Source organism: Hypanus sabinus, chromosome 6 (genome assembly GCF_030144855.1).
Source record: "Hypanus sabinus isolate sHypSab1 chromosome 6, sHypSab1.hap1, whole genome shotgun sequence".
Taxonomy (NCBI): Eukaryota; Metazoa; Chordata; class Chondrichthyes; order Myliobatiformes; family Dasyatidae; genus Hypanus; species Hypanus sabinus.
This window is the reverse complement of record NC_082711.1, coordinates 105,943,563-106,087,741: the sequence shown is the minus strand read 5'-3', so window position 1 is coordinate 106,087,741 and position 144,179 is coordinate 105,943,563. Positions and strand designations below refer to the sequence as shown.

Below are 144,179 nucleotides of genomic sequence, written 5' to 3'. Positions count from 1 at the left end.
GCTGTGTTGTATGTCATATTACATATTATTTATCCCATTACACTGAAAGATGTACAGTATTGTCAACATAGCATACCCACAACTCATGAACATAACGGTACATCTTTGGAACGTAGGAGAAAGTCAAAATATCCACACAATCTTGGGGAACACAAACTCCCTATAGACAGCGGCAGGAATTAAATCTGATCGACGATTGCTGGCACTGTAAAAGCATTACATGAATCGCCATCCTATTTGGAGAAGTAACTGTTATGCTCCCGTGAGAAGGCAATTTTCCTGCTCCACAGGGTCCAACTCTCCTGGAGCTCAGGAAGCCTCCACCTCCTGCAATTGTCAGCAAGCAGCTTCTGGTCCCCTGATTTCCTCCAGCCGAGATACAGGCCTACTCTCCTTCACTCTTCCACCTCCCTCCCCAGTGGTCATTGCCCATGATTCACTTCTCTTTGGGATCTGATTGCCATTCAGTCCATTGTCAGCCAGCGCATGGGATTCTGTGGGCCAGAGAGTCTGATATGCTAAATCGCACTTATGTAAATTGTCAGGGACGGGGGCAGGATTGGACACAAATGCAGAGTGCAGACACTGAAGTACTAGGGGTAGAACAGGAAGGGGGTGCCATGGCATGCAAGGGGTAAGGTAGGCGGGGCTGGATCCCAGAGGTCAGGCGAGGTGGGAGGATCCCAGAGTTCGTGGCAGACAGGAGGATTCCTCACGGTGAGCTACATGGATCCCGGGCAGGGCCGCCTCCCAGGCAGAAACATGGAGGCCTGGGCAAGGCGCGGACACCTGGGCAGGTGCGGGGCACAACCCTTAGGGAGCAATAGGTGGAAAGGGCAGTACCCCCGCCGGGCTGCGGCAGTCCAGCCAGACCTGCCCAACGGAGGCAAGGGATCAGAAGGAAGCTGGGTCCAGAGTGAGCAGCAGGACTACCGTGATACACCGGGTACATTGGTAAAGGCAACCGACAGCATGGGCACGGCAAATAAAGCAGAACAGCAGGACCAGCACACGGGAGAGAAGCAGGGGAACAAGACCAACCAGATAGAGCATATATTGAACAGGCCAGCAATCAGGGCAGAGCAGGATTCTGCGCAGGCCAAGCAACCAGAGCAGAGCAGAGCAGGATACAGAGCAGGCCAAGCAACCAGGGTAGAACCAGATCCAGAGCAGGCAAAACAGGTACAGACAGGATTCAGAGCCAGCGGTCCAGGTACAGAGCTGGTTAAACCAGCTTCAGAGCAGGACAACCCCACACCTGGGCTCAGTCCCTGAGCCCCTTATAAACACCTGCCCCCTAATAGGCAACAGGTGTACCTCTTTAAACCAAGATGATCCAATGGCTCCGTGTGACAGGAGGGCTGGCTGCAAGGCCCAGAGACTGGAGTCCGTGGACCGGAACAACACACGGAAGGCGGGCTCCGGACCGGACCCCAACAGTAAATGCTGACAGACCTGTCTCAACACTTGCAGAGTGGTGACCTGTCGTCAACATTCATCAGAAAAGCTGGTTCTTCCCTGTACCATTTGGGAGCAGGGAGACTTCCTGTCTTATCACCACCAGTGATTTCCACCGGCAGCAATCTAGGTTCTGCCAAGATCTTTCAAAGTGCCTTCCGTACCGAGTGGTGGGGGAATTCTGGCTGAGTGAGGTCCTGGGCAAGGGTAGGAAATGATATGCTGACATTGATAAGGGTTCAGAGGAGGGTCACAAGAACGATTCTGGGAATGAAAGGGTTATCAGATGAGCGGCGATTAAAGGCTCTGGGCCTCTGCTCGCTGGAATTTAGAAGAATGAGGCGGGATCTTATTGAAACCTATTGAATATTGAAAGGCCTAGTTGAATGGATGTGAAGAGGATGTTTCCTTGGGTGAGGAAGTCTACGACCAGAGGGCACAGCCTCAGAATAGAGGGAGGTCTATTTAGAACAGAGATGAAATGAGGAGGAATTTCTTTAGCCAGAGGGTGTTGAATCTGTGGACTTCATTGACATAGGCGGCTATGGATGCCAGACCACCGGCTGTACTTAGGGTGGAGGTTGATAAGTTCTTGATTGGTCGGGGCATGAAACAAGGAGAATGGGGTTGAGAGGGAACTGGAGCAGCCATGATGAAATGATGGAGCAGACTCCATGGGCAAATTGTTTAATTCTGCTGTTATGGCTTTATGGTCTCATGGTCTTCTGGATGACACAGGATGACACCAAGAATCTGAAGACCAGGTTTGTTGTGATTAAATATTTAGAGTAATTCAATTATGAAAATTACAACAAATGCAAATATTTTCATATGTTATTAATATTCAAGGATAAAACCTACTTAAGATTTTGATGCTTTTCTGAGCAATCATTTAAATAATAGATAACAATATAAGGAAGCATTCACATTTTGCTTCATTATAAACAATGAATTTCAAAGAAGAAGCAAGTGACATTCCACATTTATAGCTCTCTTACTGATTGTTTAACTAATTGGTCTGCAACACTGCAAACCAGTGTTCTCTTTTTAGCCCTTTATTCTACGTAGTGCTGAAGAGTTGCAGATGAGGAGGAAAATATATAGAAAAGACAAAGTCAAAGTGGAGTTTACTGTCATGTGTGCACAGGTGCATTAAAAAATCATATTGCCGAATCATCACAGTCACGTAGCATCATATGAGCACTATTCACCAGAAAGTAAACAAAAAAAACATCCTTTTACAAAAAAAACACAACTAGAACAAAAACCAGTCCACATTGTGCACAGTGATCAAAGTGGTCAGTGTTCCTGGACTCTATTGATAAGACGAATAAACTCCTCAGTCTTCCAGCCGGGTACAAGTATTGATTTTAAACAATATTTCGATAATAAACTCTACCATCTTCATCACAGATGATGCCTGGACACACCTAGTTTGATGGTTTATATAAATACTCCTGTTATCCGTCCTTCCTAATTGGTTCGTCCTCATCCAGTTAGGTTTCTGCTATCCCAATTGCCACAACAACAACAGCCACCATCATGTCTCTTTGACTAACTGTGCAAAAACTATTTCAGACCCAGAGAGTCTCTGCAAGGAAATAAAATGGTTATGCACGATATTCTTCCAGGATGACTACAAGGTAAAGGGAATCACGCGGGCTCTTAAAAGAGCCGACGGAGAAACCAGGAAACCTGAAAACAAGGAGGAATCTATCACTACCACCTGTCTTCCCTATGCTTTCATGTGTTTCTGGAAGGATCAGTAGGATTCTGAAGAAATATCATATTAATACCATTCACAAACCCATAAGAAAGTTCAACTTTCAACTTGGGCGGATCACAGATGATCCGTGACTCAGGACAGCTGGCATTTACAGAACTCCCTGTAAATTCGGAACAGCGTATATCAGCACAGTGGAAATCACCTCAAGGAATATGTCTGTTTAGGTTACCTGGAGAAATCGGTGGTAGCAGAACACTGCATCCGCAATGGTCATATGACTGACTTCAACAGCACAAAACTAACATGCCATGGCTTTCGGGCCTGGTGAAGGAAGCCACTGATATAAACCTGGAGCAAAAGATTTTAAAGAAGACAAAGCTCTCGCTCTAAGTAAGAAATGGAATTCAATCATAAACAAGGTGGAACAGTGGAACTGATTGGATGAGGATACCCAATCAGGAGGGTTGGACAGCGGGGGTATAAATACCACCAGACTAGACATGCCCAGACATCATCCCTGATGAAGGTGGCAGAGTCTGTCATCGAAATGTTGACTAATATCACTGTTTGTACCCGGCTGGAAGCCCAAGACAAGTTTATTTATACTGTATGCCAGGAAAACACTAGATCATTTCTCTAGTTGTACAGGTTTGTTCAAGAACTGAACGGTTGAAGGGATGTGGCTGTTCTTGAAACTGTTGGAATGGGACTTCAGGCTTCTGTACCTCCTGCCTGATGGTAATTGCAAGAAGATTGTATGGCCCAGACAGGGGGATCTTTGATGATGGATTTAGATAATATCAGTAGTGGGGAGGAATATGCCCGTGATATAATTGGGCACAGCCCACTACTCTCTGTGGTTTCTTATATTCCTACACATCAGATTATGATACAACTAGCCAGGACACTTTCAGCAGCACCTCTGTAGAAGTATGTTAGGGTATTGGGTGACAATCTAAGCCTCCTTTGTCTCCTAAGAAAGTGAAGGTGCTGGCGCATTTTCCGTACAATTGCAGATATATCATGATCCTCATATCCAAACTATGACATCATTGGTTCTTGTCAATCACAACTGGCTGAGTTAACAATATCTACAGCATAACCTGCTATTCCTTCATCTACCCATTTATATTGACCCAGATTGTATAGATGGGTTGAACAAAATTATATTTTGCAGCATTCCCAAGTTTGTTAATTATTTATAAAGCTTGCATAATTTCCTTTCTAAATGGACAACTTAATAAATTTACAAAGAATCAGAGGAACAGAAATAAATGCAATAAATGATTAACTTGATTTTTTATTTCGCTGAAATTCATGGGGATGTACCCACCTCCTCTTATGAACTCTCAATATCACAGTAGTTCACAGATTTAATTATAATCTCACAATGCATCATGTTAGAGAATCACAGGCAAAAATATGATTAATATTTATATGCTATAGTAGTAGTCTCTCGAAGTCTGAGGAAGACGAATGTGTTGCGCAGTCAACATCTGTGGGCATGCATATGACTTCTTTGGCCGAAGTCCAAAGCGCAGATACGGTTGCCGATGGGGCAAGGAGCACCACGTGTTTGGCAGGAGCAGCCGCCTTCCTGTGTCTTTCTTGACTCGCCTTGAGGCGCTGCATGCGCCAGTTGGCTTGGAAGTTGTCTGCTGCCTTGGAGCATAGACTGCGCCACTTGGACCGATCAGCAGCAGTGTGTTTGAGATCACGGGGCTGGAGTTTGGCCCACTTAAGGTTTGACTTGAGGTTGTCCTTGTACCACTTCCTTGGGGACGGTTGCCCTCCTCCAGTTCTCCTTAGAACAACTGACGCGGCATTCTGGACTCATCCATGCGGATCACATGGCCGGTCCATCTGAGCTGAGCCTTCAAAACCTTGGCTTCAATGCTTGTGGATTTGGCTCGGTCCAGGACTGTCAGGTTGGAGATACGGTCTTGCCAGTGGATTTGCATGATTGATCGCAGAACGCAATTGTGGAATTGCTTGACATGTCTGCGATACAGTGTCCAGGTTTCACAGTCATATAGAAGTGATGAGACCACAACAGCATTGTAAACCTTCAGTTTAGTGGAGAGGCAAACGTTCTTGTGCTGCAGAACTTTGACCCGGAGCCTTCCGAGTGCCTGGCTTGCTTTCTGGATCCTTGACGTGATTTCTTTATCAAGGGCACCGTCGCTGGAGATGGTACTCCCCAGGTATCTGAAGTTGTCAACGTTCCGTAGTTGTGTGTCATCGATGGTGATGCATGGCTGTGGGGAGGCACTGTTAGGTGCAGGCTGCAGGAGGACCTCTGTTTTACTGAGGTTGATTGTCAAGCCGAACAATTTAGATGTGGCAGACAATCTGCTGACCATTGTTTGTAGGTGGTCCTCTTGGTGTGCCATGAGTGCGCTGTCATCTGCAAAGAGTGCTTCTATGAACAGCTTTCGGAGGGTCTTTGTGTGTGCTGCAAGCTGACGTAGGTCAAAGAGTGACCCGTTCAGGTGGTATTTGATACAAAGGCCCAGGTTTAGGTTTTTGACGGCATGCATTAGTACTTGAGTGAAGAAAAGGTTGAAAAGTACTGGTGCAAGCACACAGCCCTGTTTAATGCTATTGGAGATGTCAAATTTCTTGCTGGGTTCGTCAGCTGAGAGAATCCCTCCAGTCATGTTGCATTGGGAGAGGCGTATGAGGTTGCTGAACTTTGGAGGGCAGCCAAGTTTCCCAAGGATGATCCACGAGGCTTCTCTGTTGACAGTCTCAGATGCTTCAGTCAGATCAATGAAGACAAAGTACAAGTTCATGTTCTGCTCCAGGCATTTCTCCTGCATTTGTCTAACAGTGAAGATCATATCCACAGTACTGCGTTTAGGCCGAAAGCCGCATTGCGATTCTGGGAAATTTCCTTCAGATACTGTTGAAATAAGTCTATTGAGGATGATGCAAGCCAGGATTTTGCTGGCGATGGAAAGTAGGGAGATGCCCCGGTAGTTCCCACAGTCTGTGCACGGGCCTTTGTTTTTGTATAGGGCGTCTATTGCAGCATCCCGAAGGTCGGGGGCATCACTTCCTCTTCCCAGATACTGACCAGGATGTCCTGGAATGCCTTGAGTGACTCCTGGTTGAGGGCTTTGTACAGTTCTGCGGGAATGCCATCCTTGCCTGGTGCTTTGCCACAGCTCATCTGTTTGATGGCTGTGGTGACCTCGGTCGGAGGGGTGGGGGCTGTTGAGGTGCTCATGGACTAGGCTCTGGGAATCTGGTCGAGTACTGACTGGTCGACAGTGGAGGGGCGGTTCCGGAGCTGACTGAAGTGTTCCTTCCACCTGGTGTTGATGCCCTTTTTGTCCTTGATAAGCGAGGATCCATCTGCAGAAAGCAGAGGAGCTACGCTTGACTTTGAGGGACTAAAGACAGACTTGATGGCGTTGAAGAACTGCTTGGTGTTGTTTGTGTCAGCATAGTGCTGAACCTCATCCGCCTTCTTATTCCACCACGTGTCGCACATTATACAGATTTCCCTTTGAGCGAGTGCCTGATAGGACTTGAATCTGTCCTTTTTGCAGGTGGAGTTCGGGTCATCCTGCCATTCTTTGAATGCCTTGTTCTTCTTGGTGAGTAGGTCATCGATGATGGTGCTATTCTCGTTGAACCAATCTTGGTGGGTGCGCTTTCTACGGCCTAGGGTTGATTTTGTCATTTCAGTTATAGCATTTTTGAAGTGGCTCCATTTCTGGATTGGGTTACCCATGACTGACTGGTTTGTTGATACTTTCTGTTTAAGAGTATTTTGAAATTCGCTCAAACACGGAGGGTGCTGAAGTTTGGAGGTGTTAAAGGATGGCCGTACTGCCTTTGGATGCTTTTTGTGAGATTGAACGATGTGTAGCTTGAGGGTGGTGTGGAGAAGTCTGTGGTCCGTCCAACACTCTGCTCCTCGCATGGCTCATGCGATGACTACGTCTCGGATGTCATGTTGACGGACAATGACATAATTGATCAGATGTCATTGTTTGGATCTAGGGTGCATCCATGTTGTCTTGAATTTGTTGGCCATTCTGAACACTGTGTTCGTGATAGTGAGGTCATACTCTTCACATTTGCTGAAAAACAGAAAGGCCATTGCTGTTCATCTTCCCGACTCCATGTCTGCCGAGCACTCCACTCCACTGATCATGGTCTTGGCCGACTCAGGCATTAAAATCTCCCAGCAAGATCAGCTTATCACTGGCTGGCACTGAGCGCAGGATGGAGTCAAGGTTAGCGTAAAACTGCTCTATGGTTTCAGTAGGGCTGATCAGGGTGGGGGCATAGGCACTAATAATAGTTGCATGTCCATTTTGGCTGAGGGGCAGACGAAGCTTCATCAATCTTTCGCTGATGCCAACAGGCAGGTCAGGGAGCTGTTTCATCAGGGTACTCCTTATGGCGAAACCCAGTCCGTGGATCCTGTCTTCATTCTGCACCCTTCCACTCCAGAAGAAGTTGTAGCCGCTGGCAAGCTCAGTGATGGATCCCTAATCTGCAACCCTGGTTTCGCTCAGCGCTGCGATATTGATGTTGTAGTGAGCAAGTTCTTTAACAATGAGAGCTGTTCTCCTTTCAGATCTTGCAGTGTTTTCCTTATACATTAAGGTGCACATGTTCCATGCTCCTAGACGGAGAATCTTTTTCTTTTGATTTTCACTTCGACCTCAATGATTGGGTAATCCATCATTCGCGGTTAACTGGCTGGATGATCTAGGACAGGCGATGTTTAGGCCACCTTTTCTAGGCCCCTCCCTGATTACAGGGTGGGCCGCACTGTCCTAAAAAGGGCTGCCCAGTCACCCTGGATGCTGCCGGACTCCCCTACAGCCCTGGGTTCAGAGGAGAACGACCATCTGTCCAAGAGCCACCAACGTGTAGGTTTGCAACTGCAACTCAGTGGTCGCCTCCACCTATTGGTTCACTGCTGTCCCATCGCCGTAGGACTTTTGAAGAGAGAAAGAAGATGAAGATGCACAACACAAGGACCTGTGTGTGAAAGATATTATAGTGAAAAAGCCTTAGCACGGACACAGTCTCACTCTCTCAGCCTCGGAGTTCAGGACCCACTGGCGCGAAGATCGTTACACATGATGGCCTCTTCGGCTGCAGTAGTTGCCAGACAATAGATTGATAAATTCCTCCCTATTGACCGCCTACAGGACTCTGGCTCCGGATTTCTTCTCAGGGTTTACTCCCCGAAGCCTTTCCCATGATTGGGTGTGGTTGCAAGGCAGCGGAGGTTTTAAAATCAGAGTTTTCCTTCTCCTAGGTGGGCAGTCGACCAGGACGAACAAGCCCCACCTGCCCAAAATTTCTATGCTACCAACCTGAAAACCACTGAAGAAACTAATTCAGCATGGATGCTTTTAACTACCTGGAGCAAAAAGATAGATAAAAATTTGACTTTAGTGTGCTGCCTGGTTAGTTCTAAACAACTAATTTTGAAAGTTTTATCCTACATTGCAACTTAATTTTGTAGCAACTGCTATGGTGCCAACACCAAAAGAATGTCTTAAAGTGTTACACGTTAACTTGGTGCATCTGAAGGACCTAAGCAACAAAAATAGGTGTCAAGGTGGAGATAAATCTCTACCATAAAGGGTCGTAAATGACTCCTTCCCTCCGCTAGCCTGCAGGTCATCCTTGGGCAACATGTAGCACCTGCTTAGCCCCTGATCAGGGTCACGTGAAGCCATGGGAGCAGGAGGTGGATGGTCATATGAGCAGCTGGTGCACATCACAAGTCTTGGTAAATCCACCACTGACTCCAGCAGACAATCTCTGAAGAGTATTGATAAAGGCTGGGGTCACTTGCCTTATAAAGACACTGCCCAGAAGTCAATGGCAAACCACTTCTGTAGAACAATTTGCCAAGCACAGTAATGGTCAAAGACCATCATTGCCCACGTCACATGACACAGCACATAACGATGATAATGAAAAATAACTGAAGGGAAAATAAATATAAGGTCTCGTTCTAAATTGCTTAGAATTCTTTTTTCTCTGTAAACTTGAAGGTTGCCTATTTTTTACTTGTTTTGGCAGTTTTCACATTCTTTTAACCCTTGTTGTGAAGACCAATCAACGATAGTGAACTCCTGTGTGATAAAGAGAGTTTCAACCTGAGTCATTAATGGGCGATGGGTGAGAACAAAGATGAAAGAAACACAGGTGATGTGATCAAGGATACAGATAAGAAACGATGGCTGAGATTGAAGGAAGATACTCCCTGTGGAAAGTTTTACCAATGAAGCAAATACATGGAGATGGACTACTGAGGGAATAAAGTGACATCAATATAGGAGACAGGATGAGAGAAACAAACGCAACACACAAAAAGTGCTGGAGGAACTCAGCAAATCAGGCAACATCTATGGAGGAAATAAACAGCTGACATTTCACCTGGTACTTGTATGGAGGAAAATAAACGTTTTGGACTGAGACCCTACATCATATTGCTGCCTGACTTGCTAAGTTTCTCAAACATTTTGTGTCTGTTGCTCTTGTGCCTCTGAGATGAGCTATAGTTGAGGTAGCTAAGAGAGCCAGTAAGCTGAGATATCCTAACGTCTGTGTTGACATGTCTTCTACCATCAGATATCCAGATTTCACTGTAGGTTTCCACAAATAAAATGGCAGAGGCATCTTATGTTTCAGAAAAGCGGTAGCAAATCCTTTACTGAACACAAAGCACACTAAAAACATTTGGTGTAATTATGTTATCCTTTCTGACCAGCCTCTTAAAGTGAATCCCCAACTCAATGTCCGCGGTTGTGATTTATGTACATCTCTCCTAATTACATCACCCTACACAGTGCCACCCCCACCATAACTCACCATGCCATTGGGAACCAGTCCAGAGCTCAGAGGAGCTCTCCGGCTTGGGTCCTATGTTCATGGGTGGAGTAACAACAGGTGCCTCTGGCTCGTCCAGAGGTGTGTTGATATACTCATGGTCATGTCACGATGGTAGAGGCATGGTAGCAGAATCTTCCAAATCCTGGTGGACTGGTTTAAGGCAATCTATGGAAATGCATTCAGGTTTATACCTCTTATCTATGATAAAAGTTTTTTCTCCCCATTTGAGAACTTGGAATGGCCCATCATAAAGGGGCCTAAGGGGATGCTGGTGTGCATCATAGCAGACAAAAACAATCAAGGCAGAATATAGATGACCAGGAACCCAAGGGTGCTATATGCCATGATGGGAGGTAGGAATAGGTGGAAATAATTGAATTTACTGAGGAGGGCAGAGAAGCTGCTGAGAGGCCAACCAGGCAGGCGTGGCGTCAGGAATAAAATCACCTGGCACTTGTAACAGCTGACCGTATACTAACTCAACCACAGATGACTGCAGGTCCTCTTTTGGAGCTGTTCTGACCACCAACAGGACCCACGGGAGACAATCATGCCAACACTCAGAAAAACCTCAGAACAGCCTTTAAGGAGTGGTGTAACTGCTTGCATAGGCCGTTGGTGATTGGCTGTGGTGTGATGTAGCTTAATGCTGAGGTTCTGGGCCATTGTATCCATAGGTTTGATATAAATTAGAGATGGCAGTCAGATGAAATATCAGATGGGGTGCCAAACCGAGTTACCCAGGTGCTGATGATTGGCCAAACCACACCTGCAGACATCTTCTTTGTTAGAGGGACGATCACGGTAAGAAGGTACATTAATCTGTGGGAAGGGAGAAGAGGACCAACAAGGACATGGTCAAACCATCACTCAGAGACCTCAGAAGGTGCCACTGGTGCCTGAACGTGACAGTTAATTTTTGCCCGCTGACAATCCACACAGGCTGCAGTCCAATCACACACGTCCTTTCTAAGGCCATTCCACATAAACTTCAGTGCAACCAGTTCTGTGAGGCCTTCCAGCCCGGATGCGAGCAGTCTGCTTCCAATTTGTGGGCATGATGGAGCAAGCGCAACTAGCCGAGACATTGCCCAGGAGAGAAATCTCAGCTTCCTCGAACTTAATATCAGCTAACCACAGGCCTACGACTGCTGTTCAGTAAGGCTGAACCTCTGGATCAACTACCATGCTGGCATAGTCAACCCCTATGTGTATGGCCTCAATGGCTGCCTGTGAGAGGCAATCAGCCATGGCGTTATTTTCCCCCATGACATATTGTATATCAGTTGTGAACTCGGATATGTAGGCCAGGTGGTGTTACTGCCGTACAGACCAAGGGTCTGATATTTTGGCCATCGTGTGCACGAGGGGTTTGTAGTCAATGAACACTGTGAAATGGCGACCCTCTATATGAAAATGAAAATGACACACAGCAAGTTAGAGACCATGAAGATCACAGTCAAACGCGTTGTGCTTCTCAAGGGGACAGAACTGCCGGTTGAAGAAGACAAGTGGCTTCTGTCATGGTACCTGTCATGGCAACTGTTTGTGCACAGCACCCACAGCATAGTCGGAAGCATTTGTAGTAATGGCTATGGGAGCATTGCAGGGTGGTTGTGCCAATAGGGTTGTTTTAGAAAGAGCCCATTTGCTATCAACAAATACCCTGGTTATATCCGCATGATTAGGGATTTTGCCTTGAAGTGCTCCGTGCAGGGAGAACATAAGTTCAGCAGCTCACAGAATGAAGTGGCGATAGAAAAATCTCCTGTAGTTTTTCAGTCATGTGAGACGGTGGGAAATCCATAATTAACAGCAACTTTTGACGGAAGGGGTTCTGCACCTTCCGCAGAAATGCAATCGCCAAGAAAATCAATGGTTGACAACCCAAAGTGACATTTAGCAAAGTTAATAATCAACCCGTTTTGGCTTAAGTGCTTGAGAAGTGCTGAGATGGGATACACGTTCGGATCTGGACGCACTGGTGACAAGTCTATCATCCAGGTAAACAAAAATAAAATCTTAATCTGTTAAGGGTTAAGTTCACTCTGTATGTTACGTGTTACATTGTACATTGTTTAATTTTTGGGGTGTTTTTTTTCTGATATATATACGATGTCGCCATTTGTTTGTGGGGAAAATAAAGTGTACATTAGAAGTAATTACACTCTTGTCCATTTTAGTCGACACTCCTACATGCTCGTCCCCATGTATTGCGATTCTTATGGAGAATGTGGACTTGGTGAGGTTTGGGAATTCACCTTGCAGTCGAGTGAACTCACATGCTGTGGTGCATGCGCTTGTTACTGGGGGGAACAGTGTAACGACCAAAAGTCCTTGACATCCACAAGCTGGCAGTTCTTAAGATCAACCAACAGTCTTTGGGCACACATGAAATCTGCACCAAACAGGAGTCTAGCCACTTAAGCCAGGACAAATGTAATGTCGCCCACTGAAGCAGAGCATCACTTGTCGTGTTCCGTAGGTCTGGATCTTGCAGTCATTGGTGACCTCCAGAAAGGTTTCATCACTCTTTGCCTTCTCATCAATAGGTGATGCTGACAGCACACTCACTTGAGCACCCATTTCACACAGCAAGCATTGTCCTGAGAGGGTGTCTCTGAACAACAGTAGACAACCCTGGCAGCTGAAACCCACGGTGTTCACAGACCTCTGATGTCCTGGTGGACTGGCACTGTCGAAGCTGCGAGGCAGTCAGCACTTTTGAGCATTCCTACCAATGCGAGTGTGATAAAAGCACAGGCCCTGTGTCATCTATTTTGCAGCGGCATGTGTCCTTATAGTGGGGGCCTTGCTGACCGTGCTTATTGAGGAAGAGAAAGGAGGGGGAATGATGCACCACTGCCTGGCTGAGTGTAGACCTTCAGCCGGTTTAGCAAGCTCCCTATAGTCCTTCACAGATACATTAGCGAGGGCTTTGCAAACTGGATCAGGCATTTGTTGCATGAAGAGTTCTTTAAAAATAAAACAAGGATAGTGATTTCCTAGGATTGATAGCATGTGGTCCATTAGCTCTGAAGGTTTAGCATTGCCAAGGCCAGACAAGTAGAGCAGCTGTTTGGTGCGCTCAGACTCTTATAGACCAGAAGTCTATAAAAGGTGAGTTTTCAGCGATCGATATTTATCGAGTTCAGGCAGGTGTTCAAGCAGACTCACCACTCCCACAGCCGTGGAGCTGCTGAGTGATGTGACTACATAGAAATATTTGGTGTTGTCGGTCGAAGTGCGAATTGAGTCTCAGCTTGTATGAGCCAAGCAGCGTCATTTTGCTCCCAAAACTTTGGCAGTTTCAAAGCAACTGAATTGGCCAACATGTTCAATAACTCTGGAATCATCCGAGAACATTGTGTTGATTTTCGCAAATAAAACCATGAAGGCATTTTACATTTCAAAAAACCGTAATAGCTCATTTATTGAACACCAAAAAACTGAACACAAAGCACACTAAAAATCGTTCATGTAATTACATCTTCATATCAGACCAGCTTCTTAAAGTGAAACCCCAACTCAGTGTTGGTGGTTATGAATTATGTACATTTCCAACAATTATGTTACACTACACCACCAAGAATTCTTAGTCGATTTAGACAGCCTGATGGCAGGAACTACTTGGTTTCAAAAGGGCTCCTTCGGGGTCTGTGCCTCAGTCTAAAGAGCAGGTGAGGTGGAGGAGGGAGGGGAACTATGACTGGGCCTGTTATAGTTGCATGTGCTCAAATGAAAGAGAATGGATGTGAATCAGTGCATTTGATATCTGCAGGACACCAAATCACTATCCCTGATCTCCATATTGCTAACTCTTTTTAAAATGACCCGTGGACCATGATATCTTGCTGCCACTGACTGATAAAGGTAAAAATCTGTTGAACTCAACCTTTCAAAATGCCTCTAATGCAATTGTACTCACTTAACCACTTCCCCTGGCAGCTCATTCAAGCTACTCACTAGTCTCTGAAATAAAGAAAATGCGCTGCAGGTCTCTTTAAACCTCTCCCGTCTAGTTTTTTATATCGAAACTTTTCATTTAAACCTTCAATAACCGATCCCACTTCTCTCCTATGGAGAAATAAAGGGATCCGTTCTTTTACAGTTTTATTTTGTGATGGTCAATTGATTACTTTTGAAGAGTTAATTAACAAATATTCTCTCGCTCATACACATTTTCTGCAATATCTTCAGGTTAGACATTTTTTACAACAATATTTACCTAAGTTTCCACATTTACAAGAATCTGATTTGTTAGATACCATTTTGAAGTTGAATCCTTTAGTGAGAGGTTCCATTAGCAGAATTTATTATTTATTTTTGTTACAAAAAGAGAACCTACCACTAAAGATTAAACAAGATTGGGAGAGAGAACTTAATATGACCTTTGTTAATGAAGATTGGCTTCGAGTTTTAAAAAACATAAATTCTTCTTCTCTATGTGCCAACCACTGTTTAATTCAATTTAAAATTGTTCACTGTTATTATTTAACAAAGGAGAAACTATCTAAAATATTTCCTAGTATAGACAACTACTGTGATAGATGTAAAACTGAAGTTGCTACTTTGTCACATATGTTCTGGTCATGTTCTCCATTAAAATTGTTTTGGAAATCCTTATTTTCTACAATTTCTAAAGCTCTAAAAATTAATTTACAACCTAATAAGATTGACTGTTCTATTTGGAATAGTTCCACATCATATTCAGGGTATTTCATCTTCAGACCAACATGCAATTGCATTTGTTACATTGTTGGCAAGAAGGGCTATTTTATTAAAATGGAAAGATATATCTGTCCCTACATTAATTGAATGGTTTTCTCAAGTAATGTTATGTCTCAGTTTGGAAAAAATTAGAAGTAGAACTTTTGATTCCCAATTCAATTTTGAGAGAAGATGGGGCTCTTTTGCCAAATATTACCATTTAATTTGAATTATTCATTATAGTTTCCTTCCAATTTTTCTTTTTATAAACATGAATTGGCACTTGATGACTCTTTTTCTTTATATATTTTAGATGATGGTTAAACGTATTGCTCCGGGGGGGGGGGGGGGGGGTTGATTCCTAATGGGTTTCCCCCCTTTTTTTGTAGCCAGTGGAGTTTTTTTCTTGTTAGACGGGGTTTTTTTCCTTCTTTTTCCTATATATAATTTTTTCCCATTTTTATATATTACGATCAGCTTTTTTTTCTTCAGCTTTATTAATTGTATACATATTAATCTGTTGAAGTTTTGTATCATTTTATAGCTGTAGAAGATTATGTACCAATAAAAAGATTTTTAAAATGAAAATAAACCTCTCCTTTATATTCTTGTATCTGATTCTCTAGTTTTGGACTACCAATCCTAGGGAAAAGATCTTCTCCAACCCCTCATGGTTTTATAAACTTCTGTGTGGTCACCACTCATTCTTCTGCACGCCAGAGAAAAGATCCAATCTGGCTAACCTCTCCCTACAACTCAGACCTCTGGCCCAGGCTGCATCTTTGTAAGTCTCTTCTGCATCCTCTCCAGATTGACCATCTCTTTGCTATAACAGGGTGACCAAAACTGTACATGGCACTCCAAGTGTGGCCTCAGCAGCTTCTAATATAACAACAAAATAATGTTGTTACTGTGAAATCTGACACGCTGACTGATGAAGGTCAGCATGTCTTCACCACCCTGTCTGCTTCCAGTAAACTCTGCACTGGTACTCCCAGCCTCCTCTGTTCCACAACACTCTCTGTGCTGCAGATCGCTAATAGGTCCTACCTGAGATTAAACGCCCAAGGTGCATCATCTCACCCTTATCTAAGTTGAAAACACAGACTGAAGCGTGTTCAGGGAGTCGGCTACCTATTACCATCACGTTAATATTGATGAATGTGCCGGATCTGTGACTGGCTACATAGAGAAGTGCTTTGAGGACTTCACCATTATTAAACACATCTCTGTGAGGGCAAATCAGAAACCATGGCTTACAGCAGGGGTCCAGACACATCTGAGACATACTTTCAGACTGGGGGTTAAGAGCTGCGCTTTCCCACACCATCAGAAAGGCAAAATGGGATTATTCACAGAGAATATACAGCCATTTCTGTGGCACCAGAGACACGAGGCACATGTGGCAGGGCATTCAGACCATAACAGACCACAAGTTCACCCAGCACCTCTCTTCCCGATAGGCCGAGTGTCTTTGTTGCTCTTAATTTCATGCATGGAAAGATATGCCAGCAAGGAAGGATCCCCTCCACCCCCACCAGGAGCAAAAACTCTGGCTGTAACTGATGTGAGGAAGGCCTCAGCCTGGGTCAGCCCACATAAAGCTGTGGGGCCTGATAACGTTCCAGGTTGGGGGCTGAGTGACAGTGCAGTCCAGTTAACAGAGGTCTTACAGGCATCTTCAACAGACCAAATAATCAAGTTCACTGATGTCACAATAGTGGCAGGCCTCATGAACAACGGTGACAAGATGGTATATGAGAGGAGGCAGAGCAGCTGGTAGGATGGTGTGAGCACAATAACATGAGCCTCAGATCGGCCATAAGAGACAATCTCACCTGGTCCCTCAACACCAGCTCATTAAGCCAATAAAGCACAGCAGTGTCTCCATATCCTAATGAGATTCATGCAAGTGGTTCTCCCCCATCCCCCTATTACAACCAATTTTTACAGTAGCTCCATCGAGAGCATCCTCACCACTGCATCAGCGTAGGATACAGGAATTGCAAGGCATCTGACCACAATACTTATGCAAAGGATTGTGAAGGCTGCTGAGAGGATCATCATAGATCCTTTGCCACCCATCTGAGATATTTATCAGGAGCACTGCGTATGCAGGACCCTTGGCATTGCTATTGATCCCTCCCATTCACCTACAGAGTTGTGGATCTATGTAATGCTCTGCCTCAGAAGGCAGTGGAGGCCATTTCTCTGGAGGCTTTCAAGAAAAAATTAGATAGAGCTCTTAAAGATAGCGGAGTCAAGGGATATGGGGAGAAGGCAGGAACAGGGTACTGATTGTGGATGATCAGCCATGATCACATTGAATGGCAGTGCTGGTTCAAAGGGCCGAATGGCCTACTCCTGCACCTATTGTCTATTATCATCAGGCAGGAGGTACCATAGCATTAGGGCAGGACTTGTTAGGATGGGAAAGAGCTTCTTCCCTCAGTCTGTAAGGCTGCTGAACTACCTGCCACCACCCAGGTCTCATCATGTATGAAGCACCAGTTTGCTCTTTTAACATGTGTCATAAATGCACCCTATTATTTGTGGTTTTATATATATGTGTGTTTATGTATTTGTGTGTGTGTGTGTGTGTGTGTGTGTGTGTGTGTGTGTGTGAGAGTGTCTGTGTGTGTGTGTGTGTGTGTGTGTGTGTGTCTGAGTGTGTGTGTGTGTGTGAGTGTCTGAGTGTGTGTGTGTGTGTGAGTGTGTGTGTGTGTGTGAGTGTCTGAGTGTGTGTGTGTGTGTGAGTGTGTGTGTGTGTGTGTGTGTGTGTGAGTGTGAGTGTGTGTGTGTGTGAGTGTGTGTGTGTGTGTGTGTGAGTGTGAGTGTGTGTGTGTGTGAGTGTGTGTGTGTGTGTGTGTGTGTGTGTGTGTGTGTGTGTCTGAGTGTGTGTGTGTGTGTGAGTGTGTGTGTGTGTGTGTGTGTGTGTGTGTCTGAGTGTGTGTGTGTGTGTGAGTGTGTGAGAGTGTCTGTGTGTGTGTGTGTGTGTGTGTGTGTGTCTGAGTGTGTGTGTGTGTGTGAGTGTGTGTGTGTGTGTGTGTGTGTGTGAGTGTGAGTGTGTGTGTGTGTGAGTGTGTGTGTGTGTGTGTGTGTGTGTGTGTGTGTGTGTGTGTGTGTGTGAGAGAGAGAGACGCCCTGGGAAAGGTTTCACTTCTGAAGTAATGGTCTTTCCTGTAGGAGCCGTGTTTGTTTACAGTTAGAGATAATGGGGGCTTTGGAATGTGAGCCATCCAATGAAAGGAGTGTGTTCTTGTGATGTGTGCCTGACACCAGTGTGAGGTGGGGTCCTTTGTTCAGCGGGAGATGAAGAGAGAAGATGTTGGAGAGAACCAGTCATAGGGTTCGACCTGGTGGGGACCGTGATTCGATACAGCAAAGTACCAGGGTCTACTGAGGATCGGTGAATATGTATCACCTGTGGAAGAATTGAGCTCCACAAAATTATACAACTGTTCTAAAAATGACAAATGAATTACCCAATTGAAAATCAAAGTAAATATTGAAACAATCAATTTGTTGATCAAATTAAATATTCTAGTGGGAACCGAGTTGGAACTGACATAAATGACAAATATGTAAACATTTAAATGCCTTTTAATTCAATTCAGGTTTTAGTTATCACATGTACTTCAAAACATACGGTGAAATGTGCCATTTGCATTAACAACCAACACACCTAAGGAAGTACTGAGGGCAGCCTGCAAGTGCTGTCACACTCTTCAGCACCAACATAGCATGCATACAATGCTCGGGCAGAACAACACAGAATGCAACTAAACAGAATGTGCCAAGGAACAAAACAGCTCTGTTCCTTCCTCCTAAAATTATCTGTCACATAAATAATCTGTTACAACCTAAAAAAAATTCAAACACAACTAAGTCTGAACTGCAGCCTCAATGGAGATGACAGCTCAGCAACATCTTGGAAAAACGTTGAAAAAACATCTTGGAAAGTAGATGTCCTGACTGGGAAAAGCTCCTTTCAGGAGGATGTGCTTTGTAGTTGGAAGTGCAAGAGCCAAGAGGAGGGACCATTAAATTCTGCTGAGAGTTCATACCATTTGAGAAGGATCTGCCAATCAGAGCTCATTTTGACTGAAGAATTTGTTGTTCCAGGCTGCTGGGATGTGTTACCATGACAAAGTGTCACAAGATCCTTTCTACCACACAATGCAAGACTCTGATCATATCCTCTGCAGTGTATTCACTGTAAGGGCAACATACAATAATAATTCAATGCTTGAAATATAGAGCTAGTAACCTCCTGAGTAATATGCCCTTGGTCATATTATGGACAGAAATAACCTGCCCACTTGTTGCACAGGAACAATTAATCAAAAATAAATCACTGGAAACACGAGAAGGTTTGCAGATGTTGAAAATCCAAAGAAGTGCATTTAAAATGCTGGAGGTACGCAGCAGGTCAGGCAGCATCTATGAAAAAGAATAAACATTCAATGTTTTTTTCCACATGGGTGATAATGTGTCCCTAGAGGTTAGAGTCTAACCTCCAAATGCACATTGTCAATATGTTTTGAAATTAACCTGGTAATTTGGCACTGACCTGTACTAATCATGGGCAACAGCACTGAACCCAGGGTGATGCTAATATAATTGTCCTCATTTCAATGTGGTGTATTTGCCCGTGAGAGGAGTTTCCTGTTATGGTTATAGTGGACAGTGTAGCCTTTTGATTGAGGTCCTTTACACAGACGACTCTTTCCTCTGATGCAACATGTAGCAGGCAAATCTCAACAGGAGGCACTTCACTGTATGACTTCCCCTTTGTGCAAGTTCTTGGAGGGTTCAAATGCTTGTGAGTTAAGGACAAAGTAAATGGAAATGTTGTTATGCTTAGGGAACAGACCACCTTTGGTCCAATAGAGGAATTTTAACCAGAGTGAATCAGAGTACTTTAAGAATAAAGGAGCCAACCACATAACCCCTTGATCCTGCAGAGCATTTCAACAGGATTGTGGCTGATGCCGTAGCTCAGTGTGATCTCCTGATCTCTAAATCTATTCATTCCCTCAGTGTCCAAAAATGTATTAATATCAGGTCTGACTTTAGCAGAGTCATCACAGTTGATATACATGTAATTTATTTTAAAGCAATATGGAGCCAGGGGACTGGTAGGTAACCAGTATAACACTTTAAAGATGGAAAAGAACATGTCCTAGAATATGACTTTACCTCTGGAATGCACAATAGAATCATAGCTATGGGACAGAATTATTAGAAAATAAAGCAGAATATACTGAAAATTGGACTGGTTTCCAAATCCTGTTTGATCAATTATACTGAATTCTTCAAGGAGGTAAAAAAAAAGCATAGAATATGGTAAATCAAACTATTATCATAAATCAGCTAGATTTCCAAAATGTCCTTATGATTAATTAATGAATTAGGATTGATTTCAACCAGGCTAGGAGGGACAACTGGGTTTGGGGGTAATGTAATAAAGACTTTTTAGCATGCTATAAAAGTAAGTTGATGGAACAGGCACAGAGACAGTTTCCACATGGAGAAGAGTATGTCAAATGTTATCGATTTAAGTCTTGGCTGGCTGGTGGTGTAGTGGCATCAGCTCTGGATTTTGAGGCAAATGGTTTCGAGTTTGAATCCAGCTAGCTTCTTGTATGCTTTCAGCTTGTACTGGGTTGAATATCAAGCTAGCAACTCGTATGAAAACAGACAAATGTTAAGAGAATGGCAAAAATGCTGCCCATGCACCACAAGGCATGAGAAGTAACAACAACATAAGGGTGAAGTTTTTCACACACAAATAAGGGGAAGGATATAGCTGTTGATTTGATATGACGCAAATGACACATTCCATTTTATGTTTCAATGTACTTGTGACAAATAAAGCTAATATTTTATATTTAATTAATATTCCACCTGTTTATTTATTTATTTATTTGTTTCTTTGTTTGCTTATTTATTTATTTATTTATTTTTGTTTGCTTGCTTATTTATTTGCTTATATGTGGTAGTTATGACTGCAAAGAGTGGTTGAGGTGACAAATACTTCCCGGTGAAAGCTGAACAGACACCGAGGAATCAGGGAATAGAGGGTTACCTGATAGACTTAGGTGAAGAGAGTCAGGATTGGACCAAATGGCCTGTTACTACACAAATCCAATGTGATCCTACAAATCTGTATCTTTGGAACCATGTACTTCCAAACCAAAACTCTAATAATGAACATTATCGTTGTCTCAATGACTGAAAACTCTGGCTAATATTCTGAATGCTAGAGTTGTCTTTCCATTTACTTTAATAAAGAGCACATATTAGATATACTGAAGGACAGAGACTGCAATTTTCACAACATCATCATCCTTTTGTGCTGTGTCATATGGCATAGGAGATCATGGTCTCATGATCATGATTGTTCTTGGCAAATTTTTCTATAGAAGTGGTTTGCCATTGCCTTCTTCTGGACAGTGCCTTTACAAGATGAGTGACCCCAGCCACTATCAATACTTGAGATGGTCTACCTGGCATCAGTGGTCACATAACCAGGACCTGCAATATGCAACAGCCACTCATACAACCATTTGTCACGAGCTCCCATGGCTTCATGCGACCCTGTTCTGTGCAGGTGCTACACCTTGTCCAAGGATAACCTGCAGGCCAGCAGAGGGAAGGTGCATCTTGCATCTCCTTTGGTAGAGACATAACTCCACCCTGCCACTAACTGAATTACCCCAACTGTGCATTTGCAAAGGTTGAACTATTTTATCATGCATTTACTCAGAAGCCTGTGCAGAAGATAAGGGGGCCTATTATATTGGATTTAATGAAGTACTGAGTTTGCAAGAAGAAACATTTATACACAGGAGAATTCTTCTGCTGAACAGAGCCAAGTGAGTGAGAGAATCCAAACACTTTCCCCGCTGCTTCTTGGTGTTAAAACAATCATTTCCCCTGTGTGCTCCTTATCTTTGACCTGCACTATCACAGCTGAAGGCACAAGAATTTAAAGAGACAGATCCGTTCTTGATAAAAACAGTTTCAGTTCATCAGCTGCATTTTCAACTCCTTTTTTCTCTCAGTTAGACCAAAACCAGCTGGCAGAATGTTGAGGTAGATAAATGAGCCTTATTTTTTTCATTTTTTTGTCACAGATGAGGGGCTGAGCAGGTGAGACTAGCACAGGCTGGTTAACTGAAAGCTAACATTGCTTGATACAGTTAGAATTATCAACTTTATTTTCTGCATAAGACTGATGTTGGCACTACCAAACTGTTCATTCACCCTTGCATGCCTGGGGCGATAGTGGACGGCCTTCTGATGAAAGAATCCCTTTAGTGGGCATTAAAATCTGGATTTGAGTTCACAGACCAGTTAGGGACAATGGACTCCATTCAAAACAGTATCAGTAATCCTATTAGATATTTGCATAAATTCAGAAGTATCCATGATCATTTTCCAACAGCAGCTTTTGAGGTTATTGTATTTTGTTTCAGACCTGTGATGTCAGTTTTAAACTCTTTACCCTATTTGTTCACTACACCAGTGTTAAAATGTCAATTTTTCAACTGTTCTAAAGTTCATGGAATTTAGAAATCATTTTCATGTTTAGCTTTTTTTGAAAACGTCAGACCATATGATGATGAGAAAGCTCACATGTTGAAGCCTACCCTCACTGTATCTTTATTCATGTACACATGAAGCTGGTACAACCGGATGCGTTAAGTTCTGCATATGGCTATGTATCTACCTCTAAACACAAGTGCTAGGGACTGGAGAATGCCTGTTTCTTTTTATGATTTTTGTGTGAAATAATAGGATGAAGGGGACGATATTAAGGAAAGGAATGGGTACTCATTGAAGTGGATGAATGAACAGGGAATTATATGTAGGGCTCTGAAACTGCATCATTGCTTTATATACAGGTATATGCATACTTCAATTACTATATTTGATGAAATGTAATGTCATGAAATGACAAAAATGAGGGAATGTGGAAACGTACTTTACTTGTAGTAACAAAATGGCATTTTTGTCTGTAACAAAATGGAACCTGTATTGTACCAGGTTGCTTTGCTAATAGTGTTCATGCAACTTTATGTTGATGTACCTTGAGTAAATGACAAGCTGCAGAAAGACGTCTGCATACACTAATTAAGCAGACTAACAAAATACACCCTGTCCCTGAATTGACACTGGTAAATAACACTTGGGTAGAAAAGACTGACCATGTTGTTTGCTTTTATGAAGCTATCACCAACTCTTGTGTGGTGATAGTCCTCCCTTGCAGTAGGTAAAATAAATGCGTTGATGATTAATCCACTCCGAGTTAATTGTTGCTTGTTGTAATGCATAGTGAAAAGGTGCTTGATAATCTTCTGCATATGGGTATGTATTTAATGTATTATAAATGCAAGTGCTGGTGTCTGGAGAAGGAAATGGTTGATCTCAAGCCTCTGCTGTCTTGAGCAGAAGTTTTAGGAGTAAATTCTGAGGAAAAATCCTAAGCAGGATTCCTTAAAGCAGTCCAACATTGAGTTCAATGCTAACTGGCAACTCCTGCAACGCTGTTAGTGCCAAACTCTTATCAATCTGCCATTCCTTTAGATTTATCAGCTACGTGGAGAGGGGGAGCCTGTAGCAAGGGCAACAGCTTGCTCTCCATATCTTACCTCTCTAGCTTGCATACTGGCTTGTGTATCGACCTTGACGCAGACAGCTGGGGCACAAGATCCATGGATGACCGGCCAATGAAAGGGACGTCAGGTGTCTGCATAATTTGCTACATTACTCATTATTGCTAAGTTTTGTTTCCAATGAGAGCTTTGCTAAAAGGATGCTGGGAAATGCTTTATTTTGGAAGCTCAGTGTCTGTATAATTCCAAGTCATGCAGACTTGGCCTCTCCAAGGGCATGAGTCAGATCCACCCTCCATAAGCTTTCACTCTAACACAGGAGTAGCATTTTCCATTTTCCACACTATCCACTGATGAATTTAAAAGTCAGAAATCAAAGATAAGAACACTGTCATATGCACAGGTGCAATGAAAAACTTACACGCAGAGAAAGCACATGCACATAGTATCAGATATGCGACGTTCACAAGACAAATATGAATTATAAACAATTCTTACAAGAAATAATGCAATTAAAACTGAGTGAACTCTACCTTAATTCAAAGTTGTCAGTGTGTTGCGATGCTGTGATTGTGATAAGTGTTGTGCTGGTTGTTTCTAGAGCCAAGTGCTCAAAGGGAATCAATTATTCTTGAACTTGGTGGTGTAGGACTTCAGGCTTCTGTACCTGCTGCCCAGTAGTAGCTGCAAGAAGATGGCATGGCCCAGATGGTGTGGATCTTCAATGATAGATGTTACCGTCTCAAGCTCCATCCTAACAACAGACCACATACTCCTCACCGCTCCTCTCAAAGAGATTAAACTGGCAAAAGTTGGCCTAAATTAATGTTGCTTTCTATAGTTCAAGATTATTTGACAGAACAGAATAATTTCCAAGTTCTGTCAAAAAAATGTTCTTATATCTGCAGCCCTAAGCTTCACCATTCAAGTTCAACTTTGATTGTCGTTCAGCCGATATGAATACAGCCAAATGAACCAGCTTTCCTCTGTGGCCAAAGTGCATAACACTGTTTCAACAGTCGTACACAGCAGAAGGCACATATAAGGTAGCAGTAAACATCCAGTCGCTAAAAAAATGTGATAAAGCCCAAGTTCTTAAGCACAAGAATGTTGTTGGCAAGAGCAAGCCTGCAGCAGTCTGCATTAGTCTGAAGATGTATGCAATCCACCTTGTCTTCCATCGAGCAAACACTGAACAGCAGCCCCAACACCAGCACAGGCGCTACACCACACCGCCTCCAGGCACCCACCCCAACACCTCTCTCCAGGGCAGCTGCAAACAGGTGACTCCGCAACATGAGGAGTCATAGTCTGTCCCACAAGCAAGGCCACACAGCCCTCTTGCACTGGTCCCACCAACAGACCAGTGAACCAGACTTGCAGCATTCCTGATTAAGTGGTAAACCAGACACTAATTCAAAATCAGGGCCTTAATGTATATATATATATATATATATATATATATATATATATATATATATATATATATATAAAAGCACACAGGAAATGGATTGGCCAATTGTATTCCCACTTTCAACATTATTTTTAATCAGTCAGTCAGTTCTATTGATAAGAGGAAGTCTAAGTAAGAACTAATGAAATAACTCATTAGAGATTTATATAGCTATTATACTGAAGCCATAATCATATGGGATTTAATCTAATATAATAGATTGTCAGTAATCCCACTTGCAATTGAAACTTATGAATGAAGAATATGTTTTAGAAGCATTCTTATGTTAATCAGTTTATTTCTAATATCCTCACACCTAGTGTGAATTTGCTTACCACGAGTGACTAATGGAAATATTTAGTTATACACAAAGATGAATGGGGCTCTAACATATTTGGATAAAATCTCTGCAGAACCAATTATTTCACAAATCTAGTTTTGAAACACTGTGGTGAAATTTAACCTCTGGTATAAATGCTAGATACTAGTTGCACAGCGTGCATAAACAAGTAATTGCATTGTTCTTGCCAACCCAAAATGAAGACTGGAAAATTAGGGAGCTTCATTAAAAAAACCAATAGCTGAACAAAACATTGCTTCGGCATTAATCTGACTTCAGCTCTTGTTTTGCCCCAGTTCTACATATGCTCACACTCGGCACATCTCCCATTGACAAATTGTCTTTTACGGCATGGAGTTCAGATATCTTACTAAAGAGATACAAAAGCAGCAAAGAATGGTGAGACCCTAAAGCTAGAATAACCTGCTGGTCCAGAGCATAAATCAGGTTTTGCTCCATTTTGGTCAGCTCATAACCCTGTGTCACAACCACGGACTCTGCTGCAGGATCGATATGAACCACCCCCCCCCCCGCCCCGCCACCCCCTCCGTAGGCGAGTGCACAACAGACTTGGCAATTGTGCTTACAAATATGCAGGTCAGCTAATTACTGTCTTGCCTTGGTGGTATTTAACTCCCTCTTTTCATTATAACACTTGTCGAGACTTGAGCAAAGCACAGCAATGTTAAGCTGTCTACTCGCATTCAGCCTTGTCTGAGAAAGTGGACATCCAAGTCGACTGATGCTGGATACTAGCAGTATTCATTTTACATTTAGATACTCCTTTCATCCGTAGTGTTGGCATCTAGTTTGCCATTAAAGAGTTTCTGTTAACAGCCCTTGTCTGGCCTAGCATTTATTGTTTTCCCTTCCCTTAAAATCTTGTTAGTATTAAAGTCTGTGAACCATAGTCAGTTCTCTCTCTCTCTCTCTCTCTCTCTCTCTCTCTCTCTCTCTCTCTCTCTCTCTCTCTCTCTCTCTCTCTCTGAACCCCCTGGCAACCTTAGCTTCAGGGCAGATATGCTGCTTTCAGCTCTGTATGGAGCCAATTAGATTGGCCTTTCTATTGCTGAAGTGAAGTTCTGTCTGCTTCTGTACATGGAAGAAGAGCACTTAATCTTATCTACATAGAATAGAGATAACAGCACAGCACATCAGTTAAAAAAAGAGATTTCATAGCCTTGCAAGTAAATTATGAGGCTGAGCACAAGGCTGATTAAATCTAATATTACTGAGGAATTTTGTAGTGTTGGATTAGATTCTAAACTGTTGTTTTCCATATAGTTTATTTTTCTTTATGCTTGCCTGTATTTATATATAATGTATTTGTAAGACCATAAGACATCGGAGCAGAATTAGGAAATTTGGCCCATTGAGTCTGCTCCCCCATTTCATCATAGCTGATTTATTATCCCTCTCTACCCCATTCTCCTATCTTCTCCCTGTAACACCACATGCTGAGCCATCAAGAACCTATCAATCTCTCCCTTAAAAATACCCAACCATGTGGCAATGAATTCCATAGATTCACCACCCTCTAGCTAAAGAAATTTCTCTTCGTCTCTGTTCTAAATTGATGTCCCTGTATTATCAGGCTGTTCCCACTGGTCCTAGATGCTGCCACTAGAAGAAAAATCCTCTCCACGACCACTCTGTCTAGGTCTTTCAGTATTTGTAAAGTTTCAATGAGATCTGTTCTCATTCTTCCAATTCCAGCAAGTACAGGCCCAGAGACATCAAACACACTTCATAAGTTAACCCTTCCATTCCTGGGATCATTCTCATTAACTTCCTCAGGACCCCCTCCAATACCAGCACATCTTTCCTGGATAAGAGGCCCAAAACTGCTCACAATACTCCAAGCATAGTCTGACCAACATCTTATAAAGTTTCAGCATTTCATCCTGTATTTGTATTCTAGTCCTTTCTAAATGAAATTGCCTTTTATTGAATTTGTCTTTCTTACCACTGACTTAACCATATAAGTTATCATTGGGAAATCCTGCACAAGGACTCCCAATGATAGTATTTCTGATTTTTGATTTTTTAATCACATTTAGAAAATAGTCTACTTCTTTATTCCTACTGCAAAAGTGTATAACCACACACTTCCCTACATTATTTTCCAACTGTCACTTCTTTGCCCCATTCTTCTAATCTAAGTCCTTCTGCAGACACCCTGCTTCCTCAACACTACATTCCCCTTCACCTATCTTTATATCATCCACAAAGCCATCAATTCTTTCATCCAAATCATTGACATGTATTGTGGAAAGAAGTGATCCCAATAGACACTCCAGCGGAACACCACTAGTCACTAGCAACCAACCAGAATAGGCCCCCTTTATTCTGACTCTTCACCTCATGCCAAACAGCCAATCTTCTATCCATGCTAGTACCTTTCCTTTAACACCTTGAGCCCTCACCTTGTTAAGTAGCCTCATCCATGGCAACTTGTCAAAGACCTTCTGAAAATCAAAGTAAACAACATCCACTGACTCTCCTTTATCTCCCTCACCTGTTATTCCTTTAAAGAATTCAACAAATTTGTCAGGCAAGATTTCCCCAAGGGAACCTACCTGACTTTGGCCTGTTTTAACATGTGCTTCTAAGTACCCGAACGTCATCCTTAATAATGGATTCCAACATCTTCCCAACCATTGAAGTCAGGCTAACTGGCCGATCATTTCCTTTATTCTCCCTCCTGCTCTACTGAATGAGTAGAGAAACATTTCAACATTTCCAGTCCTCAAGAACCATTCCAGCATCTAGTGATTCTTGAAAGATCATTACTAATACCTCCACAAGCTCTTCAGCACCTCTTTCAAAGTCCTGGGGTGTAATCCATCTGGTCCAGGTTATCTACCTTCAGACTTTTCATCTTTCCAAACACCTTCTCGTTAGTAATAGCAAAATACTTACTTCTGCCCTCTGACATTCTCACATTTCTGGTATTCTGCTAGTGTCTTCCACAGTGAAGCTGATGCAAAATACATTAAATTCTTCTGCAATTTTTGTCACCCATTACTACCTCTCCAGCGTTATTTTCAAGCAGTATGATATCCACTCACATCTCTCTTCCTTTTACTCTTTATATACAGTATCTGATAAATCTTTTTGTATCCATTTTATATTAGAGACTAGCTTCATCTTTAACCACTTTATGACTTTTTTAGTTGCCTTCTGTTGGTTTTTAAAAGTTTCCCAATATTCTCTCTTTCCACTAATTTTTGCTCTATTTGGTTTTATTGTTGGCTTTGACTTCTCTTGTCAGCCACGGTTGTGTCATCCTGCCTTTAGAGTATTACTTCTTCTTTGGGATGTATTTATCCTGTTCCTTCCAAATTGCTCCCAGAAACCAATTGTTGCTGCTCTGCCATCAGCCCTGCTGGTGTCCCCTTCCAATCAACTTTGATCTGCTCCTCTCTCATGCCTCTGTAATTCCCTTTACCCCACTGTAATACTGAAAGATCTGATTTTATCTTCTCCCTCTCATACTGCAGGGAAAGTTCTATCATATTATGAATCAGAATCAGAATCAGGTTTATTATCACTAGCATGTGGCGTGAAATTTGTTAATTTAGCAGCAGCATTTCAATGCATATATAATCTAGCAGAGAAAGAAAAAAATAATAAATAGAATAAAACATAATAATAAATAAACAAGTAAATCAATTACATATTATTGAATAGATATTTTAAAAATTGCAAAATCAGAAACACTGTATATTAAAAAAAGTGAGGTAGTGTCCAAAGATTCAATGTCCATTTAGGAATCGGATGACAGAGGGGAAGAAGCTGTTCCTGAATCACTGAGTGTGTGCCTTCAGACTTTGGTATCTCCTACCTGATGGTAACAGTGAGGAAAGGGCATGCCCTGGGTGCTGGAGGTCCTTACTAATGGACGCTGTCTTTCTGAGATACTATTCTCTAAAGGTGTCCTGGGTACTTTGTAGACTAGTGCCTAAGATGGAGCTGACTAAATTTACAATTTTCTTCTGCTTCTTTCGGTCTTGTGCAGTAGCATCTCCATACCAGACAGTGATGCAGCCTGTCAGAATGCTCTCCACGGTACAACTACAGAAGTTTTTGAGTGTATTTGTTGACATGCCAAATCTCTTCAAACTCCTAATACAGTATAGCTGCTGTCTTGCCTTTTTTATGACAATATGTTGGGAACCAGGTTAGATCCTCAGAGATCTTGACACTCAGGAACTTGAAGCTGCTCACTCTCTCCACTTCTGATCCCTCTATGAGAATTGATGTGTTCCTTCATCTTACCCTTCCTGAAGTCCACTATCAGCTCTTTTGTCTTACTGATTTTGAGTGCCAGGTTGTTGCTGCGGCAGCATTCCACTAGTTAGCATATCTCACTTCTCTCATCACCGCTTGAGATTCTACCAACAATGGTTGTATCATCAGCAAATTTATAGACAGTATTTGAGCTATGCCTAGGCACACAGTCATGTGTATACAGAGAGTAGAGCAGTGGGCTAAGCACACTCCCCTGAGATGTGTTGATTGTCAGCGGGAAGGAGATGTCATCACCAATCCGCACAGACTGTGGTCTTCCAGTTAGGAAGTCAAAGATCTAATTGCAGAGGGAGATACAGAGGCCCAGGTTCTGCAACTTCTCAATCAGGTTTGTGGAAATGATCATTGTCTCCTCATAGTTCCTTTACCTTATTCTCCCTAATCAAATATGGATCATTACACAACCACCAAATGCCCTGGCACTTATCCCTGCAAGTGTACACCTGTCCCTACAACTCATCTCTTACCACCATTCAGAGCCCCAAATAGTCCTTCCAGGTGAGGCAACACTTCACTTGTGAGTTTGTTGGGGTAATCTATTGCATCCAGTGCTCCCGGTGCGGCCTCCTCTATAATCGGCAAGACCCGACGCAGATTGGGGGACCGCTTCGTCGAGCACCTACGCTCCGTCCGCCACAACAGACAGGATCTCCCGGTTGCCACTCACTTCAACTCTGCTTCACATTCCCATTCGGATATGTCTGTACATGGCTTCCTCTACTGCCATGATGAGGCCAAACTTCGGTTGGAGGAGCAACATCTCATATACCGTCTGGGTAGTCTCCAGCCCCTTGGTATGAACATCAAATTCTCCAACTTCCGGTAATTCCCTCCCTCTCCCTTTCCCCATCCCAGTTTCACTCTGTCTCCTCTTCTAGCTGCCTATCACCTCTCATGACTTTACCTTCTTCTACTACCCATAGTGCTTTCCCCTTAGATTCCTTCTTCACCTCTGCCTTCAGCCTATCCCCTCTCTTCTTCCCCTCTCCCACCCCTTGATCTTTCCTCTGATTAGTTTTCCACCCTCCCCCACCTTCTTTATAGGGACCCTGCCCCCTCCTTCTTTAGTCCTGATGAAGGGTCTTTATACCCTTGTAGTTTCTTAACTCTGTCCACAAGGTTTCTACATTTTCTGCTCCTATGTCACCTTTTTCTAAGGATTTAATTTCATTTTTTTACCAACAGTATCTGTCATGTTTGGTTAAGTTTCAGTAATTTTGGTATAGCTGGTTCTGTATTTTTCCAGCTGTTTCTCTGAAGCATGTGTAATGTCACTGAACCCAACTGTCTCATCGGTTAGCCCTTCTCTTATCTTCTAGCCTGGGCTTGTTTTAAGCATAAGGTGATCCAGACTTCTTTCTTTGTTCTCTCTCTTCATTGCAGTACAGTGAATTGATGACTGTTATTTCTTGTTATGAACATCTAATATAAGGGAACGTGTTCAGTTATAAGACCAATATGATGAAAAATATAAAGGGCAGATATGTGTGGTAACTGAGAAAGTGAAACAGAAAAGAGGAGAACTGTGGCAAATTATGAAATCGGTATAACAGAGACAGTAAGAGGTAGAATGAGCAAATAGTTGAGGGAGGTGTTAAAATGGCTGTATGGACTGTTTCTGAAACTGAAGTTCTGGCACAGGTAATATGGCTCCTGGTACCTTTGCACAACAGGCAGAACTGAAAGCCCTAACAGAGCCCTGTAAGATGGCAGAAGGAATGTCAGTTAATATTGATAGGCTTTAGGAGTAGTTCACGTCTTCGGAAATTTATGGAGGCAAAAGGGATTTCTTATGGCTGTAGAAACATCAATCAAGTATGGCAGTTAGCACAAGAATTTATGTAAGTTGTATAATTGTTGTCAGAGGTGGCGTAACACAATGTAAAGGCCAATTCAAAGTGAACACAATTGAATGCTGTGGAAATGCATTTGTGGACAGGGGCTCCCCACCTTTTTTTTGCCATGGAACCCTAGTATTAACCAAGGGGTCCATGGACCTGAGTCTGGGAACCTCTGATTTGTGGATGAAAGGGCAAAAGCAGAACATAGAACATAGAAATCTACAGCACATTACAGGCCCTTCAGTCCACAATATTGAGCCAACCATGTAACCTGCTCTAGAAGCTGCCAAGAATTTCCCTAGCACATAGCCCTCTATTTTTCTAAGCTCCATGTATCAATCTAAAAGTCTCTTAAAATACCCTATTGTATCCACCTCTAGCACCTTCGCTGGCTGTGCATTCCACGTACCCACCACTCTGTGTGCAAATCTTACCTCTGACATCCCCCTTGTACCTATTTCCAAGCACCTTAAAGCTATCCCTCCTTGTGTTAGCCATTTCAACCTTGGGAAAAAGCCTCTGGCTTTTTGATCAATGCCTCTGATCAATGCCTCTCATCATCTTATACACCATATCATGTCACCTCTTAACCTCCATCACCCAAAGGAGAAAAGGCCAAGTTCACTCAACCTATTCTAATAAGGCACGTTCAAAGAGGTAGAAGAAATATGAGGAATACATAAAGTGAATACAAGATCTGAGGTTGTGGAAACTTACTTGAACTCTCTATCACAGATAAACGTGCAGAATTCTTGAGAAATGCAAGCTCAATACTCCAGTGAAGAAAGCTGGTTCTGGATGAAGAGTAGTAAGAAATTAAACTGCGATGGAGCACGGAGCATGGCTTTAGTCACAGACGGATAGTACCAATCACCCTGCTTCCTTGTCAGGCACAGCAGATAAAATCCTTAGGATATTTCGGAGTGGTAAAGATGATCAGCCGATTCTCCCAGTGGTAGTAGGATCCAAAGTTCAGAGCATAAGGCCAATAAATATTGAAAAGATGCACGACATGCCAGAAAGCTAATCTTGGTGCAGCAGAAATGCTATCACAATGAAGTTTTCCTGACACACCAGGGCTGTCTTTGCATTTACTTGTAGATTACGTTGCTTTACCAAAGTGCCAAGGCTACTCAGATGCACTGGTAATAGTGAAAGAACGTTCAAGGTGTCTGGAAGTTATCCCAGCAAGGAAAACTACTGCAAACAGATGCACCAAAATCCTGATTAAAGACAGTTCTTAGAATCATCGGGAATTGTGCTGGCTGCTGTGTCACAATGACTGCGACCAAGGGAAACACTTCAGTGGAGGTGTTTGTCAGGAATTATATCATCTGATGAACCTTGAATGGTCCTCCCATTGTTCACAGCATCCACAGGCATTGGAACAAGTGGGATGTCCAAGTAACAACTGGCCAAGTGTGACAAAAAAGGGAATACCATGGCCTGAAACCCTCCTCATGGTCTTATGTAGCATCAGAACAATTTTAAAGAAAAAGACCAGATTAAGCCCATTTCATGTGTTGAGGGATACATGTGTCACTGCCAAGAGCTATTGAACTCAGATAGGCTGATTATCATGGACCGTTTAGTTATCTAAAAGTTCAGTGTAGATTTATTATCCGAGTAAATATATATAAGACCAAAAACCCATAACATATACGAGCGGAATTAGGTCATTTGACCCACTGAGCCTGCTCTGCTATTTCATCATGACTGATCCAATTTTTCTGTCAGCCTCAATCTCTGTCTTTTCCTTGTATCCCTTTGTTCCCTGCTCAATCAAGAATCTATCAACCTCCACAGCTGCCTGTGGCAAAGAATTCCACAGATTAAGTACTCGCTGGCTAAAGAAATTCCTCCTCATCTGCAATCTAAAAGGATGTCCTTCTATTCTGAGGCTGTCCTCTGCTCTTAGACTGCCCCACCATAGGAAACATCTTCTCCACATCTACTATATCAAGGCCTTTCATCATTCAATAGGTTTCAATTATGTCACTCCTCATTCTTCTGAGTTCTAGTGAATACAGGCCCAGAGCCACTAAACACTCTTCCCATGATAAACCATTCAATCCTGGAGTAGCTTTCGTGAACCTTCTTTGCATCCTCTTGACTTTCAACACATCCTTTCGAAGAGAAGGGGCCCAAAACTGCTCACAATACTCTAAGCAAGGCCTCACCAGAGCTCTAAAAAGTCTCAACATTACATCCTTGTTTTTACATTCTAGTCCTCTTATTGTAGTTGCCATAGATAACCCTGAGATTAATTTTCTTGTTGGCACACTGAATAAATCCACAATAGAATCACTGAAAGACTGCTTCAACTTGCGTGTTTAACTAATGAGTAAGAGACTACAAACTGTAAATACAAAAAGAAAGAAATAGCAATAATTAATAAATAAGCAATAAATATTGAGAACATGAGATGAAGAATCCTTGGAAGTGAGTCTATTGGTTGTGGGAACAGTTCAATGATTGGGCAAGTGATGATCAGTGAAGTTATCCCCTTTGGTTCAGGAGTCTGACGGCTGAGGGGTAATAACAGTTCCTGAACCTGGTAGTATGAGTCCTGAGGCTCCAGTACATTCTTCCTGATGGCAGCAGTGAGAAGACAGCATGTCCTGGGTGGTGAGGGTCCCTGATGTTGGATGCTGTTTTCCTGTGACAGCTTTTCAATAGGTGGGTACAATCGGTACAATTTAATGTCAGAGAAATGTGTACAATATACACCCTGAAATTTATCTTCACCAACGTTCACGAAAACAGAGGAGTGCCCCAAAGAATGAATGACAGTTAAATGTTAGAACCCCAAAGCCCCCCCAGTTTCCCCCTCCCACGCATGGGCACAGCAAAGCAACAATCCCCCTCCCCACCAGCGTAAAAAGCATCGGTAACCCCCCCATCGAACACTCAACCGTGCAGCAGATCATCAATAAAGACACAGACTTGCAGTACCCCAAAGACTACATGTATTCAACATGCCACAGGCTCTCTCTCCCTAATAAGGGAAAAGGAAGTGTCCCCATTTCAAAGCAAGAGGGGAGACATAACAAAGCAACTCACTGATTTATGGTGTTAATCTGCTGTGCCGCTTCTTCCGAGCTCTGTGCCTAAAGAACTTTGGTCTCTGGGCATGCAGCCAGAAGCCAGCTTACTACTTATGATTTTCCATCTCCCACGATGCACCAGGCGGTGGCGGCACCGGGCTTGAACCTGCCTGCCTCCAGAAACAATTCGGCACCCTGAAGGCACGCTAGTCTTCCAGGCTACGTTGTTGGCACATTGAAGAGCGACTAGTTGTGAGCACCTGAGAGCAGTTCCTATTCCCACAAAAAACTGAAGTCAGAGTGTAACTCCAGGTCAGGCTCCTCAAAGAAACCTTGCAAAGAAAAAAAAAGAATTATCAATGATAGAAATAGAGTTGTTTCCAAAGATTCAAGCGAAGGAGACACCGTTAGGCTCCAATGTCCTCCTAAGCTCTAAGTTCATTTCAAGTAGATGTACACAACGGTGGGGAGGGATTTACCTGTGATGGACTGCATAGTATCTAATAGTTTTTGTAGGATTTTCCTTTCAGGAGCATTGGTACTTACATGCCAATAGCCACACCATGCATTGTGTAAAACAAAGCCAAGATGTTCACCTGGTTCTCAACAGGTTTCTGCTGCTTGGAGTGATCCAGAAGGAGGACTCATCTTGATTCCTGGTGAATAGTCCTGATTAAAAGACACATAAGGAGCCACTGAACACTCAGTGTGAAGGACCTTATCAAGTGCCGTTGATTACTAACTCAGCAGTAAAAGCTGAAGAAAAAGGAAAATGAATACACACTAGGCACTGCAAACGACTGGTTGGTTAGTTGGCTGGAGTGGAAGTGACAAAGATTGAACAATTCTTTTATTTTGTCTTGCAGTTAACTCCACCACCAGGGAACTGTCAGTAAAGTGTAGCCACATGGAGCGAAAGATTCAGAAAATTGTTAGGGCAATTCCCTGGCACTAGGCTGGACTGAAACTGGGTCTGTTGCAGGCATGTTCATTAAGTTTGGGACTTAAATGCTAACATATAGCACATGCAAGATGGAGTTACATTTAAGAAGGCAGGTAATGTGAGAAGATTCCTCCAAGTCTTTTCCAAATGATAGATCCAAAGGCTTTTTGAATCAGAAAATATAATTATTTGTGCTTCTATATTTTCTTTTAGAGCTGAGTCATCAAGAAGACAGTTACATAAGCAGACAGGAGCAAGAGTAGACCACATGACCCTCAACCCTTCCGCATTGCCTAGTGTGGGTGAGTGTATTGTCACCCTAACCTGTAGGGAACCAATTGGTAGGTGGGTGAATTGAGTGTTGAGCCATTTTGCTGAGGTAGAGGATGGGAGTTGATGCTTACTGACCCTGGCCACATGTGAGAGGTCACTGAACCTCCTGTAGGATTGTGTCCAGGTCTTTCTGGCACTGATTGCTTCATCCGTCAACTCCGACTACTTCCTAAAAATGCTCTGATCACAGGTGCTTCTCTTCTTAACATCCCACACACCCGTGCAGCTTCAGATTATTTTGGCAACACTGTAGTGGTGACAATGAACTCCTCCTTAAGGGATAGCACAGGATTTAAAATGTTCTGAATAGTTTTAACCACCATTGAGGAACCTAAGAAAGCACCAGTATGAGCAGATTGGCTCCGTTGTGCTACTGGATAAAGAATGTAGAGTTACTGTATTGAACAGGAAAGGCACAACTGCTAATTTAACCTCTTAACTGTTCACTAAAATCTTGATGCATTTATGGAACAGCTCTCTTACCTTTAGTATCTTTCATTCGTAATGTGCTGTGTTACATAACATGGCCGATCATGGTCTTTCCATGACCCACGATTGTTCTTGGCAAGTTCCTCTTGCCAAGAAGGCAAGTGGTTTGACATTGCCTTCTTTTGGGCAGTGACTGTACAAGATGGGTGACCCTAGCCATTATCAATACTCTTCAGAGATTGTCTGCCCAGCATCTGTGGTCACGTGACCAAGACTGGTGATATGCACCAGCTGCTCATATGATCATCCACCAGCTGCTCCCATTGTCACGTGATGCTGATCAGGGGGTTAAGCAGGTACTACACCTTGCCCAAGGGTGACTTGCAGGCTAGCGGAGGGAAGGTGAGTGTTACACCTCCTTTGGTAGAGACTTACCTCCACATTTCACCCAACCCTTAGCATATACCCAAATATTTGCAAAAAAAACCTTACCATCTCTGAGTGATTGGTCATTTGATAATCTTTCACCGTATGATAGAATTGCCATCACCGAGTGACTTCCTGGTACACTTCAGCAGTCAGTTAAGTCAGTAGGTCTGGTGTAAAGTACTTGATCATAAATGGTAAATAAGCTGCAATCCCTTTCTTAGTGTGCCAATCAGATCGGTTTGAGTAGTATAAGACCAGATGTAGTCTGGAGGACAGGGTGCTTTGTCAAGCACTGTTGCTCCGTCCGCCACAACAGGAGAATTATCCTGTTGGCTAAGCATTTTAATCCTCCTTCCCGTTCCTATTCCAATATGTTGGTTCAGGGCCTCCTCTACTGCCACGATGAGGCCACTCTCAAGGTGGGGGTGAAACAACTCATTTTCTGTCTGAACAGCCTCCAACCTGATGTCATGAACATTGATTTCTATAACATCCGGTAATTTCTCCTCCCTTCATCATCTCTTTTTTTTTAAATCTCCATCCTGGCTTCCCTCTTATCACTTCTCTTCTGCTCACATGCCCATTCCCTCTCTCTCTGGTGCCCCTCCTTCTTCCCTTTCTCCAATGATCCACTCTCCTCTCCGATAAGATCCCTTCCTCTTCCGACCTTTTCCTTTTCCACCTATCACCTCCCGGCTTCTGAATCCATCCGTCTTCCAATCACATACACCATTCCTCTCATCTGGTGTCACCTATCACTTGCTAAATTGTACTCTTCTCCCTCACCCCACCTTCTTACTTCTCCCTTCCTTTCCAGTCCTAATGAAGGGTCTCAGCTCAAAATGTTGTCTGTTTAATCCCCTGCATAGATGCTGAGTTACTCCAACGTTCCGTGTTTTGCTCTGAATTTCCAGCAACTGCAGAATCTGCTTAAGGATTTTACAAAAATCTATTTACAATCAGCAAAATAGAATTTATTCTACATTTATGCAATTAACTCATTCTACAGTCTGCAAATGGCTTACTAGGATTTGAAGTTAGTCTTTCAGCCTTGGCAACTATGGTTTAGTCATTTAACCACATGAGTATAATTTTTCTCAATGTGCTCTCCAGGTCCCTCCATTCTGCCCAGCAGATTGTTCCAATCAACCTATTAACTTGAATGAAAAATTTGACCCAATGTCTATCACAAAAGTAAGTATTTTTATATGCTGACATTATTGGAAAAATAGGAATTTCACCATTGTTTACCAGTTATTTTCAAGTCATGAGGAATCTTCAAATTTGAGCCAGTAGTCTGTACTCGTATTGTTTAAGAAGTAGTTATTTTCAGTAAGTACCTTTACAATAGCTTCTATTACTTCAGCCTTAATGTCAGGTCTTTTTAAATGAGGGCACTACAATGAGTTCAGTGCCATAGGATGGTAGCAGTACTTAATTATAGCTAATGTTCTGCAAACTTTCTTCCTCAGAAATGCATGGTCAGAGATGGGGCCATTTGATTGGTTTTAAATACTATCTGTAAATGTTCCTGGGATATTTAGTCCAATTTGAAGCAAGGTTAAAGAATCACATTTATACAGTATCCCCAAAACATCTCAAAGCACTTCATGTGCAATAGCTTTAAAATTAATTGCCTGTACAGTAGATTCTGGTTAATTGAGACACATCAGGACTAGCACAGAAGTGTACCCCTACACACATTTCTGTCATTCACCCTATCTACTTCCCATATTGCACCCTCCCTAGATGGGATCTATAGATAAAATTAAGAAAACTTTCCTGATCACATCTTAAAAATTCTATCGCACCTAGTCTTTTTATATTATAGGAGTCCCAGTCAATATTCAGAAAGTTAAAATCATCTACTATCATAGCTATATTTTTCTTGCAACTGTCTATATTCCCTCTACAAATTTGCTCCTCTAAATCCTGCTGACTACTGGTAGGTCTGTAATATCGCACTATTAACATGACTATGCTTTTCTTATTCCTCAGTTCTACCAATACTACTTCTGTAGACAAGCTCTTCAAGATGTTCCCTCTCAGGACTACCATGACATTTTCCCTGATGAATAATGCAACCCTTCCACCTTTAATATCTCCCCCTCAATCATGTATGCAGCAAACACTTCAATATACATATATGAAACTCAGAACATTAGTCTCATCTTGTTTAACCTTTCAGTTTCTGTCTTTTTATGTGAGCTAAACAAAATCTTTTCCCACAGCCACTCGGCTTGCTGATCTTTCATTCTGGTTACTACTTCCCTGCATCTCTAGTTTAAACCCCTGGAGCAGCACTAGCAAACCTTCCTGCAAGGATAATTGCTCCCCTCCAATTTAGGTGCTAGCATTCCTCTTTGTATAGGTCTCACCTTTCCTGGAAGAGAACCTATGATCTAAAAATCTGAAGTCCTCCCTCCTGATGTTGATGTTCATCACCATTATGTGCCGTGTCCTATGGCATGGGTGACCTTGCCATAGGCTGTCTTCACGTTGTTGTTCTTATTCTTTTCTCAATCCATGACCATGATTGTTCTTGGCAACTTTTACTGAAAGTGGTTTGCCATTGTCTTCTTCTGGGCAGTGTCTTTACAAGAAGGGTGACCCCAGCCATTACCAATATCTTCAGAGACCGTCTGCCTGGTGTCAGTGGTCACTTAACGAGCACTTGTGATATGCACCAACTGCTCTCGGACCATGTGCTACCTGCTCCCATGGCTTCACGTGACCCTGATTGAGGGGCTAAGTGGATGCTACACCTTGCTGTACCTGCAGGCTTGCGGAGTGAAGGAGTACCTCACACCTCCTTTGGTAGGGACTTAACTCCACCCTGCCATCCAACTATCTCCTTTAACCACAGGATAATCTGGATTATCTTTCTATTTCTGGCATCACTAGCATGTGGTATGGGCAGCAATCTTGAAATCACAACCCTGGAGGCCTTGTCTCGTAATTTAGTGCCTAACTCCCTGAAGTTAATTTGCAGAACCTAGTTATCCTTGTTTTTGGTACCAATATGTACCAAAACCTCCTGAACGTCCCCTTAAAAATACTATGGACTCAATTAGAAACACCTTGACCCTGGCAGCTGGGAGGCAATATACCATTGTTGTAATATGTACTCAGTAGCTACTAATTCTTCCTAATAAAGTGGCCTTCTGCTGCTGTTGCCCATCCATTTCAAGGTTCAACGTGTTAGTCAGTCAGAAGTGCTCTTCTGCACACCGCTATTGTAACGCATGGTTATTTGAACTACCGTTACCCTTCTGTCAGCTTGAGCTGATCTGCCCATTCTCCTCTGATCTCTTCCATTAACAAGGATTTTTCACCAATAGAACCGCCACTCACTGGGTGCTTGTTGTTTTATTGTTTTATACTATTCTCCATAAACTCTAGAAATTGCTGTACATGAAAATCCCAGGAGATCAACGGTTTCTGAGTTACTCAAACCAATCTGGCACCAGGAAATTCCAGTTCCACCATCAGATTCACTTAGAATGCATTTCTTCCCCATTCTGAAGTTTGGTCTGAACAACAACTGAACCCCATGACCTTGCCTTGATGCTCTTATGTATTGAGTTGTTGCCACATGATTGGGTTATAGGTATTTGCGTTAATGAGAGGTGTATAGATGTACCTCAAAATGTGGTCACCGAGTGTACAGTCCCATCAGGGCATGTTTGTCTGTGCTCTGTACCTACTGAGTGCACCATGGATTTCTCAGGAATCCATGGATTCTCACAATGGACTTTCAAACAGTGAAATATGATTGCTTTTCATTGACTGCAATTGAATTGACTGGTTCAAATGTCAATAAAACACTCAAGTAATCCAGCTCACAGTTATTTTTGAATGAATGCATAAAATTAATTGTTTCCTAGCCCCAATAATTGACTTAATTAAAAATAATCTTCAAGTAATAACATATTAAGACCCTCTTAAGCTCATATTATGAGCCAGGGCTAATTATAGCATGTTTATGTCCTCGTATTATTCACTGGTATTAGAATGGCAACAGTTCATCTTTTATTAAACTTGCTTATTTCAATGGACTGGGGATTCAGATTAAACTTTGGATCTTCAATCAGTGATGTATGCTAAACACGAGATACAATGAAAAATCTTTTATATTATCTGTGAATAAAATCCTCCTTATCACTTCTGGCAAAATCCATTTTAAAGATGAAATCAGTATCATTAGCATACTGCCCCACTAAGTACAGTGGTAGCATTAAGGTGGTCCTGCTGTCAATAACCTCAGCAAATGTCCAGCAAACTAGTGGCAAATTAGTGACAAACTAGTGAAACCAATCTGGTGGGTTTCAAACCAGCAGAATTTGGAGAAAGGAGACAGTGGGGAATAAAACAAAAGTCAGGATGTGGCCAAGAATGGCAAAGTTTGCAAATTATTTCAGGTTCAGAGCCCACAGGGAGAAAAAGAAATCACCAGGTTCTGAAGATGAGAAAAGCAATGCATTTATTTTGCATCTTTCACTGCGTCCCATAGTGCTAGAGACCACGTAATTATTTTGAAGGGTGGTCGTTCTTGTCACGTAGGAATTAATAATACTCATATCCAAATTATTCTTCAATCCTATGTATGTATTCAGGCCTTTTGTGATTCAGAAGATTGATTATGTCCGCCCTTAGCTGAGATGTACTGAGACTGGTTTTAACGATAGAGATAAAAATACTTCAGCAACACCTCCTGTCCCATTTAGTGACTTTATACACTGTCCTTTCACTTACTGATCAAGGCTAAAGACACTTTAAATCATCTATCTTTAATGAAAAGAATACAATGAGAAGCTGCCTGTGCAAGAGAAAAACAATGGATTGCACTAATGCTCCCTTCTCACTATGTAATAATCTTAAGTTGTGGTGTTGATGATGAATACTGTCTTATACACATAACAAGTAGGAGACATCCTCTTTTCTGGCTTTCTAGCTGTCTGATGTCGCTCCCAGTGGGACTTGTATCAGTGATAGTTGTTTCATACTTGCTCCATTGTTCCTGTGTTTAATCACTTCTCTCTTCACACTGTTACAGAGCATTCCCTTTACTCCTCACTGCACAACTCTCACAGTCTGCCTGGCTCTGAATATGTGCTCAAAAGCAAATCACATTTAAAATACTGTCCTGATAGAAAGTTGCTGACCTGAAACGTGAAGCTATTGTGTTGCTGGACAATATCTTAGTTTCAGGCAATTAAAATGGTCCCTTCTTGAAACAGTACAAAGTTGTTTCTAATATAATTACAGAAAAAAAGTGAACATGCTTGCATTAATATAATGTCCGTCTTGATTCTCAAAGCACCATATAATCAATTAAACAATGTAGAGGTGTAGTCATTATTTGTGTATTGAAAAATCTTCTCCTCCAAGTGGACCACAGCCTTGTCACAGGGGTTGGAGGCTTGAATGTTTCAATGACCTGGAGAGCTACGGAGTCAGGGCCTTGTGCTTTTGACTCTAGATAGAGTCACACATGCTAAACTGGTCAAAGGGCAGAGGCCAGATTAAGCATGGTCCACTGGTCCTCCAGGTTCGGGGGTTCAGGTCAGGGCTACCAACACTGACTGGTCAAAAAAATTTAGGGAAACAACAATGAAGAGTCCTTCTATACCTGTGTGTGACCAAGTACAGACAGAAATGAAGGATCTAAATGCCAGTAGTGTAGTGGGCAGTAAGTAAGTAAACCCTTCTGGTTAATTACTCATAGGCCCTTTCACCTCATCACTTCCCACCAACCACGATCCGAGCAATCCTTCCATTCTGCACACTGTCTTCGCAATCTGGTCTCATATACAAGCAGGAATATGCCACCTCTTAGTCATAGTCATAGAGTCATCGAGCAATACAGCCCAGAAACAACCCCTTAGGCTCATCTAGTCCTTGCTGAACAATTTTTCTGCCTAGTCCCATCAACCCACACCTGGACCATATCTCTCCATCATTGAAATTATCCAAAATTCTCTTAAATGTTTAAATCAAAGCCACATCCACCACTTCCTCTGGCAGATTGTTCCACACTGTCACCGACGTCTGAGTGAAGAAGTTCCTCCTCATGTTCCCCTTAAATAGTTAACTTTAAACTTTAAAGCATTAAATCTTAACATTAAATTTGAAACATTAATCTTAAACATCGTACTTCTAACTTTATAGAACACCACTACTCATTCCACATGGTTGACTCTCATCTTCCAGGTAGTTGCCGTGTCAATTCGCCATCCTGTTCCCTCACCAACTAGTCTAGCTCAGATATTTCCCCTTTGTTCAACTAAACCGGGGCAACAGCATCTTATTTTAGGACTGATCATGTTACAGCTGACAGCTTGAAATTCACAAAATGCTGATAACCTACCATTCCCTGTTTTATCAGAGCTGGCTACCATAAGGAAACCTCAGAACTTTTATTAAAGGCTAAAGCTTGGGAAATTAACTTAGCTTTTCTCTCTCCAGTGATGCTGTCTTGCCTGCTGAGTAGGTCCAGCACTCTCTTTGTCTCAGAGTTTCAGCAAGTCAATGCTTTATGGTGTATTTAAGCGCTGAGGAGAACAGAATTTTAAACAAAAAGGGAATCTGATGTTATAGGGACTCCAAACAACACAGAAATTGCAATCAATGCTTTGAGTCAAAGAGAAATGAAGAACATCTTGTGTGCCCTTGATCCCACATCAGCCTCCCATTTTATACTAATCCTGCATTAATCTCATTTTACCACATTCTCCTTCACTCCCCACCCACTCTACCATTCACCAAGTAAGATCCCCAACAAGAAAGAATTTACAGTAAGAGTTCTTGTTCGCATATATCTATGAAAAATATACAGAGGCTTATCCACCTAAACTGTATGCACCATGAGGCACGGTCTGAGAAACAGACCTGGGTTTCTCCGCAATGCCTCCAAGCTACACCCAAAAATGGATATATTGCAATCATCTGTGACCCACTAGCCTAGGGAAGTGCACAGAGGCACAGCCACAGCAAAGAAGTCAGTCAACCCCTCAGGGAGAGAAAAGAAAACTTTTGTAGTCCAAATAAATAGTCCGGGCTCATAGGACTAGGTGTTTCAATCCCTTTGATAAGCAGACCCTAACTCAGGTCATAGCACAGAGATCTTGAGGTGGGGCTTGGTAGGCAGCAGATGTTTCCCAGGGGTCATTAGGTGGGCACAACATTTCTAAGGTGTTTAGTCAATTTAAGCCCACTACATCTCCAGAGGGCTCAACAGTGTGACCCAGCGTCCCAGGTGCACCCGCCCCCCACTTCACGTCTGTCCACCCATGTGTCATTTTAGGGCCCAGCTGCTGTCACGCCTCTTCATCCATAACCAGTGGATGCTTAGCTCAGCTACCTCCGAGAGGTCTTTTGTAGCTTGCTGCTGGCCCTGGTCTTACTCTCTCAGTCCCTTCAGCAATCTGATCATGGAAGTAGCCACAAACCCTCTGCAGCCAACCTATACTGGGAAAATCGGCACCTTCCATCCACACTGCTTAGCATCTGCGGCCAGATCAGCATATCTTACATGCTTCCACTCTTATGCCTCGCAGACTGCTACTTCCCAGGGCTGTGATCTCTGAGACTACTACAGCCCAAGTCTGGTCTGAGGATGATTATAACCATCTCCGGGAGAAATATTAGCATTTTGTCAAGGTAGACAGCCATGTTCCAGTCATGAGCAGACTCCAGTATGCTTGACACCAACTGTGTCACTGTGGTGGCACTGTCTGTCCTTGCTGGACAAAGGGGATGATGGTTCTTCCAGACATATGGGGTTTGGAGTTGTTATTCAGCCTTTGCTTCTCTGCAGTGGATTTCAAACATCTGAGGACCTGGTTGTGCCTCTATGTATATCTTCCCTGAGTGAGGCTTACTCTGCAAGATGAGAGGATATACTTGAGGTTCACCCTTCTTTGACAGAATGGACAAGCTGGGTCTTCACTGAGCCACTGGTTCAGATTTTTGGGAGTTGGGTGAACATCATAAACTGCTCTTATGAGGAATCTAATCTTTCCTCCTTCCTTTTCCCATAAGTATTTCCAGCTGAATTTTCTTTTCCCAATGCTTTCCCACCTTTTCCACTGTCCCTGTTTGTCTGAGACATGAATGATGGGGATTTGATAGAGTCAGTGGCCACAACACACGAGGAAGCAGTCTAAACTGAAGACACCAGAGCTTGAGGTTTTCTGCCAGCAAGGTCTTATCGATGGCTTTAAGCCCTTTGGTTTCTTCTCTCAGTAATTTCATTTGATTTGTATAACTGAGGTTTACATCGTACCAACACCTCAAGCTTTTAACTGGCATTTCTGACACTGTAGGAATTACTTTTTCATCCACATGGGACTTGTAGTTGACCAGCCTTCCCTTGACTACAGAAATGCTCCTAGACTACTTTGTTTTAATTGTCATTTGGGCCCATTTGATGTTTGAATGGAGCATCTCAAGTACTGTTTGTTCCAGGGGATGGTAGTTGCCAGGATGGTTAAATCATTTATAAATGTCCGATTGGTGGTAGGCATAGTCCTGACTTCAGTCGTTCTCCTACTACCCATTTAGAAGCTCCATTCGTACTTGCATTGCCATGGTAAAGGCCAGTGGAAAGATGGTGCAACCTGCCAATATGCCCATCTACACAGTCCATCAGGCTGTGTTGTACCCTGCAGTTATCAATGAGGACTGGAGATCTCAAAAGTAGGCTTTGACCAGGGCTGTAACACATTTTGATACAAAGAAGAATTCAAATGAAGACCACAAGAGGTTTTCTGAGGTTGACCCAAAAGGCAAAGGAATTCATGATGGTTTGCTGATAGAGGGCTGTGGACATCATTCCTGCTTCTCTGCATGCCAAAATCATCAGTCAAATACACCAAGGACGTCAAGGCATCAAAAAATGTCAGCTGGGAGCAAGGCAATCCGTGTGGTGACCTGGTCTGCGCACACAGCTGGGAGATTATGTAAAGCAATATGAAACATGCAGAAAACTGCACAAAAATCACGTTGAACCTCTCTCTCCCGCAGAATTCCCAGACTTCATATGGCAAATTGAAGGCACAGACATTTTTGAGCTGAAAAGAGGTAAATATCTTCTCACTGTGGATTACTATTCACATAATGTTGAGGTGTCCAGGCTGCCCTCTACATCCTCGGCATCGGTTATACAGCACCTGAGAGCTTTATTCATTCACCATGGAATTCCAGAGACACTTGTGTCAGACAACAGTCCACAATTCAGCTGCTCAGAATCCAAAACCTTTGCTAGGAACAATCAGTCCACAGTACCCACCAGCAAAGGAAGAACTGGAAAGAGCAGTTCAAACTGCTGATTCTCCTCCAGAAGGCAAAGGACTTCTACAAAACATTGCTAGATTATCGCTCCACACCTCCCATGAATGTCTACAGTCGATCAGAGTTGTCAATGAGCCAGAGACTGCAAACAAGCCTGCCCAGTCTTCCTTCTCTTTGCCAACCTCACTTATCAGAGGTGACAAAGTGAGAAATTTTGAGACAAAGTTTCTTTAGTAGGACAAAGTAAAGTACAATGTATACTGGCGAGAGTACAGTCAGTCTCCTCCATCAGAATAGGAGCAAAATCATGTTTATTTCTCTTTCTCACAGGACATGAAATTTGTTGTTTTGCAACAACAGTGCAATTCAAATACATAAAGTTACTATAAAGTACTAAATAACAATATAATGCAAAGAAAAAGAATAATCAGGTGGTTTTCATGGGTTTATGGAACATTCATAAATCCAATGGCAAAGGGGAAGATGCTGTTCCTATAGCACTGAATAATGGTTTTCAGGGTATGTCCCAGATAATCACAGTTCTTAATGATGGATGCCACATTCTTGAGCCACCATCTCTTGAAGTATACTTGATGGTGAGGAACATTGTGCCTCTGAGGGAGCTGATCGTGTCTGCAGCCATCTGCAGCCTTTTGTGCATTGGAGATTCCATACCAGGACATTTCATATCAGTCAGAATGGTCTGCAGCATACATCTGTGGAAATTTTGTAAGTGATCTTCGTGACAAACGCGGTATGTTTTGTGACTCCAAAACATAAAACTAATTCCCAGCAAAAACAGAGAACTGGGAATCACTCATGTATGTTCGAAGTTTTACTTTTAGTGAGATGCATACGTATGGCGTGGTGGTGTGATGTCATACGTCATTTACATACTTATACATATAATTCACATTGCATTATATAAACAACAAAGAAGTCTTAATCAAAGAATATATTTATAATTTTACTCAAATATTACTGAAACATTAAATATGCAATACTTCTCCCTGCTTAGATATAAATTCCAACTCAAAATAGAACGTATCTCAACATATACATATATAGTGCACAGAACACTATATAATAAAAAATACTACATATACATACGCAGCACAGTAACTTCTAAGTTGACCCATTCAGGCATAAAGTTTTAATTGTTGTGCAGGATTTCTTACTCTTGTGGTTTAATGACTTTCCTGACACAGGTGTGAGTTTCGGAGTTCGGGTTAGGTTTAGGCAGGATTTGTGGCTATGAAGCAATCTCAGGTTCTGGGGCCTCTTCCATTGTCGTTGACTCAGGGACTAATGGAAGTACGTTTGTAGTTCTGATATCTTCTAGGTGTGTTGGCATCCTGAATAGGGTATAGCAGGCTTCACTGGATGATCTAGATCATAATGTGTGAGTACACTGGTTGACATCAGCATTGGAGAGCCATCTCACACTGCTTTCTCCAATGCCATTTCGTCCCAGTCTGTAGTAGTGAGTTCAAGGGGTGGAGCAGAGTGGGCAAGTTTGGCAAGAACCTGTTATAGTAACTTGGCAAATCTTAAAAAGGACCAAACTTTGACACGCCCTTTGGCCTTGGGCATCCACCACTGCTTGAACTTTCTCAGCACACTAATGTAATACTTGAGTGTTAAAACGATGTTTGGTTTAAAGAATTTGTTATGTTATGCTCTGACCCCATAATCTTCATATCTTTTTAAAGTTGTCTTGAGATTTTGGGGCTGTTCCTTGTCATGCTTAACAGTAACAGTGATTTCATCTGGGTAACACTGAGTGCCAGGGCAGTCTTGCAGCACCTGGTTCATAGCTTTCTGCCAGAGCGCAGGTGCAGATCCTCTACCCTGGGCAGAGGCTTCTGATCTACTTTCAGTACTGGGTTAATAGTCACCTTAAAACCGCCACAAATCTTGACAGACACCGTCTTCTCACCTACTGGGACAACTGGCATAACCCATAGGCTCCACTAAACCTCCAAAAGAATTCCTTCAGTTTCCATGCGATCCAACTCACTGGCTACTTTATCATGGAGGGTACAAGGAACGAGATGGGCTTTGTAAAACTTGGTTGTGACATTTTTAATTAATTCTATATTACTGTTGATATGTTTGTAATTTCCAATGCTATCCTTGAACACTGCTGTCGCATCATCCAGTACCTTCCATAATTCCTTTCAGTCGACTCTTTTGCAGGGGATGTGGGAGCAAATGGTGGATGGATCTCCAATCATGTTATGGTTGCCTCAGTCAATAACAGCGACGATGCTGGTCATCCTGTTTTAACCACAAACAAGCCCAATGTGGTTTTTAGGTTGTTGTACCTCAGTTACAAACATTGTTCCCACTGGAGTTATCTTTTCTTCATTATAAGTCCTTTGTTGAATATCTGCAGGCATCAGTTCAGTATCTTTGAAATGACATTTTGTGGAGTGACTGCAATAGGCAAGCCAGATCCAATTCCATTTTAACTAATTTGCCTTTCACTTCTGGTGTAAGTCACATTGATTGTCTAATGTTAATTTTCACAATATAACTCTCAAGGCTATCCAATCCTGTGTCATTTCCATCATTATTAGATGTTTCATCAACAACATGCAGAATAGTGCTCTGTTTGAATCTGCAAGTTGACCTTTTATCTTTAGCTCTTCCCTGTGCAGTCCATTTGTTTTTGTCTGCCCAGCATAATCTTTGTATATGTCCTACTTTGTTGCATTTTCAGCAAGTTACACCTTTAAACCTTCATTGATCTAGTGTATGTGAGCCCCCGTCACAACAATAACACAGCTTTTTGGCCAAGCTGGTTTCTGTTTAGATGTTGAAATTTTGTTCATGTTGATTTTCATTTCTGACTGCAACTCAGTTGCATCTCTGTGTGTTGTTTCCATTTATACAGCTACTTCAATTGTTCTTTTAAATGTAAGTTGATTTTTAGTTAGGAGCCACTTTTGAATGGTCAAAATTCCACAAACTAAACAATCTCTACATGCATTATTAAACCCATTGCTGACCTGACAATGCTCAGACAACCTCTTCATTTCAGCCATGCACATTGAAATGGACTTCCCTTCTTTTTGATTCCACTTATAAAGCTTAAAGTGTTCTTCAATCAACAATAAATTTGATTCTAAATGTTCCTGCATTACTTACATGAAATCGGCAAAGCTCATTTTGTTTGCTTTGGTTGGAGCAAACTATGTTTTTGTTTGTAAGAAAATTGTATTGCTTACAATCCAATCCTCTCATTAAAATTGGTACTTTTTTTTCATTGGCTATTCCATTTGCTTTAAAGTACTGTTCAATCCAGTTATGTCTTTTGCAATCAAACTGGTCTATCTTCTGATGTAGCCAGTTATTTCTGTGTTTTTTAAAATTTATGATTATTATCACTTGGCCTGAACAGTTAACGAACCTGTGAATTTGTCCATTTTCTGCCTTTTTTAAATTTCAAATATCTGTTCCTCACAAAGAAGCACATGCTGCATGTTTTTGTTTTACTCAACCATTTCTCGCTGTTCTTCAACAAGGCAATAGTCAGTTCAGGTTCGTTGTAAACTTCCTCATTGCTAGTGTTATATTTTGCAAATCCAAAACACAAAACTAATCAAAGGCAAAATCACAAATCTGGGGATAACTCATGTACATTCTTAGCTTTAGTTTTAGCAATGCCCATATGTAGAACATGGTGGTATGAAGACATATGCCATTTACATACTTCTACATATTACCCACAATGAATTAGGTAAACAAGAAAGAATGCTTAATCAAATTATATATATACATATAAAATATTATTCAAATATTAAATATACAACAATGTCAAATCTTTGCAAGTGACTTCGGTGACATACCAAATCTCCTCAAACCCTAACCCAAAGCAAAGCCACTCTGTGCCTTCTTCATGAATGCATCAGTGCGTTGGGCCCAGAACAGATGCTCTGAGATGTTGACACCCAGCAAATTAAGGCTGCCCACCCCTTCCTCTGAGGACAGTGGGTGTTGTTCCAACTTCCCCTTCCTGAAGTCCTCAATGGAGTCTGTGGTCTTGCTTATGTTGAGTGCAAGTTTGTTGTTGCAAGACCACTCAATCAGATGATCTATCTCACTCCTCCTCATCGTCATTTAAAATTTTACCAGCAACAGTGCTGTCATCTGCAAATTTATGAACCTGTTTGAATTGTGCTTTGCCACACAGTTATGAGTCTACGAGAGTACGACTGTCGACTAAGCAAGCAGGGACAGTCAAAAATAGGTAGGACTTAGTGCATGGCAGGGCACTGATGAGTGTCGTGGAACAGAGGGACTTTGGGACAATGTACATTTCACTTAATATTACCGTGCAAGTAGACAGTGTTTAGGATGCTGGTGTTTATCAGTCAAGGTATCAGTTTCAGAGTAGTGACACTCTCTTGCTATATATGTCATTAGTGAGGCTACACTTGGAGCAGTGTGTACAGTTTAATTACCTAGCATTGTCAAGCTGGAGAGGGTGCAGAAGTGATTCACAAGGATGCTGCGTAGACACGAAGGAGTGAGTTATGGAGAGCTTGGCTGCATCTTTGTACTTTGGAGCACAGGAAAATGAGAAGTGACTTCATGGAAATTTAAAAAAAACATGAAGGCTATGGATAAAATGGGCAGTCATAGACTTTTCTTCAGGGCTGGTAGTCCAAAACCAGAGGTCATGGATCCAAGATAAAAGAGGGAAGGACCTCAAAGAGACTTGAAGAGCAAGTTCTCAACACGGAGGGTAGTGAGAACCTGAATGAGCTGCAAGTGGCAGGGGCTGAGGAAGATACAACTGCAACACTTCAGAGGCATTTGGATTGGTACACAGAGGGAAGGGGCTTAGGGGGTGGTCATGGGCTGAATGCGGGCAACTGGGATCAACAGGAAGAATGCTGTGTTCAGCATGGACCAGTTGGGCTAAATGAACTCTTTCAGTGTATGACTTTTAATGTATGACTTTTAATGTATGACTCCAAATGCGCTAGACCTGTGATTCATAGACCTGTGATTGACCTGTACACGTTTCCTCCTCTCCTTGCCCAGCTCCTACACAGGCCCTTGTAAGCAGAACTGTCTCTGATGTTTCTTTGTGTTATCTGAGAATAAATAATTGTCTGTCTGTGATGTACGTTGCGTGAAATAAATTATACTTCAACCTCTTTGAGTAGTTTGGTAAAACTTAATGATAAATATAAATTGAAATTTATAGGAGCAAACTTCCTGCTAATAAATTCAAACTGTCATATTAGAAAAAAAGCCCCTATTTTATTTTTAAAGAATTTAGTTTGATTCTCTGCACAATGCATTTATGGAAATTAATTTCTTTCTGCATTTGCTAAAACTATTGAAAAAGTATATACTAAAATCTGCTTGTCTCAGCCATATAATGGCTGTGTGTTCAAACTCGGTCAGTGCAGACCATTCAAGCTGATTTTTAAGGTAGTTTATGAATCAGGGAACAGATGGGGGTGTTAAAGACGAGGAAGCTGCAGTATGTTGGGAAACTAGGTCCAAAACGCTCAATTGTAAATTGTAAATATTAGCATCACTGCATCATTCTGAGAGACGTGTTGTTAAATTCAGTATGTTAATTACACAACAATAATGATATTAACTTCTGCAACATAGAACAGTACAGAACACAATGTTCTGTTGATCCTTTAACCTGCTCTAAGATCAATCTAACCTTTCCCTCCCACATAGCCCTCCATTTATCTCTCATCCATGTGCCTGATGGATGTCTGGGGATTCATGAATTTCCTGGCAATATATGAACATTGACAATTGAAGGGACCAAATATACATCTGCAACAATGTCAATAATTGCAGATATCTCTCAGCTGTTTTCTTGACTACTCCTTTGAAGTGTTTCACATTTAAGGTCAAGTTCATGTTCAAGTTCAAGGTTAATTGTCATTCAGCCATACATGAATACAGACAAACGAGACAACATTACCCTGGGGTAAGTGTGCGAAACACAGTACAAACAGTCACACACAGTACTTACAAGACAGCCGTAAAATACAGTCACATGAAAAAACTAGCTCAAGTCCCTAGTCTGTGAATGCTGCAGCAACCTGCAGTCCAATACAGCACAGCTTTGGCTCTGCTGAGTGAATAATAGGAGGCAGCACTGACTCCAGCTTGGATGTTATGCTACACTGACTTGGGCACTCCCCGTCATGAGGAAGGGGCTGCAAACAAGCTACATCACAGCTTGAGGTCTATTCCTCACTGTGACTAAAGCCACACAGCTCCCCTATCATAGGAAAGCAGCATCCATCGTGAAGTTTACCCACCATCCAGCCATGCTCTCTCCTAACTGCTGCCATCAGGAAGGAAGCATAGGAGTGTCAGGACTCACAGCACCAGGTTTAGGAATAGTAATAACCCCTCAACTATCAGGCACTTGAACCAGAGGCTTCACTCATCCCATCACTGAACTGTTCCCACAACCTATGGACTCACTTTCAAGGACTCTTCAGCTCTTGTTCTTGATATTATCGATATTTCTCTTTTCTTCAATTTTGTATTAGCAGTTTGTCATCTTTTGCACAGGGGATGGTCTTTCATTGAATTTATTTTCCTGTGAATGCCCACAACAAAATGAATCTCAGGGTTTTAAATGGTGACATACATGCACTTTGATAATGCATATACTTTCAACTTTGAAAAGACTTAGTGTGTCAGGAGGTGAGATACTTGTCATGGAATGCCCAGTCATCAAGATCCCCCTCTCAACCTCACCAGGGTAGTCCAAAGGAAAAATATGAAGTTAAACATTTGGCAGCTTGGCTGCAGGAGCTGCCGTAAGGATTTTCAATGACATCAGCCACCTAAGGGGCTGCATTCCAGGTTTGCTGTCTGAGTTTACTCCTGTAGTTCAGCTCTCCCAAGGCTGCCCACAAGGTAAAGGAGTTATAGGCCCGTAGTGGGAGATTTGATTCACGAACACACACTGGTCAGCCTGCCTGCTATGTGAGCAGGGGCCAGACCTGCTCCCTGCCCTCTGTAGTTCAGCCCGAGCCCAATGGAGTTCAGTTTCCGTGCGTCACCAGTGAGGAGGCACTGAATGAGGAGGCTTGCTGTTGGAGAGGCAGGGAGAGACTTTCACATTCATCCTTCCTTTTTTCAAAACTGCTAGCTACCGGTGGCAGATGAAAGTGAGAGCAACAAGCACTATCCACTACACCAGCACACTAGATGTGTCACAACAACCATTTTGACATTGATGTCCTTCTAATGAGATGTTAAATCTCTGAAAATCTCAACTATCTTCTTATCTGTGAGGCATAGCTCCTGCCACTGGAGTGCTTTCCCCTTTGATCCCCATTGACTTTATTCTTACCATCTTGATACCACTCTCAAATGAAGTGCTCTCTGGATGTCAATAGTGATGACTGGCACCTCACCTCCAAAATTCAGGTCTTAGGTCTGTGATTGGACCGTGTTTGTAAGATGATCTGCAAGAGAACAATTTGGAAGAAACCAGGCTGGGTTTCGGTGTATAATTTATTGCTGAGAAAGCATTACATTACACTGTTGTTGAAAGCTTCCATCATTTTGCTAACAAAAGGGACTGCTCTGATTGGGCAGATGAAGTTTCCCTACTATTTTTGTGAATGGGACATAGTTGAACAGTTTTCTATATTTGTTGTAATTGTATTGGAACATCTTGGCTTGAGGCACAGTGAATTCAGGAGCACAGTTCTGGACTGATTCATTGATCAGTCTGAAAAGAGTCATAGTCTTTCAGGAAGGGAGTGAGGAACAAACTCTGCTGCCAATCTGCATAAACATGCTTCTTGAATCCTGTAAGATCAACTTCTATTACCATTATCCATTGAGTCATGGCTCAGAATATTTATTTTTAAATTGTCTTTTAGGTTCATAGGAATGCTTTTCAATAGGTACATTTGATGTCAGAAAAAGGTATATAATATACATCCTGAAATTTTTTTTCTTTACAGACATCCATGAAAACAGAGGAGTGCATCAAAGAATGAATGACAGTTAAGTGCTAGAACCCCAAACCCCCTCACCAGATCCCCCCTCCTACACATAATCAGCATCTAGGCAACTACCCCCCCACCCCAACTCCCACCAGCAAAAAGCATCAGTACCCTCCACTGAGTGCTCCAGCATGCAGCAAAGCTTCAAAAAGGACACAGATTTGCAACACCCCAAAGACCACTCGTTCACCCAGTAATTCGACATATCACAGGCTCTCTCTCTCTCTCTCTCTCTCTCGCTCTCTAATAAGGGAGAAAGAGGTATCCCTGTTTCACAGTGAGAGTGAGACATAACAAAGAACTCGCTTATTTACTACATTAAAAGTCTGTTGCATTGCGCCCAGAGAGAGACGGTCCCAGAAAGGCGCAGATCTCTGAACACACAACACACGGCAGCTAACCCGTTGCTCTGATGTTCCATGCTCTCCTGTGATGCCTCAGTCAGGGGCACCAGCCTCGAATCAGCCCACCTCCAGAGCCAGAGAAAATACAAAACCCTGAAGATGTGCTCATTTGCCAGGCCATGTCCTTGGGATATTAAAAAGCAGCTGGTCCTGAGGCCCTGAGAGTGGGTCCCATTCTCACAAAGAACCAAAGTCAGAGTGTAACTCCACGTCAGGGTCTTCAAAAGAACCTTGAAAAGGAAAAAAAAGAGATAACAAAGTTAGAAATAGAGCTGTTTCTGAAGATGCAAGCAAGAGAGTCCCCGTTTAGCACTGCCTTGACTTTCGTTTTGGGGACATAGAGAGGAGTTAGGAGTCAGTCAGGGGTGTGGGGGAACTAGAGGTCAGGCTGGAGTCTGGAGCCCAAGTCTCAGCTCTATGTTTGGAGGTCCGCAATGTGGGCGTGGGACATCCATAGTCAGAGGTTGAATGTCAGATGTTGGGCTGTCAGAAAATAGATGAGGGCCCCCAGGTCAGTGAGTTGTTGGTGAGTTCCAGAGCCAGTGTTCATGCCGTCAAGAGGAAAAGTTCCAATGACACCCTAAGTTCATGAATCAGCGAGTCCGGAATTCGAGGTCTACTGTTCAGTAACCGGCACGTCCTGGGATCGATGCTGCAGATTGAGGCCCGAGGGTCAAATCAGAAGCCGAGGCTCGTTGGCCGGAGCCCCTGGTCTCTGAATCTCTGCGAGTTCACTGGGGAAATGGAAGCCGAACGTCTGCAAGCCCAGGCCCAAATCTGAGCCTGCTGGAGGCCTCTTCTGGGGTTAAAGGGCAGTGTACGTATGTAAGTGGGAGGGAGGAAAGGGGCGTGCTTTTTTGTTGTTGTTGCTAGTGATGGAATGTGTGTCAGCACTTACGAGCTGCCCCAGCGCACTCTCTGGTGTGTTCATTGTCAATGTAAGTGATGCACTTCATTGTATGTTTCAATGTGCATGTGATAAATAAACTTGAATCGTGAAACTTGATTACACCCCTTCATTTCAGATCTTTCTTACCATTTACCCAAATGAATCTTTTTTAATTCTTTGAGTTTCGTGTGAAAGGCTCTTCAAAGGCCTCAATTGATAAGGACCTGTAGCATACAAACTCTTAAGCTTGAGATATCACAAGTGCTTTTGGAGGGGCCTCATCTGAATCAACTGTTCCGTAGGTCTATGTTACTTCCCACTCTGATTCCATCCTGAGATCTTTGGGCAATGTCGAACAGAGATGGATTTGCAGGTCTTTCTGTATTAGCAGAAATCTGCAGTTACAGCATCCTTTGCTCATCTTATTGGAATTCAATGGCAATAGCAATAAACAACCTTGTTAAAGAAACCAGAGGGAAATGTCACTTGCTGCTGCATAAATATTACGAAGCTTACCGCTGTGTAGCAAATGGGCAGTTTAATCTGTTGTCAACCTCATGTCACAGAAACGCTAGGGAGGCATGTATTTAAATAATTTACAGAGAAAGAATTTTAAAATAACACAATCCCAACTAGCAATAAGATTTAGTACAATATTCTAAACAAAGATCATAGAAATAAATCCACAAAGTCTGACTGAAATGCAAGGTTACTTTGTTTTACTTTGGTGTTTCTTAATTAACAATAATATGAAGCTTTTGTGATCCTTTTTACTGTTTACATAAAACAAAACAAGCATTATTAAGTTGCTGTTTTATAATTGAAAAGAAAATCCGCAGGCTACGAGGGAAGGCCAAAGCGTTGTGTAATCTACATGAAGCAAAGCTTAAGGCAACCACTTCACTGTGGATTCACTGAGATTGGTTCCTGAGATGAAGACATCTTTATAGAGAGAGTTAATGTACCATCGTCTTCAATGTGCTGTACAGTTATTAGTCAATTAGGCAAAATAGAGTTTTGAAGTTCAGGGCCTCAGACCTGGCACGAAACTACAGTCTACCAGGCAACAATAACGTAGCTGTTGATAAAAAAAACATTAACATTGCATATGCAAACAGCTCCAAATTCACTGGAAGAACAATAGAAGTCTTTTTTCCCAGATCCAAATCCCCAGCACTGATTCTCTAGTTGGAATCAGTCAGCTATGTTGGGCTTGGGCTTTGAGGGGATTGTGGAGTTGCGTGTGGGGATATCAAGAAATCAGTTTGTCATCAAGATGGAAGGAAGTGTCAGCAGGAGCAGAATGATTGACCACAGTTGCGGTTCTATTTTCCATGGAGGGGTCTTATTTATCCCAGGTATCTCCAGTGAAGGTGTTTCCAAGCCAATGTTGTCCAAGTGCAATTCTCTCCAGGACATTATAAATGAATGATCTCACCCTATCTGTCCTAACACACAAATGGAAAATGTTCATGATTGAAATCATCCTGGGGCAATTGATCTTTGATTGCACATTAATGATTAGATGTAACTTCATATAATTAACATTCTGGGCATCAAACTCTTTTCCAGCCCCGGAATTCTCAATTACAATGTGTTTCCACCAACCCTATCCCACAGTTCATGACTTGAAACTCACTCCTTGATCTCTTCTAATGTAAGTGGAATATTTGAAAAGCACAATAAAAATTACCCAAGATCAGTCAGAAAGAAAGTTATGGGCAGGATGAAGGGTTCATTGCAGGGAAAAAGGCACTCATAAAGATGCTGTCAGTTAGAAAGAGGCTGACCAAATGAAACATGAAACCTTTAATGGCGAATATGATTTTATATTGACTGGTCACATCACAGCCTGGTATGGAAAAAAACAATGCCCTTGAATGGAAAATCCTACAAAAGTAGTGGATACAGCCCAGTCCATCACAGTTAAAGCCCCTCCCCAGCACATTTACAAGAAATTCACTTGCAGGAAAGCAGCATCCATTATTTGGAGCCCCCACCACCCAGGACCCTTTTTGCTACTGCCTTCAGGAAAAAACCAGAAGAGCCTCAGGACTCACCCCACCCGGTTCAGGAACAGCTATTATTCCTCAACTTGAACTTCACTTGCCCCATCAATGAAATGTTCCCACAACCAATGGACTCACTTTCAAAGACTCAACTCACGTTCTCAATATTTATTGCATATTTTTTACTATTATTATTTCCTCTGTTTGTCCTTGCACAGTTTTTTGTCTTTTACACTGTAGTTGGAAGCTCTAGTTGGGCGTTCTTTCATTGATTCTATAGTAATTATTACTCTGTAGATTTATTGAATGTGCCCACAGGAAAGTGAATTTCAGGGTTGTATATGGTGACATATATGTACTCTGATAATAAAATTTACTTGGAACTTTGATTTGTTATTTCCTTTGTTCTTCCTGAGGGTTTCTCAAGTAGATGACTCAAGGTGGAATTTCTTACTTGTGCATTCACTAGCTGACTGAAATAAAATTTGTATCTGGTCGCAGTTGACTGGGTATCATTTGCCGTTGTTAGGATAAGATAGAAGTTGATATGGGAGAAATCTGTGGCAATAACTAGTGGAGGTAGAGCTGGGGAGGGTCCTCTTATCTCACACCTGAAGCTGAATATTAAAACACCGGAACTGACAGAATCTTAAAGGCAGATGCAAACTTTGAAACCCTGCTTTATAAAATTTAAAATCATGTCTTCTGGGCAAGAAAGGATAATCCACATTTATTTAGTGTTCTTATCAACTTGAATAGACCCAAAGGTGATTAGAGTTTCTCACCAATCATCCCGTGTCATATGACATGGGCAATCATGGTCTTTGACCAAGGTTGTTCTTGACAATATTTTTCTGGAGAAGTGGGTTGCCTTTGCCTTTTTTTGGGCAGTGTTTTTACAAGATGGGTGACTCCAGTCATTATCAATACTCTTCAGAGGTTGTCTGCCTGGCATCAGTGGTTGTATAACCAGGACTTGTGATATGCACCAGCCCCCACCTGCTCCCATGGTTTCACGTGACCCTGACTAGGGGGTGGGGTATAAGCAGGTGCTACACCTTGCCCAAGGGTGACCTGCAGGCTAGCAGAGCCCTTTGCACCTCCTTTGGTAGAGATGTACATCAAGCTCACCATCCATTTGCCAGTAACACACATTCCCATAATCAAGGATAAAGTGGCACCCAGCTTGTGTGCAGCAATTCACCCCTCCCTTACAGATAAATGCCGGGTTAATTTGCTTTAAGTTATACTTGCTGAGGGAGAAGACTTTAGTCAGGACCCTAGGAAAGCCACCCTGCTTTTCTTTAATTAGTGTCCAGACATCTTTTATGTATATGTGAGAGGGCATATGGGATCTCAGTTCATCGAATCCAAGTGATAACACCTTTAACAGAGCCAGTGCTGCCTGCTGTGTTGAGCTAAATTGGTTGCTTGGGATTCTGGAGTGAATTCTGAACTCACAACCTTCTGTTGAGTACTAAAACTGAATCATCTCTTGGTGGTTTTTAGCTTCTCTGAGTGAAATGCTGAAGATTTCTTCAAAGTGCTCCAAGATGTCAAATACCCCAGGTTATCAGAGAGAAAGTCTCACAAACTCAACTTAGAGAGCAACCATGCATATGGAGAGCAACCATCATTGTCTACTGACCCAGAAAGCCCATCGCCTCTGTCAAATATGGAGATCAACCACAGCCTTAGCCCAGACCACCAGAAGGCTTGCTCACCACGGTGTCTGACTGGCAACTGAAAGTCGAGCTTGGCAAGCAGCTGAAGTTCCCTGACTTCATCGCATCATCACTGAGGCCCGACAGAAATCTCGAAGCAGACGGTCATGGTAGAACTGACAGTGTCTTGGGAAGACCAGACTGAGGAGGCATTTGAGCACAAGGGGGCACAATACCAGGAGTTAGTAGAGCAGGGGTGGAGGAACATTGAGTGTCACTCGAGGTGGGGTGTAGAGGTTTTGCTGACTGTTCACTCTGCAGAACTTACTCTCTCTTTGGCTTTACAGGGCTGCAAAAAAAAAGAGTCATCTGGACTGTCTCAGAGGCTTCAGATGGCCATGGATCAAGGAGTGTGACCGGTGGACAGATGCTGCTGGGACACAAGCCAGGACCTGATCAACCCTGGCTGGGTCACCAAGCTGAGCATGTCTGATGTTGCAAGACCTGAGACACCAAATGACCCAAAATTATGTCACTGATGATGTGTCCCAGTGCATTGTAGAATGTATCTGAGCATCACTGGGACCTTTACTTTAATTCATGAAGTGCTTTGCTTCTGCAGGGCAGGCAATATTGTACACATCACTTAACTTGAAAGAAAGAAAGCCCTTTCTGAGCATTCAGGAAACCTTTCAGGGGCTCAGGAACCTGCAGTGCGGAGAGGCAAGTGTCAAGGATAGAGACTGCATTCTGCCTGGACAGACACGTTAAAACAGTACCGTGTGGAGGTCCTCACCAGTTTCAGGCGAGATCCTTGGGTGATGACAGTCAGCTGGGGCTGAAGCCCAAGGCATTCTGCAGGGAAGGACAGAACTTGTAGATGTACATGGGCTTTCAATGACATTATTACAAATATGAAGCTCCTGAGGATGCTGGTTCGGTATGTGATTACATTAGCAGGGAATAAAATGAGTTGCACGGAAGAATCAAAGAACACTAAAGCGCAGAAGCAGAACCTTTAGCCCATCTAGTCTATGCTGAACCATTACTCTGCCTGGTCTCATCAAACTGCTCCTGGTCTAGAGCCCTCCATACAAGAAGGACAAACATTGTTAAGTTAATAGGAGCAGAGAGCATTAGGGATAGAAACTCACAGAAAGATAAAGGTGAAGAGATGGAAAAAGCCTATTTGGTCAGTGAAATTAGGTAGGAGTTGCTGCCGAAGAGAGAGATTCAGAGTGAGTGTGGGAATCGTTGAAGTGAAAACTGGGATGGTTCAGTGAAGGCGAATCAGTTGTGTAGAAGATTGAGAAGTTTGAAGATATTTGCAGCAAGGTCAGTGGGATTGAAGCAATGCTAAGAAAACCACTTAATGCAGGATCTGCCTCAAAGAAGGTGGAGACCTCAGACAGACCCAGTACCATTTCAGGTCAGATTGTACCTCTTTAATGAACAGCAAAATAGGCCTCATTCAGATGGCCCTTCAATATGCATCTTTGCAGAATATTCAAATAAATATAACAAAAGCACACATTGAATGCCCTTGAGTTTCACTGTGTTTACCCAATGGTCTCTTGGCATTTAAGCACCATTCACACGGAGCTGGTAAAACAAAACCCAATGTTACAGACAAAACATGAGCCCAATTCTGTCCAGCAATCGTGTTTCTCAGTTGCATGACCTAGTAGGATTTAGAAATGTTGCTCCCTCGTAAGCTGGGTACTGCCTTGTTTATATGGTATCATAGTGGTTAGCACAACACTTTGCAGTACAGGTGACACAGGTTCAATTCCTGCTGCTGCCTGTAAAGAATTGTGCGTTCTCCCTGTGAAGGCATGGGTTTCCTCTGGGTGCTCCGGTTTCCTCCCACAGTCCAAAGGCGTACCAGTTGGTAGGTAAATTGTCCCATGATTAAATCGGGGGATTACTGGGCAGCTAATGTCTAAGGAATCTATTTCAATAATGCATGGCAACTCTGATTCAGGGAGAACAAGGACAGGAACTATTGTGGTGATGTTTCAATTCCTAGAAAGCTCCCTCAGTATCTGGGGTCCAGGGAAAAGGACCAGCGGTTCTCCCATTCAAGACAGTAAAGGGTGCTGAAAAGCATCCCCAGAAACCACTGGAGCTGCTTGACCGTGGTGGGTTCCTTCCAATCCCTAATGGCCTCAGTCTCGGTAGGGTCCATTAACAGAACCCCCTTGGAGACAGTAAATCCGAGGAAACATCTGCAGATTTTCTCTTTGTTTGTGGAGATGTGGAAATTGCCTCTCCAGTATGACAAATAATTGGGTCTGGAGTATTCATGGAGGCACCCGTCAAATATGCTGGACGTGTTCACTGTACGTCATGGAGAAGCTGAGTATATCATGTAGGTAAATGAAGACAAAGTGATTTAGCATTTCTTGGAGAACATTTCTGATAAAGGCATGGAAGGCACTGGGACTTAACTAAACTGAATGGCATTGCAAAATAATCATAGTTCCCTGTGGGAGTGTTAAAAGCAGTCTGCCATTCATCAGCCCCCCAAATGTGGACCAGGTTCTGTGCATTTCAGAGGTCTAGTTTAGTAAAGATGGTTGCCACTTGCAACCATGCTCATCAGTGGCAAAGGGCATTAGTTCTTCACTATGATCTTAGTGAGGCCTCGATAATCCATATATTGGTCATAGTCCACCATCCTGTATTGCCAGGAAGAAGGACCCTGCACTAACAGTAGACGTGGAGGAGCGGATGAAATCAGATACTGGGGCTTCATGGAAGTTTTCCTCCATGGACACCCTACTCTGGAGCTGACAGGGCGTAGAGTCTTCCTCAGGGAAGACAGGTGCCAGGCAGCAGTTCAATTGTGTAATCAAAGATTTGATAAGGTGGGATTGTTGTTTCCCTTTAGTTACTAAAAATGTCCAGCAGGTCTGCATATTCAGGAGGAACTTGGTACAACTCAGGAGTGGCAGAAGGCAGGTTGGGAGAGGTTTGCAGACAGGTGGCCTGGCAGCAAGAAGACCACCCGTGGAGTTGCAATGGTGGACCAGTCAATTTGTGGGTCATGGGGCACTAACCAGTGGTGTCCTAGGGTCAACAGGAAGTCAGGACAATGAATAAGGTGAAACTGGACAGGCTTGGCATGCTCTTCTATATGTAGACAGATGGAAGCAGTGAGGTGGCAGATCCTTCTGGGGCCCAGATGTCTGCTGCCCATGGAAATGGCCATGACTGATTGGTCGAAGAACTTAACCTGAGATCCCTGATGTTGCCTGCTGGATCACAAGTCATGAAGACTCCAAGGAGAAGTTGTTTTTTACCCCAGGAGATAGTGATAGACAGCACAACCCTAGATGAAGCAGACCTGGGAGGTAAAATCTGTCACAGACCTCCCTTTCCTGGAAGGGTCTGGATGTTTTCCCAATGACTCGGGACAGGCAGAATGGAATTAGCCTGGCTCACCACAGTAGAGGTAGCATTTTCCCTTCTTTTTGGATTCTGCCCAATTGGGTTCTGCCCAATTGCATTGACCCCTCTGAAGGAAGTTGAGGGGAGCTGGGGGCATGTCTAATTGTCCTCGATGCGATCATACATGTGGAGATTGGTCATCCAAGAGGACTCACTGGGGCATTCTCTTCTCCTTTCCTGGAGACAATTGTCAACCCAGATGGAGGTGGTGATGAGCGTCTTGAGATTCTCAACGGCAACTCTGGCTATCAATTCAAGTTTAATTTCACCTGATAACCCTTGGTGGAACATAGCCATTAGGACTTCAGTATTCCAACCACGCTTTACCACCAGGGTGTGGAACTCGATTGTCAGCTATGCTATGGGTACCCTCACAAAATTGGAGGAGTCAGTTGGACATCACTTGTCTGCTGACTGGGTGATCAAAAACCTTCTTTATCTTCCTGGTGAAGAAGAAAATGTCTGCACTATTTGGACAGTTCATCTTCCAGGGCACCATATCCCAGGCAAGAGCTTTGCCGGAGAGGAGAGAGAAGATATAGACCACATTGCAGCAGTTGTAGGGGAACTTGATAGGCTTCAGCTCAAAAACTAGAGAACACAAAGTAAGAAAACTTTGCCAAGTCCCTGGGTTGCCATCAGATCCCTTGGGCACTAGGAGGTTTGGAGACTCCGGAGTTGGGGAGGGTTAGGGTTAGGGTTTGTTGGCTCTGCTGGATGATCTCAGTGAGTGTCTGCAGGGCAATCAAGTTTTCTGCACCATGTGTTCATATCTGCTCACTGCAATTTCCTAGGCAATTCATATAAAATGCTGAGGAAACTCAGCAGGTGAGGTAGTATCTACGGAATAAAGTAAAAAGTGAATGTTTTGGGCCAAGACCCTTCTTCAGAATGCTTCTCCAGCCCTGAAGCAACATCTCAGCTCGAAACATCGACTGTTTACTCTTTTCCATTGATGCTGCCTGACTTCATGAGCTCCCCCAGCATTTTGTATGTGTTGCTCTAGAATTCCAGCATTTGCAGACTTTCTTGTGTTTGCACTGTGATTTCCTTGCTGGCTAGCATTCATCAGAGATGCTCCTCCTCTGCTGGGTCTAGCTGCCACATGCATTAGTGCCAGGCTGGGTTTAATCCAGGGCTGTGATCTTTACTTGTGCATTGGTTTGTAGAGATCACAGGCTAGGGTTCAGGAATCACTACACACAGGGTAAGAAAACTCAAAAACAAGCAAAACAGAGGGGACATAGATAGTGAGACAAAACACAGCACAGATTACTGATAATTAAAACAAAATGCAGGTGAAAATAATCAACCAATAATTAGGGGAGGAGTGCCAGAGACTGGAGGGCTCTGGCGCCCCCTGGTGATCAGATCAAATCATGACACCCTACTTAACATCAGTCTTCCACACCCATTCCCTCTCCACCACATCTGTTCTCCACAGCACACCCGCTGCACATCAACATCTGTCATGTTCAATCAATCCCAGCCTTTACATCTGTCATCTCCACCCAGTCCTGTTTCGCTTTCTTTAGGCAACCACCAGCCAGTCATCTCAACATTTGTCCTTTGCACCCAAGCTACCTCACCACCCCACCTCACGCCAACATCTGTCAACCACAAGTCCATTCCGCCACTCCTTAACATCTGGCACCCTCCTGACAACCCCTGTCTCCATGTCCGTCACAACAAGCTATTGCCTGTCTCCACTCCTGCTATGCACGTTAAATCCAGCCCATCTTAACTACCATCTTCAGCCACCCAAATCCAACCCACCTCCAGCTCTTCTTTCCCCAAATCCATCCTCAGTCCACTCCACATTAGCATCTGTCATCCATCGCCAACCCACCTGTAAGTCTGCAATCCACCTCCACCTCTGGTAGCAACTTGTTGCCCTCTTTAACTTCAATCTCTCAACAGTCTGTAGATTTTAGATCCATGGATTTTGGAATGGCAATTAAAGAGCATTAAGGAAAGACCCTAGCACGTTAGTGAAAGTTGGTATCTTCCTTCCATGTCGTGTCATGTGGCAGAGCAGGTACCAGTCAGTGTAGTGGAAGATGTGAGTACCCCACCACCTCTTCCTTTCTGCCTCACTGTATCTGAGGGACTGCTTGCGAGACACTCCATCATAAAAAGGACGAAGACAGAGCCACCAAACTTTATATCTACAAATTACCAATGTATTGTGAGGCAGGCTCTGTTTGCTTTTGGCCTCCTTCCTAGATTCTAGCTCTGGGACCCAATCAGGGAACAGATGGAGGGTGAATCATTGTCTTCTAACTGGTTTGCAATGCAGGATACATCACGGAGAGCAGTCAGCAATGCAAAACCAATTCCCATTGCCCAAATGCAGAACTTAATTGCTTTTCTTGTCATACAGGATCAGTGCTTAGGATACAGAGTGAGGGAAGTGTTGTAGATGAAAAGTGAATTTGTGCAGGATCAGTGATTTAAGCCAGCCCAGGAAAGGATCCTGGCTTCCTCTGGGATCTGCCATGGGACAGACAGGTAGGTTGAGTTAAGGAGAGGTAGTGACGATGGGCATTATTAATTTGGTTGCACAGCGCTCAGGTGTGGACTGCTAAATTGCTCAGAGATGATCGTAGCTTTCAGGTGAAAAAACCACAAATATAATTTAATTGCTTTTGCCAACATGAAGCACTTCAGGATTGTGAGGAGTTAAACCATACCAATAATTTTGGAACATCAGAGACAACTTGACACTTGAATATTACATCTCTCAACTGCTTCCGTGAACCTCTACTGCTTTCCTGTAAATAGTATTTAACAGGAATGAACAGAACTGTCGGCAATTTGTAGCCTGAAAGATTTGGTCTTACTTATTCAGGCTCTGTGCATTTATTAAGCATTAATCTGTTGTATAACTCTTTTCCCTCCTATAATTGTTTATTATGATTTTTTCTGAAGTAGAATTAGAGGATTTACTTTTAAAAATTTCCATCTTAACATTTGCGTATGAGTATGGAATGCCATCAAAAATACATATTTCAATTCAAGATATTTATACACCAAATTTCTCCTAAAGCTACCTATCTATTCTTGCACTGCAAAAGCATAGCTACCCTCAAAACTCTACAATTATATGGCTATTGACAGGGCATTCAACCAAGATAGGACATACCAGGGATTACATGAAATGACTAGATATCAGATTGGGTCTCATTAGATATGTTTAAGAGTCATTGGGACAGTTTCAAAATATTAGGTCTCCCAGGGACCATTGAAAGCATGTTTTTGCTACTACCACAGGAGAAGTTAAAAAGAGTAATTTTGACTGTTAGATCTGCATAGGGAAGATCATTAGAACTGGAAGAACTCATTCATATTGACAGGCACAAACAAGCTGCCTACAGGGAGGTAAGGATAAACATGGTGTGGATGGACAGTGCATTCCTGGGGTTAGTAACCCTCTCTTACACAATGTTCTTTCCAATCAAGTCTTCTTACTACAAGTGGCCGAATGCCCCTTCCATGTGCAGGTGCAGTGAAGCATGTTATGCCAGGAAGCACTAAATACAAAGTCTGCAAACAGCAACAGTGCAAAGAAAAACAGATTGAGGCATATTTTAACCATTGGAATAAGATTTTACAAAATGCTGTGGTCTAAACATTGAGTCAGAACGGAGATTCTTTTATTTGCTTCTCATTGAAAATTTGTATTTCTTGTATTTTTCGGACTGCTGGTTGTTTTGATGTAGGATGTTAAATTTCAGTCTGGAGAGGGTCAAAGCACAGTGCTTGTTATGAGAAGTCACAAGTTTCAACTGCGTGGAGTCAAGCATAAGAGTTGAATTTGGACTGAAAGAGCCACATCTATTTTTGTCAAGACAATAATCTGCACTGACCATGAAGCCGATTCACTATCAGTTAAACTGATTTTATATCATCCCGCACTAAAAAACTACAGCATTGTATGATCCAATTTCCATGCAGAAATTTGTTAGATTGGGGAACTCAAGACAAGTTTGGATTTGCATTTTGCATGTTCAGGAGATGAGGGACTGCTGTTCACTCGAACTGACAGAAATGTGACTCCAGCCCATCATTCCAGATTTGACCATCCAGCTAGAAGGCCTTTTGGGCAGACAGAAATGCTACGATCTCCAGTAAGGCCCACGGAAGAGTCTGTGTGTCTACGTCAATAAGAACCGGGAGTAACGGTCCACAGCTCACCGTAGGCAGAGTTGTTAATGGCAAAGTGCAGAGCCTTCTATTCAATGAAGGATTTCACTGGCATTGTGACTGTTACTGTTCACACCCCTGTGTGCTAGTGCTAGGGAAGGGCTGTGTGAGCTCTATAGTGTGACCTCCAAACCACACCCCGACGGTTTCTTTATAGTGGCTGGTGACTTCAATCACACCACCTTCAAAACAGTCCAGCCAATGTTCTAGCAGATGTCAACTTCACAACCAAGAAGAGAGACTTGGTTTATGCCAACGTTCAAGGCTGATTTCAGACCCCACCTCAAATACTCAGACCACATATCCAATTTTGTCATCTCTGCATACAAACCACGAGTTAAACAAAACAAACCAGTTTACCGGAAGATCAGGACCCGCCAAAAGGTGGCACCACAATGCTCCAGGACTGTTTTGAGACCACGGATTGGTGCACATTCCGGGAAGCAGCTACCTACGATCATCTCAACAACGTTGATGATTATGTGGGATTGGTGACTGGCTACACAAGGAAATGTACTGAGGGCATTACTGTCATTAAACATGGCTGACTGCAGAGGTCTCGGCACCGCCTAGATATCAGATATTGCCTACAAATCAGGGGATAAGATGACTCTAAGGTCAGTAAGACCTATACTCTCTAGTGCCATCAGACAGGCAAAGTGACAGGACTCAAAGAAAACTTACAGCTACTTCTGCAACACGTGGCACATGTGGTAAGGCATACAAAGCATAACTGATTACAAGTCCCCCTTGCTCATCAATGACAGTTCCAGATAGGCTGAGTGCCTTCTATGAACGATTTGAGGCAATGAATGAGGTGTGACATTGATGAAAGCCCGTACACTTCCTGAGGAACAGGCACCATGTCTGGCCACAGCCGAGGTCATGAGGTTCCTAACCAGGGTAAACCCATGCAAAGCTACATGGCCGTACAACATACCTGGTCAGGTGCTGAGGGACTATGCAGCCCAGTTAACGGAGGTCTTAATGGACATCTTTTATATCTCTTTGCAACACTCCACCGGCCCTGCCGGCTTCAAGGCAGCCACCACTAACAATGAGAGAGACATTAATGGGCCCGAATGATTATCATCCAGTGGCACTGACCATCACCAATCATGAAGTGCTTTGAGTGGCTGGTAATATAATATCCAACCTTGCAGCTACATTGGACCCTTTCCAATTCGCCTACCACTCAAACTGAATCCCTGATGGTACCATAGGCTCGGTCCCCATTCCATCCTGTCCCACCTTGAAAACAACCATTCATACACCAGGATGTTGATTATCAATTTCAGCTCAGCACTTAACATGATCATCATCCCTCAGAGGCTGGAGGGTAAACTGCCCTTCGGACTCTACACCTCTCTCTGTAACTGGATCTTGGACTCCTTGATGGAAATAAGCTATTTTGTCCAAGTTAGCAGCAACAGCTCGAGCTCCATCACACTGGGCGCTGGAGGCCCCCAGGGCTGGGTGCTCCTTCCGCTGGTGTTGACGCTGCTGACTCATGCCAGATCTGCCACGTCCAGCTCAAACTGCATCAAGTTCACTGATGATACTACAGCAGATGGCCTCATCAGCAACAGCGATGAGACAGTATACAGAGAGGAGGTACAGAGTCTTGTTGAATGCTATGAGAACAATAACCTGAGTCTCTACGTGGACAAGACAAAAGACATGATTGTGGACTTCAGGAAGGCACAGGTCGACCACCCCCCTATTGCATGACAATGGCTCTATTATTGAGAGAGTGAAGAGCATGAAGTTCCTTGGTGTGCACGTAACCTAGACGCACGACACCATCTTACTAGGCAGGAAGGCGTAGCAGCGACTACACTTTCTGAGGAGATTGAGACGTGCAAGGCTCCCTGCCTCCATTTGTACAAATTTCTGCAGGAGAACCTTCCAGCAGGTCTTGCTAGCTACATCATTATGTGGTATATTGAAGTGTGTATGTGGTATATTTGTGGTATATTATGTGGTATGTGTGGTATGTTGGTATATGTGGTATATTATATTGAAGTTACAAAGCATCGAACTGCAATATCCAACAGAGGATCACTGCGGTCTCCCTCCCCTCTATTTGTGACATTTATGAGGAGCATTGTATACGAAGGCCCAAAGCATTGTTGAGAATGCTCACCACCCATCCCGCAATCTCGTTGATGCACTACTGTCATGAAGGAAGTACACTAGAATCAGGACCAGGACTGCCGGAATGGGAAATAGCTTTTTCGCCCAGGCTGTGAGACTAATGAATACCCTGCCACCACCACAGTCTTGCCACTAGGACAGCAAACTGTTCACTCTTTACCGCATTATTTATGGTTTACCTGTGCAACTCACCACATGCTTTTTGAATTATATTTTATTAACTTATTTGTGCTAATATTTTGTATTATGCATTTTGTATAATATACATTTTGTGAGTGTGCCGTGGTTCAAAGGAACAGTGTTTCTTTTGGTTGTATATACGTAAAGTCAGACAACCAATAAACTTGAACTTGTGGTGCAAGAAACACTTGTAAACATTGTTACTTGTGAATCAAATATTTAAGTTCAGCGAAATCTTCTGTTAAATCCAGCTTCTTCATTGAATGACAAATACTAACTGAATTATGTCTTGTGCAAAGCAACATAACAAACCTAACTCTATTTTTTTGTCCAAATTCCCAAAGCAAGTTCCCTTTACACATCTTTGAGGTGTCTCTCCATAGAATCTTCTCTCATTTCTGAAAAAAAATGGACATCACAACTTGGACTAACTCACATAACAACTAAATGCCTGTCACTCAATGAAGAGCTCTAACACCTACTTGTTTTGTTGTTCCGCCACAATCTAAAGCAATTTTTATGATGTTGAAGGAAGATGAAAAAGACAAAGGTTACAAAGATTTTGAAGCTTGAATCCCAAGAAATGATGAATAGGTGGTTTTGTGAGAGGCTGTATTAACAAAATGCTGTTAGTAAACCTGATGAAGAATCTTGATCGAAAACGTTGATGGTCTGTTTACCTCTATTGATGCTGCCTGACTCACTGAGTTCCTCCAGATTTTTGTGCTGCTCCTACCTTGTGTTCATTTCCAGTCCTACACCCGCATCTTTTCTACTGTCTTCCAATGTCAATAGAGGCCATTGGTTAATTTCCTTGTGGGAAGTGGCCTGGTCATTTAACATTGATGTTATGGTCTCCTTCAGCAGTTTAAGGTTCTCTATGGGTACATGGGCTTCTTGGGTTCTGAGAAAGATCAAAACTGCAAATCTAGAAGTTCGAACATATGAATTAGGAACATTTCCGCTGCTGTTTCCAGGCCGTGTGAAAAATCAATCTTCCCTCTTGTCATGCTCCCAATCATTAATTCCCCATTTTCTCCTAATTCCCTTTGTTTGTGCCATAGTTCCAACTGTTAATTACCTGTTTACTCCTAATTTCCTTTGATGGTGGCACACCTGGTTTTCATCAAGACCTGCAGCATTTGAACCCCAGCTTTGCACCCACTAGTTGCCAGATCGTTGGTTTTGCCATCGTGGTAATTAACGTTTCCCGGCCACTTAGGATTGTGTGTACTGTTTTGCTTCAGTACTGAGATTTACCTGTGCAACTCAGTCTCTCCGAGTCAAGATAAGTTTTCTAAGTTCAACTCCAGTTCCGAGGTTTACCTGTGTAACTCTGTCTCTCCGTGCTAAGAAAAGTTTTGCCTGCCATTTCCCTTTCTACGCTCCATGTCAAGACAAGTTCTGCCTGTTACTGTCTTCCTGCTCTCCCTCCTGTTTGCCGTTCAACGCTCATGCCCACGTCTGCATCCTACCTCAATCTCCGTGCCTGTGTCCTGCGTTTGGGTTCACCTCGTTCGTTGCAACACCTCTAGAACCAAGAAAGCAATATTCCCCTGGAATTTCCTGCTTTCCACTTAACACCATCAGCAACTCCTGGCCACCATTTTCCATCCCCGTTCACAGCCCCACAGCCACCATTTGAACATACCATTTACCACTGAAATACTTCCGGCATTTGAACATCCCTGATAAGTGAACACCATCAGATCTCTTCAATGTCCAACAGACTCTGCATGGAGCACAAATCACAATTTCCCCACAAGCAGGATTCACCAGCTATAATGTAATCCCCTCTGTCACCAACAGATTCCTATCAACCACCATCAGGAGCGTCTGGGCCAGATGGTCACCCAGTCACCACAGCTGTATGAGCTCTCCTCCCAGTAAACATTGTCACTTTAAGTGCCTAAATCAATTCTCCTCCTGGCTTTTGCAGCCTAAAAGATCAAATCCAGCTTCTCAAGTTCATGTTGTACAATTTGGCTCACGCTGGCTAATCATTTACAACATTTCTTATTTGGACACTGATCCTGTAGATTGCTGCCCAGTGTTCCACCCTGGAACTTGTACACAGGAAGGTTAGAAGGATCAATCATCATTTTTAGGGTTATCTATCACTGACAGTAAAATAGAAAATAACATTTGGGATAAGATACCATTTGCATCTGCCACCCATTAAATCCTAATGTCTTCAGGGAGCAGAGAAGCTCTCTCTGTCAGAAATTCCTAAATCTTGGGCACCTTTAAGATTTGCTTTAGTATTGGAGGGCAGTACATAAGAGAAAAATATGATGGACTCCTGAAGAATAGAAAATTAGATTTCTTTACATATCCTTTTTGCACTCGCTCTTCAGAGCAAGCAAGGTAAATTAGTCCCGTCAGGATAAAGCACTAACCCACCCACCCCCTGCTTCATCCATCTAACTCTATTCAAGCCCTCAGAATGAAGCCAGCCACTGTCATCTGCTTGCCCTTGTTCTCTCATTGATCTTGCAATCCTCAGCATCAAAGACAGCGACTGCATGATCTACAGTATGTCAATAAAATCACATTTTAAACAGGAGATTAATTTGTTAATGCGTCTCCAACATCAATACCTGAATAGAGCACGGCTTGGCTTTGCAGCAACCAAATGTCAGTGTAAGTTCATTTGTTTTCTACCAAAGTACAAACACTCCTGATGTAACATGTTGACATCTTCCTTCAAAATAACCTTAGTTGTCTCCTGTAATGGCAGGGGTTCCCAATCTGGGTCCATGGACCCCTTGCTTAATGGTATTGGTCCATGGCATATAAATGGACTCACAATTTGATAGAGTAAAATGCCGCACTATCAAGATTAAAATTCCCAGACCCAGTTCCTGGCATGAATATTCACAAAGGAATTTATATTTTGGAAAGGGAAGATTCAGCACCCCCACAACCACCATTTGAAAATTCAATCTCTGGCATTTGCCCTTTTCCTTCACAGTCCCGATGATAGGGCTCAGCCTGAAGCATGGACTGCTTATTCCCTCCATGTCACCCAACTTGTTGAGTTCCTTGATTATTTTCGGAAGGTTTATCTGTCTAATTTGATTGGAACATCAACAAATAGGAATGTCATCTGAAGTCAGGAGAAGGCTTGCATTTCTACCAACGTAGCACAGCCAAGGTCCAAAGGCACAACTGCCAAGAAGTACTATGATCTAACTATAGATATCAAATTTTTCAACAGAAGAGGAAGGAAGATGTTTATTTTTAATGTTCACCCGTTGATACTAGATTGATAGAGTTATACAACATGGGAACAGCTCCATTGTCCAAATTCAATAATACTGATCAAAATGTCCTTCTATGTATTTCTTCCCTTTGCCTCTGTTTGGCCCATTTCCCTCTAAACCTTTTCTATCCATGTATCTCTCTAAATGTCTGTTAAACATTATAATCATACTCACCTCACTCCATGCATCCATCAATTTCCGAGTGAAAAAATGCATTTAAATCTTTCTCTTCTGACCACACTCCACAAGATTATTGCTCCAAAGATGTTTACCACTCAACGCCTGCTTTTGCTTCAGACGTGGTTTGCAGACTGGCTTTTCACCACACTCCTTCAGCAGATAAACTGATACTTCATTCAAAGGTTTCATCAGAAACACCTTCAGAAGATACAGACTAAAAGCTTCTGAAAACCAATGTGCATCAGCAGACAAGAAGACCCAGTGCACTCATGTTGTTTTAAAAATTTATCACAAATAATTTATAACCACAGACTTCCAATGCAAGGAAGAAACAACTGGAGATACATTTGATTCTTGGAATCCATGCAGCAGTCAATGAGAACTCAAATGCAAATTTATCTAAATTAGACAAACAGGAGCGTAATGGGCACTTTTAAATTGAGATGACTGGTATTGGGCATTTAAGGATTGTTGAATCAGCTCTCAACTCATTATAGTTAATGTAATCACAAGTATCTGCATTCTTAAGCATGTTTACCTTTCTATATTCAAATAAAGGAATTAAAACATCAGGATTAATTCCTGACTGTGACTATCTTTCAATAGATTTTACTTCTCTTGATGGGAAGAATATCATGATCATGCAGGAAATCCCTTGGGCTCCCATAACAGATAATACAATTACCATGCATGATTAGCCAGCTTCCCTTGATTGCAGCATGCCAATTTCATACCCTCTGCTCATTTCACTGCCAACCCAGTGTGGACTGTGTTCTTGATTGGTGACCAATTTTGTGGGTGACCAGCACTTAGCTGGCACCTCTTAAAGAAGCAGTGAATTTTGCCGAGCTGCTGTCCATAATTGCAGGAAGTTTCCTGGGAAAACTAATTTCTTGTTTCTCCAAATTCCTGCGTGATACAAATAGGCTGAAATTATACTTGTGTTCAATTGCAAGTGGTCTATCGTAACCAAAAATAAAACATTCTGAAGGAAGCAGCACTTTCAAAAAAATTTGCTGTTCCGTGCTTTTAACACTGCCTTTATCTCACTAGCTTTATGGTTTAAAGATAAAGTTGCATTCATAGATCGTTCATTAGGATTAGAGCATGAGAAAAAAACTTGAAGCCACTGAGTTCCTGTTGAAGCATACTCATTGTCCAAATGTAGAACAAGCAGAGACTCCTCCTATAAGGCCAGGACTTTTTCTAATGTTTGAATCCAATCCATAGAGGATTATTGTGTGTGTCAGGGGCTATTATTTTGCTTTTATTGTGTCAGCTGTGAAACGAGGCCAGTGATTGAACTCTAACCTACATTCTGAGATGAGCCTGAAAGAGCTGCTATGCTAGTGTAGAGTTTGAAATAATCCTCATCTTCACCTGACAACCACCTCTGACCCCAGCTCATAACCCAGTACCAGGGAGGGGGAGATTATCGCTGGACAGGTACAAATACATTATTACATTAAGCCAAAAGAGAAGAGCCTTACATTCTTCCAGCTCCAGCAAACGTTATCTCCATTGCTCTGAACCTCATGCATGTGAGGTGGCATGGTAGCATAGTGGATAGCACAATGCTTTACGGTACCGGCGACCCGGGTTTAATTCCCACTGACTCCTGTAAGGAGCTTATATGTTTTCCCTGTGTCTGCATGGGTCTTCTCTGGGTGGCCTGGTTTACTCCCAAAGTCCAAAGAGCTACCGGTTGACAGGTTAATTGGTCATTGTAAATTGTTCAAATGTATGGGTCTATCAATGGCCTTAATGTCCACAATCTCCTGCAACAGTGGAAATATCTCTAGGCTTGACCTGAGTAGTTTTGGTGTAACATGACAATCTTGGATAAGTTATTCTATATAAGTTAATTTGAAGTTAGTTTAATTTTGAGAATATGTTTATGATTGTGGATTTTACTGGCAAGACCAGGATTTATATTACCTGTGTGCCCTTCAACTGAGAGGCGATTTCAAATAGCTAAGGAACCAAGGTAGCGGTAAGTTTTGTAACACAGAGGCTTTTAGTTTAAAAATTTAGTTAAACCCATTTGAATGTAACCTATTTTGAACTATATGAAAACTATTTTCATCAAATGGCACAGGAACTTAGTCTTTTTCTTCTTCTTCGGGCTATCCATCCCATAGGATGATGATGGTTCCTTTCAGTCAGTTAGTGGGGTTTGATGTGTGCGTCCTGGAGTGGCTGTACAGGCCGATCCTTGACAGGCATGGCTTGCCACATACTTGGCAGGTGAGGCCTGGAGGGGCAGCAGGGGCAGAAGCTCCGTTGCGGCTCTACCTGTGCCTTTCCTCTGTTGCCTCTATGGGCCTGTTCTCAGCAGCGTCCACACCTTTTCTGATGGCTTCCCTCCACTGTGAGTGACCTTGAGCCAGATCCTCCCATGTTGATGGGGCAATGTCAGCTTTCTTGAGGCTCCTGTGCAGAACATCCTTGTACTGTAGCAGCTGGCCTCCTTGTTTTCGGATATCACTGGACCGTTGGCCGTACAAGATGTCCTTGGGCAGTCTTCCGTCAGGCATTCTGACAACAGGTCCTACCCAGTGCAGTCAGGCTGACGTCACCAAGGTCGAAACTGCTGGCATTCAGGCTCGAGAGAGAGCCTTGGTATTGGAGACATTGTCTCGCCAGCTGATCTTCATCAGAGAATGTAAGTGACACTGCTGCAGATGGTCAAGCTGGCGTAAGTGACTCTGGTGTGGGCACCACGTCTCACATCCGTATAGCAAGGCTGATATGACAACAGCACTGCATACCTGGCCAACCTGATGTTGCGTGACCAAACTCGATCTTTCAGCTGACCAAAGGCAAAGCAGGCTTTTCTGTTTCTTGACTCAATCTCTATAACCAGAGAAGCTGAGGGTGTTATTATGCTGCCCAGGTAGCAAAACTTGTTGACAGCATTGAGACGAGTGTCATCCATGAGGACAGTTGGTTCTTCATAGTTTGAGCCAGGAGCCCATTGGTACAGAACTTCCGTCTTTTTCAGGCTGATTGTCAGTCTGAAGCTTTTGGCTGCACTGGCAAAGCGACTGGTGATCTCCTGTAAGTCTTAGGAGACAACAGAATCAGTACATTTCAGACTAATGATGAGGAATGGACAAAGAAGGCTTAAATGATACCACAAATATCATCTGTTGTATAAATGACCAAGAAAATAATATGTGTATAAATTAGGAGGGTGTAGGTGTTATTACAATTCAGACTTTAAAGGATTTGCCTAAGATGAAGTTTGATAGGTGTGGCCTCAAGTAAAGCCACATATGTATACAGAATAGTCTACTCTGAACATAGAGCTGCTGGTAGGATTGAACTAAAATAAAGTGGGCACATTTTCACCATTGAACTTTGATTTATTGAGTATTCCTGCAAGAATATGAATCTCAGGGTTGTTTATGGTGACATATATGTACTTTGATAATAACATTAGTTTGAACTTTGAACTTTGAAATTGTTCTCCCAGAATGTAAATAGGGCTGAGGAGCAGAATCTGTTTGATGCTGCCACTACATTAAAATCACTGAAGAAAGGCCATCTCTTTATTTCCCACTGCTATAACTAACAGTGAACACACTCTTGCAAGGTCTGTTGCATTTTAGGAAAGAAAAGCACATTACAGAAAAATAGTAAGCTGAAAGACCAAAGAAGCGGGAAAAATTTTAAAATGGAGACACTGCCAGACTGGGCGGAGGCGGTAGTCTGTGAGATTCTGCAATATAAATGCTTATTGCTGATCTATACCCAAGAATTAGAAACTACAGCTGCTCCATTAAGCAAGAGATAAGTATAACAGCATTATCACACACTCATTTAGCTTTAAGACTAAACAATAATTTCCCTTTTTATTGTTGTATTGAAACTCAAATTGCACTAATGTCATTATGTTTATTTTGTCATTTAAGTTTTATATAATTTATGTTACTTTAGATTTATGTTAATTAATGCCTGACAAGTTTGTAATCCTGCAAAAAGCTAATTTTCATGGTACTTATACCTTGGGCATGTATGACTATGACAATAAATTAATTTGATTTGATTTCATCAATTTAAGGAAAACTGAAATGTATAAGCCAAGCCATTACACCATAAAACAGGAGGTCCCCAACTTTTTTATGCCATGGACCCCCTACCATGAACCAAGGGACCTATGCATCCCTGGAGCGGAACCCCTGTGACATAGAGCAAGGCCTTCTCATACATCGTGTGTCACAGTAAGAAGAGATATCACAATAAGTTTGTAAATTGAGCAACCCTGAAGCAGGAGGCTGCACGACCAGCTTAAGTAAAGTGTTAAACTTCAACCTGACTCACTGAGTGCATGTGGGAAGTGCACTGATGTTACAGGTGATATGGCTGAAATTATCAAGCAATAAGCAGGCCGTTGACATGGTGATCTTCAACCAATGAGAGTTATAACATGAGCTCGCTGAATCAGGTATGATCAACCAATTTATTGGTTTCTACATATTTATAATACTACTTTTGTTAGGTCTCTCATTGATAAATCATCAAGATGATATATGATCAAAAAATCATCATCATTTGGGACCAGCACCACTCAGGTTATGCTCCCTTCTCATTGTTGCCTTCAGGAAGGTGGTACAGAAGCCTCAGGTCTCACGCCACCAGGCTCAAGAACAGTTATTAGCCCTCAACCATAAGGCTCTTGACCAAAGGAGATAACTTCAATCGCCCCATCCCTGAAATGTTCCCACAACCTATGGACTCACTTTCAAAGACTCACCTTCTTATGTTCCCGATAATTATTGCTTATTTATTGTTATTATTTCTTTCTTTTTGTATTGCACAGTTTGTTGTCTTTTGCAGACTGGTTGAACGCCCAAGTTGGTGCGGTTATTAATTGATTCTGTTATGGTTATTACTCTCTGGATTTACTGAGCATGCTCACGAGAAAATAAATCTCAGGGTTGTATACGTACTTGGAACTTTGTATCAGTTCCCAGTTTGGAGCAATACTGAAAATTCCAATCAATGTACAATGATAACTGCCTAAAAATAAATGCTGATTCTTTTTCTATCAAGATAATTAAAAATTATGCTTAGTTTCTCAACCAATTTACAGATTAGGATCAGGATTAGTAGCCACTCAACCTAATCAGAGCTTGATGATCTGAGGGGTAACCTTTTACACACTTGCTTACCAAGAATCTATCTCATGGCTTAAAAATATTCAAAGAACATCTCCACTGTTATTTCAGGAGTAGAGTTCCAAAGCCTCATTATTTGCTGAGAGACACAATTGTGCCTCATGCTTGTATTAAATCTGTGACTTAAAGTTTTTAAAGTGGCCCCTTGTTCCAGATTCTCCCACAAGGAAACATCTTTTCCACCTGCACCCTGCTAAGATCCTACAGGTTCATATATTGTATGTTTTGTTGACTCCTCACATTTTTTCGAAATGCTGAGCCTATCCAAACATTTGGGTGTTGGGGTGGAGATATGTCTCTATCAATGGTCGTGTTAGGCACTCCTTCCCATCGCTAGCCTTCAGGTCACCCTTGGGCAAGGTGTAGAACTTGCTTAGCCCCCGATCAGGATCACGTGAAGCCATGGAAGCAGCTGATAGATGGCCGTATGTCCAGCTGATGCATATCACAAGTCCTGGTTATAAGATCATAAGGCCACAAGGCATAGGAGCAGAATTAGGCCATCTGGCCCATCAAGTCTGCTCCACCATTCAATCATGGCTGATCCTTTTCTTCTCCTCCTCAACCCCAGTTCCCGGCCTTCTCCCTGTAACCTTTGATGCCATGTCCAGTCAAGACTATCAATCTCTGCCTTAAGTATATCCAGCGACCTGACCTCCACAGCTGCATGTGGCAACAAATTCCAGAAATTCACCACCCTCTGGCTAAAGAAATTTCACCAGATCTCTGTTTTGAAAGGGTGCCCCTTTATCCTGAGGCTGTGACCCTTTGTCCTAGACTTTCCCACTGTGGGAAACATCCTTTCCACATCGACTCTGTCTAGGCCTTTCAACATTCGAAAGGTTATCTGACCACTAATGCCAGGCAGACAATCTCTGAAGAATATTGATAATGGCTGGGTTCGCCTGTCTTGTAGACACTGCTCAGAATAAGGCAATGGCAAACCACTTCTATAGAAAAATTTGCCAAGAGCAATCATGGTCATTCTCCAAGAGAACCACAGGGTTAGAAGGCTTGCATGCCTCTCAATGAGAGCAATGTTGGCTTGAGGTAAGGCTTTATGTTTTGGCTCTTGGTATGCTAAACAGGTCAAAGGGAAGAGGCCACAAAAGGTGAACCAATGGTCCTACGGGTTTGGAGGTTCAACTCAGGGCTAACAATTCTGACTGATAAAACAAAATTGTTACAGAAACAGCAATGACGAATCAGTCTACATCTGAATGTGACGGTATTCCTGGAGTCTCTAATCAGGACTTGAATGACTGGCAGTGAGGAGGCTACTGACATGATGAAGGAAGCCCTGAACGCCGCCAGAGATGGAGGACCTTCATTGCTGCCCTAAACACCAGTGGTGTAATGGGCAGTAAGTAAGGAATCACAGTCATGAGATCACGTTCGCCTACGTCATATGACATGGCGAATAATGATAATAATGAATGGCAGAATTCTGAGCAGTGGGTAGGAACAGAAGGTTCTTGGGCTCCATGTCTATAGATTCCTCAAAGTTGCCAAGTATGTGAGAAATGACAGAGGTAATTTTTTTTACACAGAGACTGGTGAGTGCATGGACCACCCTCCCAGGGGTGGTAGTAGAGCTAGATACATTAGAGGTATTTGATCAACTCTTAGATAGGCACGTGGATCACAGAAAATGGAGGGATATGTAGGAGGGAAATGTTAGATTGATCTTAGAGTAGGTTAAAAGTTTGCACATCAAGGGATTGTCCTGTGCTGTAATGCTCGAAAAACACTGCTGAAGCTAAGATATCCTAGAATGCGCTGGGATACATCATCAGTGATGTAACCTGGGGTCATTGCATGTTACGGGTCTTTCAACATCAGACATCCTGACCCAAGGGACCCAGCCAGAGCTGATCAGGCCCCGCCTTATGTACCAGCAGTATTGGTCCACGGGACCCATAGATATCTGGAGGCTCATTCAGCATCCTCTGTGACGGTCCTGATGGCTCTTCTCCTTGCAGCCCCCGTAACACCAGGAGGGGAGTAAGTTCTGCAGAGTGAACAGCCAGAAATACCTCTACAGCCCAACTCTATAAGTTTGCATCATGCCCTCCGCCCGTCTCTGGCACTATTCTACCATCTACTGGTCTTTTACATTCTTAAACACGAATGCCTTCTGAATCCAGTCCTCTAAAGGCACTATCAGTTCTACTATCAACAATTACTGCAAGGTTTCTGGCATAGTGAGAAGGTCAGTGATGATGATGATGCGATGAAGTCAGGGAACATTAATTATTTGCCAAGATTGACTTTCAGTTTCCAGTCAGACGCCGTGGTGAGCAAACATACTGGTGATCTGGGCTAAGGCTGTGATTGGTCTCCAGCTTTAACAAAGGCTATGGGTTTTGTGAGTTGGTGCAGATGCTTACTGATGTTAACGACCGAAGAGATGTTTTCACTGCCTGGTCATCACCTTCACACAGGGCTTCTGGGTAGCTTCTGAGGATGTGTTCCAGAGTCCCTCTGCCAGGGCAGAGAGGACAAGAGGATGCCTCAGTTTCATTACCCCAGGCAGGACGCCCTATAGAACCTGGATCATGAAATGGATGTGCTGGGGTTCTGTCTTCCAGAAGATGGACCGAGAGATCATCGGCTTCAGTACCATTTCCCACAATGTCCAAGCTCCATGCTGTCCTATTCCTACCTTCCTGGTGGTACGCACTTCTTCGACAGCTATTCATACCTTGTCCTGGACCAGTTTGTGTCTCTCCTTGACAAAGTAGGTCAAATGGAAGCTGCTAAGTCCTGCCTGAGCAGGTGCTGTTGTAATGTGAGTATTATTAAAAATAAGTTAATACTAATCAAGAAGCTGTTGGTAACAAGAGGTGGGTTCCAGGGTTGGCAGGGTTTTTACTTCCGTTCTTTTCACTCCTGGTATGCTTTGTATATAGTTCCTCCACCCATGCTGCACGAGATACATGGTAACCTCTGTACTGTAAATATCATTTGCCATCCCAGATAAAGATGTTCTTTTGGCCATCGAATTGTCAAGTGGTCTTTTGTAAAGTAGAAGTTACTACATATTTTTTGGCAACGAGGTGAACTGGTTTTGTGGACGTGTCGGCCCGTTTCGGTCCAGAGCTTTGAGCAGACGAGGAACCTCGCATTCAGATGGCTACGTTCGGGTCTATTGGTGAATCTGAGGAGCAAACCAAGGAGTGGCTGGAGTATGAGAAAAGGTTGGGACACTTTTTCTGTGCTAACGGCATTACTGAGGAAGCTAAGAAAAGTTCTGTTCTCCTGAGTGTGTGTGTGGCAAAGAATTACAAGTTGTTAAGGAACTTAGCCGCGCCACGGAAACTGGGAGAAATTCCATGTGATGAACTGGTCCAGCTCGTGGGGAACGACCATAATCTGAAACCTTCGCTGATAGTCCAACAGTGTAAGTTTCACAGACATGTCAGGAAGCCAGGTCAGTCTGTGGCCAATTTTGTGGCCGAGCTTCGGCAGCTGTCAGCGCATTGTGATTTTGGAGCAGAGGTGGATGACATGCTCCATGATAGATTAGTATGCGGCATTAATAATAGACAATAGGTGCAGAAGTAGACCATTTGGCCCTTCGAGCCTGCACCGCCATTTTGAGATCATGGCTGATCATCTACTAACAATACCCGGTCCCTGCCTTGTCCCCATATCCCTTGATTCCCCTATCCATAAGATACCTATCTAGCTCCTTCTTGAAAGCATCCAGAGAGTTGGCCTCCACTACCTTCCGAGGCAGTGCATTCCAGACCCCCACAACTCTCTGGGAGAAGAAGTTTTTCCTTAACTCTGTCCTAAATGACCTACCCCTTATTCTCAAACCATGCCCTCTGGTACTGGACTCTCCCAGCATCTGGAACATATTTCCTGCCTCTATCTTGTCCAATCCCTTAATAATCTTATATGTTTAAATCAGATCCCCTCTCAATCTCCTTAATTCCAGCATGTACAAGCCCAGTCTCTCTAACCTCTCTGCGTAAGACAGTCCGGACATCCCAGGAATTAACCTCATGAATCTACGCTGCACTTCCTCTACAGTCAGGATGTCCTTCCTTAACCCTGGAGACCAAAACTGTACACAATACTCCAGGTGTGGTCTCACCAGAGCTCTGTACAAATGCAAAAGGATTTCCTTGCTCTTGTACTCAATTCCCTTTGTAATAAAGGCCAACATTCCATTAGCCTTCTTCACTGCCTGCAGCACTTGCTCATTCACCTTCAGTGACTGATGAACAAGGACTCCTAGATCTCTTTGTAATTCTCCCTTACCTAATTTTATACTATTCAGATGATAATCTTCCTTCCTGTTCTTATTCCCAAAGTGGATAACCTCACACTTATTCACATTGAACGTCATCTGCCAAGTATCTGCCCACTCACCCAGCCTATCCAAGTCACCCTGAATTCTCCTAATATCCTCATCACATGTCACACTGCCACCCAGCTTAGTATCACCAGCAAATTTGCTGATGTTATTCTCAATGCCTTCATCTAAATTGTTGACGTAAATCGTAAACAGCTGTGGTCCCAATACCAAGCCCTGTGGCACCCCACTAGTCACAACCTGTCATTCCGAGAAACACCCATTCACCACTACCCTTTGCTTTCTATCTGCCAACCAGTTTTCTATCCATGTCAATGTCTTCCCCTCAACGCCATGAGCTTTGTTTTTACCCACCAATCTCCTATGTGGGACCTTATCAAATGTCTTCTGAAAATGACGCCGTACAACACCATTTGCTGATGGAAGCCCCACCGTTGTCTTTCAGGAAAGCCCTAGAGATTTCCCAAGGCATGGAGATGGCTGCTAATAATGCCAGGGATATCCAGAAAGGACATGGGGGTCGCAGTCAGCGGCAGTGCACCAAGTCAGGAGGGAGACTGGTAAACAGGCAAAGAGGGGGAAATGTTTTAAGTGTGGAGGGACACACTATGCAAATGTTTTGCAAATTCAAAGACACTGTCTGCCATGCTTGTAGCAAAAAGGGACATTTAGCTAAAAAGTGCAGAAGCATAAAGGGTGAGGTTAAGCCTGGGCAGGGGAAAGCTCAACAGACTCAGGCAGCCACACACCACCGAGGAGAAGCAGACGGAGAGGCAGCTTGTGCCTACAGCATGTTTGGAGTGGAAGTGGATGAGGAGCCACCTGAATCATATTATGCCACAGTCACTGTCAGGGGAAAGGACACTAAGTCTGAGATTGATTCAGGGCTACTGCATCGGTCATTAGTGAAGAGACCTACAGGAGGATATGGGGAGGGGTCCAACCTGCCTCCCATCAGACCATCTAAGCTCAAACTGAGGACCTATGAGGGGCAGCCCATACCTTATTTAAGGATGTTATATGTGGATATTTCAGCCGGGGGTCAGAAGGCTGAAGCCAGGTTAGTGATAGCTAAGGGCAGTGGGCCCAGTCTTTTGGGCCGCGATTGGCTTCGCAAAATCCAGCTCAACAGGCATGAAATTAAGTATGCACACATGACGGGAGACATTCTGCAGTGGTATAGTGACCCTTTCAGGGATGAGCTGGGCACACTTAAGGGGGTGACCTTGAAACTCTATGTCGACCCTGAGGCCACACCACGTTTTTTTAAGCCCATGTCGGTACCCTATGCCTTGAAAGGCAAAGTTGAGGAGGAGCTGGAACATTTATAGGGGCTGGGCATCATTGAGCCTGTCCAGTTTTGAAGGTGGGTGGCTCCCTTTGTTCCAGTTTTGAGGGCAGACAAAACGTTTGTTGCAGTATATAAAGAACAAGAGGTGCAGCGTGCAGATGAAGTCACCGATGGCAATGTGAGTGACAGACATAGTCTGGACACGTTTGAGAGTGAGCTCGCAGCGCAGCTTGCGGCTCTTCAGCCGATTATGGAAGTTACCCCCTCGGCACTGAAAGCCAGCACGCCACTTTTAGTGCGGCGAAGCAGTGACCCAGCTTTTTTTACCACCTGCCCAGTTACAGCAAGGTGCATCTTAGCCTGATGATCCCACTGACAGGAAACTGCATGTGAAGCCAATCATAACAGTAGCAAACAGGGCACCCACAGACAGAGCCTCCAGGACCACCAGACAAGCATTCAGAAAGCACTCCAAGTGATTTGACAAAGAAGGTAGAATTTTCTGGAGATGGTAGCCCCTTGGGAATCCATACGGTGCCCTTTAACTCTATGCTGAGTGGAAGATTCCTTGGCCTGAGTATTCGTGGTATTGAAAATAACGGCCGTTCAAGAAAAGCGAACCTGGTCCAGGAGAATGAATGTATCATTAAAATCAATGACTGTGATTTAACAGACAAGACCTTTGTTCAAGCACAAGAGGTTTTTGGAAACGCACTGCAATTTCCTGCTGTTGAACACCAAATAGTTCCAAGTTATAACAAAGAACTCTATGAAAAATTTGCAATTGGGTCTATTCTGAGCCCTGGTCGTGACGATGATTCAAAAACCGAAGTTCCTTCTTCAGTGTGTTCCAAGCCAGGTGGCAAATCTGCAGATGCCGTTTATCCCAATAATGCTGAGAATAGCTTGTCGCCGATTTCAAAGAGGCTCAGTAGTCCAAAACAGTTAAGGAGCAATGACCACTTAATGCATACCAGGAAAGCATGTCCACCCGTGACTTTGCCAGAGGGAGAGACGCTGGCAGAGGGTGCAGTCCCCTGAAGAGGATGGACATTCTCACGCAGACACACAGACCCCTCTCATGCCCCCAACACCAGATCCACCCAAAACATCCTCAGCAGCGGTGCCTGCTGGGTCACCGGGGGTAGTGCGCAGATCACAGTGCACTCGCAAACCTCCCGACAGACTGAATCTTTGGTTGGTTAGTTTTTTTGTTGTTAGATTGAATATTGAATTTGCCATTTCTTTAGGCGTTTTGTATTGGTAAACTGTTGCTAATGATACCACTGTTTTTATTTCCCAGTTCTTTTATATTTGGGGAATGTTGTATTTTAAAGGGGGAGAAGTGTTGTAATGCAAGTATTATTAAAAGTAAGTTAATACTAATCGGGAAGCTGTTGGCAACAAGAGGCGGGTTCCGGAGTTGGCGGGGTTTTTACTTCCACTCTTTTTACTCCCAGTATGCATTGTATATATTTCCACCACCCATGCCACACGAGGTACCTAGAAGTATCTGTATTGTAAATATCATTTGCCATCCCAGATAAAGGTGTTCTTTTCACCATAAAATTGTCGAATGGTCTTTTGTAAAGTGGAAGTTACCACAGGCGCCATTGACAATACCAGATCTCAGACGTAACTCAGCCATTTTCATTGCATCCTGGGTCCTTCACTTCCTGCCAGTCCAGTCCTCCAGCCTGCTGTCAAGACTTTGGGGCCACTGGAATCTCTCCACAGCAGCAATTATCTTGTATGAGAAACCATACGCTACTTGTACGGCCCATTGAAATGAAGCTGCAGTTTATTCCTCTTCGCACACAGAGCAATGCTGCCCAGGCTATATGGGAGCCTCAGCCATCTTTGAAGGTAGCCATTGATCTCTCTTTCAGGCGCCTCATTTGTTAACATGGGTACCTCATATACCAACACTGGCCAGAGCATTTATGGCAGGAGGCCATGCTGGTAGCTCCAGGCCTTGAATGTGACTTGTCCACATTGGTGGGCCAGACTTCTAACAACTTGGTGGTCTTCTGAATGGCAGCCGCATCTCTGAGGCTGTGGTCAAAGTCTTTCTGCAAGCTCTTGACTGGTTTCTCAGAGATGGACAGGAAGACGATACCGTCCAAGTAGAAATTGAATTTACCCAAAAATGTTGTCTCGTTTGACAGTAGACTTGTTCATATATAGTTAAGTGACAATAAATGTAACTTGACTTAACACCAGAGACCTTGATTTCTCTGGGCAGCAACATCTCTTGTCCCATTACTCTGAGCACCCGTGTTCACCAAGGTCCTGTGCTCAACCCACTGTTGATGCATGACTGTATCGCAGGATCCAGGTCAAATTGTATAATCGAGTTTGCAGATGACATAGTAGTGGTTGGCTTTATCAATAACGACGACGATTTGGAGTACAGGGAGGAAGTAGAGCGGCTGGTGGACTGGTGTTAGAAGAACAACATAAGCCTGATTATGGATAAGACAAAGAAAATCATTGTGGACTTCAGGAGGGTGCAGATGAACCATCCCCTCTGTGAATACATGGTTCCTTGTAGAGAGAGTTAAGTGCACCAAGTTCCTGGGAGTTCACATCACAGATGACATCACCTGATCCCTCAATGTCATCTCCCTAAACAAGAAGACTGAGCAGCATCTCCACTTCCTAGGGAGATTGAAGCAAGCAAGGCTTCCCCCTCCCCCCACCCACCATCTTAACTGAATTTCAATAGAGCACAATTGAGTGTGTTCTGACAAGCTACATCTCCACCTGGTGTGGGATCTGTGAGCATTGGACCGGAATTCCCTACGAAGGATTGTGGGAATGACTGAGAGGATCATAGGGGTCTCTCTACCATCCATCAGGGATGTTTATCAGGAGCACTGCATACACAGGGCCCTTAGTCTTACCGAGGATCCCACCCATCCATCCAGCATCCTCTCTGACTTTCTACCATCAGGCAGGAGACTATGATGCATAAAAACTAGGGTGGTCAGGATGGGAAACAGTTTCTTCCCTCAGGCCATCAGGCTTCTGAATTCTCACTGTTTAATTTGTTCTGTACCTGGCAATATTTAATTTATGCACTTTACTTTGTTTATTTATGTGCAATTCACCTGCAGATTTTATCATTACTTTCCTAAGTTATTATGTGTTGTAATGTGTACTCCAGTACTTTACACCCTGCTCTGGAGAAATGTTGTCTCGTTTGACAGTAGACTTCTTCATGTATAGTTAAGTGACAATAAACGTAACTTGACTTGACTTAACACCAGAAACCTGGATTCCTCTGGCTTGAAGCTCATCCTTTCCCATACAATGAGCCTCTCTAGCTCCAGGGGCGTTCACCTACTGCCGGAGACTGATGTAGTTGTCACCATGAGGTCATCCATGAAAACTGCTTGGGAGCTGCCGTATGCCTGTCTTAGGCAGAGGGCCTCTGCACTCCACTTCAGCTTCCTTAAGGAACATGTTAACGCTCAGGGAGGAGAGGATCACTACGATTGTACATTTGGTTTTAATTCTCTTTCCGAGCCATTGCCAGCCTGTTGGGCTCATTCCTGAGGGAACTCTCAGTATGAGGTTCCCACAGTAATCCAGGATGAGGTCCTTCATCTTCCTTGGAACACGATTTCTGTTCACCGCAAACTCCCCCAGCTCATGTGGTGATGACCCGTGCATACGGACGAGGTCTAGCCGTAGTACAGGTAGGTCTCCCCTTCCATGGTGAGCTTCCACGATCAGCTGGAAAAGCATATCTGTGTGTTCCAGGCATCCCTTTTCTATTCAGATGTATCAACGTAGCAATTTTTGAAAAGAAACTCAACCCTTTTTGAAGGGAAACAATATTGAAAAATACCTTCAATTCCATACCAAGCAACGAGATGGATCTAAATTCCTCAATATCCTTGGGGTTCTTCTCTTTGGGGTCCACACCCCCTCTGCACCGCTCAACTAGTCTGCAACATTTCCCTGATGCCAGAAAACCCTAGGGAATTTCCGAGGTAGCTGGAGGAGCTGAGGGCTGTGCTTGGGTACCCTGCTGGGACGGACCAGGGGCAGAACTAGCTCTGGCTGCTCTTTTTCCCAGATCTCCTTCCAGCTGGGCTCCGTGCCTTTGAACTCAGCCACAGGAAGGGAGGATTTACTAGGGTGCTATATGATTTCCTAGCTTCCACTCCCTCTCTGAGTCACTGCAGGAGTTCGGAAGGTGCAGGTCCATCTCTAATTTGGATGATGTGAGGTGCTAACAGTGCATCTGTGGTTTGGAATCTCTCTTCCTCTCTCCCTCCCTCCCTCCCTCCCTCCCATGCCATTCTGCCCTATGCAGTGTCATTAGTTTACTACTGAGGATACTATGGATCTCAGCTAGTGGTGGTTTTTCTTGCTCACTCACCCTCCTCCTACTGTTTAGCCAACAATCGGAGCTTTTGGTGCAGCTGGTGTATTTAGGCCACTCTACGGTTCACCGTGTAAGGGACCTTGATCTCTCAGTAGCAAAGCTGGCATGGTCTGGCTATCTTCTATCAACATCTCCCTTAGCTCAATGATTTGGACTAGATCCTCCTCAAGCTGCAGCCGCTCCCTCCACGGGTTTAGTCCACCGACGATCCGCTACACACAAGAGAAAATCTGCAGATGCTGAAAATCTGAGAAACGCACACAAAATGCTAAAGGAACTCAGCCGGAAGAAAGTACAGTCAACACAGCAGCCGGAAACCCTTTGGCAGGACTTGGTGATCTGCTGCTCTGCATGGTGTGGGAGACTCTGGGCCGTGCTCCTCCAGGAGTGAATCCGGTGCACGGCGTTGCTCTCTCCTACTCCAGGCATTTCATCTTGGCCTGATGTATTTTTAGGCTGCGCAGGTTCTTGAAGTCCTACCTCCTCTCGAGCTCCCCTGGAAGTATGTCTCTGCAGGTCTACGTAGGGCTTCATCCTCTCCGAAGCTGCAGCTTGGATTGCTGGCCCTTCCTGCCCTGGTGGCATCTTTCCCAGCTGTCCACTGTCTCTCCATTAGTTACCTTCTACTTTGTAAGCATCATATTTAAGTTAAAGGTTGTGTTTCAGAATCAGAATCAGTTTTATTATCACCAGCATGTGTCATGAAATTTGTTAACTTAGCAGCAGTTCGATGCAATACATAATATAGAAGAAAACTTATCAATCAATTACAGTATACATATATTGAATAGATTAAAAATTGTGCAAAAAGAGAAATAATACATATTAAAGAAGTGAGGTAGTGTTCATGGGTTCAATGTCCATTTCAACTATTTCCAGGACATTGGGACTGCTCCATTTCCCACAAACAATTCTGAGGCATGCTGACATCTAAGTTTTCTCAGTCACCCACCGTGGCTAAGATATATTTTAGGATGTGCTGGGACACATCATCAGCGATGTAACTTGGTGCCAGTGGGTGTTTCAGGTGTTTCAATGTCAGACACTCTAGCTCAAATGACCAAGCTAGGGTTGATCAGAAGACAGCTTGTATCCCAACAGTATTGGTCCATGGGTCACACCTCTTGATCCGTAGCCAACTGGAGGCACATTCAGTAGCCTCAGAGATAGTGCTGATGCCTCTTCTCATTGTAGCTCCCATGGAGAAAGTAGGGTCTGTGGAGTAAGTTCCAAGAAAAACCTCTACACCTCGCCTTCACTAGCTTGCATTGTACCTTCTACCCCTGTGCTGGAACTGCTCTACCAACTCACAGTAGATGGACTTCCTACGTTCAAACACCTCCTCAATCCGGTCTTCTCAAGGAACTGTCAATTCTACCATCAAAACATACTTCAGGTTTCTGACAGGGTGACCATGTCAGTCCTCAGTGATGATGATGTGATTAAGTCAGGAACTTTAATTGCTTGTCAAGATCGATTTTCAGTTGCCAGTCAAACATCGTGGTGAGCAAGCCTGCTGGTGATCTGAGCCGAGGGTATGGTTGGTCTCCAGCTTTGACAAAGGACATGGGCTTTCTGGATTGGTGGAGGTCCTTACTGTTGTTAATGGATGAGGAGATATTTGCACCACTAGCAGTAGTGTCTAACATAAAAATATTTGGCCGAAGTAAACTTTGTTCCTGTATTTTTTGCTAAATTTAATTTTATGAGTTACTTTGCACTGGACAGGTGAAGATATGATACACATAACTCTCTGCGTCCTCACACAATGTCTCACAATGAGGTAAATCACCACCAGAAGTTTGTAAACTGGATAAATTTACAGTGGGGAGCAACGCAAGCAGCTGGTCTAGGGAAGGCAACCTGCACCAGGTACAGATTCAAGGTTGTTTATTGTAATCCTTCAGTACTCAAGTGTAAAGGAGAGCAAAATGATTGTTACTCCAAATAAAATGCAGTGCAAAAAAAAAACACAATAAGCATGAAAACACTATAAATAGGAATGTAAAAATATTCCTATGAAGCACACTATACAATTAAGTGTTGAGTGTGGCTGTAAGATTAATAAATAAGATGAGTTTATGTACATAGACTGATTGTACATATATAGAGTGACGCTAATACAGGAGTATCTGAACATAAGTTGACTCTGACAGGAAGTGATACAGTAACTCTCGGCAAGAGGAGGTCTTTAGATAACAGCAGGTCAGTGAAACTATGAGGTGTGGAGTGCAAGCATGAAGTGGCAGTGCAGTGAATGATTTTCTGTTCTTTGTAGGAGCGAATGTAATTAGACAGAGGTCACGAGAGCGTTGCTGTAAGAATGGAGCCAAGAAGTTGAACCACTAATAGCAGCCGGGATTTGTAATTCTACTTCCTGAACTCCTTGCAATGTGTTGAGCTTTGAACCGACCCAGAGAGTACATGTGAGATGTGTTCTGATGCAACGCTGGAGTGATTGAATGAAGAGCAGTTTCAGTGATTTGCAAACAGTGTCAATTTTAACACAAACACCAAAACAAGTATGATTTACTACTGATTTATTGAATTGGGCATATTTACTTTTTATATTTGATGACTATACTGTCATTGATAAATTTCCCAATTTTGAACAATACAGAAAATTTTAAACTAAACAGTAATTTTAATTTTCTGTCATGATAATTAAAAGAAAAGCAGAACTTTGCAATAGCTGCCCATAAATTTACAGGCTAGGATCAGGATAGATTGTTCAGCCACTCAAGGAGCTCTACTTTTTTATAGGATTTTGGTGACCTAACTGCAAGTTCAACTCTACATTCCCTTCCACCTGTGGTAAACTTTCACCCTTGTTATTCAAAATAGATTTCAAAGCTCAAAGTAGATTTATTATCACAGTACATATATGTAACCATATACAACCCTGAGATTTGTTTTCTTGTAGGCATACTCAATAAATCCATAATAGCCATAATAGAACCAATGAAAGACAGCACCAGCTTGGGCATTCAACCAGTGTGCAAAAGACAATAGTATTTGCATATACAAAAAGAAACAATAATAGTAAATAGGTAAGCAATAAATATTGCGAACATGAGATAAAGAGTTCTTGAAAGTGAGCTCATAGGTTGTGGGAACATTTCAATGATAGGACAAGTGAAGTTGAGCGAAAGTATCTCCTTTGCTTTTGGAGCTTGATGGTTGACGGGTAATAAATGTTCCTGAACCTGGTGGAGTGGGTCCTGAGGCTCCTGTATCTTTTTACTTTCATCGTACTTTCATTTGAGGAATAGAATTCCAAGGACACGCAAACCACTGAAGGATATGTTGAGCCTCGTGTTTGCGTTAACTGAGTTACCCCTCAGTTTAAAATGGCCCTATAAATTCCCCTGTAAGAGGAATCTCCCCTTGATGATTTTTACTATGCTGTATCAGATCCAGAATAATAATCATCTTGTTCTCCTTTACACTTGTTTACTGAAGAATGACAAACAAACAATCTTGAATCTTAAAGAGGAAACATCTTCAGCACATGCACCCTATTAAGATCGCTCAGGATGTTACATGTTTCAATCAAGTTGCCACTCTATTTTAAACTCCAATGGAATAAAGCTGACTTATCCTCAAGATGTAACCCTCAGTCCACTTTTATCTATTTATTTAGTGAGACACAATGCAGAACAATCCTCTCCAGCACTTTGAGCTGCACCACCCAGCAATCCCCTAATTTAATCCCAGCCTAATCATGGGACAATTTACAATGACCAACCAACCCATACGCTTTTGGACTGTAGGGGTTCTCTTCCCTGAATCACTTCCAAACTTCATTAAATGAGTCTAGCCATGCACACTTGTACTCCAGATCAGGATTCAACAACTCCTTACATTCCTATTTCTTTATTTAATTCAGCTCATAATACCTGATAACATTATGATAACTATCCCAATTACTTTCTCCACCTACATCAATAACATTCCCTCACTCTGAACACTCACTCACTCATTGACTCTGACTCAATGTCAGCAAGATTAAGGAGCTGGTTATAGACTTCAGGAGAAGGAAAACAGAGGTCCATGAGCCAGTCCTCAGATGATCAGAAAGTGGAGTGGGATAGCACCTTAGATGTTATTATTTTGGAAGACTTAGCCTGGGCCCAGCATGTAAGTGTAATTACAACGAAAGCACAACAGTGCCTCTACTTTCTTAGGAGCTTGAGGAAATTCAGCATGATATCTAAAACTTTGACAGACTTCTATAGATGTGTTTTGGAGAGTATATTTACTGGCTGCGTTACAGCCTGGTACTGAAACACCAATGTCCTTAAATGGAAAATCCTACAAAAAGTAGTGGATATGGCCCAGTCTATCTTGGATAAAGCTCACCCCATCATTGAGCTTATCTAGTATATCGTGGGTAAATCCTTCCGAACCATTGAGCACATCTACATAAAATGCTTTTTTAGAAAACCAGCATCCATCATCAGGGAGCCCACCACCCAGAACATGATTTCTTTTCACTACTGCCATCAGGAAGAAGGTACAATATCTTCAGGAGTCAGTACCACCAAGTTCACGAATGGTTAATACCCCTCAAGCATCAGGCTCTTGAACTAAAGGGGATAACTTCACTCAACTTCAGCTTTGCATTCCCATCCACCTGTGGTAACCCTTCTTACCCTTGTTTATCAAGAATCTATTTCAAAATGCATTATACATATTTAAATAGAGTCTCCATTGCTATTTGAGGAATAGAGTTTCATAGACAAATATGCTGCAGTAAAATATGTGTTTCAGGTTTGTCTCTGGTTTGTCACTTTACATTTAAAGTGACCTCTAGTTCCAGATTCCCCAGAAGATGAAATATCCTCTTCACGTGTATCCTTTCACAATTCTTCGGTTCAGCTAAATTTCCTCGCACCTGATTCTAACCTGTACTAAATACAAGATTAGCCTGTCCAAAACTGTTAGCATCATGATCAGCATTGCCCTATTGTAGAAGCTCTGTTCTTTATATGTTCATTGCTTTAGGCAAGTAACAAGGATAACCTTTATTTACATGTTCTCTACCACTGCTTAAATATGCACAACTAATAGCAGTACCAAACGGAACAGTATTTACCTAATGGATTTTTTTCCTCAACCTGATTCTATGAGCAACATTGACCTGGAAAGATCAAGCAATGACATTACAGAGCAAGCCCCACCCTCACGTTGTACATCACCCGGATCCAAGGCATCACAAGGCCTTTTGTGAAATGGATACTTTTAAAGCAGGAGGCTTGCACAGTGGAGGACAATCTACACCAACTGTGCATCACTTTTTGTTCTTGTAGAAGTGAATTTGATGAGACAGTGCCGCAAAAGAACATTGCTGCAGGAATGGAACTTAACCAACTCTGACAGCTGTTTCCCTGATCTCTTTGCAAAGTGGTGAACTTTGAGCTAACCAGTGTCAATTTTCAGGTAAGCACACTGAAACAGTTAAGATTTTGGATTGTAAATTTTATAATTAAGGTACACTGTTATTGATTAATTATCTGTCCATAATTCTGAGGAATTCTGAAAATTTCTATCAATAAACACAAATAAATGCCTGAAAATAAATACTGATATTCTTAGTCACAATAATTAAACAAAGACAGTGTTTCTAATCCTGACAAACAATGGTACAGGTAAGGATTAGTAAAAGACAGTTCAGTCCCTTAACTTTCTCCATCATTAAATACGTCTTGTATGCACAACTTCAGATTTGCATTCACACCCACTCATTGTAACCCGTCACACCCTTGCTTATCAGAATCTACCTCTGCCTGCTTTAAATATACATATTTAAACAGAGTTACCACGCATTTGAGAAATTGAGTTCCATAGACAAACATTCTGGCAGAAGATTTGTGCCCCAGGTGCTTCTCAAGTTTGTGACATCTGATTTTTAAAGTGACCTCTAGCTCTCAATTTCCCAGTAGAGGAAATATTTAAACTCTACTAAGTTCAAGAAAAGCTCGCCCAAACATTCCTCATAAGGCAACATCCCTGTACACTTCAAATATTAGCCCAGTGATCCTTTCCCAGAACATCTTCCAATGTACTCACAGACTTCCTTAAATATGACCAGTGTTGTACACCATTTTCCAGATATGGTCCCAAGAATTGCCTCTAGAACCGAGGCTTAAACTTCCTACTTCTTAACTCTGCTTGTGATAAATGGTACCATGATATTTATCCAAATAACCTTCTTCGCCAGTACTCCTAACATTTTACAAATGAATTCTCTAAACCACACAAGGTAAACAGCTGGTATGTTTTCACTGCTTAAGGCAAGTATCAAGGATAAGCCTCTGCTCATATGTTGTCTACTACTAGTTAACTATACACAACTAATAGCACTGCCTAATGGAAAATATTTGCCTGATTGTTTTTGCTATACTTGATTTTATGGGTAACTTTGAGCTGGACTGGTCAAGCAGTGGCATTGCAGAGCAAGTGACACACACACACATAATTCATCGTACTGATCCAAGGCATCAGAATGGCTCTTGTAAGCTGGATAGATTTGAAGCAGGGGGCTGCATAAATAGCTAGTAAAGCGGTGGGACTGACAGGATGGAACAGTGCAACAAAAGAGCACTGCTGTAGGAATGGAGTTTAGCATTTCAACCAGCTCTGACAGGTAATATCCTGCTCTCTTTGCAAAGTGACAGACTTTGAGCTAACCTGTTTCATATTACAGCTAAGCACACAGAAACAGGTGTTGGATTTTAATGACATTTATGATATACTGTTGATTGATTATCTGTCCATTATTTTGAGGAATACTGAAAGTTTTAACCAATAAAATTATGAAAAGCCAAAAAAAGGATTTTTCCCCAGACAAAATAATTTAAAACTAAAACCAGAATTTCTAAGTCTGCTAAATTTATAAATTAAGTTCAGGGGAAGGCTCATTGGTCCCTCAAACTGCACCATCACTTAATAAGTTTGATTGATCTAAATGCAACTTGAACTGTACATTCCTGTCCATCTTTCACTCCATTGCTCCTCAAGAACCTGTCTGTCACCTCCTTGAATATTCAAAGACTCTCCTTGCACCACTCTTTGAGGACGTGAATTTGAAGCCCAAAGGGCTACTGAGGAGGGGAGGGGATGGATTCCTGCCAGTCTAAAGTGGTGATCCTTTACTTTTAAAGAGGGACTCATTGTTCTGAAGTCTTCCTCATGTGGAAACATTCTCTCCACTATTACCTTATCATGACTCCTCAGAGTTCAATGAAGTCATCTTTCAGTTCCGCATTCCAGTGGACCCAAGCCTTTTGCTTATAATACAACCCATTCCTTCCAATTGTTCGTCTAGTAAATCTTCTGCCAACCGCAGCTAGTGTTTTAATATCCTTCTGAAAATAAAGACAAAAGAAGTAAATCCTCCTACCACATTTCAATGGTTTTCTCAAACTATTTCTTGCTTAAGTTTAGAAAAAATTAGAAGTACTATTTTTGATTCATCAATTAAATTTGAAGAAACTTGGAGACCGTTCATTCGACACTTTCATATGAATTAATTTGACTTCTTCCAGACCTTTACTCTTATTATTCTTGTTCTGGTGTGGAGTTCCGGAGTTTTTGACACTATCATATACTTATAAACTATTATTATTGCCCATGTTAGTTTAGGTTTATTTTTTTATTATTTCTTTAAATATACATTTTTTTTCTTTTTCTTTTGATGATTATTTTTAATCTTTTCATGTATAATCAATATAGATTAGATTGATATTGTATGATCCTTTTTCGTTGATAGTTTAATAAGATATTTTTATCTTGTTATCAACTCAATTTTAAATCTATTGTATTCATAGCATATGTAATATAATATTATGTTATGATTTTTTTAAAAAACTAATAAAAAGATTGAAAAAGAAAAAAGAAAATAAAGACAATTGCTCTACAGTACTTCAGATATGCTCTCACCACCGGGATACATTAGTGAAGCAGGACTTTCCTACTTCTGTTTGCAGTTCACCCTGAGGTTACAGGTAGCATTCTGTTGGATGACCCCATTACTTGATCCACCTGCATTAACATTTTGGAATTGTTTGATTATAGATGAGTCTTTAAATTAAGCAGTACTTTTGTGTTTATTATTGCTATGTCGCAGGATCTGGTTCTTTATATCGTTTTTTCATAAAATATAGAGGCTTTTGTCAAATATCCTCTACTAATTGCCAATAAAATCTGATGAGCTGTGGTGATGCAAAAAACATTTAGCATAATTGAGCTGTGATAAATTTCTTTACAATTTTACACTTTGCTGAAATTGATTTCATCAACGTAATGGATTTTTAACAGCAAAGATGAAGACATGACATTACAGGACAAGTGCCACCCACACATACTGACTCATGGTGGGACCAGTAAGATGGTAAACTGGGCAAATTGGAGGCAAGCAAATGTAGAGTTTAAGTCAAGGAAAGATAAACTGTACCAATGGTAAATAGAAGGATCTCAGCTCAGAACTGCATCTGTTTATTCCCCTCCGGTTCCTATCCTGAATTGCTGAATGCTTCCAACGTTTTGTGTGTGCTGCTCAAGTTTTCCTGCATCAACAGAAACTCTGGTATCTATGATGGTGATATTTATCCATTCTGTATAGGGTTTCCACACGAGTAATCTGGAACATTCTAGTTGCATTGCTTTAGGAATGGAGCTGAACGCCAGATAACTGGAACACTATTTGCATCTGTCAATGTAAGGTGTATGATCCAGTGAGTTACTGTGCTGTGTAAAAGTCCTTGGTATATGTGAAGAAATTCTGTAAAGCAAAGATACTTTCAAAAGTAATGAAATGAAAAGCTCCTAAACATCAAAGATTTATCATGAAGAGCAGTAAACAGTAAGAAACTAAATCATATCAATATTTGGTGCGACCAGCTTTTGCCTTTAAAACTGCATCAATTCTCTCATGTACACAGTCATACAGATTTATAACAAATTCAGCTGGTAGGGTTGTTCCAAGCATCCTGGGCAACTTGTCATAGTTTTTCTGCAGACGTCGGCTGTCTTGCTTGCTTCTGCCTCTCCAGGTAATTCCAGACAGCCTCGATGATGTTGAGATCAGAGCTCTCTGGAGGCCATTCCATTTGAAACCTTATATAAACAAAAATATAGGGAGCTTAAGACACAGTTCTGTATATCCACTGTAGTGCTCTACAGCTGTCATAGGATTAGAGAAATTAAACCATCTGCTCCAGTGTCCCTGTTGAAAATAAAGGTTTATATACTTGAAACTGAACTCACTCCAGTACATATTAGATGTCCTGATTAGCTTTTGACCTGGACTTTGAGAGAGGCTAGTTGAGCTACCAATGTAAATGGTACAGAGTGTCAGCCCAGGGCTACATTAGCCATGGGCTGGAGTCCTCTATTAAAGGCATCACATATACGAGCATGTATGGATAGTGACAATCATACTGTATAATGGCGTAAGCAGGAACTAGGTTTTGAAGAAGGCAAATACCAGAAAGGGATACAAAGTGTAAATAACAAACACAAGAGATTCTGCAGATGCTGAGATGCAGAGCAGCAAACACAAAATGTTGGAGAAACTCAGATTATATAATATCTATGGAGAGGAATAAACATTCTACATTTCAGACTGAGAGCCTTCATGCAACATAACCTGCTGTGTTGCTTCATCATCCTGTGTACGTTAGCAAGGAAACAACTGTTGGTGTCCTCAACTGAAGTACAAATGGTCAAGCAGACCAGGCCCATTCTGTAATGAAGCAATAGCTGGTGGGATGTAGGCTAGAACAGAAACAGACTAGTTAATTGTTTCTTCAAACTTGTCTTTACTTCAATATGGAGAGACAAAGGACAACACTGAAGCAGAGCAATCATTCCACTTGTTGACACTGTCAGACTATCAGGACATTGAAGCAGATATCCAATTGCAAACCCAGTACTGTGCACACTGTGATATTAATTGAGTAACAAATCCCAAGGTGCAAACAGAGTCGGCGTTAAAGTTCAGGCAGAGATCAAAACATCCAGAGAAATCCAAAAACCAGAATCAGGAAACAGGCAGAATCACTATTCAGACAGACAGAGTACAGATACGAACGCTGGAAAGGCTCAGGAAATTCACTGACACAATCTGGCAACAAACAGCTGAAAGTACAGGACTGAAATACACAGAGCAATAACCAGAGAGGCAGATGATAGGTGGAGCACAATGAGACATGGGTGGCAGCAATACCGGTAATAATGAGAAACAGATGAGAGATGGAGTACTCAGTGATACAGGGGCCGGAGTAGAGCAGGAGCGGGGACAGGAGCACATGGCAATACAAAACCACAGACTGACAGCTAGGGGGAAAACACACAACAAGTTCAGCTGGAGGTACTGACAGAGATCTACTGTGACTTTACAGCCAAAGGGACGTGGGCTAGAAATGTATTAGGTCCCTCATGTGGAAAAGTAGGGCTGAATATTCTTCTTACTTGTAATCTCTTTGAAGCCACTTGGCTGACTTATTTCTCAAAGATCAGACACTGACCTTGTGTAATCATCCAATTGGAAATTGAGTATATACTTATAATGGGACTAATGAGCTATCACATTCAAAGAAACAGCAAATCATTGATGGACTGATGGCCTCATCTTTATCACATGATTGACTATTACAAGGCCAGACTTCTAGACAAAGACACAGGAGAGAGTGCAGTCAAAGGATGGTGACATACATTGTCTAGGTACTATCAGTTCCGTCCATGTAATTCAGATTAAGCCTGGATGTCTCATATTTTGGATGATGGGAAGAGGAAGTTAGGTTTGGAAATTAGATATTATTTCTGCTCCCTATAATCTACACTTATCACATAATTAAAAACACTAGCAACCATTTCTGATCCTTCTGTGTTAATCTGGAAGTACAGCTGGTTATTTAAATCTTGCTTGGATTGGTTTGATTTAATGTTCTTCTATCACCACTCAGGGCTTCTTCCAGAGAATTATAAGTGGAAATGTGTTTGCACGTCTCATCAGTGACTCTTGGTGGTTAATTTCAAGAAAACAGGACCTTCCTGGTGCAATGACATCTTATAGACTTCTGTCCTATTGACTTCCTCAATTCTCGGCCATCTCCAGCGGCCATCATTCGCTGACACACATCTTAGCCCCGATTGATAATTATTCGTCCATCAGCAATCCATATTACAAAATTAATTGCTGATGTGATCTGATCACACTAATTTGATCCATTGGTGCTGATTTGCTACCCTCTGGTCCCTAGATCTGACCTCAGTTTTGGCTGGGACATAGTTAGACCCTTTGGTAAGTAGAAGCCTTGAGCTCTGTAGCTGCTGTGGTTTGGAAAACTAAATCAAGATCTCAACAGTTCCTGATAATGCTGCAACAAAGACCCTTCTCCCTGGATTGTCACCTTATTGTGGTGGAGAAGTTTGTGTGGTCCTGAGATCTCGAGAGTGATGCCGTCTGGAGCTCTGCTCCTGGTAGGGCCACCCATGGCGGTAAGGTCGAGGGTGAGGTCCCTGACAAAGAACAATCCAACCAAGGCCTCAACGGTGGAACAGGCGGATGAAGTTACTTCAAACTCAACGGCTGTGAAAGCTGCAACAAATCCATCAGCTCCAGTCGTCGTGGTTTCCATGCCATTGGAAACAGTTGGTTGATTTGTGAAGTATCGTGTGCTTCTTGGAGTGCAATATCAAGTGCATGTTAAACAAATACACGCACAGGCGTCTTCGCTCTGTGACAGATCAACAGACAAAGACCATCGACTGCGAAGGATAGCCACCACCACGACGTTACAAAGACCATGTACCCAACCCATTCAAGTGCAATAGAATTTGTTGGCAGCAATGTTTATTTTAGATAACAATTGCAGATATTGTCCTTGAATTTGTTCTGGAAAAGCTTAATATATAAATGAACATTTTTCCTTTGTTGATCTTGACACCTTAAACTAAAGGCAGAGACAGCTTCTCACCACATGTGTTTTTCTAGTGATGTCTGGCCTTGTCAATCTCTGGTTCTGAGCAGTGTTCAATTAGCTTAGGAACTGACAATTAAAGAACTTTTTCTTGTCTTAAAAGGCTCCCTGTGACAATGGGCTTGGTGTCCCTGACATCACAATCCTGTTGTACTCTGGTAATGCTCTCAGTGGTACAGCTTCATCCATTAATATTCCAGCGGCCAGTGATGGAGAAGTCACTTTAATATTCAATATGTATTCCACCCAGGCACAGTTGAAGGGTTAAGTGGTTTAATGCAGTTGGGGAGCTGTCACTAGATGAGTTTGTAGATATTTTTATGTAACTTTAATTTCCATAGGTTTGAAACAGTCAGTCAGGACCAGCAAGAAGAAATTGGATTGTTTTATTTGACAGAGCTATGGACTAAACTTTTAAGTATTCAAGACAGACAGGAGAGCAGATCACTGCCTCTTGGCAGAAACCAAGTTACTGTTTGTAGAGTTGGCAACAATGAAAGAGCACTGCCAGATGATCTCAATGCCTTTTTTGCTCACTTTGAGCAATAGAACATGTAACCCTCAAAGCCCCCGATGACCCTGTAATTTCAATCTCTGAGGCCAGCACGAGAACATTCTTCAGTAGGGTGAATCCACAGAGAGCATCTGGATGCAGATGGTGTACTTGGCCGAGTACTGAAGACTTGTGCTAATCAACTGTACAACAAAGATGTTTATGGACATCTTCAACCTCTCTTCAGCAGTCTATGGTTCCTACCCAACTGCTTCAAGCGGGCTTCAATCTTACCTATGCCCAAGAAGAATATGTTAACTTGCCTCATTAACTATCGTCCAGTAGCACTTATATCCACTGTAAATGTGTTTTGAAAGTTTGGTCATGACATACCTCAGCTCCTACCTGACGAGTGACTGGATCTGCTCCAATTTGCCTACCATCACAACAAGTCAACAGAAGATACTATTTCATTGGCTCTTCATTTAATATTGAAACATCCGGGCAATGAAGATGTAGACATCAGGATGTCCTTCATTGACTGCAGCTTAGCATTCTACACTATCATCCCCTTGAAACTAGCTCCAAAACCTAGACCTTGATAACTCCCTGTGCAACTGGATCATAGATTTCCCCACCTGCAGACTCCTGTCAGTATAGATTGGTAAAACTTCTCCTCCACAGTCACCATCAGTACAGATATACCAGAAGCCTGTTAGCCCCGTACTCTACTGGCTTTGTGCCCATGATTGTGTACCATATTTGGATTGGAGCTGCAGCTCGATGACCTTCAACTCATACAGGCAAATGAAATGGGGATGAATTCATTTCAGTTCATTACAAGTTTAATTGTCACTTAACCATTCATGAATAATCATGAATACAGCCAAATGAGACATATATAGTCCATACACCCAGCCCACTGATATTATCTGTCAACTGGCCCCCAGTGGTCTCTAAGTGAAGCCGGTCTTTGCAGCCCGGTCTTTGCATAGCAGAACCACATTTAGATAAATATATGTGTATATAGTCCAGACCTCTCTGCCCATTTTAAATCTATCTGAGTGTAAGCCTCCACCTATTCAGGCAGCAGCACGTTGAGCATCTCCTTTTTTATCTCTGCCAGTGAGCAACTTGCTGATGGTGTAGACCTGCAGTACTTGAGTTTTAACATGATAATTAAGTAGAACGGTAGCACCTTTAGTTGACCCTGTAGAAACCGCTGTGAGCATTCGAGCCAGATCTGATGGGACTTACAGGGAGGTAGTCACCCAGAAGTTGCAGGGGGCAGATAGCTGGGTGACTGTCAGTAGAAGGAACGGGAATGGGCAGACAGTGCAAAGCACCCCTGTGGCTTTTCCCCTCAGTAAAAACTACAGTGCTTCGCGTACTGTTGGAGAGGATACAGCTGCTGCAGCCGGGTCTCCAGCACTGAGTCCGGCTCTGTAGATGAGAAGAGAAGGAGGGAGAAGAGGCGTACAGTAGTGATAGGGAATTCTATAGTGAGAGGAGCAGACAGAAGATTGTGTGGATGTGGAAGAGTCAACTGGATGGTAGGCGCCTCCTGGGTTCCGGGGACAAAGATGTCTCGGATCATGTCCATGGCATTCTAAAGGGGGAGGATGAACAGCCAGAACTCATGGTACTTATCGCGATCAATGACATAGATAGGAAAAGTGATGAGTACCTGGAGAGGGAATATAGGGAGAGCTGAAAAACAGGACCTTCAGGGTAATAATCTCTGGATGGCCACCTATGCCTTGCACCAGTGAGGGTGAGAATAGGATGATTTGGCTGGTGAATGTGCAGCTGAGGAATTGGTGCCAGGGGCCAATTGTTTCAGATTTCTGGATCATTGGGATCTCTTCTGGGGAACGTATGACCAATACAAAAAGGATGGGTTACACCTAAACTCGAGGAGGACCAGTACCCTTCCAGGCAGGTTTGCTAGAGCTTTTGGGGATGATTTAGACCAGGCAGGGGCAAACTACGGCCCGTTAAGCTTTTTAATCCGGCCCGCAGAACTTTATGAAATTATATTAATAAACCTTGTTAACACTTTTTTCCCCGCAATTCTGGTGTTTTCCCAATAGATGACGCACTCTATATACATTGACCTTTGTTGAGGTGCAGTGTATTACTCCACATTTGCGCTTTACTTTGTGACCTTGTGGCGACCCATTTCCTGGCACATCCGAACCGGCTCACAATTAGCCAGCGTTCCGGCTAAGGGAGATAGCCTGGGGGGATTTGCGAGCACAGAGCTCCGCATACTGACATGCTCTCACTGTTCTGTCATTGTGCGGGTTGTTGTTGAGTTTTGGCACAGGGGACAATTGAATAAGAAGGAGCAGGACAAGTAGACCTGCATCTCCTACCGTTTTTGAAATAAAGACAGTCAGGAGGAGAGTGATGATGATAATATCTTGAAGGATAACAGAATTTTCAGTGCTTTAAAATAATAACTGTTACTATTAAAAAAAGCTGTATTTTATTCATTTAATTTTCAGTGTTTTAAAAGTCATTTCAATAAATAGCTAAATACCATGGGACTTCAAAGACAGATATTTTGTTGTAATGCATTTATTCATTTTCAATTGAAATTAAAGCAAATGTTTTCTACATATCCCATGATATTTTATTTTCTCTTATGAGGTGTATTACCAAAACACTCCATCCATCTGCTCCTGGTCCAGCCCCCCTGTCAAATTTTAGAACCCTTTGTGGCCCTCAAGTCAAAAAGTTTGCCCACCCCTGATTTAGACGAATTTGGCAGGAGGTAAGAATCGGTGTGACAGGGCTCAGGATGGGGCAGTTTGTATATGAGTCATTGTTGTGTAAGGTGAGATTCTGAGGAAGGGCAAACAGATCATTGGGCAAAAATGCAGTAAGTGGGCGGAGCTGAAGTACAACATGGGGGCAAAGTTGAAAATGATTTTGAATATAGTACTGACGATGTTATATTTGAATACACACTGGCTACAGATGATACGTAGGGCAGGTAGAATATGGCAGATATGAAGTTCTGCTCAACGTTGAGTCGTGGCTAAAAGGAAATCTTAGTTGGGAGCTCAACGTCTAAGGATACAAATTGTAATGAAAGGATAGGCAAACAGGCAAGGGTGGTGTAGATCTGTTGATCAAAAATTTTAAAGCATAAGACCATAAGATATAGGAGCAGAACTAGGTTACTTGGCCCATCAAAACTGCTCTGCCACTCAATCATGGCTGATCCTTTTTACCTCACAGCCCCAATCTTCTGCCTTCCCCCAACATCCCTTCATACCTTGATCAATCAGCCTCTGCCTTAAATCAGCTGCCTGTGGAAACAAATTCCATAGATTCATCACTCTCAAGCTAAAGAAATTCCTCTTCATCTCTATTCTAAAAGGAAGTCCTTCTATTCTGAGGCTGTGTCCTCTGGTCTTAGACTCACACCATAGTGTAATGTGCAACCGGGTTCACGGATCCAGCAAGTGAGAGGGGAAATGCACTGACTTCAAATAGTTATATTACTCATTTATTTGCAAACAGTAAAAATTCAACCAAACATTCATGTTCCCCAAGTTGCAGACAATACAGAGCTGAATACTCAACAGACAGACATACATTCATCAAGTTTACATAGTTACAAGTGTATGCAAAGCATACCTTCCCAATGGTCTTGCCTTAAACACAGGAAGAAGAGACCAAGCCCCTTCAACATGCTATATTATATACCCAAGATATTCGAAACTGGACACCAGACAGTTACCCAATGGGAAAAGCAGCTGCAGCTTCTAAACTAACTAATCATGATGGAAGCAACTTTTGACAATCAGAATAAGGCATATTCCACACAGGACACACCACCCCTCGAAAGTTGCGAACATGATGATCCAGCCCTCTGACTAGCATGACTCTCATGAACACTCAACTAACTTATACATAGATCATAAGAGTGCAATACCCAGTACTGTAAACCCAGTATTGGGTTCAGGTGACTAAACCAAACAGTCATCTCCCAGGACACCACAGTAATCCACCAGCCTCCCTATGCTGCAAATGGCTACCAGCCCTACTCTGGAGTGTAATAGCCAATGAGCTGGTCCCCCACTTGATCTTCTACACTGACTGTGAGATGTGACCAACCAGGTGAGTGATGTTACCCAACCTGTCAGGAATGTAGGTGCAGCATTCTTGACCAATAACAGTACAAGTGCCAGCTTCATTTGTGAGCAGGTAATCCAAGGCCTTCAAAATCAGTTCCCAGGACAGTCTAGCTGTACCATGCTGAGAATAGCTATCATTCAATATCTTCCTCCTTTGTAATAGCCCTCCTACCAACCGGCATGGACAAGGTGCTCATCCAGGGGTTTGGGGTGGCATACGTATGGCACCACATATCAACCACAACACCCTGTGAGGACAACAGGTAGGCCTAGGATCTGCATATCCAGTAAGTGCCATTCAGCTTCCAACATGTTCCTAGCTTCACAACACCATTTGGCATAGACACAGCCATCCCAGACTGCCCCTGCTCACACTTGCCATCGACCTTTCACCTTGTACCATCTACAACAACACTCTGTCAGATAGAGAAATCACTTTAAGAGTCAGGACTTTACAATTAAACAAATGAAGCATAGGGAAATATGAGCCCTTAAAGCACTCACTCCACCAGGGTTATTGAGTCTCAGATCGCTTAAGGCTTTAGCCGTACTCTGGGTTGAGGTTGGCTGGAATAGACTGCTCCCTCCCAGCTCCACCAAAACAGAAAGCCAAAACCTGAGAAGCCAGATCATTTCCCCAACAGTCTTTTCTTTGTTGTCAAAGGGATCGATGTCAGTGGCATCCCTTCTGTGATGTAGTAAGGATCCCTCATACACAGGAATGTATAACAGGATCTCTCACCACAAAATAGCACCCACCACTTTGTCATTCTGTAATGCAGGGAGATACGAATGCACTCACCTCTGATTAGTCACTGAGTACTTAGAAAACACAAAAACAGTAGAACCACAGGAATTGCTCCCCAAGTGCTCAATTTCCTCTGAAATGTGGGCAACTCATATCTGGAATAAAGTCGCCCAAATTTCAACTCAAATTTGATATGGCCATTGTGAAATGAGTCATCCATAAACCAACTGCATGGGGAAACAAGTAACAAAGTAACCGATTTAAACACAATAAACATGGAACAGATCAGAATTCCAAGCACAAAGTCACGGACTAAACAAAAATGCAAAACCAAGTAACATATTAAACACAAATCTCAAGTTGTAATCCTTTTCTTTATAAGTTCCCATGGAGCTGCAAAAACTTAAAACACAGTTAGTTTCTCACAGAGAAATAGCACTTACTGGAGAACAACTAATAAAAAAAAACAACTGGGCAGAACCCAATGCATATACAGAGTTGCTTGAAGGCAGAGTCCACACACACACACACACACACACACACGCGCAAGTAAACTGATGCATATGGTTACATCTCACATTTCTCCACTTCCATATCATTCAAACTGTATTTACAGGGAAGACAGATGCAGGTCGAATGACCTCCCCCCCCACCCCCCACTACAACAATGAGGCGGGAATGTGTTAACCACCTCCCTGATTCCCACTGCAGGTGAACAATGTCCTTTGCAGGGAACGCTGAATGGAATGCGAGGAATCTGGCAAAGGATGGAAGGAACCCTTCTCTGCAGAGGATCTGAGGAAAGACCCTACGCCCTCAGCATTCTCCCTTTCTTGCTTTTCCATACAGAGCTTCCTCCACATTGCATATAGGGTGGGGTAGGACTGCTGCTGTGCGGAGGGACTGGGAGTGCTTGTGCATGAATCACAAAAGGTTGGTTTGCAGATGCAGCAGGCTATCAAGAAGGTAAATTGAATGTTGGCCTTCATTGCTAGAGGGATTGAAATTAAGAGCAGGGAGGTTATGTTGCAACTGTACAGGGTACTGATGAGGCTGCACCTGGAGTACTGCATGCAGTTCTGGCCTCCTTACTTGAAGAAAGATATACTGGCTTTGGAGGCAATGTAGAGTAGGTTCACTTGGTTGATTCCAGAGATGAAGGGGTTAGACTGAGGAAAGATGAATTGCCTGGGACTGTACTCACTGGAATTCACAAGAATGAGAGGAGATCTTACAGAAACATATAAAATTATGAAAGAGATAGATAAGATAAAGGCAGGAAAGTTGTTTCCACTAGTAGGTGAGATTAGAACGAGGGGACATAGCCTCAAGATTCAAGGGAGTAGATTTAGGATGGAGGTGAGGAGGAACTGCTTTTCCCAGAGAGTGGTGAATCTATGGAATTCTCTGCCCAATGAAGCAGTGGAGGCTACCTCAGTAAATATATTTAAGACAAGGTTGGATAGATTTTTGCATGGTCGGGGAATTGAGGGTTATGGAGAAAATGCAGGTAGGTGGAGATGAGTCCATGGTCAGATCAGCTATGATTGTATTGAATAGCAGGGCAGGCTCGACAGGCCAGTTGGCCGCCTCCTGCTCCTATTTCTTATATTCATATGTTCAAAGGGAATTATTCTAGCAGAAGGTCTGTGGTTAGTGGTGTTCTACAGAAATCTGTACTTGGACATCTGCTGTTTGTGATGTATAAAAATGACATGGGGAAAATATAGATGGTTAGGTTAGTAATTTTGCAGATGATACAAAGATTGATTTTGTTGCGGTTAGTGTAGAAGACTGTCAAAGAATATAGTGGGATATGGATCAGTTACAAATATGGGAGGAGAAATGGCAGATGGTGTTAACCTCGGCCAAATGTGAAGTGTTGCACCTTGGTAGGTCAAATGTAAAGAGACAGTGCACTGTTAAGGGCAAGATCTTAAACAGAGCTGATGAGCAGAGGGATCTTGGGGCCCAAGTTCAAAGCTCCCTGAAAGTGGCTATACTTCTTAAGGTGGTTTAGAAGGCATAAGGCATGCTTCCTTTTACTAGTCGAGGCACTGAATTCAAAAGTCAGGAAGTTATGTTGCAACTTTATAAAATTCCAGTTAGAGCACATCTAGAGTACTGCACGCAGTTCTGGTCACCCCATTATAGGAAGGATGTTGAGGCTTTGGAGAGGGAGCAGAAGAGGTTTTCCCGGATGCTGCCTGGTTTAGAGGGCATGTGCTATAATTAGAGGTTGGATAAATATAGATTGCTTACTTTGGAGCGGCGGAGGTGAGGAGAGATCTGATAGTGGTTTATAAGATTATGAGAGGCATAGATAGAGTAGACAGACAGTGTCTTTTTCCCATTTTCCATGTGTCTATCTAAGAGTTTCTTAAATACCTCTAATGTATCTGCCTTTATTACCATCCCTGGTAGGGTGTTCACTACTCTGTGTAAAAAACTTTCCTTTGACATTCCTCCTTTCTTTCCTCTAATCATCTTAAAATAATGCTCCCTTGTATCAGTTATTTCCACCCAAGGGAGAAAGTGTCTGCCTATCTATTTGATCTATGCCTCTTATCATCATGTACACTATCAATTCTCCTCTCATCCTCTTTTACTCCAAGGAGGAAAGCCCTAGCATGCTCAATCTATCTTGATAAGATATGCCCTCTAGCCCAGATATGGTGTATCTCCTCTAAAACGTCTTTAGAGCTTCCGTGCCCTTCCTATAATGAGGCAACCAGGATTTTATAGAGCTGCAACTTTACCTTGTAGATCTTGAACTCAATCCCCTGACTCATGAAGGCCAAATTACTCCTTCTTAGCAACCCTATCAACTTGCACAGAAACTTTGAGAGATCTACCAACATGGACCCAAAGATCCTTCCATTCCTCCACACTGCTAAGAATCCTGCCATTAGCCCTGTATTCTGCCTTCAACTTTGACCTTCCGAAGTGTCAATGGAAATGGCACAGGAGAGGACTGGGCCTGTAGTCATCTCAAAATGACGACAAGTCCGAACAGGAAATTATACGTGAGAAGCGTCCTCGGAGAGTATTGGCTTATCCTGTAAGTAAAAATGTTTGATTTTGTAGAAGCAGCCTTGGGTCATAATTCTCTCATAGATCCCTACAGAAAGATTTCAATGCACAAAAGTATGCAATAATAAAAATCACAGCTACCTTAAGGACCATGAAGTTCATAATGGTTATTAGGAATGGCTCTTCAAACACTCCATCTAGCCAGACAAAGTCATTGTTGGTACATTCAAGGCATTGGTGGATATTTTCATTCATAAATGTCCTTGCTGAGCTCCCAAGATATGGGAGATATCCAGTGTTGATAAGTCCTGATCACTGTAGTTTAGAGTGGTGGTGTACAATAGGATCAACTTGGTGAAGACCCTTCTAGTCGTTCACTTATGTGATGGTGTCAACAAAAGTCTGGAGCTCTGACTTTTACTCTGTAACTATTCAATACTGTACAACTCAGTCTGAATTGGTGTGATATTGCTTCTGGACTGAATGGGAGAGAAAGGAGCAGATTTAGGCCATTTAGCCTATTGAATCTGCTGCACGATTTGATCATTCTGATTTATTTTCCCTCACAACCACATTCTATTGCCCCCCCACCCCATAATCTTAGATGTCTTTATTAATCAAGAACCTAATGACCTCCGCTTTAAGTATACCCAAAGACTTGGCCTCCATAGCATTCTGTGGCAATGAAATCCACAGATTCATCTCCTTCTGGCTATAGAAACCCTCCTCATCTCTGTTCTAAAGGCATGTCTTTCTATTCTGAGGCTGTACCCTATAGTCCCAGAGTCTCCCACTATTGGAACCATCCTCTCCTCTCCCAATCTACTCTGTCCAGACTTTACAACATTCAGTAGATTTCAATCAGATCCCCCCATTCTTCTCAATTCTAATGAGAACAGGCTCAAAGGCATTAAACAGTTATCATATGTTAACCCTTTCATTCCCACGGCCATCCTCGAAAACCTTGCCTATATCTTCTCCAATACAAGCCTAGAACTACTCGCAATACTCAAAATGTGGTTTGACAAAATTCTTATAAAACCTCAGTATTACATCCTTTTTTAAATATTCTAGTCCCTTTGAATTGACAGCTAACATTGTCTTCCTTACTACTGACTCAACTTGCAAGTTAGTCTTTAGGAAATCCTGCCCTAGGATTCCTGTCCCTTTGCACCTCCAGTTTCTGAATTTGGCTATTTTTTTAACTTAGAGCAATGTATTAATTCCTGCTACTATAGTGCATAAGCATACACTTCCCTGCACTGTATTCTATCTACCTAATCCTTCCAAGTACTGTGCAAAAGTTTTCGGCACCCTAGCTATATATAAGTGCCTGAGACTTTTGCACAGTTCTGTATCTGTTGATCACCTCTTTCTTGTGGAAGGTAAAATTGCATCTAATTGTTTGACATTCTGTTTAGAACCACCTATTTGTAATATTGTCAACAACAACTACCTCAGTTCATCTGCCTTATTTGTCAGAATGCTTGCAATACCGTACACGGGATCCAGCCTGTACTTCTCCCATGTATCTTAACAAGCTTATGTATGCTCCACCAAAAGAATTACCCAAGTCTTTTTATGTTTACATATTTTCACCTATGATTCTTATCTGTAGTTTCCTATTTCCCTAAAAGATTATTTTAAACCTTGCTTCACTGCACTAACAATGCCACTTGCAAACTCCTCAGATGAAATTGTTTGGTTCATTTATGCCCAAGTTTTCCAGGGGCCTGGCCCAGTGATAAACAAATCTAAAATTCTCCCTCCTGCACCATCCCCTCAGCCATGCATTCATCTGACCCAGCCTTTATTTCTGCTCTCAGAAGCACATGGGACCAGATGTGAATGAGAATTCATAAGCTAACACATCTTGTTTATCAATCCTTAAACAGCACCTTCCAAACCCACGACCTCAAAAGATAGATAAGGGTAGCAAAAGCATTCAAACTTCATATATTAGTTGTTGCAAACCACCCTGACTTTGAAATAGACCATTCTCTGGTCAGGATCCTTGAACTCCTTCCCTGATAGCATTGTGGGTATAGCCATATCTCTAGGCCTACAGCAGTTCAAGAAGGCAGCTACCTACCATCTTCCTAAGAGCAATTAAATACTGGCTCAGGCTGCAAAATCCACATTCTTTTAATGAATTTGGAACAAATCCACAGTACATTAAGCAATTCTCCCTTGTATGTTGGTTAGTGTGCATATTGTGTGGAGATGATGCAACACATTCTGTTAACTCCCTCTCTTGCCATATTGAATCCCAAGGGTTTTAGGTTTTTTAACTTCAAAGTATTAAACTAATTCAAAAGAAGACATGGGAGTCCGAAGATGTAGGTCTAACTCTGAGTTTGCTTTAAGTGATAGTGTATTTATACATATAACCCATAATGAAATATTTAACCATATAACAATTACAGCACAGAAAAAGACCATCTCAGCCCTTCTAGTCCATGCCGAACGCTTACTCTCACCTAGTCCCACCGACCTGCACTCAGCCCATAACCTTCCATTCCTTTCCTGTCCATATACCTATCCAAATTTTTTTTTAATGACAAAATCGAACCTGCAAATGACAACATCGAATTTAAACAAACAAAGAATTCTTAATCAACAACCATTTACAAAGATTACTCAATTATTGAAATATTAAATACACAACAGAGGGTGGAGACACATAATCATCATTTCATATCCAGTTTAAGTGGACAGAAATTTACATAGATCTCCTAGTTTTGTTAATAGTTTCATTGTTGAAATTCCAGTGATGTGTCACTGACAGGAAATGGTAACATTTTGCTCATCACAGCTGCTGCTTGACATGCAGTGTTTCTGTTTTTATAACTGATTTGCTGCATATTCAGTTCATTGATTTTCAGATTCATTCAGAATTCTGTATGTTTTTTAAATAGTCAATTAGTTTGGGAAATGTAAAATTTGGCTAAATCTCCACATGAAATCTTAATGTTCATTATATAAATCTACAGATGACAACAAATAAAATATCCTTTCACCAATTTTAGTGTGTGATTGCTTCTGTGCTGTCAAGTGTGGTAAATCAGGGAAAAACCATCCCTTATTCACCAATGAAAATGAATATATTGGATCATAATAAGTCCCTCAATTGGTCGCAATTCACCATGGATATTCCATCCTAGCTGTCTATATAATACACAAGCAATTATGCAAGCCAAGACTTTATGATATGGAGAGCAAGCTGTTGCCCATGCAGTAGGCTCCCTCTCTCCACATAGCTGATGAACCCAAAGGAAAGGCAGAGACCGATACATTTTGGCACCAGCGGCGTCCCAAGAGTTGCCCGTCAGAGTTGAACTCAAATTTATTCTGCCTTAGGAACTTCAGCACCAGATATCTCCTTGGGGTTTACTCCTGAAGCCTTTCCCATGAGTGAGTACAGCTGCAAGGCAGCGGAGGTTTGAGATCAGAGTTTTCCTTCTCCTACAGGACCATGGCTGATGGGCCCCATCTGTCCAAAGTAACTGGTTTTATGGCACCAGTAAGCCACAGTTGTCCCTTCTCCTGTCAGTAGAGGTGGTTCCACAAGGTTTAGTAGCTAAGCCACATGTGAAGGCCAAGAGCTGGACTTGGTTGTCAGAGGCTACTTGAAACACATGCCATTTGAATCATTTAGCAAACAGTCAGAGCTTATCCACACTACCACCCCCAGCTCTAATGACCTTAAGGAACCTGGGATCACATGGATCAAAGATGAGGAGGAATTTATTTTAACCATATTGTAACAGGGTTCAGAAATGACCCTAGTTTGTGATGGGGTCCAGAACTGACCCTATGAACTGTGTTGCTATTAAGAGAGACAGAGACAGAAACTGCTCGAAAGATGTTATGGTTTCTCTACAAGTTGTTTACCTTTCCAAAGACACTTGCCTGCTTGCAAAGTTCTTGGAGAGAGAGGAGGGCGGAGCTGGTTGATGGACAGCTGGTGTCCAACGTCTGGAGATAAAAACCAGGCCCGCTGAGACACAGACAGACACACAGTTTCGGACACTGAATGAGCTTTGTTGCACCCACAGGAAGTTGGAGCTTTGGAGGATTGATTTGGGGAAATCGATCAGTGGCCCTAGCAGTGTGAAAAGGTGAGACCAGTGGGGAATTATTTGTGCGTCCACCTTCACCTGGGTGATAATTCCATCACTGAAGAACGGTCGTACATGTTACGGTCATAGTCGGTGACAAAAGCAGGATTTTGGAAGACAGCGGGAAGATCAACGGCATCTGCTCACCTCTCACCTCTCTCTCTCTCTCCAACATTACTCAACTAACTACCTCGAACCAAACTGAACTCTCTTCATCATCGTAAGACTCTATCCAACCACCCCTAGGTTTGAAAGAGCCTGGTTTTGTTCCTATTTCCACACTTATGTGCATATATATCATTGCTAACCGGTTTGATATATCTGCATTTATATTACTGTATTGCTTAGTCACTAATAAACACTATTAGTTATTAGCAATACCAGACCCCAATGCGTTTTCCATTTCTGTGGGTTCTTTAACCTGTCATGGGGTACATAACAATATGTTGGTGAATTTGTGGAATTCATTGCCACAGATAGCAATGGAGACCATGCCAATGGGTATACATAAAACAGAGGTTGATAGGTTCTTGATTAGTCAGGGCATCAAAGGTAATGGGGAGAAGGCAGGAGAAATGGGTTGAGAGAGATAATCAATCAGGCATGACGGAATGGCAGAGCAGACTCGATGGACCAATTCCGCTCCTCTGTCTAATGGTCTCATGGACTGTTTTTGTTGCTGTGTCCCAATGCACAAATTATCTCTCCTGACTGTATTCTAACCAATACGTGATCATCATTTTTAGACCAAGCCCTTCTGAAGATGCTCAATTGTCTTACTCAATGATAATCCAGGATCCACGTGCTGGTGCTGTGCAGTGGTCCAAATCTGGCAACCTGACCTGGCAGTAGAACCTTAGCTGTAGTAAATGGCCCTATGATTCTGTGTCACCCCCAAGCCAGCCCAATCCAAGAATCTGACCAGAGGAAGTCACTCCAGTCTGCCACAACACAAAGGGGACAATGGATGCCCCTTTCTTGTACATTTTGCATCACAATGTTTGCAGGCAATATTGGACCCCTAACATGGAGGAAAGACAGACTCCAATGGAGGGATGGCAATAAGTTTATTCGTAATAATTACAAAAGAATGTCAGTGACTCGGCTGAGCGACACCACGAGAAGTAACATTCTCTAAACCAGGACAATGTGATTATCACTAATTGAGTGTGCACTTAAATAATACAAGCAGCACAGTTTTCCTGAGCCAATAATAATAAATTAATAAGCTTAAACAGAAGGCACCAGGAGACCACATTACAAAGAGCAAGTCGCTCAAGAAAAATACAGGGAGCTCTAAATAATTAAAGACTCTTATTAAACAACAATTAACCAATTCAGGTGCTCTAAAAACCTCGGAACCCAATGTTCTTCAGCTCCACAAACAGGTATGAAGAACTTATTGCACTTCAGCTGAGCCTCAGTTACCAACTACGTTGCCAGGAATGAGGAAAATTAGAAAAGAACTCTCAAATGCTGGAAGTTTGAAACAAAGACATAAAATGTTGGAAACAACAAGGGGGACAGACAACTCCCGAGGAAAGAGATACAGCATTACTATTTCAGGTCAAAGATTCTTTGTCAGATGTGGGACAGAGAAGTTTTTAAAAAAAGTTTTAAGTTGCAGAGCATGAAAGCAGCTGTGAAAGACAGAACAAAGGGAATATCTGGGATAGGGTTACTTAGGTCAAATATGTTGATGAGGCAGTTTGATTATGCTTCTTTTCCTGCATTACGTGCTACTAATATCAAGAGTGTGGGACATTCACATTGTACTAATAGAGCTATTGTATTCTAGTTGTCTTATTGTTCCTTCTTGCCATCTACTGTACAATCTATTATTACCTTCCCTGTCTCATTTTTCCCAGTTCTCAGCCCTAAAACATGAACTCTGGTTCTCCATCCACAAATGCTGTCTCACATGCTGACTGTACCTACAGGATTTTCTTTCACCTCACTAAATGTGTTTAGCTGAAATTCCATCGATATGCTCTTCAAATCAACTGCAATGGTTAAAAGGCTTTTATGGGAGCTATTTACAGGCCTCCAGACAATAGCTAGAATGTAGGGTACAAATTAAAATGGAAAGTAGAAAAGGCATGTAAAAATGACTAATAACAGAGAATCTATATAATATACAACCTGAAATTCTTTTTTCTTTTGCAGTCATCCATGTAAACAGAAGAGTACCCCAAAGAATAACAGTAAAAATGTAAGAACCCCAATGCCCCCTACTCCCCCTTCCATGCACCAACAATAGCAAAGCATTGACCCTCCACTCCCCCTTTATTTCAGGAAAAATTATCAGCACCTTCTACTCACCAAGCAAGCAACAGCAAAGCCCCCTAGAAAGACCATGATCTGCAGTACAACAAAAATTGTTTATCCAACAATTTGATATACCACCGTCTCTCTATCTCTCCCTCTCTCTCCCCCCCCCTCTCTCTCTCTCTCTCTCTCTCTCTCTCTCTCTCTCTCTCTCTCTCTAATAAAAGGAGAAGTGTCACTCAGTGAGAGGGGAGACAACTCGCTGATTTATGGTGTTGAAGACTGCCACGTTGCTTTTTTCCGAGTTCTCTAACTCAAGAATTGGCAGCAAACTCTCCCCCACCAACAAGAGAAAGAGGGAGAATGTGATCTGAGTGCAAAGCCCAAACAGCTGATCTGCTGTTCCCGATATTCCGTTTTCTTCCACGTTGCTTCAGTCAGCAGTACCAGCTCATCCCCACGTCCACAAAGTCTTGGAACCCTGAAGATGTAGTTGTCTCCTGGGCTGCCTCCTTGTGATATTGAGAAACAGCTGGTTAGTGAGCACCAAGAGACCCACAGCATGAAGAACTAAAGTTTGATCGGAACCCCATCCACCTTGAAAAGGGAAAAGAGAGACATTAAAGGTATAAATAAGCTGTTTACTCAGATGAGCTCAAACAAGTTGCTTTTCTGATTGACTGGCAGTGACTAGTTGTGTAAGCAGGGGTCGATGTTGGGGGTGCATCTTTTCATGTTATATGTCAATGATCTGGATGATGGAATTGATAGCTTTGTGGCCAAGTTTCCAGACAAAGCAAAAGTAGATGAGGGGGGTACAGGTAGTGTTGAGGAAGCAGGGAATCTATAGGGGGAGTTTGATAGATTGGGAGAATGGGCAAAGAAGTGGCAGATGGGATATAGTATAGGGAAGTGTATGGTCATGCACCTGGACAGAAGGAATAAATATACAGACTATTTTCTAAAAGAGAATAAAATTCAGAATTTAGAGGTGTAAAGGTACTTATGAGTCCTTGTGCGGAATTCCCTAAAGGTTTGTTTGCAGGTTGACTCAGTAGTAAGGAAAGCAAATATGTACGTTCAAGAAAACTAGAACATAAAAGCAAAGGTGTAATGCTAAGACTTTATAAGGCAGGTGTTTGGGTATTGTAAGCAATTTAGGGCACTATATCTAAGGTAGACTAGGCATTGGAGAGGGTCCACAGGAGGTTCACGAGAATGATCCTGGGAATGAAAGTGCTAATATATGAGGAGATTTTGCTCACTGGAGATTAGAAAAATGAGAATGGATTCCATTGAAAAATGTTGGATATTGAAAGGCTTAGATAGAGTGGGTATAGAGAGGATGTCTCCTATAGTGGAGGAGTCTAGGACCAGAGGGCACAACCCCAGAACAGAAAGACATCACTTTTGAACAGAGATAAGGAGGGGTTTCTTTAGTCAGAGCTTGGTGAATCAGTGGAATTCATTGCCACTGATGGCTATGGATGCCAATTCATTTAAAGTGGAGGTTGATAGCTTCTTGATTAGTAAGAGCAGCAATAGTTACAGGGAGAAGGCAGGAGAATGGGGTTTGGAGGGATCATAAATCAGCCATATTGGAATGGCAGAACAGACTTGATGGGCCAAATGACTTAACTGGGCTCCTATGTCTTCTGGTCTCATGGTGTTAAGATTGACTTTAGTGTTCCGTAGCCATGGTGAGACACACACAGAAGGGTACAGAGCCCCATTAGAACAGTAGTGTGTCAGTTTTTTTGAAAGAATAGTTGAGACAGTTGGCCAAATACAGAGCCTTGTTGATGCATCTGGGCCATTATATACAGATCTGGTGAGCCTACATATGGAAGGACCTTACAAAAAAGGCTGTGACAGATGATCACCAAATAATGTGCTGGGATGGCAGTTCTCTCATTTGATGAGACATTCACTTCACCGCAACACTGAACTGATCATTGAACACCACGACATATGGACTCACTTTCGAAGTCTCTACAACTCATGTTCACAGAGTATTATCTCCCTATATGTAACGGATTCGCTATTAATGTAATGACTTCCTTGTAATGTTCACTGCTAAGATAACGGTTTCTGTCTAGCATCAATGTTTGGGTTATGGCTGGAGATAACAGGAATGTGGTATGCATGTTAGCCGATAAGAGATTGTTACTCTGCCTTGTGAATCTGGAAGGATGTTTTCTTCGTGGTCTTTATCAAGGAGAGATGAAGAGGGAAGATGCGTGTGGAGAGAGCTGGTTGACCACCGGATGGAGTGGACTGGGATCTGAGAGTCCGAAGGTCGATGACGCTTGGAGATCGATAGTGGAAGAATGACTACTGAGTGAGCTCCAACGTGAACTTTTGACTTTTCCTTGAATTGGGCCCTTTTTTATTTTCCTTACTAACCCTATATTCAGATTAAGATTCATAAAGCTCAATCATTTAATTGCATATGGTGTATTATCTGATATTTTGTATTGTGGGTTTGTAACTGGGTGGTACATTACATAGCACCCACACAAACATGATTTCCCAGTGTGGAGGGGCAAAAGGCTGTTTCGCCTAGACGAACAAGGGCTGGGGGAGCCTGATGGTTACATATCTATTTAAGTAGTTATTTATTTACTTATTTTGTACTTACACCGGTTAACTTCTTTTGCACATTGGTTGTTTGTCAAGTCTTTATGTGTAGTTTTTTTCATTGATGTTACTGTATTTCTTTGTTCTACTGTGAATACTTGCAAGAAAATGAACCTCAGGGTAGAATATAGAACATAGAATATAGAATAGAACAGCATATTACAAGCCATTCTGCCCACAATGTTGTGCCGACCCTCAAACCCTGACTCCCATATAACTCCCCAACTTAAATTCCTGACACATGTGGAATGTGTTACAAATGGTGACACATACATAGTTTGATAGTAAAATTTACTTTGAATTTTGAACTTTGATTTGCAGATGGTTCACTGTCTTCTACATTTGGAAGATCATGATTTTTTTTTTCTTTTTCAGAAGACACAAGAGACTGCAGGCACTGGAATCCAGGACAAAAGAAAAAACAAGAACTCAATAGATCAGTCAGTACCTGTGAAGAAAAGGGGTAGTTGACCTTTTAGGTTGAGACTTTCATCTGGACTGCTGCCAGGCTTGACAGGGGAGGTGCAAGGATATAATGCTTCCCACAGACATAGTGGCTAAAACTAGGGATCAAAATTAGATGCTGTCCTAGCAGGTAAGAGATAAGAAGAAATTTCTTCAGCTCATGGTTGTGAATCATCATAACCATCTGCCCAAGAAGACTGTGAAGGTTTAGTCGTTGAGTATATTCAAATCAAACATTAATGTGTTTTTTAGACGTTACAGGACTCAGCAGATATAGGGGTTAATGCAAAGGAAGTGGTGCAGAGGTGAAAAGTCAGCTGTGATCTTACTGAATGATGAAAAATCCATGAAGGGGCTGAATGGCCTTTTAAGTCTTCTCTCTTTTTTTTGTTTTGATGCTCTTATGCAATGCTTGTTCCACTGGATTAATAGAATAAATGACAGGGAAATCAGCAGGAGCCACGTTGGCAACTAATGGAAATCTGTCAGCACACAGACAAATTAGATGGTCTTTAGGTGAGCCTAGTTACAACATCATTGAATAATGCTACACTTGTTCCCATTACAAGAGAATATAAACACATTTGATTTTCAGTGAAAGATTTCTGGAATGTGCTACATCTTCCCAAATCAATCACCTCTCCAAGTAAACTATTTGTACAGTCTCATTGAGGATTATATATGTGACACAAATGAACCATTATTTCTGATAGTAGAGCTCTGACTTATGGTGAGATACAAAATTAAATTTCTTGCACTGGGCATTTATGACGAATCATTCCAAAATGCAATTTCTGTAAGTCCTTCTTTGGATAGAAAGAGTATAAAAGGCAAACAAAATGCAACTCCAGGGATTTCACATTTGATTCAGTCACATATGATCTCTAGGTCCTTTGCACCTTCTGCAATTCTTCATAACAGAATCAGATTAAAAGTAATGATCTTACAATCATACACTGGTGTTTTGTTGTGACAAAGAAGGGTGGACGGTGACTTTTAAATAATATTCAGACACAATTAAATGTGGCTGCTGTTATTTTACATTCTCCCATCTTTCCCCAGATGCCCCATTGACAGAACATGGGTTCTATAGTTGTTTTGCAAAGGCTTTGCTGGTGCATGCTTGCATAAACTCTACACTCAATGAGAATAAGAATCAGAATCAGGTTTATTATCACTGACACACAAAAATTTCTACAGATGTACCATGCAAAGCAGTCTTACTGGCTGCATCACCGTCTGGTATGGGGTGTGGGGCACTGCACAGGATCAAAAAAGCTGCTCAGAGTTGTAAAATCAGTCAGCTCCGTCACGGGTACTAGCCTCCATAGTATCCAAGACATCTGCAAGGAGCAATGTTTCAAAAAGGCAGCATCTATCACTGAGGACCTCATCATCGGGCTTGACAGGGTCAGTGCGAAGATAATGCTTCCCAAGGACATGGTGTCTAAAGCTAGGGATCAAAATAAAATGCTGACCAATCAGGTCAGGGGCAGGAAGACATTTCTTCAGCTCATGGCTGGTGATTACTCATAACTCATCCCTTCTCATTGTTACCATTGGGAAGGAAGTACAAGAGCCTAAAGGCTCACACTCAATGATTCAGGAACAGCTTCTTCCCCTCAGCCATCCGAATCTGAATGGACACTGAACCCATGAACACTACCTCACTACATTTTTATGTCTGTTTTTGCACTACTTAATTAACTATTTAATATACATATATATGCTTACTGTAATTTACATTTTTTCCTATATTCATCATGTATTGCATTGTACTTCTACTGTAAAGTTAACAAATTTCATGACATATTCTGGTAATATTAAACCTAATTCTGATTCTGATTCTGACATACATCACAAAATGTATTGCTATGCAGCAACAGTACGCTGGAATACATTTTAAAATTACTATAAATTGCAATCATCACCATCATCAATTAATGTTATATGCCATAGGCAATGATGGTCTTTGACCATAATTGTTCTTGGCAAATTATTCTACAGAACTGTTTTTCCAATGCCTTCTTCTGGCCCCAGCCTTTATCAATACTCTTCAGAGATTGCCCAATCAGTGGTTGCATAATCAGAACTTATGATATGCACCAGCTGCTCATATGGCCATCCACCACCTGCCCCAATGGCTTCACGTAACACACCGCCTAAAATTACAGTAGGATTTTTTTTTTAATTGTGCATAAACAGAGAAAATAGTAAAGTAGTGTTCATGGATCATTCAGAAATCTGATGGTGCAGAGAAAGAAGCTGTTCCAAGGATGCTGAGTGTGTGCCTTCAAGGCTCCTGTACATCCTCCATGATGGTAGTAATGAGAAGAGGTCATGTCCGGGATTGTGAGGGTCTTTAATGATGAATACCGCATTCTTAAGGCATTGCTTTTTGAAGACGTCCTCAGTGGTGCGAAGAGTACTCCCCATGATGGAGATGGCTGAGATTACAACCCTTTGCAGCCTTTTACAATTCTGTGCAGTGCTCCTCAATATAGATAATGCAAGAACCAGTCAGAAAACTTTCAACTGTACATCTGGAGTCTTTGGTGACATACCAAATCTCCTCAAACTTCTAACTGAATATAGCTGCTGGCATGCCTTCATCATAATTGGATGAATATGTTGGACACAAGATAGGTCGTCAGAGATGGCAATGCCCAGGAACTTGAAGCTTCACACCCTTTCCACTGCTGATACCTCAGTGAGGACTGGGGTACGTTCTACTCTTCCTCTTCCTGAAGTCCACAATCAGTTCCCTGGGTTACTGATGTTAAGTGCCAGTGTGTTCAACCATCAACCTCACTCCTGCACACCCCCCTTCACCATCTGAGATTCTGCCAACAACAGTTGAGTCGTTGGCAAATTTATAGATGGTGCTTAGCTGTGCCTGGCCACACAGTCATGAATGTAGAGAGAGTCAAGCAGTGGGATAAGCACACATCCTTGAGAAGCACCAGTGTTAATTGTCAACGAGGAGGAGATGTTAGTTCTGATCTGAACTGGCTGTGGTTTCATGGTGAGGATGTCCAGGATCTGGTTGCAGAGGGATGTACAGGAACTGAGGGTATGATTGAGTTGAACACTCAGCTGTAATCAATAAACAGCAGCCTGACATAGGTAATGCTTTTGTCCAAGTGATCCAAGGCTGAGTGGAGAGCCAATGAGATTGCATCTGCCATAGACCTGTAGGGGTCATAGATAAATTTATTTATTCATTGAAATACAGCATAGAATAGACCCTTGTGGCCCTTTCAGCCAAGTGACCAGCAATCCCTGATTTAATCCCAGCCTAATCATGGGACAATTTACAATGAGTAATTAAGGTACTAACCAGTATGTCTTTGGTTTATGGGAGAAAACTGGAGGAAACTCAAGAGGTCATGGGAAGAAAGTACAAACTCCTTACAGCTGGTTTCAGAATTGAACTCTGAATACTGATTTTGTTTTTAAATTAGTTTCCCTTTCCTTGTAAATAACTCCCACAACTGATATGTTTCTGTCAGTGTTGTATTATTTTACTGTTTAGAATAAAACGTGTAAGCTATGTATGTAAATTTATATTTGATAACTTTATTCAAGAATATGTTTCTTCCCTTAAAATAGTCAAGTCAAGTCACTTTTTATTGTCATTTCGACCATAACTGCTGATACAGTACACAGTAAAAATGAGACAACATTTTTCTGGACCATGGTGCTACATGAAACAGTACAAAAACTACACCGAACTATGTAAAACAACACAAAAAACTACACTAGACTACAGACCTACCCAGGACTGCATGAAGTGCCCAAAACAGTGCAGGCATTACGATAAATAATAAACAAGACCATGGGCATAGTAGAGGGCAGTAAGTTGGTGTCTGTCCATACTCTGGGTATTGAGGATTTTGATGGCTTGGGGGAAGAAACAAAGTTTGGTCGTGAGAGCCCGAATGCTTCGGTGCCTTTTCCCAGATCACAGGAGGGAGAAGACTTTGTATGAGGGGTGCATGGGGTCCCTCATAATGCTGTTTGCTTTGCAGATGCAGCGTGTGGTATAAATATCTGTAATGGCGGGAACCCTCATAATGCTGTTTGCTTTGCAGATGCAGCATGTGGTATAAATATCTGTAATGACGGGAAGAGAGACCCCAATGATCTTCTCAGATGACCCCACTAATTTGTGCATCTGAGACCTCCATCAATTAGGGTCAATTTTAGATATGGTGTCCCAGCTGTCTAGGTATGCAAGCCAGAGCAGCACAATATGGAGAGCAAGCTGTTGCTCATGTAGCAAGCTCCCTACTCCATCCATCTAATTATCCCAAAGGAATGACAGAAACCCATACAGTTTAGCACCAGTAGCATCACAGGAATTGCCAGTCAGCAATGAATTCAATGTAGGACTGCCTTAGGGACTTTGGTTCCGGATTTTTCTATCGGGGTTTATTCCTGAAGACTTTCCTGAGAGTGAGTATAGCCACAAGGCAATAGAGGTTTGAGATCAGAGTTTTCCTTCTAGATGAGCTGCCAACCATGAGCCCCATCTACCTGAAATGAATGGTTTTAAGGTGCCAGTAACCTGCCTTTGCCCCTTCTCCTTTCAATAGAAACAGTTCTGCCAGACTTAGCAACTCAGCCACATGTGAAGACCGGGGCTGGATTGTAAATTGGTGGTGCATCATTGGGAGCATTTAATAGGTAGTGGGAGATAGTCCCCATTACCATCCTTGGCTACAGTTACCTTAAGGAACCATAATTTGTGTATTATTTGCATAATATCAATTGGCATCCATCAATAGTGAACTGAGGGTGATATTAGATTAATCTATTGAATAAGGAGCTGATTATTGACTTCAGGACGAGGAACTCAGAGGTCCATGAATCTGTTCTCATTGGAAGATGACAGGTAGAGAGGGTCAGCAACTTTAAATTCCTCAGAGAAATCAAATAATTTCAGAGGACCTATCAGAAAGCAGATGATGAAAACTATACACTATATTCCAAATAAGGCCTCAACAATATCTTATATAACTTCTACATAACATCCCAACTCCTGTACCCAATACTTTGATTTTTGAAGGTCAATTGCCAAAAAACTTTCTCTATGATTCTATACACTTGTGATGCTACCTTCAATGAATTATGGACCTGTATTCCCAGATCCCTTTGACCTATTGCACTTCTCTGTGGCCTACCACTCACAGTGAAAGTTCTACCCTGGTTTGTCCTCCAAAACCCAATTTCCCCCGGGATCAATAAAGTATGTCTGTCTGTCTGTGCAACACTTCATAATTGTCTGCATTAAATTCCATCTGCCATATTTCAGCCCATTTCCCAGCTGGTCCAGATTCTGCTGCAAGCTTTGATAGTCAAAGAGACATTGAAGAGTACAACACAGAAGCAGGCCATTCAGTATTTCTAGTCTGTGCCGAACTGTATAAGCGGCTTATGGACCTCATGGACCTATATCAGGGCCATAGCCCTCCATACCCCTACTGTCCATATACCTAGCAAACTTCTCTTAAATGTTGAAATTGAACTCTCATCAACCATGTACTGGCAGCTTGTTCCACACTCTCACAACCTTCTTAGTGAAGAAGTTGCCCCTCATGTTTCCCCTTAAACTTCTCACCTTTCACCCTTAACCATTGACTTCTGGTTGCAGTTCCTCCCAACCACAGTGGAAAACACCTACTTGCATTTAACCTATCTTTTTTTTGTGTGCCATGCTCTGCCAGAGCCTCGGCAACCACTTATTTTTTCAAGTGGTTGTCTTGGAGGAAAGATTCTGTGAGTGGTTCCCCATGTCATTCTCACAGCGCAGTGTTTTTTTTACGAGGCTGAGTTGTGAGTTCGACACTCAATGGAAAGCATGTCTGGGAGCGGCCTGACTGGATTCAAACTCGGGAACCTTCATTTCGGAGTCCGGCGCTGATGTCACCAGCCTATCGACACCCCTCATTAATTTTGTGGTCTTCCTCGTTGTCCACTACACCTCCAATATTTATGTCATCTGCTAATTTGCTGATCCAGTTACCCACAGTAACATCCAGGTCGTTGATATAGATGACAAACAACAACAGACCTAGCACCAATCCTTACAGCACTCCACTAGTCTGAGAACAAATTGCAAATACTTCCTCAGGTAACTAAGGCAAAATAGTTCTGCAATAATTAAATCTGGCAGGATATTTCTGCAGTTAATGATCTGAAAATGCTACTAAATACCACCATAATCTAAGGAGAAATGTGGATGAGACTTTTTCTGTGACATCTTTACTTTAAGGTTCTTCAATAATTAAGGTTATCTTGGCTTACTTTGAAGCACCAGTGGCTCTCATTCAATTCAAATACTACTCCAGGAAATGGATACATGTTTGGCTAGCATTCACTGCAATAGTATTAAAAGAAAGAAATGTGGGTGAAATCCTTTGGGGAATCAGATAAAGCAAGATCCAATCTTCTTCCTCATGTGCTTCAGTAGAATGCTAAGAATCCACCCTGAAGACAGGTTACAACTGGCAGCCCTTCCTGAACCAACTTCATCAAAGCAACATCGAGCATTCATACACATTATTAATGTTAAAGCAATATGTATGTATGCCCAATTGTTGTTAGATATATCTACATAAAATCAGTCAATTAGCTTAGAAGTGTAAGTTGTCACATGGACAACCCAAACTAAGTTCTGCTTGAACTTATTCCTACAGCAAAATGTTCCTGGTAATTATGAATTGGTCATAGTATCACAGTACCTGAATATCAAACCTCACACAACTTCAAAACAATAATGCATTTTTCTCTGACTGAAACAGGAGCAAAGTGAAAAGATGAATTAATTGAACAAAGAGAAATGATTATCAGGAACATGCCATAAAGTCTGTTTCTAGTAAAGCTCAGCTTTTGTTCCATTTTGTAAATGGTCAAAAAGCAATTAGTGAAACTCAAGAATTTAATCATGAGCATGAAAGTGCTCATAAATTTCGAAGTCCTTGTCAAAAGTAACAGTTTGTTCTGAATTATATTGGTCTTACTAAGAATTGGAATAGTTTTGTTGATTTTCAGACTTATGGATAGGGAAGTTTAGAAGGGTTATAGGTCAAATGCAGGGAAATTGGATTAGCCCAGTTAGACAATTTGATAAGGATCAATGCGACACAAGAGATTATGCAGATGCTGGAAATTTTGATCAACACACACAAAATTCTGGAGGCACTCAGCAGGTCAGGCAGCATTTATGGAGGAAAATTAATATTCATCATCTTGGGCCAGAATGTTAACTGTTTATTTCCCTCTATAGCTGCTGGTTGATGTTCTGAGTTCCTCCAGCATTTTGTTTGTGTTGCTTATGTTGATGTGTTGGGTTGTATTCTATTCCATTCTATATTCTATACTACATAGCTCCATAAGCTCTCTGACTCTATGTTATAGCTGTGTAAGTCTTTTTATGTTGATATCTTGTTCCAAGTTCAAAGTAAATTTTATTATCAAAGAACATATGTGTCACCATATACAACACTGAAATTCATTTTCTTGTGGACATACTCAATAAATCTTATAGAATAATAACCATAACAGAATCAATGAAAGACCATCTAACTTACGTGTACAACCAGAGTGCAGAAGATAACAAAAAACAAATACAAAAATGAAGAAATCATAATAATAAATAAACAAGCAATAAATATCAAGATTATGATATGAAGAGTCCGTTGGTTTGGGCAAGTGAAGTTGAGTGAAGTTATCCCCTGTGGTTCAAGAGTCTAATAGCTGAGGGGTAATAGCTGTTTCTGAACCTGGTGGTGTGAGTCCTGGGATCCCTGTAGCTTCTTTATTATTGGCAGCAGCAAGAAGAGAGCATGTCCTGGACAGTCGGGGTCCTTGATGATGGATGCTGCTTTCCTGCGACAGTATTTCATGTACGTGCACTTAATGGTTTAATATTGTATAGATTTTGTTAATGTATTGCATAGATCTTGATGATTATGTGAGGTTTAAAGATACTTTTGAAAAGCTTGTTAAAAGCTGTATAGATATTGAGGATGATGCAGCATTTGTTAAGAACTATGAATCTTCTGTTTATAATCATAAAGCCATTGCTAATTGTGAAGATCTTGATTATGCATCTTACTAATAATTGTGAAGTTCTTGTTGATAGATATATAGGTTGCATTGAGGAGCAACAATAATAAAAGCATCCAGCCTCGCATAAATAACTGTAAAAGAAAGCAGAGCTTCAAACTCCCACTCCAGGAGAGGATTAGACACATAACAGAAGCATAACCATGTTTATTGTTAAAACATTTAGGCTCCAGGGTGTTTACATCTCCTTGTTAATTTGATTCCCATTGACATCAAGTATTTTGTTATCTGCTCACGCAATGCTCACAAAACCTCATGAGATTTGATTATTTAAGTTTTAAAAACCACTAGAGATGTACAATGCAACCTTAAAGGAAAAGATATAACATGAATGTGCCTACAGCTAAAAATCAATCATTAGCTTCTTTTCCACAGAGAACAGTAATCAGGTTATGGTTTAGGCAAGAAGCACATTTCTTGATGATACCTTCTTGAACATACAAAATTAGACATGACACCATGGCTGGCAACATATCATAATATTTATGTGCCTTTCCCTCACCTTTATGTTTGTCACAGGAAACAAATGAGGGCTCCATCCATGCTAATGGTTGCTGGCTATATTCCAGTAGGAGACACCATTAAACTGCTCAATCTCTTCTGTGCAGTTTCATAAGACACTATTTATTAAAGCAAGGGTGAGTTTTGATAAGAGCTCCCGATTCCTAACGTTACTCATTAATGAGTTTCCGACAGAATCACTGACATGTGGAATTCTTCACAACCTGTTTAAAGCAGATCGGGCTCTGTTCCAGGGCAATTAATCAGTGCTTGAAATTGAAGAAACAACATCAAGGACAGAGGTTCCTTACTCAGCTGGTGATTGACAAAATTCGTATGATGTCCTGACTGCAGTTTGAACTGACTCTGTACCAGAGGATGATAGATGCAGGGGCAGATAGCATTAAGGAATTAGGGAGTCTGCAGCAGAGCTTGGACAGATCAGAAGAATGGCAAAGCAGTGGCAGACAGTATACAGTACAGGCAATACTGTATAAGAATACAGCATATGCTCATGCACTGTGGTAGAAGCCGTAGGCTACTTTCTAGATGGTGAGTGAATTCGGAAATCAGAGCTGTAAAGAGTCCTGGAAGTCCTTGTGCTGGATTCACTAAACTTTAACTTGCAGGTTGAGTGAGTGTGAGAAAGGCAAATGCAATAATAGCATTCAATTCTTTTTGAGAGGACTAGAACATAAATGCAAGGATGTAAGGTATTGGACAGGCCATATTTGGAGTAGAGTAACATTCCTTTCAGGGTGACTAGGACATAAAACAAAGAATTTCAAATAATCATGTTTCCATTCCACCACTATTAAAGCTACCCTCACCCACATCTCCATTTACCACACATTTGCCCTCACCCCATCCTCCAGTCATCGTAACCCCCTCCCCCAACACCACTCTCTGATTTCAGCAAAGACCAGTCTCTACATGACTCCCTTGTTCACTTGTCCCTCCCCACTGATCTCCCCCCAGCACGTATCCCTGCAAATGTGGCAAGTGTTACATCTGCCCCTACACTACCTTCCTAATCACCAGATAGTGAGGCAACACTTCATCTGTAAGTCTCTTGAGATCATCTCTATCATCACTTATATCAATGCTCCTGGTGTAGCCTCCTTTGCATCAGCAAGAGCCAGCATATACTCATTGGCTACTTTATTAGGTACACCCGTATGCTAATACAAATCTTTAATCAGTCCATCATGTGACTGCAACTCAATGCATAAGATCATGCAGACATGGTCAAGTTGTTGTTCAGACCAAACATCAGAATGAGGAAGAATGATGGTCTAAGTCACTTTGACCATGGCATGGTTGCTGGTGCCAGATGGGGAGGGTTTGAGTGTCTCAGATACTGCTGATCTCAGGATTTTCACACATAGCAGTCTCTAGAATGTACAGGGAGCGATGAGAGAAACACTGTGAGTGTTCACTGTGTTCATTTTCACTGTGAGTGAAAATGCTTTGTTAATGAGAAAAGTCAGAGGGAGATGGGCAGACTCGTTCAAGTGGACAGGAAGGCAACAGTAACTCAAATAACCACACATTACATCAGTAGTGTGCAGAAGAGCATCTTTGGAAGCACAACACAAATCAAACCTTAAAGAGGATGAGCTGCAGCAGAAGAACACACACATAGACTCAGGGCCTCTTTATCAGGTACAGGAAATACCGAGTAACGTGGTCACTGATTGTAGATTGGGTGTCTGCTTTGTCAAGTATCTTCGCTCTGTAGGCCACAAAAGATGAAATTTCCCCGTGGCCATGCATTTCAATTTGATTTCCCATCCCCATTCTAACATGATAGTCTATGGCCTCTTCTACAACCACAATGAGGCCAGACTCAAGCTGGAGGAGCAACATTCATACTCTGTGTTGCATGAACATTGGTCTCTTTCATTTCCACTCAGTTCTCACTGTCCCCCTTCTCTCTTGGTCCATTCACCATTCTGGTTCTCCTCTCATCCCTTCTCTTCTCTTCACCTACCCATCACCAGCTTGTTCTCCCCCTCCTCATTCCCTTTCTTCCTTGATCTACTGTCCTTTCCTTACAATGAGCTCTCGGCTCTGTGTGCGGCATTGGAGAGTCTTCGGCTCTGAAGTTTTTGGAGCACCTGAAGCAGTTAATTGTTGCCTAATGAGAGTGAAAATTGGTTAGAGTTCCTTGTGTATTTCTCAAGCAACTCACTCCTTTGTAATGCTGTCTGCTGATGCTTCCTGGTTAAGTTTATTAAGTTTATTTTGATAGGCCTGGGGATGCTATGTTACTTGCATTGTTTAAGTGGATGCCTGGTTAGTGCTATTCGTGGGGCCCTAGTTTTGAGAATGTTACTTCTTGTAGTGTTGCTTGGCTGAGACATCACTGCTCTATTGGAATTATTATGAATAAACTCTCCTTGCTCTCACTATATTGGGAGTCTGTCTTTCCTCTTCAATATGACCAGCGCACATCGTATCACTCCTATCAGATTCCTTATCTTCAGTTTTTTATTTCTTGCACCTATCACCTCTTAATTTCTCACTTCATCCCCTCTCCCTTCTCTTGGTATCATCTGCCAGTTATACTCCTTCCTCTCCCTGCACTTTCTTATTTGGCTTCTTTCCAGTCCTGGTAAAAGGTTTCAGCCCAAAACTTCAACTGTTTATTGCCCTCTATAGATGCTGACTGACTTATTGAGATCCTTCAGCATTTTGTATGTGCTGCTCAAGATGTCCAGCATCTGCAGAGTGTCTTGTAGATATAAAAACAAGGATGTAATGTGGAGGCTTAGTAAGTTGTTGGTCAGAGAATATTTGGAGTATTGTGAGTAGTTTTGCGAATTTTATCCAAATGAGTTCGTGTAGGAGTGGATCCAAAGGAGGTTTATAAGAATCACCCTGGGAATGAAGAGTTAATGTATAAATATAAGCTTGATACTTACCGGAGATTAGAAAAATGAGGGGAGATAGAAACATAGAAAACCTACAGCACAATACAGGCCCTTCCGCCCACAAAGTTGTGCCGAACATGTCCCTACTTTAGAAATCACTAGGCTTACCTATTTCTAAGCTCTATGTACCTATCTAAAAGTCTCTTAAAAGACCCTATTGTATCTGCCTCCAACACCGTCACCAGCAACCCATTCCATGCACTCACGACTCTCTGATCAAAAAACTTACCCCTGATATCTCCTCTGAACCTACTCCCCAGCACCTTAAACCTGTGTCCTCTTGTGCTATCCATTTCAGCCCTGGGGAAAAGCCTCTGACTATCCATAGGATCAATGTCTCTCATCATCTTATACACCTCTATCGGGTTACCTCCCATCCTCCATCGCTCCAAGGAAAAAAAGCTGAGTTCACTCAACCTATTTTCATAAGGCATGATCCCCAATCCAGGCAAAATCTTTGTACTCTCCTCTGCACCCTTTCTATGGCTTCCACATCCTACCTGTACTGAGGCAACCAAAATTGAGCACAGTTCTCCAAGTAGGGTCTGACCAGGGTCCTATATAGCTGCAACATTACCTCTGGGCTCCTAAATTCAGTTCCATGATTGATGAAGGACAATACATCATATGCCTTCTTAACCACAGAGTCAACCTGTGCAGCTGCTTTGAGCATCCTATGGACATGAACCCCAAGATCCCTCTGATCCTCCACACTGCCGTGTCTTACCATTAATACTATATTCTTCCATCATATTTGACCTAATAAAATGAACCACTTCACACTTATCTGGGTTGAACTCCATCTGCCACTTCTCAGCCCACTTTTGCATTCTATCAATGACCTGCTGTAACCTCTGACAGCCCTCCACACTATCCACAACACCTCCAACCTCTGTGTCATCAACATATTTACTTATCCATCCCTCCACTTCCTCATCCAGGTCATTTATAAAAATCATGAAGAGTAAGGATCCCAGAACAGATCCCTGAGGCACACTACTGGTCACCGACCTCCATGCAGAATATGACCCATCTACAACCACTCTATGCCTTCTGTGGGCAAGCCACTTCTGGATCCACAAGGCAATGTCCCCTTGGATCCCATGCCTCCTTACTTTCTCAATAAGCCATGCATAGGGTACCTTATCAAAAGCCTTGCTGAAATCCATATACGCTACATCTACTGCTCTTCCTTCATCAGTGTGTTTAGTCACATCCTCAAAAAATTCTTTCAGGCTCATAAGGCATGACCTGCCCTTGACAAAGTCATGCTGACTACTCCTAATCATATTATACCTCTCCAAATGTTCATAAATCCTGCCTCTCAGGATCTTCTCCATCAACTTACCAACCACTGAATTAAGACTCACTGGTCTATAATTTCCTGGGGTATCTGTTCTCTCTTTCTTGAATAAAGGAACAACAACTCCAACCCTCCAATCCTCCAGAACCTCTCCTGTCCCCACTGATAATGCAAAGATCATCGCCAGAGGCTCAACAATCTCCTCCCTTGCCTCACACAGTAGCCTGGGGTACATTTCATCCGGTCCCGGCGACTTATCCAACTTTTCCAAAAGCTCCAACACATCCTTTTTCTTAATATCTACATGCTCAAGCTTTTCAGTCTGTTGCTCTACAATCACTAAGATCCTTTTCCATAGTGAATACTGAAGTAAAGTATTCATTAAGTACCTCTGCTATTTCCTCCGGTTCCATACACAGGTTCCCACTGTCACACTTGATAGGTCCTATTCTTTCATGTCTTATCCTCTTGCTCTTCACCTACTTGTAGAATACCTTGGTGGTTTCTTTAATCCTGCCTGCCAAGGCCTTCTCCTAGCTCCTTCTGGCTCTCCTAATTTCCTTCTTAAGCTCCTTCCTATTAGCCTTATAGACTTCTAGATCTTTAACATTACCTAGCTTTCTGAACCTTTTGTACGCTTTTCTTTTCTTCTTGACTAGATTTATTACAGCCTTGTACACCACGGTTCCTGTACCCTACCATTACTTCCCTGTCTCATTGGAACATACCTATGCAGAACTCCACACAAAAAACCCTGAATGTTTGCCACATTTCTTCCGTACATTTCCCTGAGAACATCTATTTCCAAGTTAGACTTCCAACTTCCTGCCGGATAGCCTCATAATTCCCCTTACTCCAATTAAACGCTTTCCTAACTTGTCTGTTCCTATCTCTTCTCTCTCCAATATTTTTGTAAAGGAGATAGAATGATTATTACTATCTCCCACTGAGAGATCTGACACCTGAACAGGTTCATTTCCCAATACCAAATCTAGTACATACTGTGTCAAGAAACCTTCCTGAACACACCAAAAAAACTCTATCCTATTGAAACCTCTTACTCTAGGGAGATGCCGGTCGATATTTGAGAAATTAAATTCTCCCATCACGACAACTCTGTTATTATTATACCTTTCCAGGATCTGTTTCCCTATCTGCTCCTCAATATCCCTGTTACTATTGGATGGCCTACAAAAAACACCCAGTAAAGTTATTGACCCCTTCCTGTTCCTAACCTTCACCCACAGAGACTCCATAGATAATCCCTTCATAGCGTCCACCGTTTCTGCAGCTCTGATCAACAGTGCCATGCTCCCACCTCTTTTGCCTCCCTCCCTGTCCTTTTTGAAACACCTAAAACCCAGCACTTGAAGTAACCATTCCTGCCCCTGAGCCATCCAAGTCTCTGTAATAGCCACCACATCGTATGTCCAAGTACAGATCCATGCTCTAAGCTGATCCACTTTGTTCACAACACTCCTTGCCTTAAAATAGACACATCTCAAACCTTTGGTCTGCGCGTCCCTTCTCTATCACCTGCCTATCCTCCCTCTCGCACTGTCTACAAGCTTTCTGTATTTGTGAGCCAACCTCCTCTTTCCCAGTCTCTTCAGTTCAGTTCCCACTCCCCAATAATTCTAGTTTAAACTCTCCCCAGCAGCCTTAGCAAACCTCCCCCCCCCCCCACCATTCCCAGGATATTGGTACCATGACCTCTGGCTGTTCTCCCTCCCACTGCATGATATCTTGGGCATAATCTAACATCCTAGACCCTGGCACCTGTGAGGCAAACTACCATCCAAGTTTCTTTTCTGCGTCCACAGGGTCGCCTGTCTGACCCCCTGACTATAGAGTCCCCTATCACTACTGCCTTCCTCTTCCTTTTCCTACCCTTCTGAGCCACAGGGCCAGACTCTGTGCCAGAGGCATGGCCATTGTTGCTTCCCCCAGGTAGACTGTCCCCCCACAATAGTACTCAAACAGGAGTAATTATTGTCAAGGGGTATAGCCACAGGTGTACTCTCTAGTACCTGACTCTTCCCCTCCCCCCTCCTGACTGTGACCCAGTTGTCTGTTTCCCGTGGCCCCAGTGTGACCACCTGCCTATAACTCCTTTCTATCACCTCCTCACTCTCCCTGACCAGGCGAAGGTCATCATGCTGCATCTCCAGTTCCTTAACTCGATCCCTCAGGAGCTGCAGCTCAACACATTGGGTGCAGATATGACCATCTGGGGGGCTGGAAGACTCCAGGATCTCCCTCATCTGACGTCGAGCACAGAAAACTGGCCTCAGACACGTACTTCCTCCTTTCCACAAATAACACCGGTAAACCTACCTCACCTTGTCCCATTACCACCTAAGCCCGTTGAGCCAAACCCCTATCACTCTGCCTCCCTCTCACTCTGCTGCCCGCTGGTTACGGCTGTCTTCTTTTTAAACCTTTCGCACTCTACTGGCTGATGTCACGTGCCTGCGTAGTCTCACCTCTCTTTTACCCCAAGTAGTAAAAAAATCCCTTCACTCCAGAAATCAGCCTTTCACTCACAGCCAACTTGCTCCGAATCTCATTGAAACCTACTGAATACTGAATATTCAAAGGCTTAGAGAGAGTGAACATGGTGGTTATTTTCCGCAGTGGAGAGAGTAAGACCAGCCTTAAAATAGAGGGACATCCATTCAAAACACAGATGAGGAGGAATTTTTTTAGCCAGAGGGCTGTGGAACCTGTGGAATTCATTGCCTTCAGATGGCTGTGGAGCCAAATCATTGATTATATTTAAAGTGGAGGTTGATAGATTCTTGATTAGTAAGGATGTCAAAGATTATAGGAAGAAGGCAGGAGAATATGATTGAGAGGGAAGATCAATCAGTTATGATTGAATGGCAGAGCAGACGTGATGGACTGAATGGCCTAATTTTGCACCTATGGTCTCATGGTCTTATAGTGTACTGACAGCTTGGTGGTAAGTAGTTATCTTGACAAAATAGAACAAGAATTTTTGATTATTCTCCTTGTTTCCATTTGGGTTGTCTGAATTATTCTGAACTCCTGCAATAGCCTTGGTCTTTTGAATTTTGGCAGGATATCTATCCCTGTAAATATGCCCCAACCTGACCTGTTTCTCTGAGTTAGGACTGATTTGCAATGGAACTTGGACAATGGGTGGGATGCCCATCTCCAAGGTTTACCATGGATAAGGAAAACACAAAGGAATTCCTGCCCAGTAAGCCAGCACACTCAGATTTGCCTTTATTTCCCACTTGAACCTATTCTATTTTGGCTCTGATCCCAGTGAGTACGTTCTCATGGATTTAAGATACAATTTACATCGGGGGCTTCAGTGTTTGCTGAAACAATCAGTTTTCTGAAGTTTAAATACGTAATCTATTTAAGTATCCACTCACACAGAAAACCTACTTTTTATTCACCCATTGTTTTGGCATATTTTTAACTTGAATCCTTTGTATAAATATCTGCTACCGAGAAGCTAATATCTCAAATTCAGAAGCTTCAAATTTCAACCAAAGTTACATTACATTAAATTTCTAAAATAATAACTGCTATATACTGCTACATCACCTGCTCTTGCATTGATTGTCTTTGTAATAAAGTGAACAAAATAAATACCAATAGAAGAATACTTACCACTGATATTCAAAGGTTAGATAACGTGTATCTTAACATATTAGAAGTAGATAACAATATGTAAAATTATTAGCATTTTAGCAACGTAGAATCAACAAAGCAGAAAAAAAAACTTGAATCTATGTAGCACCTCAATGTAGCAAGATGGTTTTAGGAATTTCTCAAAACATTATTAAGTCATTTTATTCTATATTGAGACAGATGACCAAAAGGTTAATCAACACTTAGGTTCCACACAGATGAAAGCAACTTTCATCAATTCTTTTACTACCTGGGCTTAGCCCCGTCATGAGAGAGAGGAATGAGCCAATGTTTGACCTTTGCTGGAGCGAACTTGGAGGCGAGAACTAAGCAGCAGAACTGAGGCGAGGAGAGAGGGGGTGAGGCAGAATCAAGGCAGCACACGAGAGCGAGGGAAGACCCAAGGTTTAATTAATGTATAAGCACCAGGCCAAATTGGAAAGGTGGGTGTGAGCCAAGTCAAAGCAGTGGGCCCTAGTCTGAGAGCATATCGAAGTGGCATGGCTCGGATCCGAGACCAAGGTATGACCTGATTTAAACACCGGGATAGATTGAAAAGGTCAGGGTGTCAGGACCAGAGGGAAGGGATAGGCCTGTTCAGCTCACTGCTCCGAGAGGTTTACTTGTCTCTGCACTGAACTGAGACATGGACTTTCATGAAATTCAGTTCTGAAAGCTATTTGTTTACTTTTATTGTTTGCATGATCTGTTTCTTTTTCTGCACATTTGCGTGTTTGGCAGTCTTCTATTTTAATGGGTTCTACTGGGTTTCTTTGGTTTCTGGCTGCTTGTAAGGGGATGAATCGTAATGTGTGGTTCACATACTTTGATAATAAATGCATTTTGAACTTTGAACTTCAATACAACTTCTAATCATGCACGATACAGGAAATAATTTACAAAGGAATGCCCCGATGCTTGTGATTTTCTCAATAACTTATAAATAATTTTGCTCCATGATAAAGTGTAATCAATACCTTGAAGTCCCGGTGTGTTTTAAAAGTTACGCTTAAATACTATAGGTGAGGTGAAAAGGTGATAGTCATCGGTTGTGATCTCAGCCTATCAATTCCAACTGTAACCAAGGGATCTCCAGTTGACCGAACAATGTATATTTTTGCTTGCTAAAGTTTTCCTGTGAATATCCCTTCCTGAATCTGGCTTGGAAATTCATCAGGGGCTGGGGTAGATGATCTCTGATGCGTCTAACAGCAGTGATGGTGTCTTACTCCATAGTCCAAGGTTTGGGGAGAATATCAGGCTGGCAGAACTGAAGTGGGTGGAGTTATCAAGCTGCCACTTGTATTTGTCAAGTTTTCACCATGATTCCATCACGGCTGATTTAGTACCCCTCTCAATCCCATTTTCCTGCCTCCTCTCCATAACCTTTGATGCTCTGACTAACCATGAACCTATCAACCTCCGCTTTTAATATATCCAGTGACTTGGCCTCCACAGTTGTCTGCGGCAGTGAATTCCACAGATTCTTCAGCCTCTGGCTAAAGAAAATCCTCTTCCTTTCTGTTCTAACTGGATGTCACTCTATTCTAAGACTGTGGCCATTGGTGCTGAATTGCCCTGCTATAGGAAAAATTCCTCTCCATCCACTCTGTCTAGAGCAGGGGTCAGCAAACTTTACCACTGAAAGAGCCATTTGGACCCGTTTCCCACAGAAAAGAAAACACTGGGAGCCACAAAACCCGTTTGACATTTAAAATGAAATAACACTGCATACAACGTTTTTTTGGCCTTTATGCTATGTATAAACAAACTATAATGTGTTGCATTTCTGAAATCGATGAACTCCTGCAGAGAAAACGAAATTACATTTCTGCATGCAACAAAAACATTTTGAACTCCGAAAAAAAAAGACGTTGGGTTGAAGGTTACTTTTAAGTAAAATACTCAATGTCTATTTGAGTCCTTCTTGTATTTATGAAAAACGCCGAACACAAATTGTCCGTCAGCAGCAAACCAAAAATAACGTCAGCCAGCTGTCAACCTGAAAAATAAAAGGACTATTTCACTGAACAATGAAAAAATATGAATATACATAAAATAATAGGCAATTAAAATATTTATCATATTTGGTTAATGGGATTTCTGCTCCTGGACCTCAGCGCACAGCGTCTGCACATCAGGGCTGTATGATGTCACCTTCATCTTTACACAGGATCACAAGCTGTCATCTGTGAGGCGTGCACGATGTTTGTTTTTAATAAAGTTCATGTTGGAGAACACCTGCTCACATACATATCTGGATCCAAAGATCGACAGGACTCCAAGCGCATACTTTTTAATGTTTGCATAAATGTCGGGGATAGCATTCCATGTTTCGAACACAAGTTTGTCCGGTTTAGGGAGGTTTTCAATATCACTCCATTTGTGATTCTGAGCAAGAACGGCCTTCTGACGGGCAACATCTTCAAGGTCTGCTGTCAAGTGTCTAAACTTGGACACCCATATGTCTTTGTCGGCTATGTCGGCCAGTTCCATCTCAAGATCAGGTTTACTCACACCTGCTAATGCAGTTGTATTCAGTAGGGATGGATCGATGCTTAGGGGAGTGACCGGGAAGGATAATGTGTTTTTTTCCTCTCTGAACTCACAGAAATGTTTCCCAAACGATGTTTGCATTGCGATGATTGCAGAATGTAAATACTCCGAATTTATCATGTCGTGAGCTTGTTTGAACTCTCTCAAATTGGGGAAGTGAGACAATGTGCAAGCACTGTCAACTTGCGCTCAAATGCCAAAACATCCTCCAACATGTGTAGGGCTGTACGTCCTTTCCCCTGAAGAGCAGTGTTCAGCATGTTCAGGTGCGCTGTCATGTCTACCATGAAGTGTAGCTTTTCCAGCCACTCTGGCTGTTCCAGCTCAGGAAAGGTGAGCCCTTTGCTGCCCAGGAAAGTTTTCACTTCTTCCAGACACACGACAAAGCGTTTCAGCACCTCCCCTCTGGACAGCCAGCGATAAAAACACGTTGTTGCGGTGTGCTGCACGCAGTCAGTAAACTGCAGTCAAAGATAACTTTATTCGAACTAAGCAGCCTTGCTTTTAAGCCTCCCTCAACCCGCCCCCCCCCCCCGTGGGCGCGGATGCTCCAAAAGACACGTACTCACAAACCCCCGTAGGCTATCTCCCTTAGCCTGAACGCTGGCTAATTGTGAGCCGGTTCGGATGTGCCAGGAAATGGGTCGCCACATCGTTTTATTTAGATTGTACAAGATCACCATAATCTTCAAATTTAGAATTACATTTCAAAAACTAACAAACTAACATAAAATACATTTTAATTAAATACTCACCATTTATTTTCCAAAGCCATAGGGAGCCGCAGCACAGAGATAAAAGAGTCGCATGCGGCTCTTGAGCCGCGGGTTGCCAACCCCCGGTCTAGACCTTTCAATATTCAACAGGTTTCAATGAAATTTCCCCCCCCCCCCCCATTCCTCTAAACTCCAGTGAGGACAGGCGCTGAGCCATCCGATGCTCCTTGTAGGTTAACCCTTTCATTCCTGGAATAATTCTCATGAACGTCCTCTGGACCCTTTCCAAAGCCATCAGTTCTTTTCTTAGATAAAAGGCTCACAATACTGCAAATATGATATGACAAACACCTTATAAAGCCTCAGTATTGCTTTCTAGCCAGATTAGTTGTCAACAGCACCTTTGAAAGACATCCCCAGGGCAATGTGATCTGGGTTCCCTTATAATGACCATAAACTTTTAGACTGGTATTTTCACTTTATTTTTGAAGTTCTGTATTACACAGGACTGTGTAGAAAGCCTTGGTCATATTGAAATAGACATGATCCTTAACCCATCAAAATAATTACTGTCATACCTGCAAGTGGGATCTTCTGGACTCTAATTATTAACACAGGGCATGTTTTCATCCTATATAATTCCATGACTCTGAGCTCGGAATGAGGTTGGAAAGAAGATACCCAGAGGAAGCCCACATTGTCCATTCCTCCAGTGTATTGTGATATGAAGGTTGAAGGGCATCAATATAATATTATGAACAATGGTTCAGAAATATATTCTTATTGTAAAGTACGCCTATTGACACAGCAATGCATTCTGTGTGTGGTGATTAATTACCTTATGATTAAGCAGTAGTTTCAGTTGATCAGTGGGAAGTACAACATTGCTCCTTATGGAACTGCGACAAAGTATCACACTCTAGCCGTGAAAGAGTCATTTTCCGCTGATGACAAGAGCATCACAGGGAGTGAACTAGGATAGAATAATTGCTTCAATGACTTTGAACTGATTACAACCACATATTTAATTATTCAAAACACAATGCCGCAAGGTTGTAGGAATTTGTGACTAGATGATTGAAACCTAGATGAAGGAGGAGGTCTTCATTGGTCAGGATTGACCATGGTTGTTGCATCCTAGCTGCCTAGATACACAAGCCAGGGCAGTAGGATATGGAGAGCAAGCTGTTGCCTGTGTAGCAAGCTCCCTCTCTCCGTGCGCCTAATGAACCCAAAAGAACAGCAGAAACCTATACATTTTGGTACCAGTGGCATCACAGGAGTTGCCAGTTGACATTGAACTTAACATAGGACTGCCTTAGTGAACCCAGGTCTGGATTTTTCCCTTGGGGTTTACTCCCAAAGCCTTACCCATGAGTGGGTATAGCCACAAGGCAGCCAAGGTTTGAGATCAGTGTTCTCTCCTTCTAGATGAGCTGCCACCCACATTTGATGAGCCCCATCTGCCTGAAGCAACTGGTTTTAAGGTGCCAGTAACTCACCTTCGTCCGTTCTCCTATCAGTAGAAACGGTTTTGCCCGGCTTGGTAGCTAAGCCACATGTGAAAGCCAAGAACTAGACTTGGTTGTCAAAGGCTATTTGAGTCCTATGCCATTGGGACCATTTATACGTGGTGGGAGCTTGGCCCCATTACCATTCCCAACTATAATGACCAGAAGGAACCAATGAAGGAATCGACGGTGTAGATTGGTCAGGATTATCTGCTTGTGTGAAGGGCAGTTTTGCACAACTGAGGACAGAATGGCAGAGTTTGTGTGTTCTTCTTTCACCACATGGGTTTCCTCTGAGGGGCTCATGTTTCCAACCACACCCCAAGCTCCGAGTAATAGAATTATACTGCATGGAAACAGGCCTTGTGTTGAGAGGTTAATTGGTCACTGAAAATTGCCCCTAATGTGTAGAGAAGTGGCAGAATCTAGAGAGAGCTGACGGGAAATACAGGGAACAAAGGAAAATGGAGTGATGTAATTGCCTGTTTGATGGTTAGCACTGATTTGATAAGCTTAAAGGCTTACTTCCATGTTGAATGACTCCATGACTGAGCTCTATTTTGTGACTTCTTTCATGTCAAGAATGTAATACACCCTGGTGTTTATAATTCTTTTGTCTGTGTAACACGTGCTTCTGAAAAAATTGGCAGTGTGTGTACTTTGCTTTGTTTTTGCATTACACACTATATTTCTGACTTCTCAGCAGAACTCCATGAATCTTATCAATTTAAGCTTATTCCTATTTGTGTTATTACCATAGCTGCAATTTCCTTCATTCCTATAATTAATCTGTTTATTTCCTGGAATGCCAAAAATTCCATTGTCAAAGAAGCAGGAATCAAGTACAGACATTATTTTCCCTGTCTCTGCTTTCTGTTCCCACTGGAAAGGTAATCCTGATATAGTCCTTTAAATTAAGCCAGCTCAGGAAATTAATGAGCCCCTGTTATCTCTTCAATGATCCATTGGTATTGTAACTCATTAGGCTAATTATTTGTGATGAATGTTTCCAACAAATGGACGAAACAAAAAGTAATATATTTTGTGGAGTAGCATTAGTCAACAGGATGATCTTGCTACAGGCTAGTTATTCTAATAAGCCAATGAACGTTAATTTGCATTCTGCTCTGAAATCTGGCCCAAACCTTTTAATGTGATTTCATTCCAGATTTGAGGATTACTTTGCTGTCATTAAATACTTTACAATATTTGTCATGCTTTGCCTTCCATCCTTTAACCAGATTTCTGAAAATAGAGAGTCAAAAGAGGAGCAATACCAAGCTTTAGAACCAAGAATTTATTTCATGACCTGCACACACAAAGTTGACTTGCATTCATATGCAAAGACGAAACAGCCTCTGTCTGTGTCGTAATACCCTATGACTCTATGAGATAGGGGATGGTAATACAGCCCCATCATTACTCTTAACCCAGGCCAGGAACTTCTTGGCTTCCTCCTGAAGTGGCCAGACTTCAGCCAATTTGATTCACTCAAAAGCTAAAATAAAGTAGTGGACACACCTAAGAACCAAGCGTGAGTCCAATGACTCAGTATGATGCTGAAGCATTGCACTCTATCTGAGTGAGTGAATGAGACACCCACTCCATTGCTGTAGGTCTGCACTGGTGAGTATTCCTAAGAATTCCTGTGCCTTTCCTCCTTCACTGCATACTATTTCTGAAGGACATCCTCTCTCAGATAGCAGTGGAAAGACATCATTTTGCAAGTCCATGTACTATGCAAAAGCTTTTCCAATTTGGATTCTAGTCCACAGCTGTTGGATTAAGAGGATTTTTCATGGTCAACTGAAATGGAGCAGAATTGACAGAATTGGCTTTAATGTTGCTATCTCCTTAGTAAGGCCTCATCAATCCCTCACGTTGATTCTGTTCTGTACCTATACCTGAACGTTTATCTTCCTGTCCCTACTCCACCAACAGCAGTGACCCATCAGTGACCTTGCAAACCAATCTCAAAACCTTCGTCAGTGCAGCCACCTTTCAACTTTACCTGCTGGTACCTTCAACAGGTTTTTCTTCTCTTCACTCTTGGTTCCTTTTTAAACCTTTTCCTGTCCTCCTCTGAATTCTCTCTTCAAGGACACAATGAGATCTGTGCAAATGTGAGGAGTGCAATAAAATATCATAAAGACCACAGAACCACACAACAGGAAAACAGATCCTTTAGCCCACCACAGAAATAATGACCAACAGGGACTCATTTATACCAATTCTAATTTCCAGGACTTGGTCTGTGGCAATTCAAATTCTCATTCAGATATTTCTTAAAAACATCTACACACCACTCAGGTGTATTCTAGATTACAAATACCCTCTGGGTGAAGAAAATCTTCCTTTGGATAACCTCTAAACCAACGGTTCCCAACCTGGGATCTATAGAGCTCTTACTTAATGGTATTAGTCCTTGGCATAAAAATTTTCAGAAGCCCTGTTCTAAATCTATGTCCTCTAGTTTTAGACTCTTCTCTTAAGGGAAGAAGATTCCTACTATCTACCTGATATTTACCCTTCACAATTTTGTATGCCTCTATCTGGTCACCCTTTAGCCTCCTCCACTACAAGGAAATCAAACCCCACCCATCCATTCCCTCCACATCACTGAAATATTCCATCAAAAGGCAACATCCTGGTAAACCTTCTCTGTCACCTTCTCCAATGCAATCTCTATAAATGCAATGAGTAGAACTGCATGCGATATTCCAGCTGTAGCCTAACAAAAGTTTTATAAATTTACACCTTGGACTCTCTTCCCTTTCATTCTCTGCCTTGAGCGATAAAGACAAGCACCCTATATGGCTTCTTCACCACTTTGCCCACCTCTGTGTGAGCTTTAAAGATATGTTGACTTCTACACTAAGAACATTCTGTCCCTCAGTCCCACCTAGGGCCCTATAACCTATTGTGTATATCCTACCCTTACTTGACCTCCCAAAATGTATCACCTTGCTTTTATCAGGATTAAATTCTCTTTGTCACTGCCCTGCCCAATCTATCAGTTCATCAATATTTTTCTGCAGCCGAAGTCTATCATCCTCATTATCAATAGCATCACTAATGTGCAGTCCGATGCTACGTCTCAACCTGAAAAATTTTTGATTTATATCATATGTCTCCAAGGGTGCTGACTGATCTGCTCAGTTCTAGATTTTAGCATCGGTAGACTCTTCTGGCGTCTTCAGTTCTCCGTTATTGCTGCTATTATTGTTACTGTAATGAGTGTATGGGGTGTCGGGGAGAGGTAGTACCTCTGACAGGGAACACGTTGTATTCTTCTGAGTAGTTCATCCACATTGGTCCTCACCTGACACTCAGCTCTCACCAGTGGTTTCTCGTAGCTGTTTGTATGCAACAGTGGCCACACCCCGGGCAACGGCTTTGACTGGCCGGCAAAACCTGGTGAGGGTAGCCGATGGGCCTCAAACCCTCGGTGAGTTAGGGCTTGTCTATCTACGCATGCGAAGACTGAATTCAGTGGACTACGTGAAGGAGACCACCACTTGGCGGTCCAACGAGTAGAAAGGCGGACCCAGCAAAGCGTTGTGGAGCACAATCAGGGCACAGTGAGACACGTGGGACACTGCTGGCCATCCACTGCATCCCGATTTATCTCCAGCCGTCTCGACTCGGTCTTGCAACTGGATACAGATAGGTTGGGACGAGAGAGTGAGGCTGACGATTTGCGCAACTCTCCCTCACTTTAATCCAAGTCAAGCACAAGTCATGACTCCAAACACATTCCGCTAAAAAAACTTCAAGTCCTGTGGCGATGGGCGAGTGGCGAAGCAGCAGGTGTGGGTAAACTGGAAGCTGTCGTCACAAACCTGCACACAGGCGGCCCAGGGCATTGGGTCGTTCTCCGCTGGAATGAAGCAGCAGTGGAACTCGGCAGTCCCCGGGTGTCTGAGCAGTCCTCTTTAGGAATCGCTCTGCTCACCTCCATGGAGGAAGGGGCTAGAAAAGCTGCCTCAAACATAGCCTGCTTCATCTTACCCTGGCCAGCACACCGCGGCTGGCGGGGATCCCACTCAGCGGTCGAACTCCAAAGAAGACAAAAGTGAAGGTGCTCAACCTTAGCACGTGGAACGTGTGAACTCTGCTTGACATCACCAAGGCTGTCAGACCAGAAAGAAGAAGAGCACTGGTCACCAAAGAACTAGCCTGCTATAACGTGGACATTGCAGCACTCAGTGAAACACGCCCAGCAGACAAGGGCCAGCTTACAGAACGTGGTGGTGGGTACACCTTCTTCTAAAGCGGTTGCAGCAGCACTGAACGACAAGAGGCTGGCGTTGGATTTGCCATCCGATCCCACCTCGCCCGTAAACTTGCCAAGTTTGCAGAGGGCATCAACGATCACCTGATGATGCTTCGGCTCCCACTTGGCAATAAGAGGAGTGCAATGCTGATCAGTGCATATGTCCCAATGATGACCAACCCGGATGACATCAAAGATAAGTTATATAAAGAACTTGACACCCTCACAGCTGCAGTCCTACAGTCAGAGAAGCTTATTGTCCTTGGGGACTTTAACGCCAGAGTGGGGACAGATTACCAGACCTGGGAAGGGATTCTTGGAAGACATGGTATTGGCAAGTGTAACAGCAATGGCCTGCTGCTCCTCATGACCTTGTCATCACCAACACCCTATTCTGCCTCCCTACCCGTAACAAGACATCTTGGATGTATCCATGCTCTAGGCACTGGCATCTGATTGACTATGTCATCACCAGAAAGAGGGACTGGCAAGACGTGAGAGTGACAAAGGCCATGTGTGGTGCCGACTGCTGGATGGATCATCGACTCATAGTGTCCAAGTTTAAACTTCGCATCCTGCCTGTGAGAAGACCCCAAGGTCAGAAGACTGCAAAGAGGCTCAATGTCTCCAAGCTGAAGAGCAGTGTAGTTGCAGAAGTATTTCGTGAAGACCTAGACAGCAGGCTGCTTGACACACCCCAGGATGACCACACCAGTATTGAAGAGCAGTGGACGGCTTTCAGAGATGCAGTCTACTCTACCGCTCTTGAACACCTCGGACCAGCAATCCGTGGACATCAAGACTGGTTCGATGAGAACGACGAGGAGATACAGGCACTGTTGTCAGAGAAACACCAACTGTTCAGAGCGCACCAGAACGATCCCACATCACAAGCAAAGATAGATGCCTTCGCCAGTGCAAAACGGAAAGTGCAGATGAAACTCTGTGAGATGCAGGATGTCTGGTTCAGCAATAAGGCCGATGAGATCCAGGGCTACGCAGACAGTCACGACACCAAGCGTTTTTACGATGCTTTGAAGGCTTTATATGGACCTCAGTCCTCTGGCTCCTCCCTCCTCCTCAGTGCAGATGGGACTCGGCTGCTGACAGAGAAAAAGCAGATTTTGGAGAGATGGGCTGAACACTTCAACCAAGTCCTCAACCGCCCTGCCGAAATCAATGATGAGGCTATTGCTCGCCTCCCTCAGGTGGAGATCAAC

The 144,179-nt window shown here is 42.5% G+C and overlaps 1 long non-coding RNA gene across 1 annotated transcript; it reads right to left on the bottom strand.

Annotated features, from left to right (window-relative positions):
* Nucleotides 1-54,102: 54,102 nt before the first annotated feature.
* Nucleotides 54,103-104,997, bottom strand: LOC132395060 (uncharacterized). Its single transcript, XR_009512508.1, has 3 exons — nt 104,886-104,997; nt 94,674-94,822; nt 54,103-54,478 (listed from the first exon to the last, which is right to left on the bottom strand). It is a non-coding gene; the product is annotated as an uncharacterized LOC132395060 (long non-coding RNA).
* Between the last annotated feature and the right edge of the window lie 39,182 nt (nt 104,998-144,179).